The following is a 144,179-nucleotide window of genomic DNA, read 5'->3' on the forward strand; positions in this document are numbered from 1 at the left end:
GCCAACCATAATGAGTCCGACTGATTCAAACCAAAACTAAAGTCAATGCGAATATATCTAAACCAATTTAATTACTCAAAATCTAAGATTGAACTGAATAACCTGTTTGCTATATACTCCCTCCTATTCATTCATTTTGTCCCCCTTCTATTTTGCACAAGAATTAAGAAAATGATTTTGGACCACACAAAACACTCTATTCCACTCTACCCCACATGTAATTAAATTTGGACCACACAAAAATTATCAAAAAAGGAAAGAGGGACAAAAATCCGACTAGCTTCGATAAGGAAAGAGGGACAAAATGAATGAATAGGAGGGAGTATGTCCCTCGTATAATCCAATAACAATGGTCATTTACAAATTAAAACCGTCTTAAATGTAATACCGGTTCGAAAATATATCCATGACTCCACGTAACTAAATAATGCTTGCTAGTACTACTAAGTTGACAAATGAGTTGTTATTAGATCTATTTCACGCTTACAACCGTCTTAGATAAGAAATCATTCTACGGAGTATTCCCTTGTACCCGTGAATAATTTACATTTGCTTTATTTGTGAGGAAGAAATATAGAAAATGTAAATTATTTACTGAAACGAGGCATGGGCTAGGTGTTTATGAGTTCTAAACGAATATGGAAAAGTAACAATCTTTTTTGAGTTAATAAAAGTGTTTTTCCTAGTGTTATTCTGAATCTTTAAGGCAACTTCCAATTAATTTCAATCATAATCTTACTAGTTTTCAAAGATGACAATTAACCTCTATATATACAAACTAATTTCATCTCATATTATTGCAACCGTCTCTCCCAAGTTTTACTATTAATAATATGGCTACCTTAAGAGAAACCGTTATGGAAATTCATAAGCTCAAGATGTCCGGCTTATATATCCCGCTCAAATACTGTGAAAAAAACGGCAACAACCTCGCCATTAACGTTAATTTCGTACTCAAAAATAAAACCCGTCTCATACTTTCAAATTCGAATGAAGAAGTTATACATGAATTTATGGAAGCAATACCCCAAACCATATCGCAGGATATTAAGTGGGTTAAAGAAAAAGGGTTATCAACACAAGATATGCGTAATAAACTTTACGAGATAGGCGTTACAAGGCGAGAAATTATGGACCTAGCGATAAAAAAAGTCGAATACTTCGTGGACAAAATAGTTAAGATACATGAATCATGCTCGGATGAACCTAATTGGCATTTAGACAGGTTAAAACTGAAGCTATTACTACCGATTTATCGGGTCTATGTGTATCAAGGTGTATTAATTGAACGAGGGCCGAAACCAGCTGATGCATTGGCAGTAAGAGACTTGAAGAGGATAAGAGTCGAGAAGTCGATGATTGATGCTGATGAACAATGTTCGGTTTGTTTCGAACCGTTTGTTGAACAAGAACAACTTATTGTGTTGCCTTGTGAACATGATTTTCATGAAGATTGTGTTACGCAGTGGCTGAAGATTAGTAATATGTGTCCACTTTGCCGTTTCGAATTGCCGTCTGCTCAAGAAATTGGAAGTACTAGTTGTGATCAATAACTTTTTATTAGAACATTCGTAGTTATAATTTATTAGATTGTATATATATCGCCATATTAATTGAGGAAAAGTAATGAATCGATTAATTAAAGAATTTTTGTTACGATTCTGTATTGTTTCAATAAGGTTATTGATGGGGCATATTCTGCACCGCTGACCAAAGTCAACATATTGAGCAAGGTCAAAGATATCCACAGCAAAGTCAACAACTTTAGATGACCCAACCGATGAAGCTCATCGACTGTCACCCAGTCTCGGCTAGACAACTAGCCAGCCGGGACACACATCCGCGTACTCATATCCAAGACCCTCGGCGAGCCTACCACAGGTCCATCGGCCAAGGGTACAACGGTCTTTCCACTTAATGAGCCACTTGGCCACTTGGCCACTACGTGACAAAAGGTGAATGCCTATAAATACTCCTCAACCTTCATTGAGGAAAGGATCCACAAATTGACCTAATAACCACTATTCATCTGATAATATCTTCCTTATCTCTCTACAATACCCTCTTAGCCAAGTTACAACAACTTCTCTCTAAGTTTACTGACTTGAGCGTCGGAGTGAGTACGCTCGGCCAAAGCCGAGCCCTCAGTTTGTTCATCGTTTCAGGAGACCGCAAGGAGGATTCAAGCGAGGACATCATTCTACTAGCTACGAGTGGTAACAAATATCTGCTCTGGAATTATACCCGGAACAATTGGCGCCGTCTGTGGGGAGGCGACACTAGAAGCTAGTCACATTCATTCCCAAACAACAAAAACAAAAACACAAAAAAAACCCACCCAAAAAGCTGAGAAGATGTCAAAACAACAAGTAGTCGTGACCGACGAAACCGAGCTACACCAGGATGATACATTTCACCATTCTGGAGTAGTACAACCCTCCACCGGCGGAGTAGTCCAACCGGAATTCGGAATGCCGATAACACCGGACACACCGCCGCCCGTCAACCAGGTCACCATCATGGGACAGGTGGTTGACGTAGAAAAACTGAAGACACTCCTGGACCTAATTGGGAGTGCACCAGCTCACACAGGCACGCCGACACGAGCGACGGAAGCCATCCAGGAGACCAGGGCCCAGGGCGTGACTCCAAGAAACTTGAACGGAGCACTGGGAGAAGCAGACCCTATCAAGACGCCAGAGGAGCCCAAGGTGGTCGTGGTAAACATAAGTCCTTCTCGCACTCGGGAGAGGACATCGCCGCCGCAACATCGACGAGGCACACCCCGGGAGAACCAGCGAAGCCCGACTCAGGAGAGTCGGAGAAGAAGTCCAAGTCGAAGAAGGAGTCCTTCCCGCTACGAGGAGAGAAGCCGGACTAGGAATGCGAGGAGTCGGTCGCCGCGTGTCATTCGACACGTGGTCAAACAGCCCCTCAGTGACTACGTCCTAGACACCGCCGTGCCACCCAAGCTGAAGTTGCCGGCGCTCACGTACAAAGGAGATAGCGACCCAACCGACCACGCCGAGGCCTTTGAGTCTCACATGTCGGTGTGGGAGCAGCCCGATGAGGTCTGGTGCCGGGTCTTCCCAACGACTCTGCATGGGATGGCCCAGAGTTGGTACAAGGGGCTTCCCGACGGCTCGGTATATTGTTTCGCCGACCTAAAGGACGCCTTCTTAGCCCAGTACTCTTGCAACAAAAGGACGGTCGTGGAGACGTCGGACCTCCTAACTATCAAACAGGAGGAGGGCGAGTCTCTACGAAGCTATGTGAAGAGGTTCGACGGCAAGGTTCAGCAGATTCGGGAGATCAACCCCGAACTGGCGGCTTTCGCATTAATGAAAGGCCTCCCAAAGGGAAACTTAAAAGACGAGCTCATCAAGCACGGGGGTTTAGGCCTAGATGCCGCTAGGAGGATGGCCGATCAGGCCATCAAAGTAGAAGACTACCACAAGACCTGGGCAGGCCCGAGCGAGACTGAGCCCTCAGAAAAGAAAGGCCGCCGGGAGAACAGCCAGGATGAAAGACGCCGTGACGACAGTAACTCACGGTCCGACAAATCCACCAGGAAACATAACTCGGCGGGCGCCGGGGGGAGTTCGGCACCATACTACCGAAAGCAGTACAATGATCACACCCCCCTGGTTGTATCCGCCGCAGAAGTTTTCGCCCTGAGCAAGAGCGAAGGTCAGAAGTGGGAAAGGCCCCCTAAGCCGAGGGGCGACGGTGACACAAGCCAATACTGCGAGTACCACGGCTACACCGGCCACTTAACAAACGATTGTCGACATCTGAAAGACGCCATTGAGGAACTAATCCGGAAGGGGAGCCTAGGCAAATATATTGCCGGAGGCCGAAGAACAGATGCCGGCGGATCGAATGGGAAACCCGTTTTAGAACGGAAAGGAGTAATTAATGTCGTCATCGGGGACAACGAGAACGGCGAGTCCACTCGTGGGTACAAACGGCACCTGAATGAGCTATATCAAGCCATCAACTTTGTGCCCAACTTAGCAACCCCCGCTTCCAACATCCCCGATATGACCATCGGAAAGAAGGATTACGAAGGAGTCGTCGCTCCTCACAGCGACCCACTTACAGTCCACCTGGACATAGCCAACCACTTGGTGAAGAGGTGCCTAATTGACACAGGCGCTTACACAAATATTATGTACGGAGAATGCTTTCTTAGCCTCGGTCTGAAGGTTGAAGATTTGACACCCTGCACCAGCCCGTTGTACAGCTTCTCTGGGGCCGGCATGGTACCCCTGGGGTCAATCAGGCTGCCAGTAATGTTCGGAGAGCGAGGTGCAGCCAAGAACGTTATGTCGGAATTCGTGGTCATTGACGGTTCATCCGCCTACAACGTCCTCATAGGCCGAGACACCCTGAGCGCGGTTGACGCGGTGATGTCCATCCGGGCTCTGACATTGATGTATGTCTCGGACCGGGGGGAAGCGCATAAACTCATCTCGAAGAACGAGAACGATGAGCTGGTGAATATCCAAGTATCCGCCAGAGGGTGCAACCTGCAATCCTTCAAAACGGCGAAGAAATCAGAAAAGGGGAAGAGCCCATCCTTACGGCAGGATGGCGAACCCAAGGATACCACCGTCGGCATGGTAGAGGGAGCGGAGACCGAGGATGTAGAGATTGACCCAGGCCGCACCGTGACTATCGGTGTCAACCTGGAACCAAAGTTCAGAGCCGCTCTCCTAGATCTGCTGAGGGAAAACAAAGACGTCTTCGCCTACTCAGCGGCCGAGATGCCAGGCGTGAGCCGGGAGGTAATCATTCACAAGCTAAACGTACTCCCCACCGCTCGCCCTGTCAAGCAAAGGGCGAAACATCGAGGCTTACGTCGACGACGCTATTGTGAAAAGCAAGTCTGACAGCGAGCACTTGGCCGACTTACGGGAAACATTTTGTTCACTAAGGAAATACAAGATGAAGCTCAACCCAACGAAGTGCAACTTCGGTGTCCGGGCAGGTAAATTCCTCGGTGTACTCGTCAGTGCCAGAGGCATTGATGCTAATCCAGATAAAGTCCAAGCAATCTTAAATCTGCCGGAACCAAGGAATCGAAAAGAGGTTATGATACTGACCGGGAGAATGGCGGCTCTCGCCCGTTTCATCTCTCGATCAGCCGACAAGAGTACCCCATTCTTCAAAGTGTTAAAGGGGAATAAAGACTTCAGCTGGGGGGAGGAACAGAGCACAGCTTTCAAACAACTAAAAGCTCATCTTCAGACTCTCCCGACTCTGTCCAGGCCGATGCTAGGGGAGACGCTATACCTATACATAGCAGTTACCTCGGCCACGGTCAGCGCCGTGATCATCAGGGAAGAAGACAAACAGCAACATCCAATCTACTTTGTCAGCCACACACTGTTGCCGGCCGAAAGGAATTACCCGCTGATTGAAAAAGCAGCTTTCGCCGTCGTCATTGCCGCAAGGAAGTTAAAACCCTACTTCGACGCACACCCCGTGACGGTCCTTACCGACCAACCACTGGAAAAAGCTTTGGAGAAATTCGAACAATCCGGTAGGCTTATCAAATGGGCAGTGGAGCTATCCGGCTTCGGCATTGAATACAAACCAAGGCCTTCGATAAAGGGACAAACACTTGCAGATTTCCTGGCCGAGTGCACATATCAAGAGGAGATACACCCCGGTGTATGGGAGGTATTCACCGACGGGTCCTCCACAACAAACAGCGCAGGCGCCGGCATCCTTATCATCAGCCCAGACGGGGACGAGTTTGAGTACGCTTTGAAATTCACCTTCCCGGCCTCAAACAACGAGTCCGAATACGAAGCAGTAATAACCGGGGTCGAACTAGCGGGGCACGCCGGGCGTAACACATTGTGTTAAAGAGGACTCACCTTTGTTGGTTACCAACCAAATCAGAGGAGAGTTCGAGGCGCGAGACGATGGGATGGTAAGATACCTGGAAAGGGTAAAAGCCGACACAGCAAAATTGAAGTTCTTCAAAATTCAGTGCATCCCCAGGTCCGAGAACAACCGGGCCGACGCTCTCTCCAAACTTGCCAGCTCAACCATCAAGAATATCAGCCGAACCGTGCTGGTAGATATCAGGAATACGAAGAGTATCACCGAGGACGTCGACATAATGGGCAACGTAGAGACCGAGACAACGTGGATGACTCCGATAATGAAGTACAAAGTTACAAGTGAGTTGCCGGAGGACCGCAATCTCTCGGCCAAAATAAAAAGAATCGCCGCAAGGTACTTGGTGTTCGAAGGAGAACTGTACAGAAGGTCCGTAATAAGACCACTCTTGAAATGTGTCGGTCCAACCGACGCAGAGCTAATACTGACAGAGATTCACGAGGGCATATGCGGACACCACATGGGGGCAAGAACACTAGCCCACAAAGCTCTCCGAGCCGGCTACTTCTGGCCCACCATGCTTCAGGACTCCAGAACGAAGACCAAGAAATGCGCGAACTGCCAGATACATGCCCCGGTGATACACGCTCCTTCCCGAGACCTGCAACCGGTGCTTAGCCCCCTCCCTTTCGCACAGTGGGGGATGGACATGCTAGGGCCATTTCCAACGGCCTACGGAGGAAGGAAGTTCTTGATCGTCGCGGTTGATTACTTCACCAAATGGGTTGAAGCTGTAGCAGTACCGGCGAAGACCACAGCGGCCGTCAGAAAGGTAATCTGGGAAAATGTCATAACCCGTTTTGGATTGCCCCAAGTCATGGTATTTGACCACGGCCGAGAATTTTGGAGTGACCTGATAATGAACTGGTTAGAAGAGCTTGGCATCAAGTTTGCATACTCCTCCGTCTGCCACCCACAGAGCAACGGACAGGCGGAGGCAGCCAATAAGACAATCCTCAACGGTTTGAAGAAGACGGTGGAAGACCTTAAAGGAAGATGGGCCGATGAGCTACCCGGCGTCCTGTGGTCCCTACGGACCACCGAGAAAGAAGCAACGGGGTACACTCCTTTCCATTTAGTCTACGGATCCGAAGCAGTCCTACCAATTGAAGCGACGGTGCCAACATTCAGAACGGCTACCTTTAACCCGGTCGAAAATGAGGAAGGCCTTAAAGCCTCCCTAGATCTGGTCGAAGAAAGCCGAGACACAGCACGCCTCAACTTGGCAGTATACCAAAACCGTATGAGAAGAGCCTACAACCGAAGAGTCCACAAAAGGGACTTAAAAGTAGGAGATCTAGTCCTAAGAAAGTCGGCCGCCACCAACAAAGGAAACATTCACAGTGGCGACGGCCAATCGGGAGGGTCCCTACAAGGTGGTTGAAGAAATGAGGCCGGGTACATACCGGCTGACAGACATGGAGGGTGTGCCTTTGATGAGCCATTGGAACACAGACAACTTAAGAAAGTACTTTGTATAGCGGCGGAGGTGTCCAAACCCAATGTGGACACCCCAACGCGTGATCTTAAATGAAGAAACAACCAAGTTTTCCATCCAAGTGCTTGTCCCCTCCATAGTTGCCACCCAAAGAGAAGAATTGCTACCGAGCCATAACCCCGTTACCTTGGCAATTGGCCGAGAGCGACGGGGACACAATGACCGGTACGCTAGAAGAATTGCTACCGAGCCATAACCCCGTTACCTTGGCAATTGGCCGAGAGCGACGGGGACACAATGACCGGTACGCTAGAAGAATCGCTACCGAGCCATAACCCCGTTACCTTGGCAATTGGCCGAGAGCGACGGGGACACAATGACCGTTACGCTAGAAGAATTGCTACCGAGCCATAACCCCGTTACCTTGGCAATTGGCCGAGAGCGACGGGGACACAATGACCGTTACGCTAGAAGAATTGCTACCGAGCCATAACCCCGTTACCTTGGCAATTGGCCGAGAGCGACGGGGACACAATGACCGTTACGCTAGAAGAATTGCTACCGAGCCATAACCCCGTTACCTTGGCAATTGGCCGAGAGCGACGGGGACACAATGACCGTTACGCTAGAAGAATTGCTACCGAGCCATAACCCCGTTACCTTGGCAATTGGCCGAGAGCGACGGGGACACAATGACCGTTACGCTAGAAGAATTGCTACCGAGCCATAACCCCGTTACCTTGGCAATTGGCCGAGAGCGACGGGGACACAATGACCGTTACGCTAGAAGAATTGCTACCGAGCCATAACCCCGTTACCTTGGCAATTGGCCGAGAGCGACGGGGACACAATGACCGTTACGCTAGAAGAATTGCTACCGAGCCATAACCCCGTTACCTTGGCAATTGGCCGAGAGCGACGGGGACACAATGACCGATACGCTAGAAGAATTGCTACCGAGCCATAACCCCGTTACCTTGGCAATTGGCCGAGAGCGACGGGGACACAATGACCGTTACGCTAGAAGAATTGCTACCGAGCCATAACCCCGTTACCTTGGCAATTGGCCGAGAGCGACGGGGACACAATGACCGTTACGCTAGAAGAATTGCTACCGAGCCATAACCCCGTTACCTTGGCAATTGGCCGAGAGCGACGGGGACACAATGACCGGTACGCTAGAAGAATTGCTACCGAGCCATAACCCCGTTACCTTGGCAATTGGCCGAGAGCGACGGGGACACAATGACCGGTACGCTAGAAGAATTGCTACCGAGCCATAACCCCGTTACCTTGGCAATTGGCCGAGAGCGACGGGGACACAATGACCGAGACGCTAGAAGAATTGCTATCGAGCCATAACCCCGATTACCTCGGCAGCTTTTGCCGAGAGCGACGGGACGCGTCGGTCAATACATCAAAGACGTTACACGGTTGAGATATGCATTCAAACTACCTCGGCCAAACCAAAGGCCAATAGGACAAACTTTGTTGAAAGAACTAAAGGAAGAATACGAGACGACGGCTAGTCCCCATAGGGGTAAGCCTAAACACAACCTACCAAGAAAGTTTTTACAAACAAGGAAAAGAAAAGCAAAAGATTACAAGCATATCAATTGAAGCGCCAAAAGGTGGCAGGGAGGAAAGGCTCAATAGTTGGCCCCCGAACAGCTAAAGCTATCCGAGACGCCGGGTGAGTCTGGTGACGACCGCCCGTCTCCCTATGCCTGATGCTGCCCTCCATCGGAAGCAGCAGCATCATCTTTGGTGGCCGGCTTTGGAGAAGGCTCGTCATTCCTGGCCGCCTTCAGCCTCTCAGTCTCCTTTCCGGCCTCCTCTGCATCATAGGCCGCCTTGGCCAACGCTATTTGAGCCACTTTCGCCGCCTCCGCCTTCTCAGCAGCCGCTGCTTCCGCAGCCTCAGCCATCTCATCCAGGAGCTGGTCATATTTATCCCACGGGAAGCCGTCGGGGACAAGGCCTGCCTCCACGAGCTTTCTGATTGCCTCCTTAGCCGCCTCCTCGGCCTGGTCCCGGAATTGAACGCACATTTTAGGGAGGAGGTCATCTTGAAGCATGTCAATATCCTTCTCCTTTTGAGCAAGGATAGCCTGTGCGTCCCCGAGCGCCTCCGCCTGTCTCTGGAACCGATCCTTCCACTCGTCCCTTTTGGCAACCACGGCGTCGTAAGCACCTTTATACCTCTCCAGCTCGTCCATCATCTTGGCCGTGGCGCCATCAGCCTGAGCAACTTTGGCCCTCTCGGCCCCCAACAGCTTCTCAACTTCCTCCACACGCCTCTCGGCAGCAGCAAGATCCCGCTTAGCCTTTCCGGCTTCCCCCTTTGCAGCAGAGAGATCAAGCTTCGACTTTGCGATCGGGTGATGCAGTCGGTCCAGGGCCTTTTCCCGCTCCGTGGCGCGAGAGCGGCTAGACGGATCCACGTCCCCAACTTCTTATATAATCTCTCACCCTCCGCCACGAGCTCGGAGGGAGGAATTTTCTGAGCTAAGGAGTCGACGGTGACATTTCTATCACCCACCTTCTCAATAATCTCCTCAGGCTGCTTCCCTGACTGCCGTTCAGTTAAAACACCGGCCGCCGATGGTGGATCTACAAAAAATTTACACAGAGCGTCCATGTCACCATGCATTGACACATCGAAAGCTGTCATCGGGAATGTCCAACGAACCGGCTAAATCCGAACCACAAGTTAGATCCGTACCAGTTTGGGCCCTCTTAGATGGAGGGCTGGTGGAGGGAGTTTCTCCCCAAGAACGGTGGAAGCAAAGCGATGGCTCTTTCCTCTTCTTCGGAGAGGGGACCTTAGCAACGGTCACCTCCCCCTCGGTAATAGTGATGACCTCCACATAATCCTTTTGGACCACTGGGGCCGAAGAAGGAGTTGGGGTCGAAGAGGGAGTTGGCGTCGATACCGCCGCCGACTTAGGCGCCGCCTTCTTTGATCTCTTCGGCACGCCTCCGAGAACCCGTGCCTGGGCCGTCTCCTGATCCAACCCCCTAAATGCTTTTCCATGATTTCGTTGGGGGATAGCTGCGATCTTTCAACTCGGCCGTAGGACGCCGGTTGACAACCTTCCCGTCCTTGTCAAGCCCTAGCCTCTTCAAGTCCTTCTCAGACAGATCCCGCCCAAACCGATCTGCAAGAAATCAAACAAGAGTTACATAAAGGAAGTAAAACAAGGCTCTAAAAAGAAAAGGGAACAAAACAAGCAACGGTAGGCCTCACACCGACCCCACTCACCCCAGTTGAGGGCCGGTATGAGGCCGACGCGGCATAGCAGACTCATCTGGAGAATAACCGAGAGGGGGGAGCCATCCCTCCTCAAAGCATCAAACAGCAAGCATAGCCCGCTTCTCGTCCGCGAGAAGAGCGACCAACGAAGCGTCCATCTTGACCTTGTCACCCCGGGAGACGTATTTCTCATACTCTTCCCGGGTCTCACACCGTAAGTAAACGGGGCTCGAAAAGACCGAGGCAATGGGTAGTCCTCCCGGCACTTGGACGTACACCCATCGCCCTTGCCGATCTTTGCAAGAAGTAAGTTTGTTCACAGAGACGTAGCCGGCTCCGTCTCGTACGCTGTACCACCCCACTTTGCCAGATTTTGATGGCCGAAGACTATGGAGGCGGCGAAACAAGTTAACTGATGGGACCTCCCCCCTAAAGAGACAAATCCATACAAAGCTGACTATCGTCCTCATGGCCAACGGATGCAGTTGGGCCACGGCAACGTTCATAGCCTTGATGATGGCCAGGACATGTTCATTCAAAGGAAAGCGGAGCCCATACTCCAGATGCCTAATATACACGTCGATATGACCCGGGGGAGGGCAGCAGACCGCCTGACCCTCCTCAGGGATAACAATTTTATACCCCTCGCCAAAGGAGAAATGACCACCGAAAAGAGTCTCTCCGGAGCTGCTTGCGAATTTATTTGTAAAAGCACGGTCAAGGCCAGTCGTGCAGGCCTCACCATGATCCGGGATAGTCGTCCTCCCCCCATCAACGGGAGCCCTCTCATCACCATCATCATTAACAACATCAGTATCATCCTCATCCTCCAACTCCTCTAGGAGGGGCAGAGCAAATACGGGAGGAGGAGACCTAGGGCCCCCAAACCTTAGCGGAACGGCCTCTAATATCCCCTCCTCGTCAAAGCGCGACGGGGAACCCCCCGGCGCAGAAGTACTAGCCCCGGCATCAACAGAAGACATTTTCACAACAAATTACTAACGAAATAAAAGAAAATTTGTTTGATTACCTTGAAGAAAAACACTCGCCGGATCGAAGACCAAAGATTCGAAGAAAAGAAAGCCCTTGAAGGTTTAAAGAGATGAAGATTTTGGGAGAAAATTTTGAAAATTTGAGGAAATGAAAGTAATGGCCAAAATCACGGAATAACCGCCCTATTTATAGGGAAAAGCCCATGAAGAAGGACCAATCAGGGCACAGCCCATGAAGCGTCAACCAATCAGCAAGCAGACACGTGTCAGACATGCAACCACGGAATGTCAATCGTTGCAACAGTTAAATGTCAATCAACGCTACAGTTACCAAGCGTATTCAACACGCCCATTCACATCTCTTCGCCTGTTCATCTCCCTCAACAAATTCCTAGGCATATGCTCTCCGCCGGCCACATGATCAACCAAGCCAGGAAGCACCGGCCGGGGGCAATCAAAAATAACCGGCACTCTCAGCCCTGGTCTCGGCCGGCATCACATTCTTTCCCACATCGGATACCCTTTACGCATCCATGTGGAGGGGGGATATGGTAGGCCTACGAATGATCAAGCCGATGCATCAGAAGAAGCCGACGCAGAAATTTTTTGCAAAATACTTGCGCAGAATATACGCTCAACATACATCGGAGCCCATGCCACGGCATAGACTACGCTGGGGGCAAATTGATGGGGCATATTCCGCATGCACCGACCAAAGTCAACATATTGAGCAAGGTCAAAGATATCCACAAAGAAAGTCAACAACTTAGAACCCACCGATGAAGCTCATCTACTGTCACCTGTGTCTCGGCTAGACAACTAGCCAGCCGGGACACACATCCGCGTACTCATATCCAAGACCCTCGGCGAGCCTACCACAGGTCCATCGGCCAAGGGTACAACGGTCTTTCCACCTAATGAGCCACTTGGCCACTTGGCCACTACGTGACAAAAGGTGAATGCCTATAAATACTCCTCAACCTTCATTGAGGAAAGAATCCACAAATTGACCTAATAACCACTATTCATCTGGTAATATCTTCCTTATCTCTCTACAATACCCTCTTAGCCAAGTTACAACAATTTCTCTCTAAGTTTACTGACTTGAGCGTCGGAGTGAGTACGCTCGGCCAAAGCCGAGCCCTCAGTTTGTTCATCGTTTCAGGAGACCGCAAGGAGGATTCAAGCGAGGACATCATTCTACTAGCTACGAGTGGTAACAAATATCTGCTCTGGAATTATACCCGGAACAGTTATGATTGTGGGCTTGTGGCCCAATTAACGGTTTTCAAAATGATAGCCGGACTCTACTAACGCTAAAGGTATTTTTACTCATGGGGTGGGGGTGTGGGTCGGGGATGAGTAATAATCTAAGGTAAACATGGAAAAAAATCAAAAAATTTAACTAAAAACTCCGCAAATCTTAACAACTGGGGGGAGGAGGGCCCCTGCTAGCCGCCAAGCCCCCGAGCTCCACCATTGACCACACATTTCAAAACCATTATTCTTTTTGTTTTTTCACAGAAGGTGAATAACTTACATTATTGTAAACAATACAAAGTAATACCGTGTTTTCTATAATTTATTCTATTTTTCTCCAAAAGTTGTTGTCAACATTATATTTTGTATAATAATTTTTGCGCAAGAAAAGAAACTCATTTATTAGCCGTCAATGAATAATTTTTTTTTTTTACAAAATTAGTCTGTCTCACGTGAAACAGCCTAAACTATAACTTGTGTATAATATACGGAATAATTATTTTCGCTTGGACTAAAAAAAATTGCGGGGTGCGTCCAAATTTTGAGCCCCGACGTTTAATTCCTAAAATCGCAATTGGTTTAATAAACATCCATATGGGGTACGTCTTATTAATGAGAATTCACCAATTTTTCGTTGAGTTGATAAAATTGTTTCCTATTCTTGTTCTAAACTGAATTCCCGATAGTTTCCATAATCATACTAGTATTCAAAGATGTCATTAGCTTCTATATATACTCGTATAAAATTAATTAATTAATTTCATATTATTGCAAAACATTCTAAAAAAAAATATCCATCCATTCTAATTAACATGGCTACATTAACAGAAATTCTTACGGAATTTGATCAGCTCGATTCTTCTAGTCGCTTAGTCCCGCTCAAATACCGTGCCAACAACCTCACCATAAATGTTAGTTTCGTAGTCAAATGTAAAACCCGTCTCATACTCTCAAATCCGAATGAACAAGTTATACAAGATTTTATCGAAGAATTACCCCATACCAAATCGCCGAATATTAAGTGGATTAAAGAAAAAGGGTTATCAACAAAAGACATGCGTAATAAACTGTACCAGATAGGCGTTACATGGCGGGAAATTCAAAAATTAGCGATAAATAGAGTTAAATCCTTCGTGGACAGATTAGTCAAGAAACATCAATTACTCTCGTATCTTCCTAATTGGTATTTAAACAGGTTAAAAGTTGAGATATTACTACCGATTTATCTGGTCTATGTGCATCGAGGTGTACTAAGTGAAGGAGGGCCGAAACCAGCAGATGCATTGGCATTAAGAGACTTGAAGAGGGTACGAGTCGAGGAGTCGACTATTGATGAGGATGAACAATGTTCGGTTTGTTTTGAAAAGTTGGTTGATGAACAAGAACAACTTATTGTGTTGCCTTGTGAACATGTTTTCCATGAAGATTGTGTTACTCAGTGGCTAAAGATTGGTAATATGTGTCCACTTTGCCGTTTTGAATTGCCGGCTGCTCAAGAAATCGAAAAATAGTTACTCCATAATCGATGTTATTAGATTGTATATGTATCGCTATTCCGATTGAGAAAAAGTGATTAATCAGATTAATTTTAATTGCAAAATTTGTGTCACGGTCACTTATTATTCCATTGATTCAATTTTGACTTAATTTTAGCACTTATTTTTGGTTTCGACGAAAAAGTGCTTGTGACGTATCACAAACAGCTTAATAGAAATTGGGAAGGGAGGAGTTCATAAAGTGATTGTGAATTATTGATAACTAGTTTAAATGCCCGTGCGTTGCAACGGGATAATTAACTTATTTATAATGCAAAAAAAAAGAATGTTATAAGGGATTAATGTTTACATTCTATGTCTTATGATTTGTTTACATATTATTAAAATATCTCTTTCAAAAAAAAATAAAAGATTAATATATACATGAGTTAACTCTTATTTATAATCATATAATCATCCCACCTTATACTAATCTTTCGATGTGGGACAATTCTACTATTTATAAGTAATATATTCACCAAACTTGGATTTTTTTCTGATGTGGGACAATTCTACTATTTATACGTAATATATATTCATCAAACCTGCATTGTTTTTCAATGTGAGACAAATAACATACTCAGAATTACACCATTTTTTTTCACTTAGTTCGATATCCAACCAGATCTCGAATACCGAATACAGAAAATTGTTACTCATTATAACTAATAGTTATATTTAAATTTAATAATATGATCAAGTATTCTCCATTAATATTTGTACATTGTTTTTCTTCAAAAAAAATTGAACATAATTGAGATACGGAAATTTCCCGTGGTACCCCTTAATTTTGTCAGATTTTCCAAGTTACCCCTACTTTTAAGAATCTGCCTATGGTACCCTCTAATCTAAAGGCTGTTAAATGGATGCTAAGTTTGATGGCGTGACAATAAAATAACAATTAAAAAATAATACCCCCTTTATTATTTTATTGGTACGGATAACATAAGATTACCCTGCCTTATGATAATCTTCCGAAGTGGGACAATTCTAATATTTATACATAGTATATTCACCACACTTACATTACTTTTCAATGTAAGAAAAATAACATACTAAGTACACCATTTTATTTTCCACCTACTTTGACATCAACCCGATTTAATAATGAGAAAATACAATACAAATAATCTACACTCTAATGATAGCATTTTTTTTGTCACAATCTAATTATATAATTTTCATACGATATTTTTTTGTCAAATGAAATATTAAGTTTTTTATATTAAAATTATAAACATCACTTTAATATAATATATAAAAAATGTATATATATCAGACAGTTCTATTATTTATACATAATATATTCACCACACCTACATTATTTTTCAATGTGGGACATATAACATACTAAAAAGTACATATCTTTTATATCAAAAAATTTTGGGTTAATACCTAAGTTTCAAGGATGCCTCATATTTATATTTATAGAATCACCCTATCGTATACTATTATTCCAATGTGAGATACATAATTTAATTATTTAGACGTAGTATGTTCATCATGCCTACATTATTTTTCAATGTGAAAGATATAACATACCAAAAAATACATGTCTTTTCTTAAAAAAACCACTATTTCGATGTGGGAAAATTCTATTTTTTATATGTAGTATATTTATCACACCTATATTATTTTTCAATGTGGGGCATATAACATACTATGAAATACACCATCTTTAATATGTGCAAATTATATGAAATCTATATATATACTCTAATGATAGCATTTCTTATCATGAATCTAATAATATTATTTTCATAATATTTTTACCGACATTATTTTGCAAATGAAATGTAAAAGTTTTTATATAAAAATTAGAAACATCACTTGAATATAAAATAAGAAATACAGAGTATATATTATAATAACTAAAAGATTTTCCAAAGATTAACTTAAGTTAGAAATCATTATTGTAGAGACAGTAATACAAACTCTTTTAAGAGCTCTCTCTGACAATACTTAAGAGAATCAAAAGAGTTTGGGTTATGACTTCTATTTATAATCATAAGATCACCCTGCCTTATGTAATCTTCCGATGTGGGACAATTCTAATATTTATACATAGTATATTCACCAGACTTACATTACTTTTCAATGTAGGGCAAATAACAAACTAAGTACACGATTTTTTTTTTGCACCCACTTTGACATCAACCCGATTTAGTATGAAAAAAATACAATACAATACAATCTACACTCTAATGATAGCATTTTTTTGTCACAATCTAATTATATAATTTTCATACGATACTTTTTTGTCAAATGAAATATAAAGTTTTTATATCAAAATTATAAACATCACTTTAGTATAATATAGAAAATGTATATATATGGGACAATTCTATTATTTATACATAATATATTCATCACACCTACATTATTTTTCAATGTGGGATATATAACATACTAAAAAGTACATATCTTTATATCAAAAAATTTTGGATTAATACCTAAGTTTCAAGGATGCCTCCTATTTATATTTATAGAATCACCCTACCGTATACTATTATTTCAATGTGAGATACATAATTTAATTATTTAGACGTAGTATGTTCACCATGCCTACATTATTTTTCAATGTGAAAGATATAACATACCAAGAAATACATGTCTCTTCTTAAAAAAGATACTATTGTATACATATTATTTTTCTTTGAAGGTAAAACCACTTAGTCTCGATCATTAGATATGGATCTCTACATCGTACGTATAACGACTCATTAACGCTCTATTACTGCATTCAGAAGACAACCATTAGTAAAATCTTTAGTTTTGTACTTTGTCAGGAGATTACCCTTAGTAAAACCTTTAGTTTTGTATTTTTTGATTTTCTTGTTCATGTTCTTAACTCTTTCCCGGGTAGTTCCCAACGATTTCCACTTTATTTTTTATATCATATCGTAGATAATGATAGAAAATCTTAAGAGCTCTTTAAAACAATATTTCTGAGACTCAAAAAATTTTGGGTGGATACATAAGTTCCAAATATGCCTCCTATTTATAATCATAGGATCACATCACCTTATACTAATCTTTCGATGTGGGACAATTCTACTATTTATATGTAGTATATTTTCACCACAACTACTTATTTTTTAATGTGGGACAAAACATACTAAAAAGTACACAATTTTACGTATTAAGAAGTACACCATCTTTAATATGTGCAAATAATATGAAATCTATACTCTAATGATAGCATTTTTTTATCACAAAGCTAATTATATTATTTTCATAATTTTTTTAACGATATTTTTTTAACGATCATTAGATATGGATCTCTACATCGTACATATAACGACTCATTAACGCTCTATTACTGCATTCAGAAGACAACCATTAGTAAAATCTTTAGTTTTGTACTTTGTCAGGAGACTACCATTAGGAAAACCTTTAGTTTTGTATTTTTTGATTTTCTTGTTCATGTTCTTAACTCTTTCCCGGGTAGTTCCCAACGATTTCCACTTTATTTTTTATATCATATCGTAGATAATGATAGAAAATCTTAAGAGCTCTTTAAAACAATATTTCTGAGACTCAAAATTTTTTGAGTGGATACATAAGTTCCAAATATGCCTCCTATTTATAATCATAGGATCACATCACCTTATACTAATCTTTCGATGTGGGACAATTCTACTATTTATATGTAGTATATTTTCACCACAACTACTTATTTTTTAATGTGGGACAAAACATACTAAAAAGTACACAATTTTACGTATTAAGAAGTACACCATCTTTAATATGTGCAAATAATATGAAATCTATACTCTAATGATAGCATTTTTTACCACAAAGCTAATTATATTATTTTCATAATTTTTTTAACGATATTTTTTTGCCAAATGAAATGTAAAAGTTTGATATAAAAATTGGAAATACCACTTAAATATAATTTAAGAAATATACATATTATAATAATTAAAAGATTTTCCACTTTATTTTTTACATCAAAATTTATACTTTCCTAAATTGATTTTTGATGATGTGGACGCTCTCAGATCGCTCGAAAAAACTCTCTTTTATATAGATATATAGATATAGATTCGTGTGTGTTTCATTCAAGTACAATGATATCACATTTATACTAATCTAAAGATCTGAAGATAATAATCATATCTTCTAATAGTAGTAGCATAATATATCTTATTCTATAATACTAATATTATTCTGAAGATCGAGTGTGTTGTGAAGTAGTTTGACACCAAGATATTGTTAGACAACATGTTATTATGTTATTTACCGAAATACTGATAATGAAGAGCTTTTCAGTAGTTACTTTTATAGAGTTCTTGGGTTCAAAACATTCATTTGTAAATAATGCTCATGTAATTAAACTTGTTTCATAAAAATGATAATGTACACATAAAATCTAAATGTACAATCTTATCTTTATTAATTCAGAAGACAATGCTGAATGCAGAACGCGCCACATCATTTGTACAATTTTTTTTTTTTTTTTTTTTTTTTTTTGGAAATTCAGGTTATGTTGGGACCCGTTGGTGTGCAAAGAATTAATTTCTTCAGATCGTCCGCCTATACAAATATGCGACAATTTCCGTCTTAGCAAAAATACTATAAAATAATTTTACATTTGGAATAAATGAAATTAATTTAGACCAACTAGATAATTACAATAGAAATGCAAAAAAAAAATGTCATCCAAAAACATTAATACCGGCTCAAATACATACCCGTGCAATTTAATCGCTGATTTAGACCAACTAGATAATTACAATAGAAATGCAAAAAAAAAAAAAAATACATCCAAAAACATTAATACCGGCCCAAATACATACCCGTGCAATTTTGCACGGGTTTAAAACTAGTTCATCTTTAAACTCAAAAATATCGCAAATTAGAGTTCACAATACAAGCGTAAGAGGTTTCACTCTAAAATCAATTGGCAATAGAGGGAATAACTCATTACCTTATAAAGTGGTAATTCCTCTTCGCTTTTATCAATGTGGTACAATCCTCAGATGTGAGACTTTTGGTTTCTTCACAGTTTCAGACGGCCATCTTTCGTCTGAAGTTTCAGGCGGAAATATATGATCGTTTTATGGTTAAATGTAACAACAATGGTACATTGATACAACCAATGTTATAGTTCATGTTAACTTGTTTTTCAATAGTGGTGACATTTGTTGTAAAATGGTTAAAAAATTACATCTTATTGTTTCATACCAAAATGACCTATCTAAAGCAAGATCAACTGCAAAAATAGACCATAGTCTAAGTCCAACCTATCAACAATCTAGATAATGCCACTCGATGAGATTTTTCGCCCCCATTGGTTTTTATTCGTGGCTCGCTCCGCCACTGCATATAGGAGTATAGATTATCCAAACTGACTACAAATATTTATAACAATCATATACCGAGTACAAGTGTGTTGTTATACTTACTTCCTCGGTCCCGGTTATTTGCTTGCCTTTGGTTTTGGTACAAATATCAATGAAAGAGGATGTGCCACTTACTAGATGTCAAGCGGATCAAGTTGAATGTGAAGGATCTAATTCACTAATTGTCCATCAACGACATATATACCTAAAATAAAAAGTAAATAATTGAACGAAACATCGCAAAATAGAATTGGCAAACAAATGATCGGACAATGAATACGCGGTATTTATAGACTTTTTATTTGTATTACTTAATCATGCTAAACTAATAGTTCATTAATTTTTCATATTTCACTTTAATATATTTTGAGGAAAAAAACTAAAACTGTAAAATTATTCAAGAAAATTAAGTGAAATTGAACTGTAAAATAATAGTAGTATCTCATTGATTGTTCCTTTTTCTCGTTATTATATTTTGTTTCGAGCAAAAACTAAATTAAATAAAAAATTAATTCAAGAGAATTGAGTAATGCGCTGAAATACATTTTTTTAAAGTATTTTTTTATAACACAACGCTAATGATATCAATTTATAAATTCTCTCAACTTTTTTTTGTTATGAAAGTAATCAAAACCAGTACTATAAATAGTATGAGTCAACTCATTATCAAATAACAATATAAATAAAAAACTTAATAGTTTATAGTCTTATATTATTTATAATTTAACTAAAATATAACAGTTTAGTGTTTAGTGAAAATTACATGATTTGATGAAAATATTAATGTTAATGAAAAGAATTATATAATGAAATACAATATAATTATTAATTTCCTTACTTAGTAAATACAATTAAATTATCAATAACTTCCTTATTTAAAAATATGTTTTTTGAAGGGAAAACTTGTGAGTTCATCTATTTATTTAGTAAATTTTTTGTTGACAACAATTATTTATTTAGTAAATAGGGATGATGATTTGGTTAATATGCACATGGCCTGGGTTACGTGTTTATGAGGTTTTACTGAATTATGGAAAGTAGTAACAATCTTTATTTTGAGTTAATAATTTTTTTTCCTAGTGTTTTTCTGAATCTTAAGGTAACTTCCAATTGATTTCAAAATCTTACTAGTATTCAAAGATGACATTAAACCTCTATATATACAAACTAATAATCTCATGTTCTTTCTAAACATTCTACAACAAATTCATCCCTTCTAAATTCTAATTAACACCATGGCTACCTTAACAGAAACTCTTATGGAAATTGATAATAAGCCCATACTTTCCGATCGCTGGATCCCGCTCAAAAACGGTGATGAAAACGCCAACAAACTCGTCGTTGACATCAGTTTCGTACTCAAACATAAAACCCGTCTCATACTGTCAAATCCGAATGACCAAGTTACACATGAATATATCGAAGAAGATTTACCTACAACAAAATCGCCGAATATTACGTGGGTTCAAGAAAAAGGGTTCATAAGATCAGACATGCGTGATAAACTCTACGAGATAGGCGTTACAAGGCGGGAAATTCAAGATATAATTATAAAACAAGTCGAATTCTACGTGGACAAAATAGTTGAGGGACATAAATTATTATTGGATAAACATAGTTGTTGTTTAAACTGGTTAATTAAATTTGAGCTATTACAACCGATTTATTGGGTGTATGTGCATCGAGGTGAATTAATTGAACGAGGGCCGAAACCAGCTGATGCATTGGCAGTAAGAGACTTGAAGAGGGTACGAGTCGAGGAGTCTACGATTGACGCGGATTAACAATGTTCGGTTTGCTTCGAAAAGTTGGTTGATGAACAAGAACAACTTATTGTGTTGCCTTGTGAACATGTTTTCCATGAAGATTGTGTTACTCAGTGGCTAAAGATTGGTAATATGTGTCCACTTTGCCGTTTTGAATTGCCGGTTGCTAAGAAACTTAAAACTACTAGTTGATCAGTAACTTTTTTTTTTGAAAAGAATATTCATATAGTTATAATCAATGTTATTCTCAGCTTCCTTTTTTAACATTATTTACATCGATTGTGAGACTTTAAATATAAGCACGACAGCACGTCATAAATGAGAATTTATGTAATTTTAGATACATGACTTTAAATTGTCCTTAGTCAGCAAGACCCCAAACATTCAGAGTTATGAATTTATGATCAATGTATTTAGATTGTATAGATATCTCGCTTATTTCGATTGAAAAAAAAAAAAGTGATGAATCAATTATTTTTAGTTGTAATATTTGTGTTTCAGCTGCTTATTATACGTTTCATTGATTCAATCTCCACCTAATTTTAGATACATGACTTTCCGCCGTCTTGTAGTCAGCCAAATCCTAACAAGGGGGTCGTTCAAGTTTTCATCAACATTGAATAACGGTCTCGTAACTCATAAGTAGACCTGACAAACGGGCCAATCGGATCGGGTTTGGATCATGTCACATTCCGGTGATATTGTTCGGGTTAACCGGGTCAGGTTGCTTTTGCCAGGTCTACTCATAAGTGGATATTGAATCAATATAACACAAATTTTGTCACTTATATATATAAGTTCTATTGATTCAACCTCCACTTAATTTCAGATACATGACTTTAAACCGTCCTGTAGTCGGCCAGAGAGTCGGCCAGACCCCAAACAAGGAAATCATTCGAGTTTCCATCAACATTGAATGATTGTCTCACCAACTTTTGACTGGCCTACCCTTTTAGGGCTAAAACGCGTTCACATATTGAATAGTCTTTAATTTTACTCCCTTCTTGGCTTCCTAGTTCCTGCTAGCAGAACAAGACAGTGATCATAATGTCTTCTACTTTTACTCAATTCAGCTACATTCAGTGGCGGGCCGAGGGGTGCGCACAGCACCGCACGTGCGCACCCTCGGTTTGCGGAAATTTTTTTTTATAAAAAAACCTGTAAAAACAAAAAGATATAGAATAAGAGTCCATAGACTATCAGTATTCTTCTAGTGGTGCGCTGGTTAAGAACTTCATTATGAAGTGAAAGGTCGCGGGATCGAAACCTCTTAAATGCTGTTTTTTGTTTTCTCCTTTTGTGTTTATTCCCCAAATAATTCCCGGCTCTTTTTTTTTTTTGTCACACAACCATCGACGACGCTGCCGGCTGCCGCCAACCACCGTGAGTCCGTGACCTGCCACCGCCGCCCACCACACCCTTGTAAGTTATTCAATCATTTATATCCTCTATACTTTTAAGTTTTCAAACCCTAATTCCCTTTTCCCAATTTTGGTATTTAGGTTTCTAGTTTGAAATTGTTATGAATGTCTTGTATTTTGATTTTGATTTTGGGTTGTTTATTTGTAACTTTTTGTTGTGAATTTTGATTTTTGATTACTTTACTAATGTCTAATTACTAGTTGCAATTTCAATTAATTTAATTGTTTATTCATGAAACATTGAAACAAACTAAGCTAATTTAGAAACTCCAATTAGAATTCTAGATTTCTAGACTCTTACTAATCGATTTGTTTTTCAATTTAGATTAATGACGAAATACAGAAGGTTAGAATCTTTTTGGAATACACAAAGAAAGGCACATAAAGCTTCTTCATCGTCTTCTCCTCTGTTATCTTCTCAAAATAATGAACCGAATGAAAATGTTCAAGAACCTCCTTTGTCATCTTCTAACAATGAAGAACCTACTTTGCCGTCTCCTAACAATGAAGAACCTCCCTTATCATTTTCTCACAATGAAGAACCTTATTTGTCATCTCTTAACATTGACCAAGATTCTCAAGATGAGGAACTTGATGAAAATATTCAAGATGAGGAACTTAATGAAAATAATCAAGATGAGGAACTTGATGAAAATAATCAAGAAGAGTACAACTTACCGAATGATCCGGGAAAACGAGTGCCAATATTGTCTTACCCGGTCAATGAAAGAGATGATGTGAGAAGGAGATTTATTGAGAAGAAGCCTTGTAGACCAAGATTATCCAAAAATGAATTACCTCAAACGTTAATCGGTAAGAAGAAACGCCGTTTTAATGTTCTTTGGTATGATTTATATGATTGGCTTGAATATAGTGTCCAAAATGATGCCGCATTTTGTTTTTATTGTTACTTGTTCAAGGATGATACCAAATGTCCCGGGGGAGATGCTTTTGTGAAGAATGGATGGAATAATTGGGATAAACCGTTAAGGTTAAAGAAACATGTGGGTAGCGTTGGTAGTGCTCACAATCAAGCTAGAGAGAAATACACTTTCTTCATTAATCAAAAAACCTCAATAGTTCAAAAGATTGAGAAGGTGAGCATCCAAACAAAAAACCTTTATAAATCTCGATTGTTATATTCTCTTCAATGTTTAAGATATCTTCTAAAACAAGGATTAGCCTTTCGTGGACATAAAGAAAGTGAGAATTCAAGTAACCGGGGTAATTTTATTGAACTTTTAAAATGGCTTGCCGAAAAGAATGAAACCATTGCTAAAGTTGTTCTCTCCAAGTAGACCTGGCAAAACCCGATCCGACTCGACAAAACCGATCCGACTCACTCGATATCGAACCCGTCTGACACCCGAAAATACAAAACAATCATAACACCTGAAACCGACCCAGTCCAATCTGACATAACCCGATTCTTATTAACATCCGATAATCGATATAACCTGAACCTCACGACACCGAAGCCGATTAAACCCGACAAGGAAAAAACCCGACCTGGGTAAGACTCGACTATCCGATACAAACCTGAATAAGACTATGTCTATAAGATTATAACATTAAATTTATAAATTAAAAGTTTTTTTTACTTTTTTTTTTTTTTTAATTTGTTCTATGAATGTCGATGTCTAATATACGAGTCCACTTGAATCGTACAAGTGTTAACATTTAGTTTATTTAACTCCTAGATCTATAAGCTTGACTAAATTTATGTTTCTATTTTAATTGTGTGCATATATACACTTTTTTTTCGATATATGATAGATTAATGTAGTTTTTTTTTGACGATTTATCGAAACTTAATTGAGATTAGTTAGTTGAACCATTTATTTTCCTTTTCAAAAATTGCAAACTTTGCATAAATTTTCAAAGGAACATAAATGAAAAAGATATGACATACAAGTACAACCTATTATAAAACCCAAATTGGTAACTTCCTAATTACTAGTCTTCTAGACAACGTGTCTTTGTGGGCAAGCCACAATTCATAAGTCACAAACCCACATTGTACATAAACAGAAAATGGAGAATGGGGCCATGTGGGTGACTTCTTTTTTTGGTAATTTATGTGGGTGATTTAATTATGGAGAGTATTTTTGATTACTTCGTACGTTTTTAGTAAGAACATCGGGTGATTAGCAAACACACATATTTAAATAAGACGGATTTATACATATTTATTTTAAAACGAGTTCTTTTAATATTTACTTTATTTAATATTATTATACATTAAAGTTTATTTGACTAAGGTCTTATTCTTTTGGACCGAAACGAATCCGAGTTGAGCTAAATTTAACTGGACTTAATAGAGCAAAACTGAATTGAAATGAAATGATTGTAGCTGAACTAAATCAAATTGAGCTAGACTGAACTAAATGTAGTTGGACTGAATTGAACTTAATTGAGCTAAATTGAACTGAACTTAAAGAGCTAAATCGAGCTAAATTGAACTGGTTATAGCTGAACTGAACTTAATTGAGCTAAACTGGGTTAAATTGAATTGAACTTGATTGAGCTAAATTGAACTAAGTGTAGTTGGAGTGAATTGAACTGAACTGAACTTAATTGAGCTAAATCGAGCTAAATTGAACTAATTGTAGCTGAACTAAACTTAATTGAGTTAAAGTGAACTAATATAGTTCAACTGAATTGAATTGAACCTAATTGACCTAAATTAAACTAAATTTGATTAAGCTAAATTGAACTTAACTTAAGTTAAGTAAATTTAAATTTGCATTTAACTTAGATAAACATAATTTAGCTTGAACTTATTAACTTAAATTTAAACTTTACTTAAATTAAATTAAGTTAACAAACTTAACTAATTAAGCTTAAGTTAACTCAAACTAACTTAATTTATAAAATTTAACTTAAATAAACTTAACTAGCTTATAAGCTATATTTTGAGGTTCAGGTCAATTTGAGGTTGGTTAATTATAGTTAGGTTAATTCGAATTTGGGTGAATTTAAGTTCGGCTGATTTCACAATCGAGTGAAAAAGTATTTGTTTTTTTTAATTACCAATCTATCTTTGATTTTCATATTTTTGAGTTCAAATTTTATCGTAAGTCCTATGTCCAATGGTAACATAAAATTATTTAAATATGTTATTTATTGGTATTTCACATTCCATATTAAATAAATGAGTTACTTACTTTATAAATTCATAATCAATCGAGCAATGGTAATTAGTCTTAAATTAAAAATTTGAATACAATATCTTACATATTTTTTTTTAGTAAACTCTCCATATTCTATTGTATAATATTAAAGAATGACCTAGAAATGGACAAGTTGTGACCCGTTATAACCCGATAAAAATTAGTATTTAATTTTTTTTAACCCGATATGAACTGCTACATGAATTTTAGTCGAACTAACCCGATCCGTAACAACCGTCACTCGACCAAGTGTTCCATATTCTGACCCGATACCCGAGGTAAGTCATAACCCGAAATAATCCGACTGAACCCGATCCGACCCACAAATGTACACGACTCGAATCTATCCGACATCACGATAACCCGAACCTGAAATAACCCGACTCGAATCCGACTCGACCCACCCGATTGCCACCTCTATCTCCAAGGCGCCAAAGAACCACAAAGCAACTTCCCCAAAAATTCAAAAAGATCTCATCAAGTGTTGTTCAAAAGAAACTACTAAGTTGATTATTGAAGATCTTGATAATGATTTATTTGCTATTTTAGCCGATGAGTCAAGTGATGTATCTCATAAAGAGCAATTGGCCATTTGTTTGAGGCATGTTAATAAAAAGGGCAAGGTGTGTGAAAAATTTCTTGGTATTGTGAAGGTTGATGATACTACTAGTCTAACTCTTATGAAAGCAATTGAGACTTTACTTGGTGACCATAAATTGCTTGTGTCAAATATTCGTGGTCAAGGATATATGGCGGGGCTAGTAACATGAGAGGTGGAATTAATGGTCTTAAAAATTTGGTAATGAGAAATTCTCCTTCCGCTTATTATGTTCATTGTTTTGCACACCAACTTCAATTGACTCTTGTTGCGGTTGCAAAGGAGAATTGTGATTGTGCATCTTTTTTTCAACAACTTGGATTTGTACTTAATGTTATTGGGCAATCTTGCAAGAAGTTAGAAATGGTAAGAGAGACTCAAGCTAAAAAAGTGTTAGAAGCTTTGGGGTTGAATGAAATTGTAAGTGGGAAAGGATTGAATCAAGAACTTGGATTAAGTAGGCCGGGGGATACTCGTTGGGGTTCTCATCATAAATCAATCATGAATCTTATTGTTATGTATTCCTCGATGATTGACGTTCTTGTTAAAGTTTGTTTATGTATAAATTAAAGTCGGTGATGACCGAGATAATTATTTCATGAGGCATGTCTCGTCAGTCGTCCCACACTTCCACTCATTTTTAAAGAAGTTGGATGTGTTAAGGAACTGGTAGCTGGGTTAAATTGTTTCGTCTTTCAATTACTAATATGAAAATTTATTATTGGATTATTAAAATTTAAAAAATAAATTTCCTCTTTAGTGAGTTTCGTTAATATTCTTTTTGGAGACGTGGTCTGGTGCTAATATTCACTCCATTTTATTGATGGTAGGGTAGTAAGATTTGTACGGTCATACTGCTCCTCATCTTCAATAAATGGATGATGAAAAAGTTTATAAAAAAATGTTACAAAAATTCCGCTACCCCATATTTTAATTTCTGGGTTCGCCAACAGTTACAATCACCTTGTTATATGTGCTTTTACAAAGAAGTAAATGGCTGATGAAAAAGTTTGGTCAATTCTCATGAATAACCTCATATTTAATAATGGGATAAAACAACCAACACACCAAAACACACTTGGTTATGCAAGTACACAAATACTACTAACCTCCAGTTATATGATAAACATTTTTTTATTTTTTTATAATAATCATTGTACAATTACTATACAAGTATACGAACTTAAGTGTAATTTTTTGAGCTTTTCAATTTTTTTGTTTTTTTGTTTTTTGTGTTTATGAGTGTGAATTCAGAAACTTTACAGTGTAACTCAAATTCTTTAAAACAAAACTCAAAAATTTTGGTACAGAATTCGATTTTTACACCATATAACTTGTAATATAGTTTATTAATTGAAGCAAGTATCTTATCTTTATTAATTCAGAAGACAATACTCAATCCAGGGCGTGCCACGTCATTAATTCAGTTTTTTTTTTTGGAAATACATGTTATGGTGGGACCCGTTAGTGTGCAATGTATTTATTTCTTCATAATTTCGGCTATACAAACATGCGACAAATTCCGTCTTAGAAGAAATACTATGAAATAATTTTATACATTCCGAATAAATGAAATTAATGGCATATAAGCGGAATGAATTACAAATCGGAATAAATGAAACTAATTACAAATAAATGAATTACATAATTTTTAAAATAATAATAATAATAATAAAATTACATAATTACGAGAAGGAATTACATTTAGTTACGGGATTGAATTACATATAATGCGAATAAATTACATGCATAATTTTTAAAAACTAGATAGTACGATATATTTTTTTTAAAAAAATATCCTTTGTTATTTTCTCTTAAACCATTGCACGCGAACAAGTATTTGTAACAAGTTTAAACATTAATTATGTAGATCGCTGATTTAGACCAACTAGATAAGTAAAATAGAAATGCAAAATAATAATAATAATAATAATAATAATAATAATAATAATAATAATACATCCAAAAACATTAATACCAACCCAAATACATACCCGTGCAATTTTGCACGGGTTTAAAACTAGTTGTTGTAAAACGAAGTAACATCCCCACTAAACTAAAAGAATAAGAAAGCTATAATATTTTCCCGCCTAAATGAATATTTCATACTTGGGCTTCATTATATTCTATTTACAAGTGGGTCAAACTGCTTAATTCCATATAATTCTATTTCATTTACAAATTTATATACCTACAACTGGGCCAATATTGATTAATTACATTATTACATACAATAACTAACCTACTACAAGATAAGAGCATTCATATATTCTTTTTACTTCTAAAACAAAAAAATTGCCAATAATATATATTTTTCTCACACTTTAATTTAATATCTATTTCTACTCTATACAACGCGAGCATTTAAATTCTGGTTAACTTTTTAATTTTTTTGATTTAATATATACATAAGTATATCTGTTCCGGGTGTAAGTCCAGAGCAGATATTTGTTACCACTCGTAGCCCGTAGAATGATGTCCTTGCTTGAATCCTCCTTGCGGTCTCCTGAAACGATGAACAAACTGAGGGCTCGGCTTTGGCCGAGCGTACTCACTCCGACGCTCAAGTCATTAAACTTAGAGAGAAGTTGGTGTAACTTGTCTAAGAGTGTATTGTAGAGAGATAAGGAAGATATTACCAGATGAATAGTGGTTATTAGGTCAATTTGTGGATCCTTTCCTCAATGAAGGTTGAGGAGTATTTATAGGCATTCACCTTTTGTCACGTAGTGGCCAGGTGGCCAAGTGGCTATCAGGTGAAAAGACCGTTGTACCCTCGGCCGATGGACCTGTGGCAGGCTCGCCGAGGGTCTTGGATATGAGTACGCGGTTGTGCCCCGTGGCCGCGGTTGTCCGGCCGGGACCAGTGACAGCCGATGGCTCCTCATCGGCTAGACTGTTTAAGTCGTTGACTTTGCTGTGGATACCCTTGACCTTGCTCAATATGTTGACTTGGTCAGCGGTGCAGAATATGCCCCATCAATTTGCCCCCAGCGTAGTCTATGCCGTGGCGTGGGCTCCGATGTATGTTGAGCGTATATTCTGCGCAAGTATTATGTAAAAAATTTTCTGCGTCGGCCTCTTCTGATGCATCGGCTTGATCATTCGTAGGCCTACCATATCCCCCCTCCACATGGATGCGTAAAGGGTATCCGATGTGGGAAAGAATGTGATGCCGGCCGAGACCAGGGCTGAGAGTGCTTAGGTTATTTTTCGGTTGCCCCGGCCGGTGCTTCCTGGCTTGGTCGATCATGTGGCCGGCGGAGAGTAGGTGCCTAGGAATTTGGTGTGGTAGATGAACAGGCGAAGAGATGTGAATGGGCGTGTTGAATACGCTCGGTAACTGTAGCATTGATTGACATTCAACTGTTGCAACGATTGACATTCCGTGGTTGCATGTCTGACACGTGTCTGCTTGCTTATTGGTTGACGCTTCATGGGCTGTGCCCTGATTGGTCCCTCTTTGTGGGCTTTTCCCTATAAATAGGGCAGTTTATACCGTGATTTTGGCCATTACTTTCATTTCTTCAAATTTTCGAAAATTTTCTCCCAAAATCTTCATCTTTATAAACTTTGAAGGGCTTCCTTTTCTTTCAATCTTCGGTCTTCGATTCGGCGAGTGTATTTCTCCAAGGTAATCAAACAAATTTTCTTTTATTTTGTCAGTAATTGTTGCGAACATGTCTTCCGTTGATGCCGGGACCAGTACTTCTGCGCCGGGGGGTTCCCCGTCGCGTTTTGACGAGGAGGAGATACTAGATGCTATTCCGTTAAGGTCTGGGGGCCCTAGGTCTCCTCCTCCCGCAGTTGATCCGCCTCTCTCGGAGGAGTTAGAGGATGAGGATGATGCTGATATTGTTAATGATGATGATGAGGGGGCTTCCGTTGGCGGTGGGAGGACGACTATCCTGGATCACGGTGAGGCCTGCACGACTGGCCTCGACCGTACATTTACAAATAAGTTCGCAAGCAGCTCCGGTGAGGCTCTTTTCGGAGATCATTTCTTCTTCGGTGAGGGATATAAAATTGTTATCCCTAAGGAGGGTCAGGCGGTCTGCTGTCCTCCCCCGGGTCATATTGGCGTGCATATTAGGCATCTGGAGTATGGGCTCCGGTTTCCTTTGAATGAATACGTCATGGCCATCATCAAGGCTATGAACGTCGCCGTGGCCCAACTGCATCCGTTGGCCATGAGGACGATAGTCAGCTTTGTATGGATCTGTCTCTTTAGGGAGGAGGTCCCATCAGTTAACTTGTTTCGTCGCCTCCATAGTCTTCGGCCGTCAAAATCTGGCAAAGTAGGGTGGTACAGCGTACAGACGGAGCCGGGCTATGTCTCCGTGAACAAGCTTTCTTCTTGCAAGGACTGGCAGGGGCGATGGGTGTACGTCCGAGTACCGGAGGACTACCCATTGCCTCGGTCTTTTCAGAGCCCCGTTTGCTTACGGTGTGAGACCCGGGAAGAGTATGAGAGACACGTCTCTCGGGGTAGCAAGGTCAAGATGGACGCTTCGTTTGTCCCTCTTACCTCGGATGAGGAGCGGGCAATGCGGCTATTTGACGCTGAGGAGGGATGGCTGCCCCCGACTCAGATTATTCTTCAGGATGAGCTGCTATGCCGCGTCGGCCTCATACCGGCCCTCAGCTGGGGTGAGTGGGGTCGGTGTGAGGCCCACCTTTGCTTGTTATGCTCCTTTTTCAAAGCCTTGTTTTCCTTTCTTTACATAACCCTTGTTTGATTTCTTGCAGATCGGTTTGGGCGGGATCTGTCTGAGAAGGACTTGAAGAGGCTAGGTCTTGATAAAGACGGGAAGGTTGTTACCCGGCATCCTACGGCTGATTCGAAAGATCGCAGGCTATCCCCCAACGAAATCATGGAAAAGCAGACGAGGGGGTTAGATCGGGAGACGGCCCAGGCACGGGTTCTTGGAGGCGTGCCGAAGAGATCGAAGAAGGCAGCGTCCAAGTCGGCGGCGGTATCGACGCCAACTCCTTCTTCGACCCCGGTGGTCCAGGTTGATCATGTGGAGGTGATCAATATTGCGAGGAGGAGGTCACCATTTGCTAAGGTCCCTTCTCCGAAGAAGAGGAAAGATCCACCGCCGCTTCCACCGTTGTTCGGGGAGGAACCCGCCTCCACCACCCTCAAAATAAGAGGGTCCGAACGGTACGGATCTAACTTGTGGTTCGGATTTAGCCGGTTCGTTGGGCGTTCCTGATGACAGACTTTCCGATGTATCAATGCATGGTGACATGGATGCTCTGTGTAAATTTTTTGTAGATCCACCATCAGCAGCCGGCGTTCTGACTGAACGGCAATCACAGAAGCAGCCGGAGAAGGTCCCTGAAAGGGCGGGTGATAGAAATATCACCGTTGACTCCTCCGCTCAGCAAATTCCTTCCACCGAGCTCGTGGCGGATGGTGAGAAAATATACAGGAAGTTGGGGAAGTGGATCCGTTTAGCCGGCTCCCTTGTCACGGAGCAGGAAAAGGCGGCGGCCCAATCTGGGCCACTGATTGCGAAGCTGAAGCTTGATCTCTCTGCTGCGAGGGAGGAAGCCGGGAAGGCTAAGCGCGATCTCGTTGCTGTCGAGAAGCGTGTGGAGGAGGTTGAGAAGCTGCTGGGGGCCGAGAGGGCCAAAGTTGCTCAGGCTGATGGTGCCACGGCCAAGATGATGGACGAGCTGGAGAGGTATAAAGGTACCTACGACGCCGTGGTTGCCAAAAGGGACGAGTGGAAGGACCGGTTCGAGAAACAGGCGGAGGCGCTCAGGGACGCACAGGCTATCCTTGCCCAAAAGGAGAAGGATATTGACATGCTTCAAGATGACCTCCTCCCTAACATGTGCGTTAAATTCCGGGACCAGGCCGAGGAGGCGGCTAAGGAGGCAATCAGAAAGCTCGTGGAGGCAGGTTCTGTCCCCGATGGCTTCCCGTGGGATAAATATGACCAGCTCCTTGATGAGATGGCCGAGGGCGGGAAGCGTGGCCGCCGAGAAGGAGGAGGCGGCGAAGGCGGCTCAGATAGCGTTGGCCAAGGCGGCCTATGAGGCGAAGGAGGCCGAAAAGGAGGCTGAGAACGTCGGGCCTTCTTTTGAGCCGGCCACCGTAGATGTTGCTGCCTCTGATGGAGGGCAGCATCAGGCATAGGGATACGGGCGGTCGTCACCAGACTCACCCGGTGTCTCGGATAGCCTTAGCTGTTCGGGGGCCAACTATTGAGCCTTTCCTCCCTGCCATCTTTTGCCGCTTCAATTGATATGCTTGTAATCCTTTTGCTTTTCTTTTCCTTGTTTGTAAAAAAAAAAACTTTCTTGGTAGGTTGTGTTTAGGCTTGCCCCTATGGGGACGGCCGTCGTCTGTGTTCTTCTTTTAATTCCTTTAACAAAGTTTGTCCTTTTGTTTTCACCTTTGGTATGGCCGAGGCAATTTGAATGCATATCTCAGCTGCGTAATGTTTTTGATGTATCGGTCATTATGTTCCCGTGGCTCTCGGTTAACTTGCCCAGGTAACGGGGTTATGGCTCGATAGCAATTCTTCTAGCGTACCGGTCATTGTGTCCCCGTCGCTCTCGGCCAATTGCCAAGGTAACGGGGTTATGGCTCGGCAGCAATTCTTCTAGCGTACCGGTCATTGTGTCCCCGTCGCTCTCGGCCAATTGCCAAGGTAATGGGGTTCTGACTCAAGCAAAGCAATTCTTCTAGCGTCCGGTCATTGTGTCCCCGTCGCTCTCGGCCAATTGCCAAGGTAACGGGGTTATGGCTCGAAGCAATTCTTCTAGCGTCGGTCATTGTGTCCCCGTCGCTCTCGGCCAATTGCCAAGGTAACGGGGTTATGGCTCGGCAACAATTCTTCTAGCGTGCCGGTCATTGTGTCCCCGTCGCTCTCGGCCAATTGCCAAGGTAACGGGGTTATGGCTCGGCAAAGAATTCTTCTAGCGTACGGTCATTGTGTCCCCGTCGCTCTCGGCCAATTGCCAAGGTAACGGGGTTATGGGCTAAGAAGAATTCTTCTAGCGTCGGTCATTGTGTCCCCGTCGCTCTCGGCCAATTGCCAAGGTAACGGGGTTATGGCTCTAAGCAATTCTTCTAGCGTCCGGTCATTGTGTCCCCGTGGCTCTCGGCCAATTGCCAAGGTAACGGGGTTATGGCTCGACAGCAATTCTTCTAGCGTACCGGTCATTGTGTCCCCGTCGCTCTCGCCCAATTGCCAAGGTAACGGGGTTATGGCTCGGCGGCAATTCTTCTAGCGTGCCGGTCATTGTGTCCCCGTCGCTCTCGGCCAATTGCCAAGGTAACGGGGTTATGGCTCGGCAGCAATTCTTCTAGCGTACCGGTCATTGTGTCCCCGTCGCTCTCGGCCAATTGCCAAGGTAACGGGGTTATGGCTCGGCAGCAATTCTTCTAGCGTACCGGTCATTGTGTCCCCGTCGCTCTCGGCCAATTGCCAAGGTAACGGGGTTATGGCTCGGCAGCAATTCTTCTAGCGTACCGGTCATTGTGTCCCCGTCGCTCTCGGCCAATAGCCAAGGTAACGGGGTTATGGCTCGGCAGCAATTCTTCTAGCGTACCGGTCATTGTGTCCCCGTCGCTCTCGGCCAATTGCCAAGGTAACGGGGTTATGGCTCGGCAGCAATTCTTCTAGCGTACCGGTCATTGTGTCCCCGTCGCTCTCGGCCAATTGCCAAGGTAACGGGGTTATGGCTCGGCAGCAATTCTTCTAGCGTACCGGTCATTGTGTCCCCGTCGCTCTCGGCCAATTGCCAAGGTAACGGGGTTATGGCTCGGCAGCAATTCTTCTCTTTGGGTGGCAACTATGGAGGGGACTAGCACTTGGATGGAAAACTTGGTTGTTTCTTTATTTAAGATCACGCGTTGGGATGTCCACATTGGGTTTTGACACCTCCGCCGCTACACAAAGTACTTTCTCAAGTTGTCGGTGTTCCAATGGCTCATCAAAGGCACACCCTCCATGTCTGTCAGTCGGTATGTACCCGGCCTCATTTCTTCAACCACCTTGTAGGGACCCTCCCAGTTGGCTGTCAGTTTACCGTGAATGTTTCCTTTGTTGGTGGCGGCCGACTTTCTTAGGACTAGGTCTCCTACTTGTAAGTCCCTTTTGTGGACTCTTCGGTTGTAGGTTCTTCTCATACGGTTTTGGTATACTGCCAAGTTGAGGCGTGCTGTATCCCGGCTCTCTTCGACCAGATCTAGGGAGGCTTTAAGGCCTTCCTCATTTTCGACCGGGTTAAAGGTAGCCGTTCTGAACGTTGGCACCGTCGCTTCAATTGGTAGGACTGCTTCGGATCCGTAGACTAAGTGGAAAGGGGAGTACCCCGTTGCTTCTTTCTCCGTGGTTCGTAGGGACCATAGGACGCCGGGTAGTTCATCGGCCCACCTTCCTTTAAGGTCTTCCACTGTCTTCTTCAAACCGTTGAGGATTGTCTTATTGGCTGCCTCCGCCTGTCCGTTGCTTTGCGGGTGGCAGACGGAGGAGTATGCAAACTTGATGCCAAGCTCTTCTAACCAGTTCATTATCAGGTCACTCCAAAACTCTCGGCCGTGGTCAAATACCATGACTTGGGGCAATCCGAAACGGGTTATAACGTTCTCCCAGATTACCTTTCTGACGGCCGCTGTGGTCTTTGCCGGTACTGCTACAGCTTCAACCCATTTGGTGAAGTAATCAACGGCGACGATCAAGAACTTCCTTCCACCGGAGGCCGTTGGAAATGGCCCTAACATGTCCATCCCCCATTGTGCGAAAGGGAGGGGACTAAGCACCGGTTGCAGGTCTCGGGAAGGAGCGTGTATCACCGGGGCATGCATCTGGCAGTTTGTGCATTTCTTGGTCTTCGTTCTGGAGTCCTGAAGCATGGTGGGCCAGAAGTAGCCGGCTCGGAGAGCTTTGTGGGCTAGTGTTCTTGCCCCCATGTGGTGTCCGCATATGCCCTCGTGAATTTCTGTCAGTATTAGCTCTGCGTCGGTCGGACCGACGCATTTCAGGAGTGGTCTTATTACGGACCTTCTGTACAGTTCTCCTTCGAATACTAAGTATCTGGCGGCGATCCTTTTGAGTTTAGCCGAGAGATTGCGGTTATCCGGCAACTCACTTGTGAGTTTGTATTTCATTATCGGAGTCATCCACGTCGTCTCGGCTTCCACGTCTCCCACCATGCCGATGGTCTCAGCAATGCTTTTCGCATTCCTGATGTCTACCACAAGTTGGTGACGTTCTTGACGATTGAGGCAAGTTTTGAGAGAGCGTCGGCTCGGTTGTTTTCGGACTGGGACACATTGGATCTGGAAAGATTTCAATTTGGCTATGTCAGCTTTTACCCTTTCCAGGTATCTTACCATCCCGTCATCCCGAGCCTCAAACTCTCCTCTGATTTGGTTAGTAACCAAAAGTGAGTCCGTCTTCAACACAATGTGTTCTGCTCCGGCGGCTCTGGCCATCTCGACTCCGGTTATTACCGCTTCGTATTCGGACTCGTTGTTCGAGGCCGAGAAGGTAAATTTCAAGGCGTACTCAAACTCGTCCCCGTTCGGGCTGATGATAAGGATGCCGGCTCCCGAGCTGTTCGTCGTGGAGGAGCCGTCGGTGTAAACCTCCCATAAACCTGGGTTTGGCTCTTCTTGATATGTGCATTCGGCCAGGAAATCCGCGAGTGCCTGGCCCTTTATCGAAGGCCTTGGTTTGTATTGAATGCCGAAGCCAGAGAGTTCTACCGCCCATTTGATAAGCCTGCCGGATTGTTCGAATTTCTCCAAAGCTTTTTCCAGTGGTTGGTCGGTTAGGACCGTCACGGGGTGTGCGTCGAAGTAGGGTTTTAACTTCCTTGCGGCAATGACGACGGCGAAAGCTGCTTTTTCAATTAGCGGGTAATTCCTCTCGGCCGGCAACAGTGTATGGCTGACAAAGTAGATTGGGTGTTGCTGTTTTTCCTCTTCCCTGATGATCACGGCACTGACCGTGGCCGAGGTAACTGCTATGTATAAGTATAGCGTCTCCCCCAGCATCGGCCTGGACAGAGTGGGGAGAGTCTGAAGATGATCCTTTAGTTGCTTGAAAGCTGTGCTCTGTTCCTCCCCCCAGCTGAAGTCTTTATTCCCCTTCAGCACTTTGAAGAATGGGGTGCTCTTGTCGGCTGACCGAGAGATGAAACGGGCTAGAGCCGCCATTCTCCCGGTCAGCATCATAACCTCTTTTCGATTCCTTGGTTCCGTGATTTAGGATTGCTTGGACTTTATACGGATTGGCATCAATGCCTCACGGCACCGACGAGTACACCGAGGAATTTGCCCGGACACCAAAGTTGCACTTCATTGGGTTGAGCTTCATCTTGTATTTCCTTAGTGAACAAAATGTTTCCGTAAATCGGCCGGTGCTCATTTGTCGATTTGCTTTTCACAATAGCGTCGTCGACGTAAGCCTCAATGTTTCGCCCTTTTTGGCTTTGGAATACTTTGTCCACCAGTCTGGTGTACGTTGCACCGGCGTTTTTCAAACCAAACGGCATCATTTTGTACATGTATGTGCCGTTCGCGGTGATGAATGCGCATTTAGGCATGTCCTCCTCATCCATGAATACCTGGTGATATCCCGAAAAGGCGTCTAGCAGGCTCAGCATGGTGTAGCCTGCCGTGGCATCGATTAAGCTATCTATCCGAGGCAAGGGGTAACAATCCTTGGGGCATGCTTTGTTAAGGTTGGTAAAATCTACGCTCATTCTCCATGCCCCCGATGATTTCTTCACCATCACGACGTTGGCCAACCACTCAGGATAAGTACAAGGCATAATAAAGCCCGCTGCTAGTAACTTATCTACCTCGGCTTTGATGGCGTCATCTTTCTTACCGAGGAGTTTCTCATCCTTTGCTTTGACGGGCGAGCGGTGGGGAGTACGTTTAGCTTGTGAATGATTACCTCCCGGCTCACGCCTGGCATTTCGGCCGCTGAGTAGGCGAAGACGTCTTTGTTTTCCCTCAGCAGATCTAGGAGAGCGGCTCTGAACGTTGGTTCCAGGTCGACACCGATAGTCACGGTGCGGCCTGGGTCAATCTCTACCTCCTCGGTCTCCGCTCCCTCTACCATGCCGATGGTGGTATCCGTGTGTTTGCCATCCTGTCGTAAGGATGGGCTCTTCCCCTTTTCTGAATTCTTCGCCGCTTTGAAGGATTGCAGGTTGCACCCTCTGGCGGATACTTGGATATTCACCACCTCATCGCTCTCGTTCTTCGAGACGAGTTTATGCGCTTCCCCCCGGTCCGAGACGTACATTAATGTCAGGGCCCGGATGGACATCACCGCATCAGCCTCACTCAGGGTGTCTCGGCCTATGAGGACGTTGTAGGCGGATGAACCATCGATGACCACGAATTCCGACATAACGTTTTTAGCTGCACCTCGCTCTCCGAACATTACTGGCAGCCTGATTGACCCCAGGGGTACCATGCCGGCCCCAGAGAAGCTGTACAACGGGCTGGTGCAGGGGGTCAAGTCTTCAACCTTCAGACCGAGGCTAAGAAAGCATTCTCCGTACATAATATTTGTGTAAGCGCCCGTGTCAATTAGGCACCTCTTCACCAAGTGGTTGGCTATGTCCAGGTGGACTGTAAGTGGGTCGCTGTGAGGAGCGACGACTCCTTCGTAGTCCTTCTTCCCGATGGTCATATCGGGGATGTTGGAAGCGGGGGTTGCTAAGTTGGGCACAAAGTTGACGGCTTGGTATAGCTCGTTCAGGTGCCGTTTGTACCTACGAGTGGACTCGCTGTTCTCGTTGCCCCCGATGACGACATTAATTACTCCTTTCCGTTCTGAGACGGGCTTTTTATTCGATCCGTCGGCATCTGTTCCTCGGCCTCTGGCGATATATTTGCCTAGGCTCCCCTTCCGGATTAGTTCCTCAATGGCATTTTTCAGATGTCGGCAATCGTTAGTTAAGTGGCCGGTGTAGCCGTGGTACTCGCAGTATTGGCTTGTGTCACCGTCGCCCCTCGGCCTAGGGGGCCTTTCCCACTTCTGACCTTCGCTTTTGCTCAAGGCGAAGACTTCTGCGGCGGATACAACCAGGGGGGTGTGATCATCGTACTGCTTTCGGTAGTATGGTGCCGAACTCCCCCCTGCGTAAGTCGAGCTCTGTCTCCTGGTGGACCGTGACCTATTGTCGCCGCGGCGCCTTTCATCCGGGCTTTCCTCCCGGCGGCTTTTCTTTTCCGAGGGCTCAGTCCCGCTGGGGCCTACCCAAGTCTGGTGGTAGTCTTCTACTTTGATGGCCTGATCAGTTATCTTCCTGGCGGCGTCTAGGCCCAGGCCCCCGTGCTTGATGAGCTCGTCTTTTAAGCTTCCCTTCGGGAGGCCCTTCATCAGTGCGAAAGCCGCCAATTCGGGGTTGATCTCCCGAATCTGCTGTACCCTGCCGTCGAACCTCTTCACGTAACTTCGTAGGGATTCGCCCTCCTCTTGCTTGATAGTCAGGAGGTCCGATGTCTCCACGGCCGTTCTTTTGTTGCAAGAGTATTGGGCTACGAAGGCGTCTCTTAGGTCGGCGAAGCAGTGTACCGAACCGTCGGGAAGCCCCTTGTACCAGCTCTGAGCCAACCCATGCAGAGTCGTCGGGAAGACCCGGCACCAGACCTCATCGGGCTGCTCCCATACCGACATGTAAGACTCAAAGGCCTCGACGTGGTCGGTTGGGTCACTGTTTCCTTTGTACGTGAACGCCGGCAACTTCAGCTTAGGTGGCACGGCGATGTCGAGGAAATAATCACTGAGGGGTTGTTTGATCACGTGTCGGATGATACGCGGCGATCGGCTCCTCGCATTCCTGATCCGGCTTCTCTCCTCGTAGCGGGAAGGACTCCTTCGCCGGCTTGGGCTTCTTCTCCGACTCTCCTGAGTCGGGCTTCGCTGGTTCTCCCGGGGTGTGCCTCGTCGATGTTGCTGCGGCGGCGTCCTCTCCCGAGTGCGAGAAGGACTTATGTTCACCGCGACCACTTTGGGCTCCTCCGGCGTCTTGATAAGGTCTGCTTCTCCCAGTGCTTCGTTCAAGTTTCTTGGAGTCACGCCCTGGGCCCTGGTCTCCTGGATGGCTGGTGCACTCCCAATTAGGTCCAGGAGTGTCTTCAGCTTTGCAACGTCAACCACCTGTCCCATGATGGTGACCTGGTTGACGGGCGGCGGTGTGTCCGGTGTTACCGGCATTCCGAATTCCGGTTGGATTACTCCGCCGGTGGAGGGTTGCAATACTCCAGAATGGTGAAATGTATCATCCTGGGGTAGCTCGGTTTCGTCGGTCACGACTACTTGTTGTTTTGACATCTTCTTAGCTTTTGGGGTGGGTTTTTCTTGTGTTTTTGTTTTTGTTGTTTGGGAATGAATGTGACTAGCTTCTAGTGTCTTCCCCACAGACGGCGCCAATTGTTCCGGGTGTAAGTCCAGAGCAGATATTTGTTACCACTCGTAGCCCGTAGAATGATGTCCTTGCTTGAATCCTCCTTGCGGTCTCCTGAAACGATGAACAAACTGAGGGCTCGGCTTTGGCCGAGCGTACTCACTCCGACGCTCAAGTCAGTAAACTTAGAGAGAAGTTGGTGTAACTTGTCTAAGAGTGTATTGTAGAGAGATAAGGAAGATATTACCAGATGAATAGTGGTTATTAGGTCAATTTGTGGATCCTTTCCTCAATGAAGGTTGAGGAGTATTTATAGGCATTCACCTTTTGTCACGTAGTGGCCAGGTGGCCAAGTGGCTATCAGGTGAAAAGACCGTTGTACCCTCGGCCGATGGACCTGTGGCAGGCTCGCCGAGGGTCTTGGATATGAGTACGCGGATTTGTGCCCGGGTGCCGGTTGTCCGGCCGGGACCAGTGTGACAGCCGATGGGCTCCATCGGCTAGACTGTTTAAGTCGTTGACTTTGCTGTGGATACCCTTGACCTTGCTCAATATGTTGACTTGGTCAGCGGTGCAGAATATGCCCCATCAATATCTATTACAACACATATACACACAAAATAGTTTCAGCAATTTTATATAGAGTAACAGTGTTGAACCTTCTTTTTTCTATCTCTTGATACAAAACATTACTAATATTAAGTTGTATTCTATACTAAAATTTCAAATGGAGTTAAAATAAGTTAAATATAATTAAATAATTGTTAAATTTTCTAATGTCCCTATCTAACAAACCGCGTGTGGGCGGGATTTATACTAGTTACTTAAATAACCCAATTGAAATAACTTCCACTCACTACTATATTTCCCAAGGACATTATTTACAATGTTTTATTATAAAAACCATTTTACAAAACTTACCGTTTCATTTTTGTACTAGTAAGCATTTATTTTTTATACAGCCGATCTTACCTTCGTCTTAAACTCAAAACAAATCAAATATCATCTCATCTGAGTATTTAAAACAAATTGTGTACTTTTCCCTTATATATTTACTTCTATTTTATTCCTATAATTTAACCCGTCTTAAAGTTAAAACGAATACACTTATCTTAAACTAGTTTTTGAACCCGTGCAATGCACGGGTGGCAACAGAAAGTATTATTAAAAGTAAAAACTTAAGTATTTTTTTTATTTAGTAAATTACTAAATTTTAGAAAATTTTGTTTGTCTATCCTTACATTTTTGATAAGTTTGTGTTGCTTAATTTTATTCGAAGTATGATACATTTTTTTTTCCTCGACCGTTTAACATATGAGAGGTGAAATTTGTAAAGTGGATATAAAATTATTGTAGATTTCAAAACCTATTTATTTACGCAATATACATTTAATTTTTTTTTCTGAGAATAATATACATTTAATTTTACTCATTGTTGTACGCTTTTTATCATATTACCGCTCTTATTTGTTGTTCTCTGAATTCTCTACCTTCTCTCTTCTTTCCTCTCCCGCCTACCATATCCTGGACTTCTCGAAGCAGCGTTCACCATCGCAGATCAATTACCTCGAGACTCACAAACAATAGACCCTCCATCACAGTGGTAACCGCACCCAACATACCTCAGACCACGACTTCCCACAACTAACCACTCCCTGCAATCCATATCATACGTCCTTCAACTATCCTACCCCTTTTACCTCCACCATCCCCTACACCCCCCCACCGTCATTCTAGCATAACCATATTGTCGGACCCACCCCGTGAGCGACCCCTAACCCTTCCCGTAACCCTAAGCGACTCCACACCCCCATCATTACTCACCCGTCGCGACCCCTCTTTGATCAGGATCACCCTTCGATCAGGATCACCCATTAATTCGCCTTTCAAGTCGCCAAATAATAATCTTTTTGATTACTTTTCTTTTGTTTATTGAGGCATATTAACATTTGCCCCTTAACATTGCAAATCATTTTGTACGTGATTAAAATGGATAAAGTATATTTTCCATAACACCTTATTTACTCATTACCTTTTAATATGTTATGCATTAGTTGTTAGATATTTTTTTAAAATTAAATCACTCCAACTTATATAAATTGAAAATAATACGAAGTATCCACATATTGGTTTTTTTTGATAATTTTATATTATCTATTGATCATGATTTGATATATATTATGAAATTACTGTAGAAATTTTAGGTGATTTATATTTATTTTTAAATAAAATTTTAAATATGTCAATTTCTCATGCTTATGACAGTTGATACTACATTTGACTTAAAGAGAATATTTACATTTTTATTATTTTGTGAGGAGTATTTAATATCAAAGGTAAACAATTTTTTTGGTACATGAAGGTAATTAATTGTGGTTCACTATTACCAATTGTCTAAATTTTTCGACCCTCTCACGGTTAGTTTCCACTATCATCTCTTCTACCCCCATATTATCAATCTATGATAGGCGATTATTTTGAGCGCATTGCTTTGCGTAATTCGTTTACATATCTATAATTTGTCGTAGCCATTAATTTGTTTACCACTACTTACGTAACCTCCATTTTGGTCGATGTTATGCATGTCAATTTCACGTATTCTTTTAAGGTAATTTCATCCTATTACGACTACAAACATTCAAAACTTGTCATATCACCTTTGTAATTTTCACATCTTTAATGGACTATAGTACAACTAACCTAATTGTTTAAAATAGGTGTCTTTTCCTCTAGCTACGATTTCATGATCATCTGTCTTGAAAACAAATTCTAGGCCGATAAAGACCTTAATCTCTTCATGTATGTAATCCTTCACGCCATTTTACTAACCATCGTGTAAGAATTAGAATGTATAATAACGTATTTAAAACCTCAATTTTAATAGTATATTGAAAAAGTATGTTACATGTTCTTGTTTGCCAAGAATTCCGATCATGATCAATTCAACCTCCTTGGAAATATGAGGCTTAAAAAAGTGTGATCGAGGCGCCGTTGAAAGTTTGAAACCGCCACAAAGTTTACCTGGAATATACATAAGAATAACATCTAACGTTAAAAAAATTGCATTTTAGCATTTGTAACTTCCATATTTACAAAGATAAATATTATCCTTATAATAAGCTACACCATCATCATGTTTAACAACTCTTTTGAAGGGTTTTTGCTTGATGCGGTGGATATAATATCGATTGGCCTTTGTGTTAATATTTGTCATTCCGCCAAGTGTCACACAATCCCACCCTTTAATATGTACAGGTAAATATGATACGTTAATGTTGTATATCAACGAAGCAGCAAATCTAAACAAATTTTTATAATTCTTTAAAAAGAAGAAGAGTTATATGGACTATGGAGTATAAACTTACGAAGTACTCGCACTGTTAACAATTGACAACTTGAGAAATAGTCTTGAATAAGTCCGGCTTGATAAGGTCGTTGTCTCGCTTGATATCTGAGTTATCCTTACGAAGTCGGATGCTTTCATCAAGGCGCGGTTTCTAAGATACAAAACACATGAAAATGAAAATCAAAACTTGTGAAATAGGGGATTATAATAATATATTTTATGCGAAAATCTTCAACCTCGGGATATCAGAGTTTATAATGATTCGGAAGACATATGTTGTATGTAGTTGTGCAAATTCTCACTTCACCTATTATAAAAATTTTAAAAAAAAATGTTTCACTTTATTGACCAAGTTATTTAGAGACTGAATATAAATAATGTGTATAATCAGAATTATTTTGGCGGAGATTTTAGCATGTAGATATTCTGTTATTGGGATGTATATGGCAAGGTTTGGGTTAAACTGAAAAAAATATTCTATCAATGATTTTCTCCTATTTTTTAAATGATTTTATATGAGAAAGGATTGTTTTAAATCAAATTTTAAAAACGGAACTATAATTATGTGAGTGGAAAAATAATATGTGATTGATTCTTTCCCATTAAAATAGTCAACATTTTAGTTAGAGGACTACTATAATCATTGTTAATTCTATAAGACGTAAATAATTAATGAATGATTTGAATAAAATTGGAAAGTTTGATTTTTGTATTAAATGCATTGAATTGGTGGAAGGCCTTTCAAATATGGCAATCGTATATACGTTTAACAAATTTAACGTTTCAGTTATTATGGGAAAGTAGATTAAAATGAAAATTTAAAACTGAAAATACATGCTTATGACATGTGGCAGAAGCCATCTGCTGATGACACGTGGCAGATGGTTTCTGCTTTAATATAATATATGATAAGAATTTGCCTTATTTATTTTTGAGAAACGCGGTCATATTTTTGGCGGACGCATGAAAACAACCGCCCACCCTCATATAAAAAGCAACGGACCTACCAAAATACGTCACACAAAACTTACTCCGTAATTTCAAACACAGTAAACTAAAACCCAACCCACCTCCTAACAAAAAGCACCACCAAATCTCAACACCCTCAGATTCAGAATCTCCCCTAAAAAAAATACCAACTCAAAACTACCACTCCCGCTATCAAAATGATTGACGAAGCCGGAGGGGGACGAGGTCCGCCACACGCTATTTTATTAGCTGTGGTTGTAGTCTTGGTAGTGGCCTTGCCGTCTTTAATAGACGGCGAGGCCATTACCGAGACTATTTACGACCTCTTAAGTCCTGTCGGACTTCTCCTTCTTCCTATCATTTTACTTCTTACTATACAATTTCTTTCGTCTTCTCGTGGCGGGGTTTTATCTTCGGTGTTTACCGCCACCGGTGAACCCGATTCAATTCATCGTGCTAGTGGATCTCCTGTTGGTGTTGCTCTTGTTTTAATCCTTGTTCTTTTTCTTGTTTATTATCGGGTTTCGTTGTTTGGTGGTGGTGACGATGATGATGAGTAGTAAGTACTGGATCGAGCTGTTCTAAGGGGATCGGATTTACGCAGTCTTATTTTGTAATTTCTTTTATTTATATTTTGATTTGTGCATAGTACTGTAGTTAAGTGAGGTATGAGTTTGATTGTATGAACTATGAACTACTTCCCTTGTGAAATTAATGCAGAGAATTATGAATAATAGCACGCTTTTAATTGATTTTAATTGACCGTTTTGCCCTTCCTGCAATCCTACTGTATTAATCGAGGGTTAAATTCTGAATAACAACATTACAGTTTATACTGACTAGTTCGTTATTAATTGAGGGTTGACGGAGTACTCAGATTGTTCTTGATGAAGGCCTACATTATTTGATTATTCTTCTATAAAGCCGTCTTAAATAGAAATTGTGATAATCGGGGATTTCTTTTTTTTTTTTTTTTTTTTTTTTTGTCAATCGAAGCGCGCACTTAAGTCGCATTACAATATAGGGGAGGGGGGATTCGAACCTGGGACCTATTGTCCACAATACCTCCGTCTTAACCACTAGACTAAGACATTCGGTGATAATCGGGGATTTTAAGAGGCGACTTAAATAAAAGCTAAGGCGTGCTCTAGTTACTAAAACATTATTTTAAACGTCTTTTCTTTGTAAAACTGTTGTGCGACATAACAATTGCAATATTGCATTATACAGCAATATGGACAATGGTAGGACGTCACCGAACAGCGGACACTGACTGAACGGTATCAAGTTACTCTCATACAAGAGTTCATTCAATGTTAACAAAATAACAACCAATATAATGAAACGAATACTTATAAATTGTCTTATTTAAGAATCAATTGGTCTTCCTTGTGACGGGTTACCATTTGTGACGGATATTTTGTGAGATAAAATGATAACAAAATGGGTTAGTGGAGAAAGGGGACTACATGAATAGTGTTGCAGAGAGAGAAAAAGTGGGTACATTGTGAGGTAAAATGGTATCCGTCTTCAGCTTGTGACGGATATGTCATGTCTTCAATGAGAATTTGTGTTTAAGAATTGGGTTACTGGGAGAGACCGAGACTACACACCAACCTTTTTCGCACGCGATCTCTGGGATTTTGCACGTGGCTGACTGGCCCCACCTATTCTTCTTTAATTAACATCGGATTCTTTTTCTTGTCCAACACTGTGGAGTGTGGACTGTACTCTACAGATTTTTGTAGACAGTCAGTGACTTGTGTTACTGCCTTACTGGAGTTGAGATCACATGTCTCATTTTTGTGTCTCATCTTTTGTCTCATTTTCTTAATTTTGCGACAGATCATCATTTATATGATAAGATTGATAGCAAATTATCTTAAAATAATGATGTGTCGCAAGGTGAATATAGTGAGACACAAGATGAAACACAAAATGGAACAGAGAATCCGCTCTCGTGTTACTGTGTTAATATTCCACATTTGACAGTTGACTAGAAGTATTTATTGCTCCGTTGAACTATTTATTTATTGCTCCGTTGAAGTATTTACTTGTGACGAACAGTACCTGTAACATCTTACCTTTCATCAATCCGTGTTATTGTAGACGGACACTATCCGTCTAAAGCTGTAGATTAATAGTTGCCCTCTTACAAAATGCAAGTGGAAGGGCAAGTGGGGTCTTTATTTCTCACCCACTTGCACTATCCAATCTCATTTTGCGAGAGAGACACTATCTGTCTACAGCTTTAGTCTTTAGACAGATAGTGTCCGTCTAAAGTGAAAAATTGAAATGGATTTGGTTTGGATCAGGTTAGTTTGAGTTGGTCACTTTCGGGTTTGCATTGAATCACATTAGTTTAACAATCAAAGTAACAAAGACTCCTGAGTCCAGACCTTGCATTTTCTCGAAAAGAGAAAACACAGCAAAACGGTAACTACACACGCACATTAAGGGCCGATAGTACCTTATACGGAGTATGTTTCTAGCTCACCACTGTGATCAACATTCTAAGGAACCCAAGAAAACATAAAATAGCATTACAAACATCATACAGTTCACCAAAGATGTGTCTAGCCAACATCATGAAGCAAAGATACTACGGAGTACAAATCATGAATGAGAAGTGCTCCGAAAAAAAAAAACTTAAATTTACATACCAATACGGAGTACAAATGAACAATCACATAAATTCTGAGGAACTACATTATTCTTGTATTTCACAATAACCTGCAATTTGCCTATGATGCTTCTGTTAAGTTACAAAGGTTTCAATTTTGCCTGATTCTGCAAGTGTCGAAACTACCTTTAGTAATGCCTTGGCTAGCTTGGACTACTATTCAATCGGGTCAGAAACATCCAAATGCATCCCACCCTCGCTCCTACTCAATCTTGGAGATGTCGTTCCAAAGCCCAATTGAATATGCTGTTGCAAAACCAACAAACCAGATCAACATAACAAAAAAAAAACAAAGGCATATATACATAATATGTGATAAATCAATAGATTAGTAATCAACTCAACATGTTGGGAAAAAACTGCAGTAATTAGTTACTGTCTACAGGAAATTGCACTAAAATTTCATCTTCAAAAAACGTTGGCCATTTTCTCTGAAATTTGCAGCAAAAATGGCCTTGTTTAGAATTTTTGGGCCGGGAGAAGAAGCAATACAAAGCCGGATGATGATTCATGTTAGCTGAACCCAACCTATGTTCAGACTAAGTTGTTATGTCGTTTGTTTGGTTACTAGCTACGGGTAGGAGAGAAATGAAGAAGAAAACTGTATAGAACTGATTTAGAGGGAAAATATAGCCAAGTACAACTTACATCATTGACCTTCCCCTTCCCTTCCCCTCTAATCTCTATCCTCCTCTCCACCCTTTCTGTCCCGATATTGTAACCACACGCCCTATGAAGTATGATTGTTCAGTTTCAGTAAGTTAGCTTTTATGACCTAATGTTAAGCTTTGAGAGTTTATCCCTTGTCACTATTTTCAACATTGCTATGACCAATGCTAAATTGCTAACACAGTAGATACCTTATTACTACAGGTTTGATTCACTACAAACAGCTAATGATGGGGCTCAACACATGTCTCGCTCTATTAGCTTTCCTGCCAAAGAACTAGGCTAAAGAGCTGATTGCCATACACCAAGAGAGTAGATTAAACTACGAAAATTTCACTAAAGTTTTTCAACAAAGCAAATTTAAATAAACGTTTTTCTTATGCATGGAGTAGAGTGAAAATAAATAAGCAGGTTGTGTACGGGTGATAATAGACATACCCTACTGAGAACATAATATTTCTTTTCAATTAGTTTAGGGAATGCTTATCAAAAATATTGATGGGTATTAACTATTAAATGTCTAGGTTATTGAAAGTTAATGCTCCAGTGGTGAACAAGAACTTATGTTTAACTCTTAGAGGCCGTTTGGAATGGAAGTAATTATTAGGTAAGTAATAGAGCTTAAAATGAGTAGAAAGAAGAGATTGATGCTTACTGCTTAGTGGTGATGGTGGAAGGTGGAAATAGGTGGTCATGAAGGAACTATTACCGCCATATGGGGAAGATTGGGGCTAATGCATTAAATTTGGGGGAATGGTAATTATTACCTACATAATGAAATAAAAATTGTACTCTTTTCCTCATTTCAACCTTCCACCTCCACAACCACCACCATTCTCCATTTTCTAGTTTTTTTGTGTCATATTGATCCCCTGATAACTACGCTAATCCCAAGGCGACCTTAGAAGCAACAGTTTAGTAACTTTCCATGGCAGAGATGTATTGCAACATAATCAGGGTCCCCCATCTTTGATCCGAAATCCTTTTCAATGAAAGAGATTAGGCACTTAAACCTAGCAAGCTAATAATGCTAAATTGGCCACTGCCGGCCTCTTTCTCAGATACCAAGCAAGCCAATAATACTATGGAGTTTCACCCTTACATGAATTTACTATAGACGTGCGAGCTCTGTTGTGCTAAGCTAGTTCAGAGTGTTTTCAACACGGATAGAGTACGTTGTGCAGAGCTTCTCTATATCCAGAATCAATACTACATTAGCCATTGTTTCTGAAGGATCCTACAGACAATCTTCAGAGGAGAACCTAAATACCAGGGGTGTCCTAGACGTCTGAAATGTCCGTTAATAGTACTAAAGTTGACACTAATTCAGAGAAATCACCCACTCAATTTCATCAGATTTACTAAATCCTTTCTCCGTGGATTGACTACTTCCTCTGTTAACTATTTTCCATAATTTTTTGTGCAAAACAAACAAGAAGGACGAGCTGTGAATGGAACCAGCAATAAAAATAAGGTAAAAGATACGGCACTTCACACGTATAAACTATAAAGTTTCCTTTCTACTCTCTATGGCGACTAATTTCGATATCAAAAACTCTTACAGTGCTCCTCCTTTAGCTATGGCACTCACGAGCAAAACAAAATCACAAGAGCACATAAAGCACACAATATACATATGACATATGTAAGTGTATAACCAACAAAATTAAAAATCATAAACACAACGCAACAAACTGAAAACAGCCCACGAATTAGCATCTTATAAGGACGAAAAAACACCAATTGGCAATTACCAGAAGCATGTGTTCTAAGATATCTTACTAAGAGCGAATTAGCGCAATTCTTTAGAAATTAGATGAGGTAATGTATTACTAGCATTGTTACACTTTTGATAATTAACTTGCTGAAACTAAAACAGGGTTCACACCGCGACAATTACAACGAAAAAGACAGAAATTCAAGTGATACTATACTGATATACTTCCCCTGGCATTTCATCAAACTGTCCTTTTCAGAAACAAAAACAGGTTTCACACCGCTACAAAAACCCGACGAAATGACAGAAATTCAATACATATACTTCCCCAGAAGTTTCACTATGAATTTTGAACAAACTATATGAAAATGAAATGAGGTATAACAACAAATCAAGCGACAAGCAATACAAAAAACTTAAATTTCTCAATTAACATTATGCTCGCTCCGTCCCCTTCATTTGTTTACCTTTGATTAAAATACCCGTCACAACAAATTAAAAACATAAACAAATGATCGAGACCAAGGGAGTAAAATTTCTTCCATCAACGACCAAAACAACAAACCGAAACAAAAATGAAGAGCAAATTACCAATTGAACCCTCGATCAAACCGGTGGCGGAACATTACTCTTGAGAAAACTCCCCAAAACACCCAAAACAGCGAAAGCCAACAAAGGACTGAGATCAATCTTCTTACTATTAGCACTCGGGGGCATAATAGTCCTAAAAAAATTCAAACAAGGATCACACAAATCCCTAATCGCCGAAAAAGGCTGTTTCTCCCAGGGCATATTCGGAAACCAAGAAAGCAAGATCCTAACAATCAACACACTATGATATAAATCAACCCATTTTCCCACGGCATTCGCTACGGCGATAAGCGGTTCTTTGAATTCATGGATGGAGGACAGTAATTGGACAGCAACCCGTTTCGAAACTACGAGGAGGGTTATTAGGGTTTCCTTCGTCGGCAGGGATGGGGTTAGGGAAGGGAATTGGGGGAGAGGGAGGAGAGTTGCTTTGGGTTTTAGGAGGTAGGGTTTGAAGGAAGGGGTGTGGGTTTTGGTTAGGTGTAGGGGACGGAAAGGAAATGGTTTAGGAAATGAGACGGCGGCGGCGGCGGTGGAGTGTTGGTGGTGGTGGTGGTGGCGGTGGAGGAGATTTGTGGGGTTGAGGAAGAGGGGAGGGTGGGAGGTGGTGAAGGTGGTGAAGGTGGCGGTTGCCATTGTTGTTGTGGGGGTCGGAGAAGGTGAAGAAGGTTCGGGAGAGGGAGGTTTTGAGAAGGTTTGACCTTTGAGTGTTCGAGAAGCATTTATAGATTTCTCTTTTTTGGTGGTCAATCTTTGAAATTTTAGACCAATATGGCCCTGTTCTTTTGGACTTAAAGTCACTTAATATAAGTTCACTTTAGATCTTATAAGTTGATTCGATTGATTCTATAAGTTGATTGATTCTATAAGTTGATTGATTCGATCATATAAGTTGATTGATTGATTCGAGATCTTATAAGTTTGATTCGAGATCTTATAAGTTCAGTTCAAATCCTATAAATTCAGTTCAGATCATATACCTCACTTAATTCACTTAATTTAAGTTCAGTTCAGATCCTATAAGTTCAGTTCAGATCAGATCCTATAAGTTCAGTTCAGTTCAGATCCTATAAGTTCAGTTCAGATCTTATAAGTTAAGTTCAGTTCAGATCAGATAAGTTTCAGTCCAAAAGAACATGGCCTATATGTTAAAATTTGAAGGTAAAAAAACATTCAAAAGAATGTCAAAGTAGGATTTTTTTTTTTTTGGGTCAATTCACTCACCTCAAACCAGCACTTGCAACAAACAACCACAAAAAAAAACACAATTACGGCCTACCTTATACTCCCCGCTACCTACATACCAATTTTCAGACCAAACAAAGCATCATAACCTCTTTAAAAGACCCACTAAAAATCCCCGACCACTCGCTAATCTCTCCGACCAGCCTTACTTTACACAACAATAGACCCTACATAAGGCCGCCGTTGACCATCGTATTGATAACCCCTGAAAAGCTTGTATTTCCACCTTTCCAAGGAGTCCAAAAACGCCTCAAACCGACATCGTTTGCTATCTCAAGCATCGACTGAAAGTTATCCCATTACAAAATATTAAGTCATTCGGCCAAAAAGTCGTGTTTGACAACAAAAAATTTATTAAAGGTTGTGTTTTACAAACTTTTTTTTTAAAGGTGGTGTTTAGAAGAATTTTTTTTAAAGGTTGTGTTTGACAAAAACCCTTAGAACAATTAAGGTAATTGTTAATTTGACCTACTGAAAATTGAAACATCTTTGGACTAGTTTGTTGTCGAGTCGGTCATTGAGTTTGATTGTATTTAATACTCCCTCCATTCAATTTCAAATGGTATGATTCTCTTTTGTACAGTATTCATGAGTAAGAAAAATCTTCTCATTTCCTCCCAATAGATAAGATAAAATATATTCATGTGAGATCTTGTTTTATTCGTCTTTATGAGTAAATTAAAAATATCAAATTTTTAAAATTTTTAAAACAGTGTAGCTCTTACGATGCAAAACGTGCGTCGACAAATGTGAAAAAAAAAATGTACCATTTGAAGTTGAATTAAGGAGTATAAGTCATACTCATATCACGTTGATTTAGGTCGAATTTAGATAAATAGGTTTATTATCGATTTAGTCTCGGATCAATGAGGTTTTGATACACCAAAATTTTGAATTATATTAAGTGGGTTTTAGGTGGTCTGAACAAGACCATTATACTGCACATTTTCATGTAGGAGCAATACACCTGATTTAATGACAGTCAAGTGTAATGACAATCAAGTGTATAGCTCATGCATGAACATGTGCAGTACAAGGGTCTTATTAGATCACCTTAAACCTACTTCGTATAGTACTTCCTCCATTCAACTCCACTCTATCACTTTCCTTTTTCGCGTTTGCTAACGCGTACTTTACGCGATAAATATCATTAGCTACGTATTTGCAAAAATTATAAAAGTTAGATATTTTTAATGTACTCGTAACGACGAATCAAACAAGATATCACATGAATATATTTTCACTTACGTATCGAGAGAAAATTAAAATTAAATACTCACTTGTGAATAGTGTACAAAAATGAAATTGATAGAGTGGAGTTGAATTGAGGAAGTATATCAAAAGTTCAAAATCTCCTTGATCTGAGGCCGAATTGACACTAATCCTACCTATCTAAAATTGATGTGAATCAACCCTTCATAACTTGTACACTAAATACAACCAAATCTGGGCCTCACAATGGGTTTTGTTTAAAAGGGTTTCTTCTTATAACTCCTGCTATTATTTTAACATTATTTAAATCGGTTATCAGACAGTCGGCAGTCCTAACTAAAAACCGTCTCAAGTAAGAATTTGTGTAAAAAAGCAGTAATTTATTTATGAATAATACTTGGTATAACATAAAACTCACATAAATACGTATCATAGAACACTCGTCATAGAATCATAGAGGTAGCATAGTGTCACGGTCCGGTACTTTTGCCGGATCGCGGTGCACACCCATACCCGACTCTAGGGAAGAATGCAAGGAATAAAGGTCTCGTGCTAGTGAGGGATCGCCCACTAGCACGTTTCTCGGGACTCAGGTGTGTGTCGGGAATTCTAGTAACGATTATCAACGGCCGACGAAAGAAAACAATAAAAGTAAGCAATACGATGGTAGAAAGCAAGGAACAAGCAATAACTAGCTTAATGGCGCGAGAAGCGGTTTTTATTGATTAACAATCCTCATAGAGGCAAATTTGATAGTACATGATTTGTAGCAGGAAACGTTGAGTGTGCAAAATAGCGATACGTTTTCTAAATGCCTAAACACGTATCTTAAACTAAAAACTAAGTTTCAAGATTCGACACGCATGAAGTTTTCTTAGAATACGTACTAATGAAAACTAAAAACATAAATGAAAATATATAAGTGCAAATATGAAATTTAAAGGGTCGCAGTAAACCAACTGCGCGCATATTTTGCCAATATTGCGGGCCCTCACACATAGCATGACCATCACTTAGGGGCGGGCAATAGCAATGGTAAGAGTTTCATATCATCTTTTTTTCAATGTCACGTCATCCTCTATTTACTAAATGAATAGGCGAAACTCCAATTTTTCCCGCCTAAACATATTTCCTAAAATAAATTTGTGACCGGAATGTCCGTCAACTCAAGGTAACAAATACTAGGAATATCAGTGAAGTAGATGTATCAAAAAAATATCGGATTGACATACTACACCCGACTATGAGTAAATATAATGATTATTTCATTCAACCTGGATTGACATTGCCAAGTTTTATTTTCAGAATAACACGATCGTTGGTGTCGATCGAGCTAGACTCAACAACGATTAAGTTGCGATTGCACGATGATGGGGACCAAATCAATCTTCCGAATCTAAACAAGTTACACCTTTGTTCGACCAGTATGAATTCCGAGTCTCTAGAAAAACTAATCAAGGCTTGTCCGTCTCTCGAAGAATTCGGTTTTGTGTACAAGTATTGTCAATGTCCTTACAACTCTGTCCGTAGTAGATTGGGCCGAAATAGGTCGACTTGGCTTTGGTACATCAACTTTTCACATCAAAATTTACAACGATTGTTTATTAAAAACTTACCTAACAACTATAGAGTTGTGGTTAATGCCCCAAAGTTGGCGTATTTGGCTATTCACGCTTCAAAATCAGCGGGATTTCGCTTTGAAGAGGAACCGATGATGTTATCGTGTGAAGCAAAAATCCATCTTCTTGATTATCTTTGTTTATGATTGTGATTTAGCCCTAACAGAGGATGAAATCAAGTCTATGACCAAATTTTATGGGGTATTTAGTAATATTACTATCGTTTCACCCGAAGTTTTCGTTCTAAAGAACTCATGGCCGTCAAATATGTTTTGTAATGCGACTCAGCTGACAATATCAATGGATATGCCTTCCAACGTCGAGATTTTGTTGGCGATATTGGAGTTGTGTCCTGTATTAGACGTTCTCACGCTAAAAATCCAGGATACGGAAGGTATGGAGATCAGGGACGCTGAAATGCCTTGCCAGGTTGGCACGTGGCAACGAGTACTCAAGAAGGTAAACATAGAAATCAACTGTAATAGTAATGGCAAAACCACGAAACATTTAGTAGAGTTGGTAGAGTACTTATTAAGCAATTCCGTAGATTTGAAGCAGTTCCATATTAAAGTAGATTGGAGTTTTCACAAAATGGGAAGTACGAAAGTTGCAGCAATCCGGGAAATGAAGCTATGCAAACTACTCTACCAGTGTCCACTAGGGTGTGAGGTAGAATTTGTAGGGAGATTTTTCAAGATGTCTCGAAAGGCTGGTCTAAATTTTTTGATAGCAAACGGCAAAGATAGTCCTATCAACTGATTGCTGTCGCCTTTTTCAGTTCTCGATTTATTCTTTTTTTGTCTAGTCGGTAACTTTTATTTCCTTCACCAAGAGACGCTTTTTATGCCTTAATAAATTATCTTGTTTCTTTTATTTAAAGGAAGAATTGACGGAAATAATCCCACATTTCACTCATCTTCCTATAATAATCCCACCTATTATTAATCTCAAAATAATCCCACCTTTATATCATGTCTTCTTAGAACAAGCCATATGAAAATGTTACTTGCAATATCAAGTCAAGTGCATATTAGTCACTCCCTTTACCCTCTTTAATCATCATCCACATCATCTAACCATTTTCACTCCTCCATCATCACCACTATCAAATCTTTATGCCCACATCCGGTCAAATTAAAAGCTGGCGTAGAATCGAGCTCCGGAAGACCAAAAAACTAATCTCCAATTTAGTTTCTCTAGTATTGTACTAATACTATCACCATTCACCAACAGCATAGCAATCATTGTAGTAGCATCAATACAATCACCAACAACATAACATAAGTGCATAGCTCAATTAATCTCCTTTTTAGTTTTTCTAATACCATAAACCTTAACTAGAAGCAAGAAACATTGTAAGTTGTTCTTGACTATAATATCGATTCAGTCCCAATGTAAATCGTCGCTTGTTGAAGCATCAAATTATTAACAATCGTTTTTCTCCAAATAATTTCTCCTTCAAAGAAGCCAATAACCATAGCAACCATCGATAATCTCTACTTTGAAAATGAATTGATAATAGCCCTTCTTCCTTACTCCCTCTTCAATTTAGTCATGTTTTCTTTTAATTGTAAATATCCTCTTTCAATTAAAAATTGTGAAAAAGAATTTCTTTTTTAATTTTTTCATGAAATAGAGATGAGAAGGAGAGAGAATAAGAGGGATAAATAACGGTGGTGAATTGGTGACGGTGGAGGCCGGAGGGACTACAAAGGGATAGTGGTAATGGTGATGGAGGAGTTGAAATCAGAAGAAGGAAAAAAAATGATGGCGTGAATGTTACAGGAGTATGAGGATGAAAGTGATGGAGGATGGTTGAATTAGGGGGAAAAAAAAAAGTAAAAAATATAAAAATTAACTAATTAACCAAGTAAGTAAGTAACCAGTCACAAGGCTTATTTAGAGAAGATAGGAGATAATGGTGAAATTATTATGGGATTAACGAAAGGTGAGACTGTTTTCGGAAGAGAGCTAAAAGGTCGGATCATTCTTGTCAATTTTTCCTTATTTAAATACAAGGTTAATGAGTTCCGTCTCAGATAATTTTTTTGTTGGCATCTAATGCGAGGCCCACCTGATCTCGGCCAACTGTGCAAATCCTAACTGTCGGACGCACTGTTACTCGAATCCTCTATTTGGCTATGATCTTCCTACTTGGCTATTCTCATTCTCCAAGGCGATACTTTGACCGAATATTTAATCCCCCTCCATTTTTATTAAATTGTAACAGTAATCAATACTTTGTAAATTGTAAGACTGGCAAAAGTTACACGAAGAATTTGTGTGATCAAAGCGATACAGGAAGCTAAGCCGGTCTAGCTTTACTGTGAGTCAAGGAAATTTGTTGCAAATGGAAGAGTTTACAGCTTCAAGTCTGTAAACCGACTCAGAAAGTTAGAGTGGCATGCCCAGCCCAGGTCCCGAGACCGTGCAACTGGAAGATCTTGTAAATAGTTTCATCCATGGAATTGGCTTCAAATTAAATACAAGAGCATATCGTCTTAACCAGTCATTTTTTTCTGTTAGATAAATTACTCTGTATTTGATGTAACTATAATCTGTCTTCCAATGACCAATTCGTGCAACAAAAGAACAAAAAAAAAAAAAGATACGAGAAAATTTATAAAGGCATAAAAAGCGTCTAGCGACAAAGGAAGTGAAAGTTACCGACTAGACAAAAAAGAATAACCGAGAACTGAAAAAGGCGACAACAATCAGTTGATAGGACTATCTTTGCCGTTTGCTATCAAAAATTTATGACCGGCCTTTCGAGACATCTTGAAAAATCTCCCTACAAATTTGACCTCACACCCTTCTGAAAGCACTGGACACTGGTATAGTAGCTTGGATAGCTTCATTTCCCGGATTTGTGCATCTTCTGTACTTTCCATTCTGTGAGAACTCGAATCTACTGTAACATGGAACTGCTTTAAATCAACGGAATTGCTTAATAAGTACTCTACCAACTCTACTACAGCTTTCGTGGTTTTATCATCAGTGTTACAGTTGATTTCCATCTTTATCGTCTTCAGTACTCGTTGCAACGTGCTGACATGGCCAGGCACTTCAGCGGCCCTCTCCATACCGTCTGTATCCCCAATTTGTAGCGTGAGAGCGTCTAATACAGGACACAACTCTAGCATCGCCAACAAAATATTAATGTTGCAGGACGCTGTTATTGATAGTGTCAGCTGAGTCGCATTACAAAACATATTTGACGGCCATGAGTTCTTTAGTACGAAAACATCGGGTGTAAGGATAGTAACCTTACGAAACACCCCGTAAAATTTGGTCATTGACTTGATTTCATCCTCTGTTAGGACACAGTTATAAATATTATAATATTTATAAACATTAAGATCGATTTTTGCTTCACATAACATCATCGGTTCTTCTTCAAAGCGAAATCCCGCTGATTTTGAAGCGCGAATAGCCAAATACTCCAATTTTGGGGCATTAACCACAACTCTGTACTTATTAGGTAAGTTTTTAATAAACAATCGTTGTAAATTTTGATGTGAAAAGTTGATGTAGCAAAGCCGAGTCAACCCATTTCGGCAGATTCTAAGGACAGGGCCGTAAGGACCTACACAATACGTGTGCACAAAACCCAATTCTTCGAGAGACGGACAAGCCTTAATTAGTTTTTCTAGAGACTCGACATTAATACTGGTAGAACAAAGGTGTAACTTCTTTAGATTAGGAAGATTGATTCGGTCCTCATCATCAGGTAACTGCAACTTAAGCTTTGTGTCTAGCTCGATCGACACCAACGACTGTGTTACGAAAATATAACTTGGCAATGTCAATCTAATTTGAATCAAATAATCATGATATAAATTCCTAGGCAGACCTCGTTTGACATAGCCATGTATTCTTGTTACATCGACTTCACTGATATTATTCCTAGTATTTGTTATCTTGAGTTGACGGACATTCTGGTCACAAATTTGGCGGAGCCAAGAATAGTTGAGATCACCCTTTGGATATTCTACGTACCGAGGCATATGCCGTATGTCTCCCAATTCGACAGAGAAACTGTGGATTAAGGGTGAGGTAATTCGGGTTATGATATTATTAAAAGTGGAGTCTATGTCACGCGAGTAGTCCAATTTATTGCTCTCTATATGGATCGACGTTACGTTAGTCCAAAGATAACGCCATCGCCACGATAGAGACCCGGTGGCCATGGCTAATCGAAGAGGAAGGTAGGAGAGAATTTCAATAAGAATGTCGTCAGGGAGAGAACTTAGCCTGTCTTCCCTTATGTTCGTCCTCGTCCGCTTCGTCTTCCATGTCATATTACGCATACTCTTCCTCTTCCTCGTTGGTTCATTGCCTCCGACAGCCATCAGTAAGGGGTTAGAGGCCATAAGGTTCACCCTATGTTTACCATCTAGGGAGTATATTTAGATTTTTAGAACTTATTTAACCTATTTTTTTTTATCCTGTGGTGCCGGCCTTACAAAAAAAAATTAAAAGAACTTTTTAAGGTTATACTCGGATTAGTTTTAAACCCGTGTAACAATGTACGGATTTGTCTTATATTTAGGGGTATTTGTAAAAAGACAAACTTATACTCCCTCCTATTCTTAATGGGTCGTGCTTTTTCACATACGGATTTTAAAAAATCATATTGAAAAGCAAGTTGACATAATGGATTCGACAATGAAGAAAAAAAATGCACGCATATGTCTATGCCCAACACTTTTGCTTGACCAGGAATGCTTCCCTGCAGGGAAAAAATTTGTTGACTTGTAGACTTTGTAGTCTAAATAGACTAGCAGCAAAGTGCTAAAGGCGGATAGTGAACTATAATCCCATTATTTGTTTTTCTCGCATATAAATAATTAACGGTAGGTGTGTATATATTTATCTTCTATTTTCATTTAAAAAAATATTGTAATTATATGTAAACTAACAATTATATGTAAAAGTTAAAGCCTTATAATATTTTTTTCATTATAACTAAGTTAATTACCCGTACAACCTTTCAAGTACGTAAATTCAAGTCTATTTGGTATAATCAACGTAAATTCTACTATACCAAATATTCTCCTAGTAGTCATGTTCATCATAGAAATCGCTTTCATCATATCCATGCGGGTCAAACACATCTTTGCTGAAGCAAGACCCAATCTCATCAATATCTTGATATCTCACTACATGGCGCAAAAAATTAGGATTCCGATAGTCTTTTCTATTACGCACCTCCACATTGAAGCTTTTCCCCTGCCGTTTGTATGCAAGGAACTTCTTGATTTTCTCCTGCAACTCATCTGAGCACTTCTCTTGTGGTGGTGGAGGCAGAAAAGCATCCAATGGATCATTATCTTTACGGTCTTCATCAGAGACATCAACACCATCTTGAACTTGAGTGTCAGAATCTTTCACAGCATTATTGACCATATCAAGACGTGGAACATCAGCGTGTGCAGACAATTGAGGAGAGTCTGCTACATTACCTCGCATACTCTCAGGAACAGGAGACATGGCAATATCATCATGACCGTAATCTACAATTGGTCGTTTGCGTTGACAATTCGTCGTTCTATCAGGTCCACTAACGTCGTCATCGTCGTACATCTGGAGTAGGCTTAATACGTCCGCCATTTAGCCAAGGATGACTTTAATTTAGGTTTGGGATGTTAGATGAGTGGTGGCTGTCGTGCATTGAAGACATGTCTTATTATTTATATATAACTTTTTACCTACTTCTTTTTGGTAATTCTAAACCGTAGTGGAAACATAGAAAGTTACTTAACATAATTCTCTCTCTGTTAATATTTTAGTAATATTTAAATGTAATCATAAATTGTATCTTGATAGTTGTGAGTCGGTGATTGCTTAATTAATTAATCAGTCCGTTTTTCTTAAGACCATTGTTTTTGGTCTGAAATAAGACGGGTAATATGTCATCATTTTACAATAAAATATTGTTATTTTTTTATAACATGTTACCACTATTGTTCACATCATTTTCAGGGTAAAAAAATGACACCTCAAGTCATAACATTTTTTGAAAAATGGCAACATTTTATCCGTCTGACAAATAAGACCAAAATTGTCGGTCTGAAACAAGAATTTGTGTTAATAAATACACTTAATTAATTTACATACATATTTTGATGGGCCGTGCTTTTTTACATACGGATTTTACTCTTTCACACTCGACTTTTACAATATTATCCTTATCATTTTTTCTTCCTTAACCCAATTGAGTTTTTCTCCCTTCCTTCATCTCTCTTCCCCAAATCACCAACTCCACCTCCGGCCACCACAAAATTAAAAATAATAATGAATAAAAAATCTAAAAAATAAAATAAAATAAAAAATAAACTACGGAGTAATTATTAATAACAAAAAAAAAACAAACTAAATAGTACCCGAATGATTTATAACAATTAAAAAAAAACAATGTAACAACCCATCCCCAACTTCCCTCACCACCACCACCTGACCACCAACACCCCATCCCCAGCTGACCACCGGAAACCACCATCCCCAGCCGACCACCTCTCACCGACCCCAGCCAACCACTTGACCACCGAAAACCCCCTTTCCCTGCACTCCCTCCCTCTCTCGCGCTCCCCTCCTCTCTCGTACTCCCCCTCCCCTGCTGCCCTTCCCCCTGCTCCGACTACCACCGCCGCTGCGCACTACCCACTGTCCACCACCCAAACCGCCGCACCTTCATTGATAACAATCGATTCACAATTAAACAATTAATTTCATTAATTAATAATTAAAAACCCTAATTTCAACAATACATATCAATAATGGCTAAACAATAAAATTACTTCACTAATAGAAGATTATTTATTCAAGTTTACAGAACAATTAAATTTGATTTTATAGAAAAAGATATTATAAGAGCTTTAATGTGTCTAGGTTTAGGAAAGGGGTAAGTGATGGAAAGTTAATGAAAAAAATGTATGTGAAAGAGTAAAGTTCGTATGTGAAAATGTAATTCCGATTTTAATCGTTTGATTTGTTTAAAAAAAACGTAATATCATATCATCATACCATATCATCTCAATCAATCAATTAATCATCAATATAAATCAATCATTACTATATATATATATATATATATATATATATATATATATATATATATATATACCCCGTAGATGATACACATTGGGTGAACCTAATGGCCCCTAACCTCCTATTAATGGTTATCAGAAGCAATGAATCAAAGAGGAAGAGGAAGAGGAAGAGGACGAAGACGATCAAAAGGGAAGACAGGCTAAGTGCTCTCCCGGACGACATTCTTATCAAAATTCTCTCCTGCCTTCCTCTTCAATTAGCCATGGCCACCGCGTGTCTATCGTCACGATGGCGTGATCTCTGGACTAAAGTAACGTCGATCCATATAGACACCAATAAATTCGACTACTCGGATGATTTTGACTCTACTTTTAGTGATATCATAACCCGAATTACCTCACCCTTCATCCACAGTTTCTCTGTCGAATTGGGACCTGTGTGGCACATGTCTCCGTACAGAAATTATATTAATCTCGACTATTCTTGGCTTCGCCAAATTTGTGACCGGAATGTCCGTCAACTCAAGGTAACAAATACTAGGAATATCAGTGAAGTAGATGTATCAAAAAAATATCGGATTGACATACTACACCCGACTATGAGTAAATATAATGATTATTTCATTCAACCTGGATTGACATTGCCAAGTTTTATTTTCGTAACACAGTCGTTGGTGTCGATCGAGCTAGACTCAACAACGATTAAGTTGCAGTTGCCTGATGATGGGGACCAAATCAATCTTCCGAATCTAAACAAGTTACACCTTTGTTCGACCAGTATGAATTCCGAGTCTCTAGAAAAACTAATCAAGGCTTGTCCGTCTCTCGAAGAATTCGGTTTTGTGTACAAGTATTGTCAATGTCCTTACAACTCTGTCCGTAGTAGATTGGGCCGAAATAGGTCGACTTGCCTTTGGTACATCAACTTTTCACATCAAAATTTACAACGATTGTTTATTAAAAACTTACCTAACAACTATAGAGTTGTGGTTAATGCCCCAAAGTTGGCGTATTTGGCTATTCACGCTTCAAAATCAGCGGGATTTCGCTTTGAAGAGGAACCGATGATGTTATCGTGTGAAGCAAAAATCCATCTTGCTGATTATACTGTTTATGATTGTGATTTAGCCCTAACAGAGGATGAAATCAAGTCTATGACCAAATTTTATGGGGTATTTAGTAATATTACTATCGTTTCACCCGAAGTTTTCGTTCTAAAGAACTCATGGCCGTCAAATATGTTTTGTAATGCGACTCAGCTGACAATATCAATGGATATGCCTTCCAACGTCAACATTTTGTGGGCGATACTGGAGTTGTGTCCTGTATTAGACGTTCTCACGCTAAAAATGCAGGATACAGAAGGTATGGAGATCAGGGACGCTGAAATGCCTTGCCAGGTTGGCACGTGGCAACGAGTACTCAAGAAGGTAAAGATAGAAATCAACTGTAACAGTAATGGCAAAACCACGAAAGCTTTGGTAGAGTTGGTAGAGTACTTATTAAGCAATTCCGTTGATTTGAAGCAGTTCCATGTTACAGTAGATTCGAGTTCTCGCAAAATGGGAAGTACGAAAGTTGCAGCAATCCGGGAAATGAAGCTATGCCAACTACTCTACCAATGTCCACTGCTTTCAGAAGGGTGTGAGGTCGAATTTGTAGGGAGGTTTTTCAAGATGTCTCGAAAGGCTGGTCTAAATTTTTTGATAGCAAACGGCAAAGATAGTCCTATCAACTGATTGTTGTTGCCTTTTTCAGTTCTCGGTTTATTCTTTTTTGTCTAGTCGGTAACTTTTACTTCTTTCACCAAGAGACGCTTTTTATGCCTTTATAAATTATCTCGTTTCTTTTATTTAAATACAAGGTTAATGAGTTCCGTCTCAGATAATTTTTTTGTGTTAATGCTCTTTGGCATTGAATTATGTCAAGTCTTGATAAGAAATGGTGTCATTTCCATGCTCGATAGTATAAAGTTTACTTGTAACTGTAACTGTAACTGTCTGAGTCGGTTTTCTGAACTGAAACTGTGAACTCTTTGTTCTTGACAAATGACAATATTAAGCACTATTTCATTCCCAATTGTCTCTGTCTCCGACAAATCTTCTTCATTCACAGTAGTACAGACCGGCTTCCTGTATCCCTCCGATCACACAAATTCTTCATGAACTTCCCGTCCCTTGAGTCTCTGGACACTGAGTCCAGTTTGTGAACCAACTTTTCAAATTCTTCAGCAGAAATGCACCTCATGCGAGGCCCACCTGATCTCGGCCAACTGTGCAAATCCGCACTGTCGGACTCACTCTTACTCGAATCCTCCATGCATGTAACTTTTGCCAGTCTTATGATGCTGTATAGATAGTCCCTCTATTTGGCTATGATCTTCCTACTTGGCTATTCTCATTCTCCAAGGCGATACTTTGACCGTATATTTAATCCCCCTCCATTTTTATTAAATTTTAACCATAATCTGTTTTATTAAATTGTAACCATAATCTGTCTTACCCAATCGGAGTAAATAGTTTCGTCAATGGAATTGGCTTCAAATTAAATACAGGAGCATACCGTCTTAACCAATCATAGATGCAGTGACGTGGACTTTGAGATATGATCACTGTCATTTTTTTTCTGTTAGATAAATTACTCTGTATTGACGTAACTATAATCTGTCTTCCAATGACCAATTCGTGCAACAAAAGAAAAAAAAAAAAAAAAAGATACGAAAAAATTTATAAAGGCATAAAAAGCGTCTAGCGACAAAGGAAGTGAAAGTTACCGACTAGACAAAAAAGAATAACCGAGAACTGAAAAAGGCGACAACAATCAGTTGATAGGACTATCTTTGCCGTTTGCTATCAATAATTTATGACCGGCCTTTCGAGACATCTTGAAAAATCTCCCTACAAATTCGACCTCACACCCTTCTGAAAGCACTGGACACTGGTATAGTAGCTTGGATAGCTTCATTTCCCGGATTTGTGCATCTTCTGTACTTTCCATTCTGTGAGAACTCGAATCTACTGTAACATGGAAGTGCTTTAAATCAACGGAATTGCTTAATAAGTACTCTACCAACTCTACTACAGCTTTCGTGGTTTTATCATCAGTGTTACAGTTGATTTCCATATTTATCGTCTTCAGTACTCGTTGCAACGTGCTGACATGGCCAGGCACTTCAGCGGCCCTCTCCATACCGTCTGTATCCCCAATTTGTAGCGTGAGAGCGTCTAATACAGGACACAACTCTAGCATCGCCAACAAAATATTAATGTTGCAGGACGCTGTTATTGATAGTGTCAGCTGAGTCGCATTACAAAACATATTTGACGGCCATGAGTTCTTTAGTACGAAAACATCGGGTGTAAGGATAGTAACCTTACGAAACACCCCGTAAAATTTGGTCATTGACTTGATTTCATCCTCTGTTAGGACACAGTTATAAATATTATAATATTTATAAACATTAAGATCGATTTTTGCTTCACATAACATCATCGGTTCTTCTTCAAAGCGAAATCCCGCTGATTTTGAAGCGCGAATAGCCAAATACTCCAATTTTGGGGCATTAACCACAACTCTGTACTTATTAGGTAAGTTTTTAATAAACAATCGTTGTAAATTTTGATGTGAAAAGTTGATGTAGCAAAGCCGAGTCAACCCATTTCGGCAGATTCTAAGGACAGGGCCGTAAGGACCTACACAATACGTGTGCACAAAACCCAATTCTTCGAGAGACGGACAAGCCTTAATTAGTTTTTCTAGAGACTCGACATTAATACTGGTAGAACAAAGGTGTAACTTCTTTAGATTAGGAAGATTGATTCGGTCCTCATCATCAGGTAACTGCAACTTAAGCTTTGTGTCTAGCTCGATCGACACCAACGACTGTGTTACGAAAATATAACTTGGCAATGTCAATCTAATTTGAATCAAATAATCATGATATAAATTCCTAGGCAGACCTCGTTTGACATAGCCATGTATTCTTGTTACATCGACTTCACTGATATTATTCCTAGTATTTGTTATCTTGAGTTGACGGACATTCTGGTCACAAATTTGGCGGAGCCAAGAATAGTTGAGATCACCCTTTGGATATTCTACGTACCGAGGCATATGCCGTATGTCTCCCAATTCGACAGAGAAACTGTGGATTAAGGGTGAGGTAATTCGGGTTATGATATTATTAAAAGTGGAGTCTATGTCACGCGAGTAGTCCAATTTATTGCTCTCTATATGGATCGACGTTACGTTAGTCCAAAGATAACGCCATCGCCACGATAGAGACCCGGTGGCCATGGCTAATCGAAGAGGAAGGTAGGAGAGAATTTCAATAAGAATGTCGTCAGGGAGAGAACTTAGCCTGTCTTCCCTTATGTTCGTCCTCGTCCGCTTCGTCTTCCATGTCATATTACGCATACTCTTCCTCTTCCTCGTTGGTTCATTGCCTCCGACAGCCATCAGTAAGGGGTTAGAGGCCATAAGGTTCACCCTATGTTTACCATCTAGGGAGTATATTTAGATTTTTAGAACTTATTTAACCTATTTTTTTTTATCCTGTGGTGCCGGCCTTACAAAAAAAAATTAAAAGAACTTTTTAAGGTTATACTCGGATTAGTTTTAAACCCGTGTAACAATGTACGGATTTGTCTTATATTTAGGGGTATTTGTAAAAAGACAAACTTATACTCCCTCCTATTCTTAATGGGTCGTCGTCTTTTTCACATACGGATTTTAAAAAATCATATTGAAAAGCAAGTTGACATAATGGATTCGACAATGAAGAAAAAAAATGCACGCATATGTCTATGCCCAACACTTTTGCTTGACCAGGAATGCTTCCCTGCAGGGAAAAAATTTGTTGACTTGTAGACTTTGTAGTCTAAATAGACTAGCAGCAAAGTGCTAAAGGCGGATAGTGAACTATAATCCCATTATTTGTTTTTCTCGCATATAAATAATTAACGGTAGGTGTGTATATATTTATCTTCTATTTTCATTTAAAAAAATATTGTAATTATATGTAAACTAACAATTATATGTAAAAGTTAAAGCCTTATAATATTTTTTTCATTATAACTAAGTTAATTACCCGTACAACCTTTCAAGTACGTAAATTCAAGTCTATTTGGTATAATCAACGTAAATTCTACTATACCAAATATTCTCCTAGTAGTCATGTTCATCATAGAAATCGCTTTCATCATATCCATGCGGGTCAAACACATCTTTGCTGAAGCAAGACCCAATCTCATCAATATCTTGATATCTCACTACATGGCGCAAAAAATTAGGATTCCGATAGTCTTTTCTATTACGCACCTCCACATTGAAGCTTTTCCCCTGCCGTTTGTATGCAAGGAACTTCTTGATTTTCTCCTGCAACTCATCTGAGCACTTCTCTTGTGGTGGTGGAGGCAGAAAAGCATCCAATGGATCATTATCTTTACGGTCTTCATCAGAGACATCAACACCATCTTGAACTTGAGTGTCAGAATCTTTCACAGCATTATTGACCATATCAAGACGTGGAACATCAGCGTGTGCAGACAATTGAGGAGAGTCTGCTACATTACCTCGCATACTCTCAGGAACAGGAGACATGGCAATATCATCATGACCGTAATCTACAATTGGTCGTTTGCGTTGACAATTCGTCGTTCTATCAGGTCCACTAACGTCGTCATCGTCGTACATCTGGAGTAGGCTTAATACGTCCGCCATTTAGCCAAGGATGACTTTAATTTAGGTTTGGGATGTTAGATGAGTGGTGGCTGTCGTGCATTGAAGACATGTCTTATTATTTATATATAACTTTTTACCTACTTCTTTTTGGTAATTCTAAACCGTAGTGGAAACATAGAAAGTTACTTAACATAATTCTCTCTCTGTTAATATTTTAGTAATATTTAAATGTAATCATAAATTGTATCTTGATAGTTGTGAGTCGGTGATTGCTTAATTAATTAATCAGTCCGTTTTTCTTAAGACCATTGTTTTTGGTCTGAAATAAGACGGGTAATATGTCATCATTTTACAATAAAATATTGTTATTTTTTTATAACATGTTACCACTATTGTTCACATCATTTTCAGGGTAAAAAAATGACACCTCAAGTCATAACATTTTTTGAAAAATGGCAACATTTTATCCGTCTGACAAATAAGACCAAAATTGTCGGTCTGAAACAAGAATTTGTGTTAATAAATACACTTAATTAATTTACATACATATTTTGATGGGCCGTGCTTTTTTACATACGGATTTTACTCTTTCACACTCGACTTTTACAATATTATCCTTATCATTTTTTCTTCCTTAACCCAATTGAGTTTTTCTCCCTTCCTTCATCTCTCTTCCCCAAATCTCCTTCTCGTATGACTTTGACTCCACTTTAAATGATGTCATAACCCGAATTACCTCACCCTTAATCCACAGTTTCTTTGTCGAATTGGGACCCGTGTGGCACATGTCTCCGTACAGAAAATATATTAATCTCGACTATTCTTGGCTTCGCCAAATTTGTGACTGGAATATCCGTCAACTCAAGGTAACAAATACTAGGAATATCGGTGAAGTAGAAGTAACAAAAGAATATGGGTATTGCATACTAGGCCCGACTTGGAGTAAATATAATGATTATTTCATTCAAATTGGATTGACATTGCCAAGTTTTATTTTCGTAACACAGTCGTTGGTGTCGATCGAGCTAGACTCAACAACGATTAAGTTGCAGTTGCCTGATGATGGGGACCAAATCAATCTTCCGAATCTAAAGAAGCTACACCTTTGTTCCATCGGTATGAATTCCGAGTCTCTTGAAAAACTAATCAAGGCTTGTCCGTCTCTCGAAGAATTCGGTTTTGTGTACAAGTATTGTCAATGTCCTTACAACTGTGTCCGTAGATTCGGCCGAAATAGGTCGACTTGGATTTGGTACATCAAGTTTTCACATCAAAATTTACAACGATTGTTTATTAAAAACTTACCTAACAACTATAGAGTTGTGGTTAATGCCCCAAAGTTGGCGTATTTGGCTATTCACGCTTCAAAATCAGCGGGATTTCGCTTTGAAGAGGAACCGATGATGTTATCGTGTGAAGTAAAAATCCATCTTGCTGATTATACTGTTTATGATTGTGATTTAGCCCTAACAGAGGATGAAATCAAGTCTATGACCAAATTTTATGGGGTATTTAGTAATATTACTATCGTTTCACCCGATGTTTTCGTTCTAAAGAACTCATGGCCGTCAAATATGTTTTGTAATGCGACTCAGCTGACACTGTCAATGGATATGCCTTCCAACGTCAAGATTTTGTTGGGGATATTGGAGTTGTGTCCTGTATTAGACGTTCTCACGCTAAAAATGCAGGATACAGAAGGTATGGAGATCAGGGACGCTGAAATGCCTTGCCAGGTTGGCACGTGGCAACGAGTACTCGAGAAGGTAAACATAGAAATCAACTGTAACAGTAAAGGCAAAACCACGAAAGCTTTGGTAGAGTTGGTAGAGTACTTGTTAAGCAATTCCGTTGATTTAAAACACTTCCATGTTACAGTAGATTCGAGTTCTCACAAAATGGGAAGTACGAAAGTTGCAGCAATCCGGGAAATGAAGCTATGCCAACTACTCTACAAATGTCCAGTGCTTTCAGAAAGGTGTGAGGTCGAATTTGTAGGGAGATTTTTCAAGATGTCTCGAAAGGCCGGTGTAAAATTTTTGATAGCAAACGACAAATAAGATAGATCTATCAACTGATTGCTGTCGCTTTTTGCAGTTCTCGGTTTATTCTTTGTTGTCTAGTCGGTAACTTTTATTTCCTTCACCAAGAGACGCTTTTTATGCCTTTATAAATTTATCTCGTTTCTTTTATTTAAATACAAGGTTAATGAGTTCCATCTCAGATAATTTTTGTGTGTTAATGCTCTTTGGCATTGAATTATGTCAAGTCTTGACAAGAAATGGTGTCATTTCCATGGTCGATAGTATAAAGTTTACTTGTAACTGTAACTGTCTGAGTTGGTTTTCTGAGCTGAAACTGTGAACTCTTTGTTCTTGACAAATGACAATATTAAGCACTATTTCATTCCCAATTGTCTCTTGTCTCCGACAAATCTTCTTCATTCACACTTTCACAGTACTGCAGACCGGCTTCCTGTATCCCTCCGATCACAAATTCTTCTTGAACTTCCCGTCCCTTGAGTCTCTGGACACTGAGTCCAGTTTCTGAACTAACTTTTCAAATTCTTCAGCAGAAATACACTCACAAGCCAGTTACTCGAATCCTCTATTTGGCTATTCTTATTCTCCAAGGCGATACTTTGACCGTATATTTAATCCCCTTCCATTTTTATTAAATTGTAACAGTAATCAATACTTTGTAAATTGTAAGACTGGCAAAAGTTACATGAAGAATTTGTGTGATCAAAGCGATACAGGAAGCTAAGCCGGTCTAGTTTTACCGTGAGTGCAGGAAATTTGTTGCAAATGGAAGAGTTTACAGCTTCAGGTCTGTAAACCGACTCAGAAAGTTAGAGTGGCATGCCCAGTCGAAGTCCCGAGAGCGTGCAACTGGAAGGTCTTGTAAATAGTTTCATCAATGGAATTGGCTTCAAATTAAATACAGGAGCATACCGTCTTAACCAATCATAGACGCAGTGACGTGGACTTTGAGATATGATCACTGTCCTTTTTTTCTGTTAGATAAATTACTCTGTAATTGATGTAACTATAATCTGTCTTCCAATGAATTTGTGCAACACAACAACAAAATAAAAATAAAAATAAAAATAAAAATAAAAATAAAATAAAGACGAGAAAATTTATAAAGGCATAAAAAGCGTCTATCGACAAAGGAAGTGAAAGTTACTGACTAGACAAAAAAGACTCACCGTTAACTGAAAAAGGCGACAGCAATCAGTTGATAGGACTATCTTTGCCATTTTCTATCCAAATTTTAAGACCAGCCTTTCGAGACGTCTTGAAAAATCTCCCTACAAATTCGACCTCACACCCTTCTGAAAGCACTGGACATTGGTAGAGTAGCGTGCATAGCTTCATTTCCCGGATTTCTGCACCTTCTGTACCTTCCATTCTGTGAGAACTCCAATCTACTGTAACACGGAACTGCTTTAAATCAACCGATTTGCTTAATAAGTACTCGACCAATTCTACTAAAGATTCCGTGCTTTTGTCATCGCTGTTACAGTTGGTTTCTATCTTTATCGTCTTCAGTACTCGTTGCAACGTGTTAACATGGCCAAGCATTTCAGCGGCTCTCTCCATACCGTATCTTTCACAGATTTGTAGCGTGAGAACGTCTAATACAGGACACAACTCCAGCATCGCCAACAAAATATTAATGTTGCAGGACGCTGTCATTGATAGTGTCAGCTTAGTCGCATTACAAAACATATTTGACGGCCATGAGTTCTTTAGTACAAAAATATCGGGTGAAAGGATAGTAACATTACTAAATACCCCATAAAATTTGGTCATAGACTTGATTTCATCCTCTGTTAGGACACACTTATAATAATAATTATAATCAATAAGATCGATTTTTGCTTCACACAACATCATCGGTTCCTCTTCAAAGCGTAATCCCACTGATTTTGAAGCGCGAATAGCCAAATACTCCAACTTTGGGGCATTAACCACAACTCTGTAGTTGTTAGGTAAGTTTTTAATAAACAATCGTTGTAAGTTTTGATGTGAAAACTTGATGTAACAAAGCCGAGTCAACCTACGGCTGATTCTACCTCTGCAATAATAAGGACCTGCACAAGACGTGTACACAAAACCCAATTCTTCGAGAGACGGACAAGCCTTGATTAGTTTTTCTAGAGACTCGACATTTATACTGATAGAACAAAGGTGTAACTTCTTTAGATTAGGAAGATTGATTGGGTCCTTATCATCAGGCAACTGCAACGTAAGCGTTGTGTCTAGCTCGAGCGACACCAACGACTGTGTTACCCAAATAAAACTTGGCAATGCAAACCAAGATTGAATCAAATAATAATCATTCGGCTGGCAGACTTTCCAAATACTTTGTCTGCAGAATTTCCAAATATTTGTTACATTCGGGTGGCAGAATTTCCAAATACTTGTTACCTTGAGTTGACGGACATTCTGGTCACAAATTTGGCGAAGCCAAGAATAGTTGGGGTTACGCTTTGGATATTGTACGCAATAAGGCGTATGCCGCAAGTTTACCAATTCCACAGAGAAACTGTGGATTAAGGGTGAGGTAATTCGGGCTATGATATCATCAAAAGTGATGTCTAAGTCACGGGAGGAGTTGAATTTATGGTTGTCTATATGGATACAAGTTATGTTAGTCCAGAGACCACGCCATCGCCTCGATAAACACTCGGTGGCCATGGCTAATCGAATAGGAAGGCAGGACAAAATTTCAATAAGAATGTCGTCAGGGAGAGAACTTAGCCTGTCTTCCCTTATGTTCGTCCTCGTCCGCTTCGTCTTCCATGTCATCTTACGCTTACTCTTCCTCTTCCTCGTTGGTTCATTGCCTCCGACAGCCATAAGTAAGGGGTTAGAGGCCACAAGGTTCACCCTATGTTTACCATCTACGGAGAGTATATAGAACTTATTTGTCAAACCTAAATTTTTGTCCTTCAATTGTCGCTTTTTTTTGGATATTCTCTGTTTACCCCTCTTTTCTTGTAAAAATAATATTTTGACTGTCAATAACTCTTGACTACAAGTTCAGAATACTATCAACTCTTCTTTTTTTTTCAAATTGACCGGCTTTAAGAGGTCTTCAGTTTGAAAAAAACTCAGCAACGTCTTAACTCGTAGTCGGGAATTATGGTCAATGAAAGTTTATTCGTTAAAAAAGGTCTGACCAACCATAACTACCGGCTACGAGTTCAAAAAGTGTTGATTTTTTTTTTCCAAATTCAAGGCATTGACGAGAAAATTGGTTTGAATTTTTTTTTTTTACTGTTTTCTGAAATCGTAACAGAGAATTATCGTCGGTCAAAGTTTTTTTGTCAAAAATGAGGGGTACAACTTAGAAAATGAAAAAATTCAGGGGTACACGAGAGAATATCTTTTTTTTTTTTTTAAAGAAAAACAATTTAGAACTTCTTATGGGTTATGGCACCTACAAGTTAGTGAACTTACAAAGGATATACATAATCGAAAACCAATCTAATGGAACCTTCAATTAACGCTTTTGTTTTCTCTTGTACCTAGAGCCGGCATGTTTGACCCGACCTGACTAAGCTGAACTGAGCAAACCTGGGAATATCGCCTCGAAACGATGACGACCCGTAAGCCAACATGACCCGATCCTCAATGACCCGATATGAACCCGACTTCGTTCTCGACTGGCGACTAGACCCGATAATATTGATGGACCCAAACTCGGCGCCACCTGATATATCGCTCAATACGAAATGACCCGCACAATAAGGTTGGATCTGAACTCGACTTGCCCCGAAAGGGAAAGCTAACTCTATATGACCCGTTCCGACTGACCGATTACCATCTCTATTTACATTTGATTTATTTAATGTTACACTAGTTAATAATTAAATGAACCCGTAAGGAATTGTTGGCTCCATAGATGTGAAGTTGTTACCTACCAAACTACCATCACTCGTTAGAAATTCCTCGTAAATAAGGGCCACTTTGCTAAAACAAAGTACAACCAGCTCCAAGAAGCAAAGAAATATGTGAACCCAACTGAAGTCTGCAGCTAATAAATCAACCAAAGCCATGTAAATGAGTATTCCCGCCGCAGCTGATTCAAACATCCCTTGGATGATCAAAGCTCTAGGACTGTTTTCATCGTATACCCCCGAAATGGCTATGCCAATGGCAATCCCCACTAGTGTAGTGAGCGACAAAAATAAGGCCATTGTTGCCATGGCGCGTGACTTGAGCTCCGCCTGAGATCACCACCATTCAAAGCATTAGAAATACTAGTATAGATCCAGCGCGATATTTTTTAGATTTGCTTTATAAAGAGGCGGTCTCAATAAAATTATTTGCAAATTAACTGTATCTTTGAATTTAATGTTATAACTTATAATGTAATAATATAATATTAGTAAGAGGTAGAAAAGAAAATAACTACCGTTAAAAGACATTTAAGTTAAGTTATTTTTACAGTACTAATATTATTGTACTTTACTATTAAGAAATTTTTTTGACATTAATAATACATTTAAGTTAGATGTAAAATCTAATTAAACGCGTATGAGGCTCGTAAAGAAAACCGGTAAAAATAATATTTATATATATGTATTTATGATCACTACAAGAAAAATGATTTTGGGCGACAAAAGGGTTTGGTATAGGCAACAAATTATTTCCTCGTCGCACATTAATGGTAATATGGGCGACAAACTCATTTCCGTCGCACAATTACATACTTTGTGCAACAAACACAAATTTTGTAGCCCAAACATTTTATTGGGCGTCAAATAATTGCTTTTGTTGCCCATTACTGTATGTATGGGCCACAAATCACAGCCTATCGTTGCCCTTACAAATAAATTAGGCGCAAAAATAAGGCGCAATATTTTTCCCCCAAATGTTGAAAATTCTGAAATAAACATAAAAGAGTAACAAAACCCTAAACTCTTAATCACTCTTGTCTCCACCATCAACCTCCGTTTAATCCCTTCTCTACTTCTCCCATTTCTGCTCTTGATTTGTATGTCTTCTTTCTATTACTCATTGTCATCTCTTTTCCTCTTTCGATTTTCAACTACTCAGTATTTGTTACTTCTATAATTTAAATTCGGGTTTCACAGGTGATAAGCTAAACACCGATACTACTACTCGATCTCCGGAACCGGTAGATAACCATCACTTTCAACCACAAAAATAAGTCAGTGAGTCACCCACTCACCCCTCAACCACAAAAATTAAAGAGAAGTCAGTGTCTCCTCTCCGATCATAGATCACCGGCCATCAATCACGCAACCAATCACAGATCGTCGGCCAGAAAAGCATCTACTGCAGGTCTCTTCTTTTATCGTTTTATTAATTGATGTAACCCAAATCTTCGGCTCTAATTTAGGGTTTTTTGGGTCAAATTTGTGCCTTTCTTTTATTAAGTAAAGTTTATTTGTTTTCACAACTTGATTCCATCAAGAATTTACTAGTTGATGGAAGTTGAGTTCTATATGAGTTCTTATGGGTAATTGTTATACTTTTCAATACAACTAAAAACCATTGTCTTCGGTCTTACGATGAAGACGACACCCTTTTCGGCCTCTTCGGAGTTGCTGCTGATCTAATCTTCTTATATAAGTATTCAAAATTCAATTTTTTTATTTAGTGTTAGTATAAATGTTTAATCTTTTGTTTTTTGTTATGAAAATTCATTATTATCACAATTTGCTAAACTTTGCATCTAGGTGGTTCTTCTTTTTATTGACTAGAATTGCCACTATTTTTGGAGTAGTTGTGATTATAAGATTGTCGTAAAGATTTTGTGCAGATTGAATAGGGAAATTGCTGATTAGGATTCATGTTTGTGATATAGGGCTTGTGGTTACTATTCAAGTATTGATTAATTTGTTATTTAACTTCAGTGCGTGGCGTTTTAAGGTCTAATTGATGGTTAAACTTACAACAAAAGGTTAGAAATTAGAGCATTTTGTTCTCTGTTAGACCGAGGTTGACAGGAAATTGGGGAAAATTTGGGCTCCCATTCCTCTGCAAGACCTCTGACTTTGAGTTTGAGACGGTCTTACATGTGAGACTAACAAATTAAACCTATAACTAAATGAGGTATTTGTCTCACATGAGAGACTGTCTTATAAGAGAGCGACATTATTGCATATGAAGCAGTCAAAAAGCTAAACGTTGTGGTATTTTAGTTCTAGTTTAACTAATGTGTTTTGGAAATGCCATCCTTTTTATTCATTGCTCTCATAAGAACATTAACATGTTGTCTAGTTATTATTGTATTCTCCTTCCGTCTCACTCATTTGTTTACCTATAATTTAAATACTCTTACCAAAGAATATAAAAGGTAAACAAATGAATGAGATGGAGGGAGTTTAATTTATATAGTGTGCTTGATTCCCTATATTTTCCTTTGATTTACCTGTTATTGCAAGTCACTTCCTTGGTAAAAGGCAAGCTATTTATTGACGATCGTATTCTATTTCTCGACTTTTCACTACAGTTTGGAAAAAATTTCAATGTTCAGTTTTTGACATTTTCACCATGTCTTAAATATGACGCTATAAAATTAGGTTCTGCCATATAGTATAAAGGTGATATTTTTGAGCTATTTAGAGTGTGCTTGATTCACTTATGTTCTTGTGCTGCACATCCTCTTGCATTCAGGTAAAATTGTGCAAGATGGCGATGAATGTTTAGATAATGATAATGTGGTAACACAAAATAACGTACGGCCAGGTAATGCAAATGATGTGAAACATGACAAAGATTGGTCATATATAACTATTAGATAGATCACAAATTTTCTGCTTGAAGAGGTTGATATTGTCTTAATTTTCTCACATGTGTGTTTATTTCAAATCACACAAAATAATTATGAATGATTAAGGTTTGCTTAATTTTCAAGTAATGCAAATCTATCATTTTTATGATATGCTATCTTTCTTTTAATTTAAGCTCTTTTTGCTTTTCTTCTCTGTGTTTCAGATCTACTTTTGTTGGAAATTTGATATGCTCAGTTGCTGTTCTTTGTTCTTGGTTAAGTGTTGCTAGGGAGTTGTATTCGATATGATTCACTTTCACATGAAGCGTGTTTACTAGATTATAATTAGACCGTTATCTATCCACTGCATTCAAGTTGCATTCTGACTCTATAATTAGGCATTGTCCCAGTGCTCCATGTATAGTACCCGTACCCGTTCTTATAATTATGTCAATCAAACTTTTCTTTATGTAATATCTTATGTCTTAATATACAGGAGGTAGCACTAAATGTGGTTCCACAAACGCTTCATAGATTTTTGGGCAAATGGAATGTTGGAAGTTGTATTGACACTTGAAGCTCCTTTTATGGTTTATCACCGAAGCACGAAATTCTTTTTGCCGAAGCCTTAGATGTAAATGCTTTAGCTCCTTAAGGTTTTATTTTTGGGACTTATATAACTTCTTTGAGGTGGATGAACTATGTATCTAAGAAGCGTATTGTATGTATTAACTTTACTCTTTGAGGTGGATGAACTATGTATTAAGAAGCAAATTGTATGTATTAACCTTACTCTTTTAGGTGGATGAAATATGTATGAGAAACATATTGCATGTATTATATTTTTAAGAAAATTATTTTTTTGCCGAAATGAATTAGCTAGAGTTTCATAGGATATTGTTATAACTAGACAAATGCATGAATAGGGGCAAGTGATATTATGGCAACAAAATGATGATTTTGTTGCACAAAACAAGTATTGTGCAATAAAATGTTTTGTTGCACAAAGTAGTTGAGGAAGGGCAACAAAACTTGTTGTCATTGCACATATAGGAAAGGGCAACAAAACATGTCGTTGCACATGCTACATATTTGGGCGACAAACTCGTCCTTTGTTGCACATACTGTTAATTGGGGGCAACAATATCAATTTGTTGCACAAAGTAAACCATGGGCGACGAACAACAATGTCGTTGCACAAGCTACAATGGGCGTCGAGCCTAGGGCGTCGAACCCACGACGACTTGGTTTTCGTCGCACAAATGATTGGGCGACGAAATACGCGCTTTGTGCGACAAAATTTTTTGTTGCCCAAAGCTGTTTTTCTTGTAGTGGATAGAGATTGAGAAAATAAGGAGTTTGGAATTATTATATTATATTATATTATATTATATTATTAAGAAGGTAAAGATTAATGAATATTGTGTAAATCATTTCAGTATATATTTATTTACGGTATATTTTTGCAAATTACTGTAGCTAATTAGTGGAGTCAATTAAGAGTGAGTATATTTATAAAAGATTTGGTTAGAGTATATTTAGAGAATAGAGAATAAAAATTTGTTAGAATATAATATTGAGCGCAATTTTTCAGTACTCTTTAATATACATGGGCGGGAATTTTGAGCGGGAATTTTCAAGATGAGCTAATCTTTTACTCCCTCTATTTTTCTATATATGACTTTCTCACATTTCGAGACATACACTTCTCTTTTCAATATCTCTCAAATTATATGCTTAAATATAGTGATATGTATACTCATATGAAAAAGTTTTTCATAAGGAATTTAATGGTATAATTTTTATAATTTTTTACCAAATATATTTTTGTAAATATTAAAGTCAAAGGTTCGCCTCGAAAAAGCAAAACGTCATATATTAAAAAATGGAGGGAGTAGTATATATGGGATTTGTGTGTTTCAAAAAATGTCCTTTTACATTGATTCTATTGGCACACCTTTTTTAACTGCACAAATTCTACTATTCTAGTTTCAGTCCGTCTTAAGCAAGATCTACGGTTTTAATTCGGCTGGATAATCATTTAATGAATTACTAGTTTTAAACTCGTGCAAATTGCACGGGTATGTATCTGGGTCGGTATTAATGTTTTTGGATGTATTTTTTTCGCATTTCTATTGTAATTATCTAGTTGGTCTAAATCAGCGATCTACATAATTAATGTTTACACTTGTTTCAAATACGTGTTTACTTGCAATGGTTTAAGAGGAAATAACGTAATATACTATTGTAAATAAAATTTGCATACATAAAAAACTTTACATCCCGAAAAAAGAAATATAATTTAATAATCAACTTTAACATAGGCAAATTATTCTAAAAATTGAAAATTTTCATGATAGTGGTTCTCGGGGATTTGACATTGATTGTTACGTATTTTCCGTAATCACCAAGTTTCTTGGAGGTATGAACACCTATATTCGTCAAGCATAAAGGCAAAGACGAATTATTTCATTAATTTCTGTAAAATATTCACATTATTTGTTATTCAATCCCATAAGTAAATGTAATTTATTCACGTAATTATGTAATTTTATTAGTAACTATGTAATTCAGTCCGATTATATGTAATTACTTTCATTTATTCCGATTTGTAATTCATTCCGTTTATATGCAATTTCTTTTACTTCTGCCGTATCTATTTATTTCATTAACTATGTAATTCAGTCCGATTATATGTAATTACTTTCATTTATTCCGATTTGTAATTCATTCCGTTTATATGCAATTTCTTTTACTTCTGCCGATTATCTATTTATTTCATTAACTATGTAATTTAGTCCGATTATATGTAATTACTTTCATTTATTCCGATTTTTAATTCATTCCGTTTATATGCAATTACTTTTACTTCTGCCGTATCTATTTATTTCATTAACTATGTAATTTAGTCCGATTATATGTAATTATTTTCATTTATTTCGATTTTTAATTCATTCCGTTTATATGCAATTACTTTTACTTCTGCCGATTATCTATTTATTTCAAAAATATTTTCTATGACATAATTTGTCGCATGTTTGTCAGAGACGATTTAAAGAAATAAACTCTTTCCACGTAAACGGGACCTACCATTACCTAAATTTCCCAAAAAAAAAGAAAAAGAAAAATTGGGTGAATGACGTGGCGCATCCTGTATTGAGCATTGTCTTTTGCATTAATATAGATAAGATTATATATTAACTTAAAAATAAGCACTGTTGAATCCAATATGAGTTTTTCGGCTAATTGCTACTCCGTAAATTATATTCTAGACGGGCGTAACTATCTTCGTGTAACAATCAATTTTCCATTTAGAATGTGGCATTATTCTAACTTTTTGAACTATTAAACGTATGAAGTCAGTTGGAAAATATCTACTCAAACATTTCATTATCAAAGACCTTACAAACTTGTTAATGTTTGATGCCAAATGAATACCTTTATCTAACTTTTTTCCATTTTAGAATGTGACATTATTCTAACTTTTTTCCATTTTAAAGATTCTTACTTATTGTTGTACTTGATTACCGACTAAACACAATAGAATCACGGTGAACTGCAAAACGCGACAGCAATCAGTTGATAGGAATATCTTTCCCATTTGTTATCCAAACTTTAAGACCGGCCTTTCGAGACATCTTGAAAAATCTCCCTACAAATTCGACCTCACACCCTTCTGACAGCACCGGACCATGGTAGACTATCATGCATAGCTTCATTTCCCGGATTTCATTTGCCATTCCATAACAACTCCAATTTACTTTAATATGGAACTGCTTTAAATCTACGGAATTGCTTAATAAGTACTCTACCAACTTTACGAAAGAATTCGTGGTTTTGCCATTACTATTACAATTTATTTCTATCTTTACCTTCTTGAGTACTCATTGCCACGAGTTAACCTGGCAAGCCATTTCAGCGTCCCTCTCCATACCTTCTGTATCCTGGATTTGTAGTGTGAGAACGTCTAATACAGGACACAACTCTAGTATCGCCAACAAAATCTTGACGTTGGAAGGCATATCCATTGACAGTGTCAGCCGAGTTGCATTACAAAACATATTTGACGGCCATAAATTCATTAGTACAAAAACTTCGGGTGAAAGGATAGTAACATTACTAAATACCCCGTAAAATTTGGTCATAGACTTAATTTCATCCCCTGTTAGGGAACAATCACAATCAGCCGGTTCCTCTTCAAAGCGAAATCCCACTGATTTTGAAGCGTGAATAACAAAATACTCCAACTTTGGGGCATTAACCACAACTCTATAGTTGCAAGGTAAGTTTTTAATAAACAATCGCTGTAAACGTTGATGCGAAAACTTAATGTTACTGTTGGAGTATAAATCCACTTGTGAGTCCCACATCGGTGAAAAAGAGAGAGATTGTCTATCTTATAAGGCCTAGGGGTGTTTCTCCCATTGCCAATTGGTTTTGGGAGATAAGAGCATTCTTGGGCTTGTGAGTTAGACTTCTCTCCTCCACCGCGGGTAATGCCAGACCCATCTCGTGTTTATTAGTTACAAAGCGAGATCAACCCACTTCGATCCCATCCATGTTTGAAAGGATTTGAGAAAGACTTGTACACAAAACCCAATTTTTCGAGAGACGGACAAGCCTTGATTAATTTTTCCAGAGACTCGGAATTCATAGTGGTAGAACAAAGGTGTAACTTCTTTAGATTCGGAAGATTGATTTGGTCCCCATCATCAGGCAACTGCCAACTTAATTGCTGTTGAGTCTAGCTCGATCGACACCAACGACTGTGTTACGAAAATAAAACTTGGCAATGGAAACCTAGGTTGAATCCAAGAATTACATATACCATGATTTTTTGCCATGAGTTCAGTATTTGTTACCTTGAGTTGACGGACATTCCGGTCACAAATTTGTCGAAGCCAAGAATAGTTGAGATTTAGCTTTGGATATTTTATCTTCAAACGCAAATCACACTCGTCTCCCAATTCCACAGAGAAACTGTGGATGAAGGGTGAGGTAATTCGGGTTATGATATTATTAAAAGCGGAGTCTATGTCACGCGAGTAGTCGAATTTATTACACACAACCTCTTAGCAACCAACTCCTCCAAAAAACGTATTAAAGTCCTCTTCCATGTCATCTTACGCTTACACACAACCTCTTAGCAACCAACTCCGTATTCCGTATTAAAGTCCAACTCCTCCAAAAAAACACAACCTCTTAGCAACCAACTCCGTATTCCGTAAATAACTTATAGAGAATAAGTGATCGTACTCCCAAGAGGAGCCTACGGCACGCACCGCGTGTGTGTGGTGTATGGTCCCTTTACTACTACACATCTAGTAGTCCAACATAGGTGATCACTTATAAACTATATTAGTCCAACATAATTTATCAATGTGGATAAAAGTCCGTGAAAGAGTAAAACTCGTACTTGATTTTAATTTTAGACTTGATTGGCGAAAGTAGATTTTTAATTCAATTTTAGTTTGTGTTCTAATAATTTTAATTCAATTTGATTGTCAGAAATTAGCTTTACTTTGTAACATGTTTCCCGTGAACCATTTTACACAATCCGTTGAGGTCGGGTGGGAAATTCGAGAAGAATTTGTGTGATCCGAGGGAATACAGGAAGCTGGTCTAGCATTACTGTAAGTGAAGGAGATTTGCTGCAGAGAGAAATGCGAATGAAATAGACTTTGAGGTCTGAAAACAGACTCTGGGAGTTGCAGTGGCATGCCCAGCCCATGTCCGGAGAGCGTGCAACTGTAACTCCTTGAACAAAAATAGTTATCTGAGACGGAACTCATTAACCTAATTTAGATAATTGATAGGATTGTCGGCCTCACGTGGGAGACTAATAGTTCTATGCCTGATCATATAAAAGAAACGACATTATTTATGAAGGCATAAAAAGCGTCTATCGACAAAGGAAGTGAAAGTTACTGACTAGACAAAAAAGACTCACCGTTAACTGAAAAAGGCGACAGCAATCAGTTGATAGGACTATCTTTGCCATTTGTCATCTTACTCTTACTCTTCCTCTTCCTCTTCCTCGTTGGTTCATTGCCTCCGACAGCAATCAGTAAGGGGTTAGAGGCCATAAGGTTCACCCTATGTTTACCATCTACGCAGTATATAGAACTTATTTGTCTAACCTAAATTTTTGTCATTCAATTATAGTTTTTTTTTTGTTTATATTATCTCGTGTATCTCTCAACTTTTTTTATTTTGTAAGATATACCCTTCTTTTCTGGCAAAAAAAAAAAAATTAATTGTCAATAACTCTTGACTACAAGTTCAGAATACGATCAACTAATTTTTTTTTATTTTTTTCAAATTGACCGGCTTTAAGGGGTCGTCGGTTTATTTGAAAAAAATTCAGTAATGTCTCAACTCGTAGTCGTGAATTATGGTCGGTCAAAGTTTATTCATTAAAAAAGGTTTGACCAGCTAATAATTACCAGCTACGTGTTCAAAAAGCGGTGATTTTTTTTTTCAAATTCAAGGCATTGACGAGATAATTGGTTTGAAAACAAATTACTGTTTTCTAAAATCGTAAAAAATAATTATTGTCGGTCAAAGTTTTTTGTGAAAAATATAGGTTACCCCTTAGAAAACGAAAAAGTTCAGGGTTACACGAGAGAATACTTTTTTTTTAAAGAAAAACAATTTAGAACTCCTTATGGCACTTACAAGTTACAAAGGATATTCATAATCGAAAACCAATTTAATGGAAACCTTTAATTGAAGGTTTTGTTTTCTCTTGTACCTAGAGCCGGGATGTTTGACCTGACCTGACTAAGCTGAACTGAGCAAACCTGGGAATATCGTCTCAAAACGATGACGATCCGTAAGCCAACATGACCCGATCCTCAATGACCCGATATGAACCCGACTCCGTTCCCGACTGACGACTAGACCCGATAATAATGAATGGACCCAAACCCGGTGCCGCCCGATATATCGCTCGACACGAAATGACCCGCACAATAAGGATGGACATGAACCCGACTCGCCCCGAAAGGGAAAGCTAACTCTATATGACCCGTTTCGACTAACCCGATTACCATCTCTATTAACATTTGCTTTATTTAATGTTACACTAGTTAATAATTAAATGAATCCGTAAGGAATTGTTGGCTCCATAGATGTGAAGTTGTTACCTACCAAACTATTATAACTCGTTAGTAATTCCTCGTAAATCAGGCCCACTTTGCTAAAACAGACATATAACCAGCTCCAAGAATCAAAGAAATATGTGAACCCAACTGAAGTCTGCAGCTAATAAATCAACCAAGGTAAATGAGTATTCCCGTCGCAGCTGATTCACATGCCTTAAATGATCAAAGCTCTAGGACTGTTTTCATCGTATACACCCGAAATGGCTATGCTAATGGCAATCCTCACTGGTGTAGTGAGCGAGAAAAATAAGGTCATTGTTGCATGGCGCGTGACTTGAACTCGACCAGAGATCACCACCATTATTCAAAGCATTAGAAATATTTGTGTGTTTCTATTGGCATACCTTTTTAACCGTACAAATTCTACTATTCTAGTTTCAGTCCGTCTTAAGCAAAGACCTACGGTTTTATTTCGTCTGGATAATCATTTAATGAATTATTAATTATTAATTTTAAAATAAGTATTGTTGGACCCAAGATGAGTTTTTCGGCTAATTGCTACTCCCGCAAATTATATTCTAGACTTGCGTAACTATCTTCATGTAACAATCAATTTTCCCTTTAGAACGTGACATTATTCTAACTGTTTGAACTATTAAACGTATGAAGTCAGTTGGAAAATACCTACTAAAACATTTCATTATCAAAGACCTTACAAAGGTGTTAATGTTTGATGCCAAATGAATACTTTTATCTATTGCCCCATTTTAAAGATTCTTACTTATTGTTGTACTTGATTAAGACCTTACAAACTTGTTAATGTTTGAGCTTGACCTTGCTCGGCTTGTGCTTAAGAACCAAAACTCGAGTTCGAGCGGATCTCGAGCTTACCCGAGCTAGAAAAAAATGTGCTCGTTATAAAACTTGCGGAATATATACATGAGCTCAAGCCAAACTCGAGCCTATATAAAACTTTTTTTTTATCTTTCGATATTTTCAATAACAAGACTCGCCGGTTATATGAAAAAGTATTTGGCAAATCAGAGACATTTGATATGTGTGATACAAAAATATAATCATAATAAATATTTTTAATAAAATATGAGCAATATCTTATCTAATCACACAAGTTCGAGCCGCTCGCGAGCTTTTCGTGCCGAGCAAGCCTTTGCTCGGCTTGACTCGTTAAGCTCTCGAGCCGAGTCCGAGCCCGAGCCGAGCTTTGACCGAGCCGATCTCGAGTAGCTCGCGAGCTGTCTCGCCTCATTAACGCCCCTTTCTTGTACTTGATTACGATGGCAGGTGGAGGATTTGAGTGACAGCGCGGATTTGCACAGTTGCGCGAGATCAGATGGGAAGTTCAAGAAGAATTTGTGTGACTAGAGGAGTAGAGAGATACACGAAGCCGGTCTAGCGTAACTATCAGTGAAGAAGATTTGTTGCAGACACAGAGAACTGGGAATGGAATAGTGCTTAATATCGTCAAGTACAAAGGCAGAAAAAGCGTCTATCAATGAAAGAAGTTAAAGTTACCGACTAAAAACAATAGAATCACCGTGAGACATCTTTCCCATTTGTTATCCAATCTTTTAGATCGGCCTTTCGAGACATCTTGAAAAATCTCCCTACAAATTCGACCTCACACCCTTCTGAGAGCACCGGACCATGGTAGACAATCATGCATAGCTTCATTTCCCGGATTTCATTTGCCATTTCATAACAACTCCAATTTACTTTAATATGGAACTGCTTTAAATCTACGGAATTGCTTAACAAGTACTCTACCAACTTTACGAAAGAATTCGTGGTTTTGCCATTACTGTTACAGTTGATTTCTATGTTTACCTTCTTGAGTACTCGTTGCCACGTCCCAACCTGGCAAGGCATTTCAGCGTCCCTGATCTCCATACCTTCTGTATCCTGGATTTTTAGTACGAGAACGTCTAATACAGGACACAACTCTAGTATCGCCAACAAAATCTTGACGTTGGAAGGCATATCCATTGACAGTGTCAGCCGAGTTGCATTACAAAACATATTTGATGGCCATGAATTCATTAGTACAAAAACTTCGGGTGAAAGGATAGTAACATTACTAAATACCCCATAAAATTTGGTCATTGACTTGATTTCATCCTCTGTTAGGGCACAATCACAATCAGTATACTTGGTAAGACGGATTTTTGCTTCACACGATATCACCGGTTCCTCTTCAAAGCGAAATCCCACTGATTTTGAAGCGTGAATAGCCAAATACTCCAACTTTGGGGCATTAAGCACAACTCTATAGTTGCAAGGTAAGTTTTTAATAAACAATCGCTGTAAACGTTGATGCGAAAACTTAATGTTACAAAGCGAGATCAACCCACTTCGATCCCATCCATGTTTGAAAGGATTTGAGAAAGACTTGTACACAAAACCCAATTCTTCGAGAGACGGACAAGCCTTGATTAATTTTTCCAAAGACTCGAGATTCAAACTGGTAGAACAAAGGTGTAACTTGTTTAGATTAGGAAGATTGATTTGGTCCCCATGATCAGGCAACTGCAACTTAAGCGTTGTGTCTAGCTCGATCGATACCAACGACTGTGTTACGCAAATACAACTTGGCAATGAAAACCTAGATTGAATCCAATTATAATAATATATATCAGGATACGTCCCTTCTCTGCAAGTATTTGTTACCTTGAGTTCACGGACATTCCGGTCACAAATTCGGTAAAGCCAAGAATAGTTGAAAATACGCTCTGGATATTCTACGTACGGAAAGTGGTGAAGGGTGAGGTAAATTTGGTGCAGTCCAAGTTCCACAGAGAAACTGTGGATGAAGGGTGAGGTAATTCGAGTAATGATATCATTAAAAGTGGTTTCTAAGTCATGCGAGCAGTTGAATTTATGGTTGTCTATATGGATAGACGTTACCTTAGTCCATAGACTACACCATCGCCGCGATAAACATCCGGTGGCCATGGCTAATCGAAGAGGAAGGCGGGAGAGAATTTCGACAAGAATGTCGTCGTGAAGAGAACTCAGCCTGTCTTCCATTTTGTTCATCCTCTTCCTCTTTGGTTCATTACCATTGACGGCCATCAGTAAGTAAGACAGTAAGGGGTTGAGGACTTAGGGTCATAAGGTTCACACTTCACCCCATCCCCATGTATATCATCTACGCAGTAATAAGTTATTTGGTTAACCTAAATTTCCTTCGATTATCGTTTTTGTTCTCGGCTGTACCTAGGGTGTTCATTGGCCCGAGATCAGACCGGACCGGACCGGATCAGACCAAACTTAGTGGATTGAAGATCAAAATAAATTTAAAATGTTAGATCTCGACCGGATCATAGTTATATTGGTTTAGTCCGGTATGAACCATAAATCCTATGGACCGGACTAGACTACACCATATGGAGCAAATATTATTGGTTGTTACTTTTTTTTTTTTTGTGCCGAGGCGACCCCGCAACTATTAGGCTGTTATCTTTAGTGTGCAATGAGTAAATCCCATGTATACGTGATAGTCTGCAAACCACGTATACTAATAAAACATGCACTCGAAAGTGACATACTCGAAGTCTAGAAAATATAGCGTGAAGTCATAAACACTCCACAAGATTGCTCTTAAGAACTGTCAAACGGGTCGGGTTTGGGTCGGGTCAATTTCGGGTTTGCTGGCTTTCGGTCGGGATCATGTCGGATCGGGTAATTTCGGGTTCGGGTCATTTTCGGGTAAGTTTTTGTCGAGTTATTCATGGACAATAATCTGTTTACAACAATAATCATTCGGGTCAATTTGGGATTCGGGTCTTGAATTCGGGTATCGGGTCGGGTTCAGATCGGGTTAATTTTGCCAAATCTACTCTTGAGGAGCTTAAATCCGAGACCCTTAAAAATTTCACCCAAGTTTTCACATCTCTCTTAAAACAAATATATCCGTCTTAAGATTAAAACCGATGAAATAATATTCCACTTATATGGATGGATAAGACAAACATCTTGTTCTTCCCTAGGCATTTACTCTTATTTTATTTGCATCTTAAGATTAATTGTCTTAAACAATAATTCATGTACTTTTAACTTATATTAAAGATCTACGTTTATTTTTGTGTGAGAGAAAAGTGACCCGTCACTCACTTGTGACGGATAGTGTCCATCACAAGTGAAAATTTGTGTATTTTGTTTATTTTGTTAGAGTAGGAGAATATGTCAAAATAATATATAATAAAATAATATGGTTCTATTTGACAAATAGCATATTGAGTAAAATTAGTAGATTCCAACGTCAATCCCCACTAAACTAAAAGAATAAGAACTACTCAATATTTTCCAGCCCAAATGATTGACAATAATGGTGGGCCCATGCTAAAATTATAATAATTGATGATTGATTTACTAACAAATTTGCCATATAATAAAATATCTCAATAAATTATAAAGTCAAATTAAATTATTCTTTTCGAATTCAACGTAATTGTTATAGTACAAAAGAAAGTGCGACCGGTATTATACACTACCAAATCTTCCTACGAGATTATATACTTATATATACTACGAAATATATTGCCTGAAATATATTAATCTTTTAATCATTGACATACAAGATGCGCCAAATTTGCATGGTTTCAATTTTATTTGCATTTTTTTTTAAAATAAACTTTCTTCTTTATTTTAAGTTATCTCATCCTTATTAATATGGGTAGTTCTTAATAAAGTATATGGAGTAAGATTCAATACTTTAAATTTTTCCTATTAAAAATAAAAGAAAAAACAGTATGAGGGTAAATAGTATTTTTAATTGTTTGTAAATCATCCTTCTAGATGTGTCGTATACTGTTTATATATGTTCCGTTATAAGGTCAATATGCGTTGTAGATACATTACGTACCTAACTCAATCCTCTTATCCCCTATAATCCTTCTATAACTAAAACTAAAAGATTAAGTCATCTATAAATTTTTCTGAACAATGCAATAACAAAGTAGTGAATCTATATTAGATTATGTTGTTCCATAATCGCCAGCTATCATTACTTTTCATAATAAAAATAGGTTCACACAAAAATAACTTAATGTAAAGATCCTTTGAATAATAACCCTTTTTTTATATAATACTACTACATTATAATTAGTACATTACAACATTTATTATAAATACTCATTTATGTAAATATTTTAAATTTTTACGAGCTCTAGCCTCTATATATCCAACTCTCACAAATACCGTGCTTTAGCACGGGATCTCAACTAGTAGTAGATGACATACTCTCATAACATATGGTCATAATCTACTTTTCGATAAACAGCATATTCTAAGAGCTGAAGATCATATTCAATTTGTACATGAAATGATATAATAGTCATATTATGTGTCGATTTTCAAATACTTTTTCCTAAATCTGCTAACAGCATGTTTGCAAACCTAGAATTGGAACTGAATTTTGAAAATGAGATTTTTCAAGTTTTTGGAAACCCTTAAAATTTGAAATTGAAATTGAATTCAATTGCTTTTCAATTTCAACCTAATTAAATTTGGGATTCTCAAATTCTCACCATATAGTAGTCACTTCAATTTTATCACTATTTGATTAAGGTTTTTTTGTGATACAAATTTCAATGCAATATTTTTATCTATGATTTTTCTTTAAACGCGAATATTTTTCGTCACAATATTTATTTATTTTAATAAAAAAAAATTATAAGAAAAAAATTGGTGACATCGACATGTACATGCTCCGCCCAAGTCCAATTCCATGGTCTTCTGAAACACCATTGAGAAATTGAATTCCATGTGATCCTTTAATGAGTTTTTGGAGTTGAATTCAAACATTTTGTTTTCTACATTTGAAATCATGAAAATGAAATCAATTCCGCGTTTCGAAATACTACCTAAGTTAATTTGATAGTCAAGCCTGCTATTAGAATCTGCTAACCGTATTCTGCTATGGTTATCATCTATTATAAATCTGCTTTCGATGTATGCCAAACAAGGCCATTATCAGAGTAGGAGAAATATTTTCATGTCATACAATTTAAAGATTTTCATTAGGAGTACAATATTTTAGTCCATGGTCCGGATATTGACAGACTTTTACTTTTTCTTTCCAATCTTGTTTGTATTTATCTTATTTTTATAAATGTCACTTATGTTAAAACACTTATATATAAGTAGTATATGATTACATATAAAAAAATACGACTTTTTTATTTCCTCATAAATGACATGCTTGTTATTTTTTAATTTTTTATATTTACAAAGACAATATGCTCAATGAAAATTTTTAAGATTTAGAATAATAAGTAATATATAGATTAAAAAAATACATCTTTTAGTATTTACGGGTTGATGAAAAATATATACATACTAATTGTCATCATGGAAAATCAATTAATTTTAATATTATCTTTTTTTTTTTTACCAAATTAGCCATTATGCCAAATTTATTCCCAAACTAGCCATTGTCTAGATTAATTATATTTCTAAAGTTTCAAAAATGGTTAAAATAGGAATTAAAATTTGAAAATAGTTAATTTGATAAATACTTTAAGAAAAATAGTTATTTTAGTAAAAAAGAAAAAAACCGGATATATATCCTTTTAAAGTTTTGACTTTTGAGATAACGGATTCTTTTAATTTACTCCGTATATCCTAAAGTTTAGAGGATAAATAGGATTCAGATTGAAAATTGTACTGCCCGTTATTCCCAAAATCATATTGGGGCAGAGAACGATTATTTGGAATTGGCTCACAAATTTTAGGCCCAAGCTCGAAACTTGATTTTATAGAGTTGAATGTTCGGGGTACAATTTCTTTTTTTTTTGAAAAAAGATAATTATCATTAATAAAAAGTCATACGACATCTACAACATATGTCAAGCTCAATCGGATACAAATCGATTACAACCATAGAAAATAAATTCTTGTTCAAAGAATGAAACACTGCAACAGAGTCTCCATCATCGATTCGCCGCAAAAGGCTTTCATCCATAAGAGGGTCTCCGAATCTTCCTTGACGAGTATCCATTTCTTCTGACGTGATTGATTGTAGCCATGAATCGGACAAAATATGTAAAACCATATAACGATCTATAACAACGCCGATCTTTCACGACTTATTAGAAAAAGCGCAAACGAACTGAAAACGAAAGCTCTCAAGGCGAGAGAAGGACACCACCGATAGACGGGGACGGAGCCCTCAGAAAGAGAGACGAAACAAAAACGAAAGCGGAAATTAAACAAAAACATAAAGGAAAATAGATTGCAAACTATTGATTGAAAAATAAAGCAATTTTGGGGCTTACCATCGATTGATATCGATGGGAGCCCCGTATAGTTGATGAAGGCTAGGGTTTTTAGAAAGAGTTTTTTTTTTAGAGAGAAGTCTACCAAGTGTACATTTAATTTTCGTTCGGGGTACAATTTCTATTTATTCCATATTCAGTCTTTACTTGAATTTGAGTGTTTGATGTAGGGAGGGTCGTCTTGATGACTTTATTTCCCCTTGACTTTGAATAACGATTTTTGGAAATAGATTCTTGATGACTTTATTTAAATTCACCTTCACTAAGGTGTTCATCTCCAATCTTGACTGCACGGATGCTTGACACCGGGAATCGATAAAGGATTGTTTTGATAGAGGAACGTCGTTTGACTTAAATCTCCTTTGAGTTTACTGTTGTTTCAGACTTTCAGGTCTGAAAACAGACTTAGAATTCGAATCCGATGATAGTGAAATGTAAATTCAAGAAGTAGAGGACTTAGCGACTTTGCCTAAAAATTGGAAAAAAAAAATGAAACTGATGACGTGGACACCATTGGGGCAAAATAGTTTCAAAGGAACTCCAATTCCCTAATTATTTTGCTAATTAACTCCAATTTGCCAAAAAATGTTCTATGCCTGATCATATAAAAGAAACGAGATAATTTATAAAGGCATAAAAGGCGTTTCTTATTGGAAGTTACTAGGGCAGAGTACGGATCAGGTATTTGATCCAAAGTGCTAGTTCGGATCGGATATCCATATTAAAAATCCTGAAGTTAGATATCCAATATCCAAACCAAATGTTTCGGATATCCAATGTTCGCGTATCCAAAATAATCGGATCGGATGCGGATATCCATCGGATATCCATACTTTAGAATTTACTTTAAAATTAAGTTTGAAACACGATTTTATTCATAGTCTTACATTATGATTTTCTTTAGTATTCTTATTCCAATATTCTCGACATAAAATTTAAGTACCACCTAGATATTTCTCTAATATTTTAAACATTAATTAAGTTGTTGTATCAAATAAAATTTTATTTTCTCGAAATTATACTAGAAAACTATAGTTTCGGATCGGATCGGATATCCAAATGTTTTAATTCTAATATCCATATCCAAACCAAAACCAAAGATTTCGGATCAGATATCCAAACCAAACTTAACTTTCGGATCAGATATCCAAACATTCGGATCAGATTCGGATCGGATATCGGATCAGTTTGGATAATCGGATTTTTTGCTCTGCCCTAGAAGTTACCGACCAAACACAATAGAATCACCGTGAACTGCAATAGGCAACAGCAATCAGTTGATAGGACTATCTTTGCCATTTGCTATTAAAAATTTTAGAGCGGCCTTTCGAGACATCTTAAAAAATCTTCCTACAAATTCGACCTCACACCCTTCTGAAAGCACTGGACATTGGTAGAGTGGCTTGCATAGCTTCATTTCCCGGTCCATTCTATGAGAACTCGAATCTACTGTAACATGGAAGTGTTTTAAATCAACCGAATCTATATAAAATAATAAAACAACAACCATAACATATTTTTTTCCCTCCAAAACCTCACTCCCACATTTAACATAGATTTTATGATTCCTTAAAAATAGGCCCACTAACTAAATACCCAATATATAAAATTTATTTTATGTTGTTAGCATAAGATTTATACCACCATATTTTATTGTTGTTTTTACTAACTTCTCTATATTATAAGGTCTCCATAATATCATAATTAGTTTTAAAATTTTGTGGACTTTTTTAAATAATTTTCATATCCTATATAGTATATACAATTGTTTGGCATGAATTTAAAATTTTCAAGCATCATGTTTTTACTCAATTAGACAATATTGTTTAATAATGCAATTTAGATAATCGTTAGTCTCAAAATCATTCCTTTTACGTTTTTAAACCGGTGTGAATAGCTATTTGTTAAAGTTTTTACTCATGTTGAAGTGTTCATAACTTTCAATCTAACTATCTATACTAATTAATAAAACAATAACAATTGTCATAGTATTTTCTTGATTAATTTTTTTTACTATGAACTTAATGTTTTGTTGCCGATCTTTGATTATCATGCTATTATAGCATCTCCCCTTTTCTTGCACAAGTAAATTGAATAATCTAACAACTAACAAATTGGATTTGAGAAGCATTGGGTAAATGTCTTTAGAGAAGGTCTCACAATAAATTTATTATGAGCTTATTTTATAATTATAATACAAAACAGTACAACGGTCCACGGGCAATAAAACAGGTGAAAACATGGTTAAAAATAAAATGAGTACACTTATTATAAGAATATATACAAAGTTAAAGTGTCGTTTCAAGTCATGATTAACAATATAATTATATAATGGTCATGAAAACGAATAAATGAGTACAATGTTATATCAGTAACTTATTTAGAGGCTATCTCCAATCTCCCTCAAATTTTTTTATTTGTTAATGCAATTTATACGAATGAAATTTGATTATGAGTAGGTTGACATTGTTTAAACATTAATAAAGGATTAAAGGGTATGCATTAGAGAGTTTTGATTGGATGTATATTTAACATTAGCTAACATGAATAAGGGGTCTATATTCTAGAGTGTCAAGGGCTTAATTCTCAGTCACAAATTATACTATGATATGATACCCTAATATGGTGGAACCGCATAAAAGTAACCATTTTATGGTAAAAATTTAGCTTTTGATATTAAAAGTTACCACTATTTTGTTATTAACACTGACTACTTAAAAAAAACAATCATTTTTACACAAGATGTTCACTATTTCTTATAAATTGGTCACTTTTACCAGTCTACATTCTACTTACATTGATAAAAGTGACCAATTTCTTATTTCTTATAAATAAGGAGTAAAACATAAACCATAAATATATTTTTTAATTTCTCGCCTAAATACTCACCTCATACTAAACATAATTTTACCAAAATTCATTAGCCAACTAAACAAATGGCCCACAATGATCATCAAATTTATATCTACTAACTCAAACACGACTAATATTAACTATAAAATGAGTCCACCATGTTAACAAAAATGAACATCAAATTGATTTTCAAATTGATTTTGTACCAATTTCTATTAGTCAAATATTGAATACCTTGAAACTAAAAAATAAATTCAACTTAGTTTATGACTTTTGAATGTGTGCATCAAAAGATATGAGACACGAGTAATGTTATGGGACATAGAGACCAAATATGTTTCGCGATTAACGGGTCGTAAAATAATTTCAAAAGCTCAAAGAGGTTTTAGTATGATCATTTACATATACTGATTAGTATCAAATAGAAAATAATTTATAGAGATATCATAATGTGTAACTCATAGTCTTATAAGCGTTCTTTCCTTTTATTCCAAGTTTTCAAGTGTATACGTTAACTGATATTGTTTTGATTTAATTCGTAATTCTACTTTTTATTTTGTCCTCATTTCAATTTTAATTTTTTTGCAAACATTTCAAAACTTATCCTATATGGTAAAATTTGTCGATATTTGAAATTATTAACATGCTTTAACATAGGTGTAAACATGTCGGCATATGTATGCTCTAATCAAAGATATGAGATACGACGGGTGTAAGCATGATATACAACAAGAGTGTAACTATGTTTTTACAATTAATACTCTCTTAATACTAATGTAATTTTGAAAAAAAAAAATTAATACTATATAAATCTGTAGATTATACTGTTATAGAAGTATTGTATTTGCATTTGTAATTGTCAAGTATATATAATTTCCATGTAACATATGGGAAATCAATTACCTTAAATAAGAAACCAATACAATGGTGTAAATCTAAGAATTTACGAAAAGTTTATATATACAATCTATACACGCCCGTGCAACTTTGCACGACTCCTAAACTAGTTGCTTAATAAGTACTCTACCAACTCTACTAAATATTTCGCGGTTTTATCATTAATATTACAGTAGATTTCTATCTTTATCGTCTTCAGTCCTCGCTGCAATGTGCTAATAAGGCCACGCGTTTTGACGGCCCACTCCATATCGTATCTATCCCAGGATTGTAGTGTGGGAACTTCTAATACAGGACACAACTCCATTATTCCCAACAAAATATCGATGTAGGACGTATACATTGATAGACATGATAGTGTCAGCTGAGTCTATTGAGTTTATTGCCAATGAAGAAAGTAGAAGACTGCATTCATTGTTGGAAGAGTTTTGGTTGAGTTTTCTGATCATAGATTCAATAATATGAAAAAGTATATTTGTACAATCCTAGAGACTTGAGTATATACTCCTAAAGTAGGATAATAACCATTGAACAACTAAGTTAACTAACTAGTCTAATCTGGTTGTTAAAGTTGATGGATGACAGACTGAATACAACTAAGACTTGAGTATTAACCGCCGTCCTTTTTTCTTCTTCTCTGATGAATGTCATGGACTGATGGTCCATGATGCTTGCTTGTCATAATGGCAGCTGTACATGGAACCTTCTTTTCTCTACACTCCCCCTCAAGATGTGAGTGGAGACCAGTTGACACTCCCATCTTGGACATGAGGTAGTGATGCTGTGACACGGGACAAGATTTGGTGAGAATATCTGCAACCTGCTCTTTGGTATTAACATAAGAGGTAGTAAGTAGTCCGTGTTGGATTTTTTCTCGAATGAAGTGACAGTCAACCTCAATATGTTTGGTACTCTCATGATATACGGGATTAGCAGCAATGGCCAAGGCAGCTTGGTTGTCACATTTTAGGTGAGCTGGTCCTAAGTGAGAGAGCTCGAGATCCTGAAGCAAATGAAAGAGCCAAGTTATTTCACAAGTGGTCATGGCCATTGCTCTATACTCAGCTTCAGCTGATGATCTGGATACAACTGATTGTTTCTTGGATTTCCAGGAGATGGGAGATTGGCCAAGAAGCACACAATACCCTGTGGTTTATTTCCTGCTGTAAGCACAGGGGGCCCAGTCTGAATCACAGTAAGCTGTGAGCTGAGCAGCAGAGGAGCTAGCAAAGAGCACTCCTTGACCTGGGGCAGACTTAAGATACTTGAGAACTCTTCTAGCTGCCTGCATGTGATCAGAGGTTGGACTTTGCAAGAACTGGCTCAACATCTGGACTGAAAAAGAGATATCAGGCCTAGAAATGGTGAGATAAATCAGTTTCCCCACCAGTTTTCTGTAAATATCAGGCTGGGGCAGAAGAGTCCCTTTGCCAGGTTCCAATTTAAGGACAGGATTAACAGGTAGCCTTAGAGCCTTGGATTTGTTCATGCCAAAGGTAGATAATAAGTCCAAGGTGTACCTTCTTTGTGAGATAAATATGCCAGCACTACTCCTGGCAATTTCAAGGCCTAAGAAATATGTCAACTCTCCCAAGTCCTTCATAAGGAATGCAGAGCTTAGTTGAGCCTTTAATGCAGCTATTTCAGGCAAGTCATCTCCAGCAATAACCATATCATCAACATAAACCAGTACAACTGTTGTTTTGCCATGATGTTGTTTGATAAATAGAGAATGATCAGCCTGGGATTGCTTATAATGGCATTCTAAGAGAACTTGGGATAACTTTGAAAACCATTGTCTTGGAACTTGTTTGAGTCCATACAGGGATTTTAGTAGTTTACAGACCTTGCCAGAAGACTTAGGATCACACTCCCCCTGGCCTGGCAGAGTGATCATGCCATTACAGTAACCTGGAGGGAGTTTCATGTAGACATTCTCTTCAAGGTCTCCATGTAAGAAGGCATTAGAGACGTCCATTTGACAAGTGACCCAATTTTTCATAGAAATGACAGCAAGTAATGCCCTCACAGTGGACATTTTGGCCACAGGAGCAAAGGTCTCTTCATAATCCAGGCCATACCTTTTTCTGAACCCTTGTATAACCAGACGAGCTTTATGCCTCTCAATGGACCCATCTGGGTTATATTTGGTCTTATAGATCCATTTACACCCTATGGCTTGCCTTCCCTTAGGTAAATCTGTGAGTACCCAAGTGTGATTAGCATCCAGAGCTTGGAGCTCCAGATTCATAGCTTGAACCCAGACCTTGTCTTGGACAGCTTCACTGAAATGAACAGGATCATTTTTGGTCAAAACAGCATGACCAGCAAAAGTCTTAGCATCCTCTATGGTGAGATGAAGTTGTGCCACATTAGCTATGGGGATGGGGGCCATAACAGGATTGTCAACAACAAAGTCCTGGGCCCAAGCTGGAGCTCTTCTAGCCCGTGGGGGTCTAGTGGCTTCAGTGGCAGTCTCTCTTGTTCCAGGACCATGTACATTGCCAAAATCAGAGTCAGCAGATGGCTCAGCAGATGGAGGAGAAGTGAGCTGTGGGGCATCATCAGCTACAAAAATCTCACTGTTGATAGGAGGGGATAACTCAGGTTGCAGAGAGTGTAAATAAGCTCCAAACTTCTTTATTTTGCAAGGAAACACCTGCTCAAAAAACCTGACATCCCTGGACACAAACACATGCCTCTTGACTATGTGATAAACTCTGTAACCCTTCTGATATAGAGGATATCCAAGAAAGATACAGGGAATACCCCTAGGTTGAAATTTATCCTTGTCCCTGCTAGGATTATAGACCATAGCCAAACATCCAAAGACTTTGAGTTTTTGATAATCAGGTGTCTTGTGAAAGAGCATTTCATATGGGGTTTTATTGTGGAGAACTTCCGAGGGCAGTCTATTGATTATGAATGCTGCAGTAAGCACACAATCTCCCCAAAAGGTGAGAGGCAACCCAGAACTAAACCTAAGAGCCCTGCTAATTTCCAACAAATGCCTGTGTTTTCTCTCCACCACTCCATTTTGTTGAGGTCTGTCCACACAGCTGGTTTGTTGCCATATCCCCTTAGACAATAAGAACTTTTTACTTTCTCCCTCAGTAAGTTCCAAAGCATTATCAGACCTCAGAATCTTGATATTTTTCTCAAACTGAGTTTGGACAAAATGATATAACTGAATTAGGAGTTGAGGCACTTCAGACTTGTGTTTCATTAAGTAAACCCAAGTGGCCCTGGAGTTGTCATCGACTAGAGTTAGAAAGTATTTGTGCTTGTGCCTAGTTTCCTTTCTGTAGGGCCCCCAGACATCAACATGAACCAGATCAAAGATATGGGAAGCTTTGCTCAGTCTGATAGGGTAGGGCAACTTGGTTTGTTTGGCCATAGAACAAGTGATACACACCCTGTGATTATGTTGATGAAGAGATGAAGCCACACAAGGTATGTGTTTCAGTTTGTGATGACTTGCATGGCCCAACCTTAAATGCCAAATGTCACCATCCTTTTCATTAATAATTGGCAAATCCTTACACAGATCCTGAAAGGCATCAGAAGTATTGAAAATGATGCCTTCTGTTTCATTCCTACCAGTACTAGAAACAAAATAAGAGTTAATATTACATAGTTCAGTGTTATATTTCCCAACAGAAGTACTTGCTAGACTAGTTTGGGGTGAGCTAGCACTATTAACTAGGTAGTAGATGCCCTTGTCTTCTTTGCCCAGAGCCCTAATCCTCCTGGTATGAGAGTCCTGTATGGCACAAGCATGCTCATAAAACAACACAACACATTTTTCATCCTTGATTAATTTTTGCACAGATAACAAGTTATGTTTGAATGAGGGAACATACAACACTTTATTTAGTTTCATTCCATTTTTCAGTTGAAAAGAACCAGTGTGAGAGACATGTGAGGCACCACCATTTGGCAGGTTAATTTTGGGTTTTCCTGTTAGTTCTTTGCAGTTTTCTAAGAGACTTAAATCTGATATCATGTGATCAGAAGCTCCTGAGTCAATTATCCATTCATTGGATCTGACATTGACATTGTTACAAGAGATGAGAGCCATACCTGCAAAGTTGGCCTCCATTTCATCCTCAGTTTCAGGATAAGTGCTCATACCTTTCCCTTTTTGGTTGCTCATCAGTTGCTCAAACTGTTCAGTAGTCAGAGTAATAGCACCAGCCATCTCAGCACTCCCTTCACCAGTCATAGCATTGGCAGCCATTCTCCCTTTGTTGGGATATTTCTGAAACTTGCCTTTGCTCGCCCCAGCTTTGTGTCCCTTGAAGCCAGTCCCACCATGTTCATAACTGCTCTGAAAGTTAGCAGCTTCAGGCTTGGCAGGAAAGTACTTGGCCATGGGATGGCCAGCTGGATAGCCAACCACTCTCCAGCACTTCTCTCTGACATGGCCTTTCTTTTTGCAAGCAGGGCATAGAGGTCTGGTGTCAGGTGGAGGTGGAGTCTGATCAGCAAAGAAAGCAGCATTCTCAGTTTCAACTTTCACATTGGTCTTGTAATTCCTCCTTTGTGCTTCTTCCTGCAGGAAGATAGCAACAGCCTCCTCAGCTGTTGGGAGGGGATTCATCATGAGTACATTGCTTCTCATGGTGGTATAGGAAGGATTCAGGCCATTGAGAAACTGAAAGAGTTTCCTTTCTTCCTGCTCTTTGTGCTGAGCATCAAGGAAAGCCCCTATCTCAGGGGTCATTTCACTCAGAGGGGGCCAATCATTCATCAGCTCTATGCTCTGCCACAGTATTCTGAGATCTGTAAAATAATCACAGATGGTCTTCTCTCCTTGCTCCAGATCATCCAGCTCCTTGTTTAGTCTGAATTTTCTGGCTCCATTGCTCACAGAGAACTGCTTTTGCAGATAATCCCACATTTCCTTTGCAGTTTTAGAATACATCACAGATCTCTTGATCTGTGGTTCCACATTGTGCAGGATCCAGGATATCAGAAGACTATTGCAAGTCTCCCAAGCTGCTTCCCTTAAGGGATTGTTGGTAGGCTTCTTCACCAAACCAGTCAGCATACCAAGTTTCCTCTTTGTGCAGATGTTGATTTCCATTTGCCTTTTCCACTCATGATAGTTCTCAATTCCAGAGAGTTTAGTGTCCACCACTATAGGGTGTGCACTCTCAGCTGGATGGAGATAGAGAGGATCAGAGGTTTCTATGATTGCATTTGCGGAAGGAATTAAAGATTAATAGGTACTCATTGTTGTTGTGAAGGATATTTTGAAACTGGAAGATAAGAATAAGAAGAAAGGAAGGATAGAAAGAAAGCTTGTGAATGAATGAGTTTCAGCAAGCCAACGTCCAGTTTAAATAGACTGGATCAGTACTTCAACCATTAATGATCAACCACAATTGGTTATCAGTCTCCTCATTCTTGAGGCTCTGATACCATATTGAGTTTATTGCCAATGAAGAAAGTAGAAGACTGCATTCATTGTTGGAAGAGTTTTGGTTGAGTTTTCTGATCATAGATTCAATAATATGAAAAAGTATATTTGTACAATCCTAGAGACTTGAGTATATACTCCTAAAGTAGGATAATAACCATTGAACAACTAAGTTAACTAACTAGTCTAATCTGGTTGTTAAAGTTGATGGATGACAGACTGAATACAACTAAGACTTGAGTATTAACCGCCGTCCTTTTTTCTTCTTCTCTGATGAATGTCATGGACTGATGGTCCATGATGCTTGCTTGTCATAATGGCAGCTGTACATGGAACCTTCTTTTCTCTACAGAGTCGCATTACAAAACATATTTGACAGCTCTGAGTTCTCTAGTACGAAAACATCGGGTGTAAGGATAGTAACATTACGAAACACCCCGTAAAATTTGGTCATTGACTTGATTTCATCCTTTGTTAGGGCTAAATCAAAATCAGTATGATAGATTTTTGCTTGACACGATATCACCGGTTCCACTTCAAAGGAAAATGGCGCTGATTTTGAAGCATGAACATCCAAATATTCCAACTTTGGGGCATTAAGCAAAACTCTGTACAAGTAAGGTAAGTTTCCAATAAACAATCGCTGTAACTTTTGATGCGAAAAGTTAATTTTATAAAACGGGATCATCCCTTTTCGGCCCATTCTACGTTCTTTAGAATGTAAACAAGCGGCCTTGTACCTAAAACACAATTCTTCGAGAGACGGACAAGCCTTGATTAATTTTTCCAGAGACTTGATATTCATACTGGTAGAACAAAGGTGTAACTTCTTTAGATTCGGAAGATTGATTTGATCCTCATCATCAGGCAACTGCAACTTAATTGTTGTTGAGTTTAGCTCGATCGACACCAACGACTGTGTTACGCAAATAAAACTTGGCAATGGAAACCTAGGTTGAGTCCAAGAATTACATATACCATGATTATTTGCACTGATATTCCTAGTATTTGTTACCTTGAGTTGACAGACATTGCGGTCACAAATTTGGCGAAGCCAAGAATAGTTGAGATTACACTTTGGATATTTTATCTTCAAACGCAAATCACACTCGTCTCCTAATTCAACAGAGAAACTGTGGATGAAGGGTGAGGTAATTCGGGTTATAATATTATTAAAAGTGGAGTCTATGTCACGCGAGTAGTCGAATTCATTGCTCTCTATATGGATCGACGTTACGTTAGTCCAAAGATCACGCCATCGCCACGATAAACTCCCGGTGGCCATGGCTAATCGAAGAGGAAGGCAGGACAGAATTTTGATAAGAATGTCGTCAGGGAGAGAACTTAGCCTGTCTTCCCTTATGTTCGTCCTCGTCCGCTTCCTCTTCCATCTCATCTTACTCTTCCTCTTCCTCTTCCTCGTTGGTCCATTGCCTCCGACAGCCATTAGTAAGGGGTTAGAGGCCATAAGGTTCACCTTATGTGGCTATGTTTACCATCTACGGAGTATATAGAACTTATTTGTCTAACCTAAATTTTGTCCTTCAATTATCGCTTTTTTTTAAAAGGAAAGAACAATTTAGAACTCCTTATGGCACTTACAATTGAAAACCAATCTAATGGAAACCTTCCATTATCGCTTTTATTTGCTCTTGTACCTAGATCCGGCATGTTTGACCCGACCCGCCTAACCTAAACTGATCAAACCCGAGAATATCGCACCGAAACGATGACGACCCGTAAGCCAACATGACCCGATCCTCAATGACCCGAACCTGATCCCGACCCGGCCCGATTTGAACCCGACTCCGTTCCCGACTGGCGACTAGACCCGATAATAATGAATGGACCCAAACCCGGCATCACCCGATATATCGCTCGACACGAAATGACCCGACACAATAAGGATGGACCTGTTCCGACTTGACCTGACTCAATCCCAGCCGGACTGATCCGATTACGTGATCTCTAAATTTTCCCGCCTAAATGAAAATTACTCTATAATTAAGCTTCATTATGTAATTATCTACAATTGGGTCATGCTGTTTAATTTCATTTACTCCCCCTCATTCAAAGTTCCAAACCAAAGCTTACATTCTCTTTTAATTTCGGAGTTCAACTTCACGAATTTTGACTGTGAATACTATCAAAAGTATAAAATTTTGATAGCCGAAATTTAAATATATATAGATTTATTATTAAAAAAATTTACATAAAATGTCATTTTGTAAAAAAAAAAAGCGACAAGTATTAAAAGTGTTAAACCTTCTTTTTTCTACTTCTTAATACTAAACATTATTAAGAGTAGTAAATTTTATAATTAAATTTTAATTGAAGTTAATACTATTACTAATTGTTAGTTTCTCTAATATATCTATCTAGAAAACCGTGTATTTGCGCGGAATCTATACTAGTGTTACACTGGTTAATAAATGAATCCGTAAGGAATTGTTGGCTCCATAGATGTGAAGTTGTTCTTACCTACCAAACTACCATCACTCCTTAGAAATTCCTCGTAAATAAGGCCCACTTTGCTAAAACAGACATATACAACCAGCTTCAAGAATCAAAGAAATATGTGAACCCAACTGAAGTCTGCAGCTAATAAATCAACCAAGGCCATGTAAATGAGTATTCCCGCCGCAACTGATTCAAACATCCCTTGGATGATCAAAGCTCTAGGACTGTTTTCATCGTATACATCCGAAATGGCTATGCCAATGGCAATCCCCACTGGTGTAGTGAGCGACAAAAATAAGGCCATTGTTGCCATGGCGCGTGACTTGAGCTCCGCCTGAGATCACCACCATTCAAAGCATTAGAAATATTTGTGTTTCAAAAATCAATTGATCTTAAAACTAGTATAGATCTCGCGCTACAACGTGTTAAGTAACGTACTATGCAGGAGTATATTATCTAGGATATTATCTCTTTATTATTCTATTCATATTGTAAATTATATGTAACCATATACTGTTAATTCTTTCCTAGAATAGTGTAGTCAACTCCATAATTCTAGGCCTAATTGTAGTTGTATTTTAGCATAAATACCATGTAAAGTTATGATAATCTTTCACTGCAAATACAATTCTAAAACTTCATTCTCTTATTATTTATATGGTATCGAGCTAATTTTTCGATCCTTGGCTTTGTGGACAGCGGGGGCCCACGGGGGCGCTTGGGAGGAAAGAGAAACAAGCGTTTGCATTTTTGTATGGAGTCGCCACCAATTTTTATGGGAAATTGGAACCGTTCGAATACCTCGTGTCATGTCAAGACACAAAGTAAAGACATGAACACTAAGCAATCGTTACCCTTAGCATTCTATGTCTAGAATGACTCTTGTGGATGCCAATGAACACGGGTGTTCACGGAGATCTGGAGTAAGGGGTGAGGGTACGTATTAGGAAGCTCTTTTGATCGAACACCTAATCCCGCCCGCCTCGATAGCGGCCTCTACTAATGGTTAGGGAAGTTATTCGTACTTGATATATCGTCGATTATATGCATGCAATGCAACATCCAAGTTTTGATCCTAGCATGTGAAGATTAGACTAAGTCGGTGAGACAAGTAATTTATCATGCAATTAGGTCGAAGTAGGATTTAATGCTCAATTACATGTGAAAACATACAAATGATACAAGAAATACAATGAATACAATAAATATAAATTACAATAATAAAAATTACAATAATTACAATGGATTTGGTGATTTATGTCGAAAATACCTTTAAAACGGATAATTTGAGAAAACGAATAAAGGAATAAATTAACGAACAGGGATTAAGGCGATAATACGGTTAATAGTTAATTATACGTAGGCTAATTAATCTATGTCAAGCAAAAACGGAGTTCAGGGACAGAATTCAGCCAGGAACAGGCGCAGCAGAGCTGCGTCCCTTGGAATAGGCGCATCAGACGCTGCGTCTGTTCCTTCGCTCAGTTCTGGCTGTGAAGCCGTAATTGCAAGCCGTTAATGTTAATTGGTGATTTAATGATTGATTAAAATTATTTACTCGGATGAAAGTGATTAATTGGTTATTTACATATGATTAATGGGTCATAAAAACGGTAAAACATGAATAAGACGGATTTAAACGGATTAATGATAGAAGTGAAAAATATTAATGAGTGAACAAATCAATTAATTAAGTCAAATATGATGGATTAATGACGAATATACGACGAATACAACAAAAGACAGGTGAAAACTATATCAAAGACGAATTCCAGAAACCCAATATTGACGAATTGAATCTCTACAACCCGGATTGAATTTAATGACGAAAACCCGCAAATATGAGATTATTTGGGATTTAAGTCGGATTTAACAATGAATTATATGAACTAACGAGTGATGAATTATATACATGTGAATTATGTGCTATCGTGATGAAGAATTAAAGAATAAACGAAACAAACAAAAGAATGTGACGAATAACAGAGGACGAACGAAGATGAAAGGAAGTAGGAACTGCGGCAGCCTCACGAAGAGGCGCAGCAGGAACTGCGCTCCTTCGAAGAGGCGCAGCAGTTGTTGCGTCCTTTCTCGACGTCTGTCTACTGGAAATCCGTAAAAAAGGTTTCTTTAAAGACGGTTTTAGAAATCGGTTTTAATGATGTTTTCGACATAAACCTTACAATTGTGATACAATAATTAAAATACAATAAATAAGAATTATACACCCTCAGACTTACATGTTTGACGAAACGAGAAGGACTAAGATATCGATTAGTGATGCTCGACGCGAATGCAAAGAAAGTGCCCTCGTAAGAGGAAAACGATTAATTAATTAAGTTGATTGATGTGGAGTTGGTCAAATTGGTCGGTCATGCAAACGAGGCTGGTACTCAGAAGGATCCGAGCTTACGTGGTCGAATGTTCAAGCACGTAGACGCCAAAAAGTAAGAACAAAGGTCTAGAATGCAAAGGGAGAAGAGAAGGGCGGACACTCGCGTGAGAAATATGAGGAGAGAAGGCTCCTATTTATACTAATCACGTGGAGGAACTAGGGTTTCAGAGACTCTTTGGAAGTGAATCTCGGAAAGATATGAAAAAGATACGAGAAATACGCAGAAAAGGGCCTGGGAAGAGGCGCAGCAGCCACTGCGTCTCTTGGAAGAGGCGCAGCACCTGCTGCGTCTGTTCCCAAGGGGTTTCCTCCTGCGGAAGAAAGATTTCCGTGTTTAAATTATGGAATAAAGGGATAATTCGGTTTTCCTTAATATTTTATGTGAATATTACGGGAAATTGTTTACCAAAGAATAAAGATTGTGAAATTTTGTAAAATATGGAATAGAAATATCCGGAACATTCCAGAACATTCTGACTCGGGATTTAACGGTTATCAGAAAATGAAGACGGTTTTAGGTCCGGACTCCAAATGTACTCTAATTACTGTCAAAACGACCGTATCGGGACGTAGATGACAACTAAGAGGTAGACATTAATATTTGAGCAATCACTTGATGATAATCTTACCAATTGTCACAAATCGTTCCGCGTATCAAACATGCGGCCCAATCATCACCGGGTGGTTTGCGAGGGGTGCAGAAATGAGGTGTCTACAGAGCCCCCACTTTGACTGAGGCTTGGACAAGGCGAAAGTCAAAGTATAGCCATCACGTCAATCGAAGATTACAACCTGACGACTATGGCGACGCGAGGCGATTCAAGGGGTCTGAACCAAGGACCTGTCGTCGGGAACATTTTAGAGTTTGTCGACTATCGGGGAGGGTCGTTTAAAGTCCATTAGACTACGTAAGGAAGCTCGCCAGCCATAAGAAGAGACCATACCTGAGACTTCTTTCTCGAGATGCTTCTGGAGGTGCATATGAGCTAAGGTTAAGCGTAGGAGCTAAGGGTAAGACCTAAAAGTTATATAAGGATTTGTGCTAGGGTGTGGGGCCCTGAAGGAAAGCATCGACGGGAAGGAGGCCTGGATATAAGTTCAACTTAAGGGGTAACCAAGGTTTGGGTGTAGGAACTCTAAGAAAAGGTGATCCTAAAGGATGTGATCCTAAAGGGAAAAGGTGATCCTAAAGGAATATGATCCTAAGGGGGAAAGGAGATCCTAAAGGAATGTGATCCTAAAGAGAAAAGGAGATCCTAAAGGAATGTGATCCTAAAGGGAAAAGGTGTATGAACTATAGGGAGTTTGGGAACCTAAAGAGCTAGGTGTGAACCTGGGTATATGAACCTAAAAGGACAGCTGGTATGGGAACTTAAAGGCTTGTTAACCTAAGAGGAATTGGGATTCTAGGGTTAAGTTTAGGAACTACTGGGTTACTAATTCTTGTTTTAAACGCGTGCATTTAAGCTTTCTAAGGTATGAGAGCTCCAAAAGGATTTATGGGTTTATGAACCTAAGGTCATTGGTGTGGGAGCTTAAAGGTTTATGAACCTAAAGGAAGCCATTTTGGGATCTAAAAATCTAGGGGTAAGAATCCTAACTTTGGGTTTACGAACCTAAGGAAGCCATTTTGGGATCTAATAATCTAGGGGTAAGAATCCTAACTTTGGGTTTACGAACCTAAGGAAGGGGGCTCTGGTTTGGGAACTTCTGGAGAACGACGCCTTTGCCGACCTCCGCGGGGAAACAAGAAATATTGTGAGTAGCAGGACACATGCGGGAACTGCTGGGGAAGCTCCTTGGGTCGTCTTCAAACAAACTTCGATAAGTCTTGGGGTTGATTTTGATCTCCACGTCTCGAGAGGGAATGTCTATCCGTGAACTCTTGCTGGGGAAACGTAATCGGGAACTGATCTCCAAGTCTCGAGAGGGAAAGTCTATCCGTGTACTCTCGCTGGGGGAACATAATAAAGGCGTGTCGAAACACCTGTCAAAGAAGAACCGCTCGTTGTTGCAAGCGAAGTCTTGGTAAAGTACTGCTTCTGATACTTACCTGCATGGTTAGTAGCCACACAAGAATGCAATCTAATATATGCACGTAAGCGATTATCACATGGACCTCGAATGAGGAAACACAAAAGTCGTTTCTTTATAAAAGTTGTTTAAAACTTGTTCAAAGAAGTTTGTCGTTTGTAATGCATATTCAAATGGGCTTTAGACACATGACTTGACATGACACAGACCTTATATAGACGTGACGCGAAATGTAGACTTAGGTTTGACTGACGCGACACTAACTTAGATTTGACGCGACGCAGGGATGACTTTGACAGACTTTGCTTAAGTATGCGCAACCCCTAGCCAAGTGTGGGTGACAATGCGTATCGGTTCCAAAGGTATAAGAATTGCAAGAAAGATGAAGGCATATAAAGGCAAGGCATAAGCCATAGATCATCTGTCTACTAGGACATCTTTCACCACCGTTTGCTGTAAAAGAGACCCCTCTTGAGGCACGATGACTTGGAGAATTGATCTAAGACCTCATCATCACCTGGACCGAGCACTAGCTAGACTTAGAGGAATAAAGGAAGGGTGGCATTTTGGAAGAGAAGCCCCCAGGATGAGAAGATAGCTCTGGAATTTGGTAAAAGAGACTGGGCGACATTAAGGAGCCCCCAGTATAGAGGTGTTGGTTGTAGAAGGGATGTTAATTGAGGCTGGAAGGTTGAAAGTTGATGGTTGAAAGTTGATGGTTGAGGTGGTTGATAATTGAGATTGAAAGTTGGAAGTGGGGTTGATTGTGTCCTTGAGGACTGCCTACGTATTCACGTGAAGTGAAATCAAACCAGATCGTAGTTCTGAGGTTTGGTTAATTTTATTTGGGTGTTGTGGTTGTATCCTTCTTGTGTAAGAAAGGACTGCCTACGTATCCACCTGAAAAGGTGAAATCAAACCAGATCGTAGTTCAGGTGTGTGCCTAAGCTATGTTGTCAGGACCTTAAAGTGTATGGGTCATGAGGGTAATATTCATTTGGTGACTCGAAGAATCGATTTGAGATAACTCCCTCCGATCATAGACCAAAGAGGTATAATCAAGTTTGTAAAAAATTTCCTTGTCATGTGAGCGCACTCGAAAGTGGATCATAAGGATGGATATGGGTATGTCCCGTTCTGGGTAGCAAAGTATTTGAAGACTCCGTGTCTGGGTCAAGGTGAAACTGGATTGGATATTTGGAATGTGGAGCTCGGTCATAAGAGGCTTTGATGAAACAAATCTCTGGAGCTTGATTTTGTGGAGTTAAGGCTTTATGGGGCTATGGCTTGTAATGTGGCTTGGAAACGGAGTCTCTTGGCTTGATGTATCCTGAGCACATAAAGGTAGGTTAAAATGATGTGGGTTCAAGTTTCCATGTCTTGGCCCTAAAGGATGGGTATACTTGACGAGCTTGAGAGGATTCTCAAAATTCCTAACTATCTCCCTCGTAACGGTCTCGAGAAGGACTTAGGGTGTGTGATGTGTGAAAGGCTAAGTGAGGGTGCTAGATGACCATCTTCATTTTCTACTTCAGGTTCGGACGTTGACTTGGCATTTGATATTTGAATTCTCTTCTGACGTTTGATTTCAGCCTTGTTCTTGATTCAGACTCAGATCTTGGTCTGGAATATATCTCGGATTTTTTGCTCGGATTTTTTATCAGGTTTTTGAGGATGACGTCGTCTTTGGATATTGACTTGACTTGCTTGATTGAGCTTTCTTCTTTTGACTCATTTGTGTTGGATTATGGGCATAATTGTGGCCTTGGATATTGACCTCAGTTTCTCTTGATTGAGCCTTTGTCTTTGATCGTGGCTCGTATCGTCTTGGATTTGCTTATTATCATGGATTTGGGTCAGACTAGCACCTTTGGTGTGAAACGGGTTGGTCTTTAGTAAACAGGTTGTTTATTGTGGGGAATGGGCTTGCCTTCCGTCATGGGTTGTTAACAAGGGAGACGGTCTGGATTCGTCCTAGAATCTCTAGAGATAGGCTCGTCCTAAACTGGGGTTATGTTGTAGTTTCTATTGCCAGACATGGAATAGGTAAGGAAAATGGACACGGAGTTTCGGGTCCTCTACAACTTGGAATGGAACATCATTTAAGTGCACTCACATTGACTTGGAACGTGTGGTTGTTCATTTTAAAATGTCTCAAATCAATTCTTGTTGTCACAGGAAATGGGATGAAGGAAGAGATATGATAGAAGAATATGTGGATTGAGAATTGTACTTTTATTGAAATGAATAATAAATGTATTTAACATAGACATGAGAAGACATGTGACTCGTGGGACAGCCCCCAGGTTGTCACTAGAAATGGAAATGGACATGAAGAAAGATACTAGAACAATTGGGGAAAGAAAGCCTAAGACTCGGACTCGGACCCGGACTTTGACTCGATTTTAGATCTAGACTCGTAATCATCGGCCCATGCTTGAACGTTTACTCTTCTAGCAACTGGCTTCGGCATCTGACTTTGAGCATTCACCCATTTGAGCATCCCGTCCTCATTATTGGGAACACTAGAAGGATAACAGTCAAGAAGAGTTTCTTGATAAGTGGTATATCCATGAGGATTGCCTAAGCTACCTTGTAGGTTAAAAGTTGAGAGGGACAACTTCCCACTTTCGATCATATCCTGAATGAAATTTTTTAATTTGTAGCAATTCTCGGTGTCATGTCCCCTTCCTCTATGGTATTGACAATACGAATTGCCATCCCAAAACTTAGATTTCCTTTCCGGATCTGGGGTAGGCCCTATTGGTTCAAGAAGACCTAGAGAGGATAATTTGTTTAAGGCTAGGGCATATGGTATGCCTAGACTTGTGAATGACCTGGGAGAGTTCTTTGACAAAGGCTCCATGAGGTTGACTTTGTTGATTTTGATGCTTGGATTAGAAGAACTAAAGATACATTGCTCAGTTTTTGCTTTAGGACTATCAAGTTGAGGGTTTGTTTGGAAACTTTTCATCTTGAGAGGTTGGGCATCAAGCTTCTTACCCATTTCAGCAAACTGTTTCTCCATGTTGGAAAGTCGGAAGTTTAGATTATCAATAGCCCCCTCCATTTTGGCAAATCTATTGTTGAAAGCAATGGAAAGCATGGGCATTCCACTTTGGATATCATCGTCTTCTAGGACATTGATTTCTTCACTATCATGAGGAGCGAGGAGGTGAGAACGGTCTAGGGATGATTCTTCGTCATGTTTAATGATATTAGACCCAAGAGGGTCGATTTTCTTGGATTTCCCGACAGAAGGGGGCTCAGGAATCTTGCCCTCTTCGATCATATCTTGGATGGTGTGTTTCAAGAAAAAACACTCTTCAATATCATGGCCTCTACCTTGGTGATATAAGCAGTATTTGTTGCCCTTCTAGAGGTTCACTTGTTTCTCTAAAGGTGGATCCGGAGTCGGTCCTATAGGATGTAGCTTGCCTTGGGTAGAGAGTCTCTTCAAAGCATCGGCATAAGACATGCCTAAATCGGTAAGCACTATTTGATGCCTCCCAGGTTTCCTTTCATCTGTTTTCGGCTTTCTAGGACGACGGTTATGACAAGAGGTAAGCTTTGGACGACCTAGACTAGAGGTTTCTCTAGTTGGGATGTTCTTTTCCACCATTATATTCTCGAGGGTGAGCACGCGAATGCTCAAATTTTCCACTGTAGCTTGAACTCCTAGGACCATGGCATAAACGTCTTGGAGAGACACGGTGATTGTGGCTTGAGCTACTTCGTGACCTTGCTGATTGACAGAACTTGCTGGATTCCTACTCGACAGAAATGACGCGCATTATAACTCGATTCGACATGGGATCACACATACTAAGGTAACAAACAAAAGAAGGGACAAGATGACAAATCTAGACTTGACTTGGGAATTCGTGAAATGTCGTGAGCGACTTCTCGTGTTTGAATTCACGGTGCTTGACCTTGACCTTTAGACTCGAGTGTTGACTTTGACAGAGTGACATTTATGTGGTTGACTTGGTTGACGGGATTGATGACACGTGTTAATTCTGGACTCGAGGTTTGCTTATAGGTGTTAAGAAGACTGCTGTAGTTTAGACTCAAATATGAGGCCCATTGAGACCCGTGTGTTGAGCCTCGGAACGTGTGACTCGAGTGTTTAGATCCTAACTGAATTGGGGTAGGGGGTCCAAAATGACGGCGTGACGCCTTAGGACTTGACTTGAATTTGAAAAGACCCAAAGTATAAAGGAAGACAGGTTCATGACTCGACGGAGTTCCGACTAGGACATAGTCAGTTTGAACTTTGACTCTAACTTAGCCCAATTGAATTTACATATTTACATTTACACGGTTTGAAAATATTTTGAATAAAACGTTTTTTGGTTTTTTTTTTGAATTTTTTTTTCGTTTTTTTGTTTTGTTTTTGTATTTGAAATGGGTTTGAGGCCCGAAGTTTGACTCGACATATGGATAGAGTTTTGACTAATTTTGCGCTATTTTGAAAATGTTTACATTTTGAAAAGGATTTTATTTTACAAAATTTTGTTTACAAAAATGGTGATCACGTATGATACAAACATATATACAGGCATTATAACGGGATGCTGAGTGCATTTAAAAGGGTTTTGGTTTGAAGGGTGGGTTGCCATACCGAACAATCAAACCCGAAGTCTGTGGAGAGGCTCGTACCAAACAAGAGTAAGGCCGATTCCTAGTCCATTTCCTCAAGTAGTGAAAGTCCTTGATACAAACAAGAGTAAGTATCATGGTATGGATGACGTCAATCGCTATCCATCCTTAGGCCCAAATAAGAATTAGGACCGTTTAGACGGGACGATTGGTCGAATGGGTTGGGTTGGGCCTAGGAAGGCCGAATAAAACGATCTAGGAAGACCGAGTTATGAAAACCGACAATTGTCTTGTACAAACTATTCCCTAACCTTGTTCAAGTTTCACCCTTAGCTACACTCAAGTGTATTATCCCCAGCGGAGTCGCCAAACTGTGGACAGCGGGGGCCCACGGGGGCGCTTGGGAGTAAAGAGAAACAAGCGTTTGCATTTTTGTATGGAGTCGCCACCAATTTTTATGGGAAATTGGAACCGTTCGAATACCTCGTGTCATGTCAAGACACAAAGTAAAGACATGAACACTAAGCAATCGTTACCCTTAGCATTCTATGTCTAGAATGACTCTCGTGGATGCCAATGAACACGGGTGTTCACGGAGATCTGGAGTAAGGGGTGAGGGTACGTATTAGGAAGCTCTTTTGATCGAACACCTAATCCCGCCCGCCTCGATAGCGGCCTCTACTAATGATTAGGGAAGTTATTCGTACTTGATATATCGTCGATTATATGCATGCAATGCAACATCCAAGTTTTGATCCTAGCATGTGAAGATTAGACTAAGTCGGTGAGACAAGTAATTTATCATGCAATTAGGTCGAAGTAGGATTTAATGCTCAATTACATGTGAAAACATACAAATGATACAAGAAATACAATGAATACAATAAATATAAATTACAATAATAAAAATTACAATAATTACAATGGATTTGGTGATTTATGTCGAAAATACCTTTAAAACGGATAATTTGAGAAAACGAATAAAGGAATAAATTAACGAACAGGGATTAAGGCGATAATACGGTTAATAGTTAATTATACGTAGGCTAATTAATCTATGTCAAGCAAAAACGGAGTTCAGGGACAGAATTCAGCCAGAAACAGGCGCAGCAGAGCTGCGTCCCTTGGAATAGGCGCAGCAGACGCTGCGTCTGTTCCTTCGCTCAGTTCTGGCTGTGAAGCCGTAATTGTAAGCCGTTAATGTTAATTGGTGATTTAATGATTGATTAAAATTATTTACTCGGATGAAAGTGATTAATTGGTTATTTACATATGATTAATGGGTCATAAAAACGGTAAAACATGAATAAGACGGATTTAAACGGATTAATGATAAAAGTGAAAAATATTAATGAGTGAACAAATCAATTAATTAAGTCAAATATGATGGATTAATGACGAATATACGACGAATACAACAAAAGACAGGTGAAAACTATATCAAAGACGAATTCCAGAAACCCAATATTGACGAATTGAATCTCTACAACCCGGATTGAATTTGATGACGAAAACCCGCAAATATGAGATTATTTGGGATTTAAGTCGGATTTAACAATGAATTATACGAACTAACGAGTGATGAATTATATACATGTGAATTATGTGCTATCGTGATGAAGAATTAAAGAATAAACGAAACAAACAAAAGAATGTGACGAATAACAGAGGACGAACGAAGATGAAAGGAAGTAGGAACTGCGGCAGCCTCACGAAGAGGCGCAGCAGGAACTGCGCTCCTTCGAAGAGGCGCAGCAGTTGCTGCGTCCTTTCTCGACGTCTGTCTACTGGAAATCCGTAAAAAAGGTTTCTTTAAAGACAGTTTTAGAAATCGGTTTTAATGATGTTTTCGACATAAACCTTACAATTGTGATACAATAATTAAAATACAATAAATAAGAATTATACACCCTCAGACTTACATGTTTGACGAAACGAGAAGGACTAAGATATCGATTAGTGATGCTCGACGCGAATGCAAAGAAAGTGCCCTCGTAAGAGGAAAACGATTAATTAATTAAGTTGATTGATGTGGAGTTGGTCAAATTGGTCGGTCATGCAAACGAGGCTGGTACTCAGAAGGATCCGAGCTTACGTGGTCGAATGTTCAAGCACGTAGACGCCAAAAAGTAAGAACAAAGGTCTAGAATGCAAAGGGAGAAGAGAAGGGCGGATACTCGCGTGAGAAATATAAGGAGAGAAGGCTCCTATTTATACTAATCACGTGGAGGAACTAGGGTTTCGGAGACTCTTTGGAAGTGAATCTCGGAAAGATATGAAAAAGATACGAGAAATACGCAGAAAAGGGCCTGGGAAGAGGCGCAGCAGCCACTGCGTCTCTTGGAAGAGGCGTAGCACCTGCTGCGTCTGTTCCCAAGGGGTTTCCTCCTGCGGAAGAAAGATTTCCGTGTTTAAATTATGGAATAAAGGGATAATTCGGTTTTCCTTAATATTTTATGTGAATATTACGGGAAATTGTTTACCAAAGAATAAAGATTGTGAAATTTTGTAAAATATGGAATAGAAATATCCGGAACATTCCAGAACATTCCAGAACATTCTGACTCGGGATTTAACGGTTATCAGAAAATGAAGACGGTTTTAGGCCCGGACTCCAAATGTACTCTAATTACTGTCAAAACGACCGTATCGGGACGTAGATGACAACTAAGAGGTAGACATTAATATTTGAGCAATCACTTGACAATAATCTTACGAATTGTCACAAATCGTTCCGCGTATCAAACATGCGGCCCAATCATCACCGGGTGGTTTGCGAGGGGTGCAGAAATGAGGTGTCTACAGGCTTTTCATCTTTTTTTCTTCTCCTCAATCATGGCAAACAATGCTATCATCGTCCCAAACAATGCCGAACCAAACACCACCATCATCTTTGTTAACCTCTCTCAATGCAAAACCTTAACATCAACCAACTATGCCCAATGGTCTTTCCAGATTCGATCGTTTCTCGAAGGACTCGATCTTTATCAATTCCTGGATAGAACCCACCCTTGTCCCGCCGCTACTATCACTGCTAACAACCAAACCTCTGCCAACCCAGCTGTAGACACCTCGTTTCTGCACCTCCCGCAAACCACCCGGTGATGATTGGGCCGCATGTTTGGTACGCGGAACGATTTGTGACAGTTCGTAAGATTATCGTCAAGTGATTGCTCAAATATTAATGTCGACCTCTTAGTTGTCATCTACGTCCCGATACGGTCGTTTTGGCAGTAATTAGAGTACATTCGGAGTCCGGGTCAAAAACCGTCTCCATTTTTCGATAATGTTAAATCCCGAGTCGGAATGTTTGGAATGTTAGGATATTTCTATTCCATATTTTACAAGTTTTATCTTTTGGCAAATAATATCCCGTAATATTCATATTAAATATTAAGGAAGATCGGATTATTTCCGTCCTACCATAACTCAAACGCGAAAATCTTTCTTGGCGGAGGAAACCTCCGGGAATAGACGCAGTCTGCTGCGCCTCTTTCAAGAGACGCAGTGGGCTGCGCGCTCTTCCCGTGCCCTTCTCTCGCATGTTTCACGTATCTTTTTCATATCTTTCCGAGATTCACTTCCAAAGAGTCTCCGGAACCCTATTCCTTCACGTGATTAGTATAAATAGGAGCCTTCGTTCCTCATATTTCTCACGCGAGTGTCCGCCCTTCTCTTCTCCCTTTGCATTCTAGACTTTGTTCTTACTAATTGGCGCCTACGTGCTTGAACATTCGACCACGTAAGCTCGGATCCTTCCGGGTACCAGCCTCTCCGTTGCATGACCGACCAATTTGACCAACTACACCATCAATCAATCTAATTAATCAATTTGTTTCAATCGTTTTCCTCTTACGAGGGCACTTTCTTTACATTCGCGTCGAGCATCACTAATCGATATCTTAGTCCTTCTCGTTTCGTCAACATGTAAGTCTGAGGGTGTATAATCCTTATTTATTTATTGTATTTTAATTATTGTAATCATCAATTGTAAGGTTTACGTCGAAAATACCTCATTAAAACCGATTTCTAAAACCGTCTTTAAAACCTCTTTTTACGGATTTTGGTAGAGAGACGATCGAGAAAAGACGCAAAGCAATCGCTGCGCCTCTTGAAGGAGCGCTTGATTCTGCTGCGCCTCTTCATGAGGCTGCCCCAGATTCTGCTTTTTCTTTTCTTCTTCTTCGTCCTCTGTAATTCGTTATTCTTATTTGATTTCGATTGTTTGTTCTTTAATTTCTTCATCATGATAGTTTAATAATCGCATGTATATAATTCATAATTAATTCACATGTTTAATTCATAATTCATCCGACTTAGATCCCAAGTAATCCAATATTTGCGGGTTTTCGTCATTAATTCAATTCCGAGTTTTAGAAGTTCAATTTGTTCATATTGAGTTTCTGGAATTCGTTCCTTGATATATTTTCATCTGTCTTTTGTCATATCCATCATTAATTTGTTATTAATTCATCATGTTCATCATATTTCATTCACCATGTCACTAATTAATACCATTCGTTCATGTAATTAATTCATCCGTCTTAACTCTGTCTCATCCATGTTTTACTGTTTTTATGACCCATTCACATGTTAAATAACCTGTTAATCACTTTCATCCGAGTAAATAATTTAATCATCCATTAAAATCACCAATTGACATTAACGGCTCGCAATTACGGCTTCACAGCCAGAACTGAGCCAAGGAACAGACGCGGCGTCTGCTGCGCCTATTCAAAGGGACGCAGCTCTGCTTTGCTTTGTTCTTCCTCGGGCCGAGTTCGTCACGAACTCCGTTTCTGCCTTGACTTAGTTTAATTAGTTTATGTATTAATTAACTAATATCCGTATTATCACCTTCTGTTTTGTTCGTCTATTCATTCTTTTTTCCTTTTTCTCAAATCATCCGTTTTAAAGGTATTTTCGACATAAATCGCCTATTCCAATGTAATTATTGTAATTTTCATTATTGTAATTTTCTATCATTGTAATCTTTATTGTTTTGTATCATTTGTATGCTTTCACATGTAAATCGACATTAATTCCTACTTTGACATAATTGTATGCCTAAACTACTTGTTCACCGACTTAGCCTAATTTCTCACATGTTAGGATTAATCTATGGATGTTGCATTGCATGCATATAACCGACGATATATCAAGTACGAATAAACTCCCTAATCATTAGTAGAGGCCGCTATCGAGGCGGGCGGGATTAGGTGTTCGATCAAAAGCGCTTCCTAATACGTACCCTCACCCCTTACTCCAGATCTCCGTGAGCACCCGTGTTCATTGGCATCCACGAGAGTCATTCTAGACATAGAATGCTAAGGGTAACGATTGCTTAGTGTTCATGTCACTACTTTGTGTCTTGACATGACACGAGGTATTCGAACGGTTCCAATTTCCCATAAAAATTGGTGGCGACTCCATACAAAATGCAAACGCTTGTTTTCGCTTCTCACCAAGCGCCCCCGTGGGCGGCCCGCTGTCCAGAGTTTGGCGACTCATTTGGGGATATACACTTACGTGTAGCTAGGGTGAAACTCGAACAAGGTTAGGGAATAGTTTGTACAAGACAATTGTCGGTTTTCATAACTCGGTCTTCCTAGACCGTTTAATTCGGCCTTCCTAGGCCCAACCCAACCCATTCGACCAATCGTCCCGTCTAAACGGTCCTAATTCTTATTTGGGCCTAAGGATGGATAGCGATTGACGTCATCCATACCATGATGCTTACTCTTGTTTGTATCAAGGGCCTTCACTACTTGAGGAAATGGATTAGGAATCGGCCTTACTCTTGTTTGGCACGAGCCTCTCCACAGACTTCGGGTTTGATGGTTCGGTATGGCAACCCACCCTTTAAACCAAAACCCTTCTAAATGCACTCAGCATCCCGTTATAATGCCTGTGTAAATGTGTAAACCCTACGTGATCACCACTTCTAAACAAAACCATGACGAATTTTCAAAAAATCAAAATCCTTTTTTCAAACAAGAATTTCGAAATAAGGCCTTCAATTAGCGCAAAATCCGGTCAAAACTCTGTCCGTTTGTCGTGTCAAAATTCGGGCCACAAGCCCATTTCAAAACCTCACTTCGAGTCCACTCCTACAACTACACTACAGTTGACTAGGACACACATTTTCAAAGACCTTGTCTTTCTTCAAAACTCACTCAACACAAGTGGCACACACCCACTTCACGAGTCAAAACTTTTCCTCTTTTAGCAAGTGTGATAGAATGGTCGATCGTGTTTTGATTCGTCACCGATCTCTTATCCAGTTTCCAAGATGCCCGGATCAAGTGATGAAACAAATCTCCGCCAAATTCAAGATGGTAATGATCGAATCGTAGCCGCGCTAGCCCAAATCCAAGTTGCCCAAGAACAAACATACGATCACCTTGAAACTATCGAAGGACGAATCTATTCCTTAGAAGGGAGACTTCCCCCTCACGAAGAGGAAGTACTAGGCAATTCCGATGATGAATCTAGAGACGGAAATCCTCTCATGGGGATGACTGTAGCTGAGAAAAGACTCCAACATCTGGAGGAGCCATTGATGTACCTTAAGGGGAATGACATTTACATGGAGAACAATCTCAAGTATGAGGCCGTCGATGCCAAATTGCCAACTAACTTCAATATGACAGATATCCCTAAGTTTAAGGGGCACGAGAACCCTTTGAACCACATCCGTGCTTTCAAAGATTACATGTCTATCAAAGGCATTAAACCCGGGATGTTCTTAAGGATCTTTCCTTCATCTCTTGACACCATCCCGAAGCAATGGTTCTACACTTTAGATCACAAGAAGGTCGCTACTTGGGAGGACGCCGCAATCGAGTTCTCTAAACAATATGCGAATAACGCCGAGATCCAAGTCAACATGCGTACTCTAGAGGTTCTTATCCAAAATGACAAAGAAGGATTCACCGACTTCCTAAGTAGGTGGAGGAAGACTAGCACCCAACTAGTTGAACGCCCGGATGAGGCTACTCTTGTGGAAAAGTTTGTAGATAATCTCAAGCCTATATATGCCAATCATTTGAGATACCAAAACATCAAAAGCTTCAAAGACTTAACTGTACTAGGGACGCGAATTGAAGATGACATCCGTAAAGGACTCTTGTCCAAAACGGTAGGTAGAGGATATCAAGGGTCCACGAGTCGTTCATACGGCTCTACTAGCAAGACCGATGAGGTTAACCTTCTCGAGCCATCCAAGAAAACTACCCCACCAAGGAAGTTCACAAACCTTGGGGATACTTACTCCAACGCTCTAAAAAGGCTAATGAAGCAAGGTAAACTCCAACCCATCGGACCTACTCCCGAACCCGAAAGGAAATCCAAGTTCTGGGATGAAAATTCCTACTGTGAATACCATAGGGGCAAAGGGCACGACACAGAAAAATGTTACAAGTTGAAACACGTGCTTCAAGATATGATTGAAGATGGTCGACTCCCAATACCACCAGGAGGTAAACCCAACAACACTCAGAATCCTCTTGGAGTTCTGGTGATTACATGTGATGAATCTACCTTAGATTTCTCACACCTCATTTCTCCCACCGAAAATGAAATTCATGCAATCGAGAAAGAGGGGTTCTACTCTACCATCTCCCCTACCATTTCCGACTTCATCACATGGGCAAGGAGTGTAGATAGACAAGTTTGGGAATTAGAGAGCATGGTAACAACTTTACGCAATCCCAACGCGATACCCGAAGAACATGCGCCACTAATCTTCTCTCAAAATGCCACTATGCAAGAAGTAGTCACCGTGGTTGATAGACTAGTCGATCAAATCATACGACTAGAAAGTGATATCATGAGAATGAGGGAACTAGCTGCAATCAATGGGGTTTGGGCCGATAATGATGAGGACGAGTATCTCATTGAAAACTCCGTAGTCAAGGAAATAGTCCAAAATGGTGAAGACCAAGATGTGGATCACCTAACTCGTTCGGGTCGCCCGTATCAAAATACTACTCAAAACGGTCCAACCAACATCATCACACCAAATGACAACGAAGATGACCCCACTGATCATTTGCTCAAGCAATTACAAAAGACCAAGGCTGATCTTTCAGTCTGGCAATTAATAGCAAGCTCATTCCCACATCGCCAAGCTTTACTGCAAGCTTTGGCCAAGCTAAGTGTAGCACATAACTCCACTTCTGAAGATGTAGTCAACTTGGTCTTCCAAGAATCACCAAAGCTAAGTAATCCTATTACTTTCTCAGACGAAGACTTGCCACCTTTTGGCGCTAGTCACAACCTTGCTCTATACATACATTTGTCATTTGTCTAAAGAAGAATGTGCCAATGACCTTGGTAGATGATGGCTCATGGTCAACGTCATACCCCTCAAAACGGCATACAAGCTGGGCATGAAAGAGTCGGATTGGACTCCCACCAATCAAGGTGTACGTGCATATGACGGTACACGACGAAAAGTGGTTGGACTTGCTAGCCTAACCATAGCCACGGGACCAATCGAACGAAAAGTTAACTTCCAAATAGTGGACATCGAAGCTTCATTCAACATACTTCTGGGAAGGCCTTGGATTCATGCTTCCAAAGCGGTAACATCCACCCTTCACCAAAAGATCAAGATCCCACTAAATGGCAAGGTAGTGACGATCACTTCGTCACCCATCAAGGCAATAATCGAGAAACAATCAAACAATCAAGTCCTTGCGGATCCCGTATACGAACTTGGGGGCTTCCAAAGTGTGAATGTCATAGAAAGTGAGTTGGCACCCTTATACTATAATCCCTACTCCAACTTAGTGGTCAACCACATACTCAAGTCCCAGGGATACTTCCCTGGAATGCCTTTGAACCCAATTCGGAAGAATACCTTCGCACCACACAAGAAAGGCAACTCAACAAGGATACCACTTGGACTAGGGTACAAACCCACAAAAGAGGAAGTCCTCGAAATGCTGGCCCAAGTCCAAAACCGCAAGCACGTGGGAATCCAAATGAGGCCCTATCTCCCTACCTTAAATGGATACTTTGTTCAAGAAGGAAGTTCGGAGCTCTTTCATGGATTTCCCGAACCTTGGCATTATCTTGAGAGGAAGTTAGCCGGAATCGAGATCTTTCACGATTGCTACTTCATTCCTCCAGAAACGGTTCCTACCGTCAAAACCCGTCAAGCACCTTGCTTAGACGAACAAGCTGTTAGCCTATTATTTGGAGAAGACCGATTCATTAAGGCCGCGCAGGATGAGATCATTACCATGATACTTCAAGACGATCGCTTCAACCCCACCGCGTTGATCACAGAAACCGACACAAAGCAGCAGAAAGGATGGAGAAAGTCAATCAAATGGACCAACAACCAAGGAAGACTCTTCAAGCTCACCACTGGAGAAGGAGAGATGTTCAAAGGAGAACCAGAAGACGACGAGTTCGAGTCGGAGTCGGAGTCGGAGTCTAGAGAAGTCATTAGAGAGTCTACTCCTGTTGTCATCCCCACTCCCTTCGTTTCTCCTAGCTTAGCCTCGAGTAGTCACGATAGTTCGGGAAATGCCCCAACCACTTTGTCCCTCGCCGCCACCTGACCATGGATCGGTTGGCTTCTTTGTTTCAACTTTACTCAAATTTTAATATGAATAAATCAGGTTCTGCTTACTCTCTGTGTTCTTTCGAGTGCAATTCTGTTTATGATGATACTGAGGATGACCAAGACCCAGACTTGACCAAAATACCTCCCTACGTAGCCAAAAAAATATTACAGGAAGGGGAAGGGGGACCAGTAATAGAGGACACCGAGCCCATCAACGTAGGAACCGAACTAGAACCCCAAGAACTTAGGATAGGGACTACCTTGAGCTCTACCGAAAGGGCCGATTTCATAGACCTCCTAAATGAATTCAAAGACGTTTTCGCTTGGTCCTACAAAGACATGCCAGGGATCGACAGGGATATTGCCGAACATAGGATTCCGATTAAGCCAGGTTTCAAACCTGTGAAACAAAAGCTTCGACGAATGAGAACAGAATGGGCTCTAAAGATTAAGGAAGAAGTTGACAAGCAATTCAAAGCCGGGTTCATCAAAGTTTCCGAGTATTCTGACTGGGTAGCTAACATAGTACCCGTACCCAAAAAGGATGGGAGAATCCGTGTTTGTGTTGACTTTAGGGACTTGAATAAAGCAAGTCCAAAAGATGACTTTCCTCTACCTCACATCGACATATTAGTGGAGAATACTGCAGACCACGCATTACTATCCTTCATGGATGGATATGCGGGTTATAACCAAATCAAGATGGCCATGGAAGATATGCATAAGACCGCATTCGTCACCCAATGGGGAACCTATTGCTATACAGTAATGCCGTTTGGATTGATCAACGCCGGAGCTACATACCAACGCACCGCAACTACACTCTTACATGACATGATGCACAAAGAAGTTGAGGTATACGTAGATGACATGATCGTCAAATCCAAAGAAAGAGAGGGACATATTGCGAACCTTCGCAAATTCTTCGCAAGGCTACGAAAGTACAACATGAGACTCAATCCTCAGAAATGCACATTTGGGGTAACATCTGGCAAACTCCTGGGATACGTGGTTAGTCAAAGAGGAATAGAAATAGATCCTTCTAAAATCAAGGCTCTGATCGAAATGCCACAACCCCAAACAGAAAAAGAAGTCAGAGGGTTCCTGGGAAAAGTACAATACATAAGTCGATTCATATCGAAACTTACGATGATTTGTGAGCCTATCTTCAAGAAACTCAAGAAAACAGACCACACCATGTGGGATGATGATTGTCAAAAGGCGTTTGATCGAATCAAGGAGATATTGGCTAAACCACCAGTGCTCATGCCGCCACAACGAGATCAACCTCTTGGTTTATATCTCACAAGAATGGCAAAAACTTGACCATGGGTGCTATCTTTGGCTCAAACTGTAGGAAGTGAAGAAAGAGCTATTTACTATCTAAGTAAGAAGTTCTTGGAATATGAGTGCAAATACTCACAGCTCGAAAAGACATGCCTCGCTCTTGTGTGGGCAACGAAGAAGCTACGTCACTACATGCTTAGCTACTCCATCAAGATATACTCTAAAATGGATCCAGTCAAATACCTCTTCGAGAAACCCGTCCTCAACGGACGTCTGGCAAGATGGACTCTGATGCTCTCAGAATTCGACCTTAAATATGTGCCTCTGAAAGTCATAAAAGGTCGCGCCGTCGCCGAATTCTTCGCAGAAAATCCTATCAACGACGCACAAACCATAGCTACTTGGTCATTTCCCGACGAGGATATACTTCAAACAGATGTAGACTCCTGGGATCTATACTTTGACGGAGCATCAAACTTAAGAGGATTCGGAATAGGAGTGTTGCTCATTTCTCCTGAAGGTGAGCATACACCGATTGCTGTCAAACTCGACTTCGAGGTGACAAACAACGCTGCAGAGTATGAAGCTTGTCTCATTGGACTACAAGCGGCAGTGAGCTTAGGCACCAAAAACCTCCGAGTACATGGGGATTCATCACTGATCATCAACCAAGTTACAGGATCTTGGAAAATCCGAAGTGAAAGCCTTGCACCCTATCAGGCTAGGATAGACCAAGTGGCTCAATTCTTTGATCACGTAACCTACTTACACCTACCTCGAGAGGAAAATCAATTTGCAGACGCTCTTGCGAAACTTGCATCTTTTATAAATATGCCAGACCACATGATGGACATGCCTTTGTGCATCGACGACGGGTCGAACCGCTTATGTCCACCAAATCACCAATGAAGAGGAAATCGCGCAGGAACCCTGGTTCCAAGCAATCTTGAACTTTAAGCTCAATGGTACCTATCCACCGGATATGGACAAGAGGGGACAACGTGCTATACGCCTATTAGCTTCCCAATACATTCTGATGCAAGGAGAATTATACAAAAGAACACCTCTTGGTGCAGTCCTACGCTGCCTTGATCATTCACAGGCACGAAAGGTGATGGAAGAAGTCCATGATGGAGAATGCGGTCCTCACATGAGTGGGCCTATGATGGCAAAGAAAATCACACGTTTGGGATATTATTGGACTAAAATGGAATCCGATTGTATCAAATACGTAAGACATTGCCATAATTGTCAAATCTTCGGGAATGTGCAACATGTCCCTCCTTCATTGCTCTACACGATGACGTCTCCTTGGCCATTTTCTGCATGGGGAATTGACATAATCGGAAAGATAACCCCAGCCGGAACAGGAGGTCACTGTTTCATTCTAGTAGCAATTGACTACTTCACCAAATGGGTAGAAGCGGCTTCCTACACTGGTCTTACGGCTAAAAATGTGGCAAAGTTCATACAAAACAACATCATCTGTCAATATGGTTGCCCACATGAGATCATTAGTGATAATGGGTCACACTTCCAAGCTGAAACAGAGCAATTGCTAGCCAAATATAAGATCAAGCATCACCACTCTTCGCCCTATAGACCACAGACTAACGGTGCGGTAGAGGCGGCGAATAAGAATGTTGTCACAATTCTCAAGAAAATGACCGACAACTACAGAGATTGGCCGAGCAAAATACCCTTTGCCTTATGGGGGTATCGTACATCTGTCAGGACGCCCACTGGGGCTACTCCTTTCTATTTGACCTACGGCATGGAAGCCGTACAACCAGTCGAACTAGAAATACCATCCTTGCGTATTCTACTCGAAAGCCAAATCCCTGAAGCCGATTGGAAGAGGGATAGATATGAAGAACTCATCCTCCTGGATGAACGTAGGCTGCGCGCCTTACATAATGTCCAAACATATCAAGCACGTATCAAACGAGCTTTCAAAAAAAGGGTTAGGCCAAGAAACATCAAAGAAGGAGACTTAGTACTCAAATCGGTTAGAGCTCTTTTACCTATCGACCCAAGGGGAAAATTCAAACCTAATTGGGTCGGACCATATCTAGTCAAATCTATACTCCCAGGGGGTGCGGTTAGAATCACAGACCCAGATGGGAATGAGTTTTCAAACCCCACGAACCTTGACCAATTGAAGCGGTACTATGCCTAGAATAGGACCAACACGCGCCTCGCGTAAACCCATGTGTCACTCTTGTGGCACTAAATAAACGGCCCCTGGCCAAGCTGAAATAAGCTAAGTGTCACTATGCTCTTGCATTTTGACAAATCTGTCGTCCTCATATCAAAAAAAAAACTAAATTCGCACCTTGAGAACAAGCAAAAGCTCATGCTTATTTTCTACGTTCATTACAAGCTCTTGCTTCGAACAATTATTCTTTTACATTTACTCGAACTACGCGCAAGGGTTTGATTTCGCTTTTTTTAAGTGAATACGTAGGCAATCCTTCACAGGATTCAACCCATTATATCTAAAATGTAAATAGAAGGACATTTGCATTGCATTTGAAATTCGACAAGAATAATAAAAGAAAATCACAACGGTTTCATAACCATTTAACCTTTTTATTTCATTCAATTTCCAAAATAATAATAGTACGTTACATAATAAAAGAATAGGCTAGGATTCTAAAAATCCCTCCTTTTTATTACGACAATAAATAATAATAATAATCAAATAGTAAATAAAGACTCGGGCTATTCTTCCATCTTCCCTTTGCCCTTGTCATTCTTGACATACTTCTTGTCACGACCTCGAGCTGGGCGCTCTTGCACCACTTCAGACCTAATCACCAACGGTCTTTCTCGAGGCCTGACTCTTCCATTCTTGCCAACCACCATCTCTGCGACAGGAGTAGTCTTTGATTTCTTTGAAAGACGAATGACCTGAAGCCCGGCTTCTTCTTCTCCCTCTGTCAGAGGCTTCTCTTTCTCTTTCTCTCCCTCGCGCACCTTGTAGTCAACAGGTTCGCGTCTCCTCAGTCTCTCGCGCTCTTCCGGAGTTGCAGCCTTTCTCCACCTCAGATAGGAATCCGACACCCATAAAGCATTAGCGGAGAAGCTCAAGAACCACATGTTTCTTTGGGCCCATTTAATAGCCCACTCTCTACGGCTCTCGGTAGTAAGCGCCATAGCAGTCTGCAGGACGGTGTCAAGCCTCGGGATCGTCTGTTTCAGCCCAACTTGCCTCATCAGTCTTTCCGGAAAGATGCACACCATGAACTCCAATCCCGGAATGTGCACGGACCTAGTGGGATCCAAAGAAGACACTCCAGTGACAGACTTGAGATGCCACCACGGTACAACCCACCTAATCAACGGACCATCATCACTTTTCAGCTTGTTCTTCCAATAATCGCATACCCGGGTGAAGTCCACCATGTACAACCGCGTTCTCATCGCAATCATACGGGAATGATAGGAAAGTGCATGAACTGGGGGCTCGATCAATCGGAGCCGTTCCATAAGCCAAACCTACCAAAAGCAGGTATTAGACACCAATAAAAAAAAAAGAAAAAAAAAACGAAAAAGAAAAAAAGAAAAAAAAAGAAAAGATGTCTTTTACCTGCAAAATGACGGGACTCCCCAAAAACGGCAGATCGCGGTTGGATTTCCTATTATCCAAGCCCAAAATAATCTCTCCTAAACATAAGCAAGCTGGGCTCCTGCGCAGCTCCATTTGCTCAATAAGGCCCAGAAGACGGGGATCACCTCTCAAGTCTTCATCAACATGCCCTTGGAAGACATACACATGCAACAAACAAAAGCCAAATGCCCTCCTCCTAGCAACATGAGAGACAGTAGGGTCGGCCCTGTTGATGAATCAATCAATAAAGTCAAACATTCTCACGCCTTTCGGGGTAACTAGACGATCCACCTCAAGTCTGGTCAGTCCAAGCAAGTCTCTGAATTTGCTCTTATACCCTTGTGAAGTGGAAGGAATGGCAGGTAAATATTCAGGGTCCCATCCACCAATAGCAGCTATTTCTTCAGGAAATGGGCAAATGTCACCCCCTGGGAACGCGAAAACATGATAATTCGGGTCCCAATAGTCAAGGCAAGCATCCAAGAATGGTTTTACAATCTTAATGAGTTTCAAACTCAATAAAGACCCAAGGTTATAAGCACCCATGTCATGCTTCTCCATATTTGAAAATTCATTGGTCCATTCCTTCAAGCGGATCTCCAAAGTATTCATGATGATAATTTTCTTTTGAAGATTTATTTTGGGAGTTTTATGTGAATAGACGGAGAAAAGACGGAAGATTTATGTGAATTAAAACTCCATCGACGCTTCTATTTATACTAACTGTTGTTTCCAAAAATCCGCCAGAACGGACCGGCAGGAACAGCGCAGACTGCTGCGCCTCTTCAAAGGGACGCAGCTCATGCTGCGCCTCTTCCCCAGTCTCACTTTTGTGATTTCCGCGTTGGATCTTTCCTAAATTCTATAAACGCATGATTTCCTATTCCTGCGAGGTTTTATTTTGGTAAATACGAGGAGATTACCATACTTCAAGTTTCCTAAATTCGCGGGCACGCATTTCGAGGCGACGTCGACACCTTCGCCATTTCATCACACTTAATTCCTTTTCTTTTTTAGGAAATAAAATTCCTTTTCCTTTTTAGGAAATAAATTTCATTTTCTTTTTGGGAAATAGTTTTCTTTTGTTTTCATTTTTTAACGAATTTCAACATTTCATTTCTACACTTATAGATTTCTCTTTTTTTTCTTTTTTTAGGGGGTAACCCTCCCTACCGTCCGGTCATTTCCGGCAAAATTTTTGCATTTTTGCATTTTTTGTGTTCTTTTGAGTCTTTTTTGCGCTAATTAAGGCCATATGAATAAAAATGTATGTTTTGCGTGATTTCCATGTAAATTTCGGCAGCATGACGGCGTAAACCGTTATCTACCAAACCTGTTCAAGAACTAACCTGCAGATACAAGCAACACAACCCAACAGCAAAGGCACTCAGGCCGTCGTATATACACCAAACAAAGCAAATGTACAAGCAAACTGGGGGCTTGCGCCCCAAACAAAGTCCAAAAATATTCAAAATCAGACATCCAAATGTACAAGTCTACAAAACTACACAAAACTACTGCTGGGCGCCCTCCAACTGGGCAACTCTCGCCACCAGAACGGCGATCTCGGCATCCCGGACCTCGAGCTCCCTCAACAAGCGAGCTGTCTCCTCCCGAGACTGGGTCAACTCTCGCTCCAGCTCGCGGCCAGCCTGTAAACAGAAGTAAATTGGCTCATGTCAATCAATTCAAGCAAAATTGGAAACCAAAAATCAAGAGAAATCAAATAAGGTTCATACCTGACGACCTCGACCACCGACGAGTGCCTCGATGGCGGTAGCTCGTAGCCGGTTGGCCACCCTCCATAGTGCCACGAACCGAGACGGCGCGACCTGCATTTCAAAGGAAATTCTCAGCAAATTAAACAAGCTTAATCAAATGTGTTCTTACACGAAAGGTATATAAGCTGGAAGCTCACCCTCCGAATCAGATGCTGCCAGTCGTCTAGGCCAGCATCCGTCACAGCTACGTCAAAGTCACGCAGCTCGGAGATCGTCGTCCTCCCGGTCGCGTCAGTGTACTCAAGGGTCTCGGGGTACACTGGGGGCTCGACGCCCGCCGCCTCGACCTTCATGTAAAGACAAATAGCTCTCATTAACCGATGATCTTTCGTCGTAATTCTCAAAATCAAAATCAAGGAAAAGTATAAGATACTCACCACTACCGGCCAGTACGCCAACCTCCCGTAAAGGAACGCCGAGTAATCCTCGCCAGGGAGAAGAAGGTCGTCGCCACTGGCACCAGCCAGGCCCGCCTCCCTCTCAGCATCAGAAGGCTCCCTAAACATCGTCCTGGGAGGATCAACAGGAACCGTCAACGCGTCCCGAGAGCACTGACGAGCCAAACGCTCGCCCAGATACCACACAGGACCCATCGACGTCCACAACAGCAGCCGACTCGGGCTCCTAGGTCGAAGGACCTCAACCACAAAAGGAGGCGCTCCAGCGTACTCCGCCCAAGGTCTGGGCACCCACTGCGACAAGATAAGGCAAAGATCATTCCTATGATCAAGTAAAGGCAAAGGATAAGAAGTATAAATGAATACGAGTGGGACACTCACGCTGCTCAGCTGAAGGGCGTTCACGTCCCGCCGGTAGACGTTGTGAGAAGAACGCTTGCTCTTCGTCCGACACATCACCCAATCCCTCACCACGGGATAGGCCTTCTCCAGTGGCTCCGTCCTCTTAGGCGCGAGACTCGGGAAGTAGGAGTACACCCACGCCTGTAAAGCAGAATAATCAATGACGATCCTTCGTGACTCGATAAAGAAAGGAACTTGCTTTGATCTAAAGGAAGGTTCATACCTCCAACAGTAGTCCAGGTCCGACAGCACCAGGAGAAGTCCCCTTCTCCATCAACTCCGGACGAACCATGGCCCTCATGAAGCGGATGAGGACCGCAAAACCAGCAGATGACCCGGCCCCAACGCCCTAGGGAACTCGGGTCGAAATAAAGGGAAGAAGCTTCGTCGTGACCTCTCGCCCTTGTCTCCGAGGTAAATCGAAGACGAAACCACCACGCCACGGGCGAGCCCCCGCTCATTTTGTCTGACAAGGAGGAGGAGCCGTCTCCCTCCCATCGATCGTCACCGACGGAGTCTTCCCGCAAAGTAGTCTCGAACGTAAGTACGGGTACCAAACCCAAGATCGCAATAGCCTTCGGCGACAAGTTCCGGCCGATCAACCTCCTCGCCTCGGCCGAGTCCGCCCTCATGGGCGGTCTCCGCCACACCATCTCCTCGGTCCCACACGGCAGACCAGAGATCATGCCGTAATCCTCCAAAGTGACTCCCACCTCACCAAAAGGCAGGTGAAACGTGGAAGTCGTATCCCAGAATCGGTCTAAGAAAGCACAGGTTAGCCCGCAACTTCCTGTTCACGATATCCCTCCAGACCTGAACCAGAGGACCGAACGCTCCACGCTCGATCATGGCCCTCTCCTCCGCCGACAGCCGCTCGTAGTGCTCCATCGCTGTCGTGTAACCCGAGAACGACCTGATGTTCCCGGCCTCCTATTATGATTTGAAACAAAGCTATCTTTAGTTTTGAATGAAATGTGAAAGAAATTTGGACAAAAAGAATGAAAGAGGATGGATAATGAGTAGTGAATTCCTAATTACCAGGCTCTTCATCGTCCTGTAGGACAGGTGACCCTCTGCAGCCCACACCAGGTGCCTACTCTCCCAGGTCTCGGCCCACGCAGGAGCTCCCCTCAGCTGACGACCTCCTCGCCCAACGTTGGCTCGTCTCGGGATCTCCTCCTCCTCGACAGCCTCCTCCTCGTGAAACTCAGCAGCCATCACCGCAGCGGTGAAGGCCTGCTCTAAAGCCTCCTCAACAGTAGCGGCGTCTATATCCATGGGAGTCCTCCCAGAAGTAGAAGCATCATCACCTGCAACGTTAAAGTAAATTCAGGCCGCGTCACATGACGACAAGCCTTTGTTAAGGAGTTTTCGAGCCTTCAAAGCCCTGAAAACACCCCTTTCCGGCCATCTTTGGCCATATTCCCGCCAACCCGATCACTCATGTGATAAATTGGGTCAAGTCAAGTCCAAGTCAAAGCCTAGTTCCGGGTTCGAGTCGAAAATTCGGCAGCATTTCGCTATAACGGCGATTATGCCCTAAAAGGTGTCCCGAAAAAGTTGTTACAAACCAAAATTCCGAGATGGTAGAAAATTTACCCATCATTCAAGGATTCCAAATATCAAATTTCATCGCAAATGGGCAATCCTAAGGCTATTTTCGAAGCAATTTACGGTTTAGCTGTAAAACCGTCTCAAATTTCACTCAAGAGCTCAAAACTCGACGAAAATTCGAAGCAAACACATGGTTATATTCCTAATATTGCTTACTATCCGTTTCTAACATCAATTTGGCATGGCAAATCCATTTGGGGGAAAAGCCCCAAATTTTCGATCAAAAGGGTCGAAAACCCTAAATCTCGCGGCTCAAAATTCAACAAATGTAGATGATTAATGCAAGATTGGAACACATAACTCGGTTAGTCATGTTTAATGCAAGCTTTTGGATCAAGCCTCGACGGAAATGGTGAAGATTTGAGAGAGAAATCGCAAGAATTATGTTTCGAAATAATGAAATACAATCCGTCTAATTTCGCGTTTTTACGCAGAAAAGCCGAATTGGGGAAAAGACGCAGCAGGTGCTGCGCCTCTTCCAAGAGACGCAGCTCTTGCTGCGCCTCTTCCTTGTGTTCCCTCCATACGAATTTTCAAAAATTCGTTATGAGTTCGTTATTTGTGGGCCCATCTTTGGTGCGCCTCTTCCTTGACGATGTTACATTCTTTTGGTCCGTTTCGATGATTTTCTTTCGTTCCGGCCCGCATTATATCCAGCGCAGTAGTATTTCGCAGTACTGCTCAAATCCTTTTATCCAGCGCAATAGTATTTTGCAGTACTGCTCACTCAAGATTTCCCCCATGACGATCAAGATGTTCTTAGTCGTCAATATATTCCCCAGTAAGAGTTCGCTTGAGACCGACGCAAGCAGATTCAACCTCAAGTTTCGCCAGAGTTCGCTTGAGACCAACGCAAGCGGATTCCCCAGCAGTTTCTACCGACGTCCTGCTGCTTTCAATATTTCTTGTTTCCCCGCGAAGTTCGATTAAGTCTCAGGTATGGTTTCTTCTTATGGCTGGCGAGCTTCCTTACGTAGTCTAATGGACTTTAAAAGACCCTCCCCAATAGTCGACAGACTCTAAAATGTTCCCGACGACAGGTCCTTGGTTCAGACCCCTTGAACCGCCTCGCGTCGCCATAGTCGTCAGGTTGTAATCTTCGATTGACCTGATGGCTATACTTTGACTTTCGCCTTGTCCAAGCCTCAGTCAAAGTGGGGGCTCTGTAGACAACTCGTTTCTGCACCTCCCGCAAACCACCCGGTGATGATTGGGCCGCATGTTTGGTACGCGGAACGATTTGTGACAGTTCGTAAGATTATCGTCAAGTGATTGCTCAAATATTAATGTCGACCTCTTAGTTGTCATCTACGTCCCGATACGGTCGTTTTGGCAGTAATTAGAGTACATTCTGAGTCCGGTCAAAAACCGTCTCCATTTTTCGATAATTTGTTAAATCCCGAGTCGGAATGTTCTGGAATGTTCCGGATATTTCTATTCCATATTTTACAAGTTTTATCTTTTGGCAAATAATATCCCGTAATATTCATATTAAATATTAAGGAAGATCGGATTATTTCCGTCCTACCATAACTCAAACGCGGAAATCTTTCTTGGCGGGAGAGGAAATCTCACGGGAATAGACGCGGCCAGTCTTTGCGCCTCTTCCAAGAGACGCAGATGGCTCGCTGCGCTTCTTCCCGTGCCCTTCTCTCGCATGTTTCACGTATCTTTTTCATATCTTTCCGAGATTCACTTCCAAAGAGTCTCCGAAACCCTATTCCTTCACGTGATTAGTATAAATAGGAGCCTTCGTTCCTCATATTTCTCACGCGAGTGTCCGCCCTTCTCTTCTCCCTTTGCATTCTAAACTTTGTTCTTACTAATTGGCGCCTACGTGCTTGAACATTCGACCACGTAAGCTCGGATCCTTCCGGGTACCAGCCTCTCCGTTGCATGACCGACCAATTTGACCAACTACACCATCAATCAATCTAATTAATCAATTTGTTTCAATCGTTTTCCTCTTACGAGGGCACTTTCTTTACATTCGCGTCGAGCATCACTAATCGATATCTTAGTCCTTCTCGTTTCGTCAACATGTAAGTCTGAGGGTGTATAATCCTTATTTATTTATTGTATTTTAATTATTGTAATCATCAATTGTAAGGTTTACGTCGAAAATACCTCATTAAAACCGATTTCTAAAACCGTCTTTAAAACCTCTTTTTACGGATTTTCAGTAGACAGACAGTCGAGAAAAGACGCAGCAACTGCTGCGCCTCTTCGAAGGAGCGCAGTTCCTGCTGCGCCTCTTCGTGAGGCTGCCGCAGTTCCTGTTTCTTTTCTTCTTCTTCGTCCTCTGTAATTCGTTATTCTTATTTGATTTCGATTGTTTGTTCTTTAATTTCTTCATCATGATAGTTTAATAATCGCATGTATATAATTCATAATTAATTCACATGTTTAATTCATAATTCATCCGACTTAGATCCCAAGTAATCCAATATTTGCGGGTTTTCGTCATTAATTCAATTCCGAGTTTTAGAAGTTCAATTTGTTCATATTGAGTTTCTGGAATTCGTTCCTTGATATATTTTCATCTGTCTTTTGTCATATCCATCATTAATTTGTTATTAATTCATCATGTTCATCATATTTCATTCACCATGTCACTAATTAATACCATTCGTTCATGTAATTAATTCATCCGTCTTAACTCCGTCTCATCCATGTTTTACTGTTTTTATGACCCATTCACATGTTAAATAACCTGTTAATCACTTTCATCCGAGTAAATAATTTAATCATCCATTAAAATCACCAATTGACATTAACGGCTCGCAATTACGGCTTCACAGCCAGAACTGAGCCAAGGAACAGATGCAGCGTCTGCTACGCCTATTCAAAGGGACGCAGCTCTGCTGCGCCTGTTCCTGGCTGAGTTCTGTCCCTGAACTCTGTTTCTGCCTTGACTTAGTTTAATTAGTTTATGTATTAATTAACTAATATCCGTATTATCACCTTCTGTTTTGTTCGTCTATTCATTCTTTTTTCCTTTTTCTCAAATAATCCGTTTTAAAGGTATTTTCGACATAAATCGCCTATTCCAATGTAATTATTGTAATTTTCATTATTGTAATTTTCTATCATTGTAATCTTTATTGTTTTGTATCATTTGTATGCTTTCACATGTAAATCGACATTAATTCCTACTTTGACATAATTGTATGCCTAAACTACTTGTTCACCGACTTAGCCTAATTTCTCACATGTTAGGATTAATCTATGGATGTTGCATTGCATGCATATAACCGACGATATATCAAGTACGAATAAACTCCCTAATCATTAGTAGAGGCCACTATCGAGGCGGGCGGGATTAGGTGTTCGATCAAAAGAGCTTCCTAATACGTACCCTCACCCCTTACTCCAGATCTCCGTGAGCACCCGTGTTCATTGGCATCCACGAGAGTCATTCTAGACATAGAATGCTAAGGGTAACGATTGCTTAGTGTTCATGTCACTACTTTGTGTCTTGACATGACACGAGGTATTCGAACGGTTCCAATTTCCCATAAAAATTGGCGGCGACTCCATACAAAATGCAAACGCTTGTTTTCGCTTCTCACCAAGCGCCCCCGTGGGCGGCCCGCTGTCCACACCAGCTCATACCACCTGGCTCCGCCAGGACCGTCTCCTCTTAGCCTCCCTAGTAGGTACCCTTGATTGCACCATCGCCCCTCTTGTCACCCAATCCAAGACTTCACGAGATGCTTGGAATACCCTCTCCTCCACCTTTGCTAATCCCTCTCGGGGACACATCTTGCAAATCAAAACCCGTCTTGACAACATTCAAAAGAAGCCTGACCAAACCGTCACTGAGTATATGCACCAAATCAAAACCTGTGTTATTGAACTTGCTAATCTAGGCAAGCCCATGGACTCTGAGGACGTTATTGCTAAGGTTCTCCGTGGGCTTGACTCCACCCGTTACCGCTCCATAAAATAGACTGTAGAAGCCCGTGATACCACCATATCCTTTGATGCCCTACACGAGAAACTTCTCAACTTTGAACTTCAAAATCCCGAAACCACCTCTGCCACGCCTCTCCCCACCACTGCCTTCGCTGCCCAATATCGCCCCAACCAAAACCGTTACCCTACTCGCAACACTGGACCACATCCCTGCATGCCCAATCCTATGCCCAACACTGACTCTTCCAATCCCACCAAAGAAGTTGTGATCTGTCAGTATTGTGGCTATAAGGGTCGCAATTTTCTCAACTGTCGCAATTTCAAAAAGGCTCATCCTAGCTTCACCCTCACTCCCTATGTTCGCCCTACCAAACCCCAACAGAATCGTCCTCAAGCTCACACTGCTACTGCCTCCCCATCGGCTCCTGACTCCTGGCTTGTCGACAGCGGGGCCTCGCATCATCTCACCAATGACCTCTCAAATCTGTCCTTGCACGCTCCTTATGGAGGACCTAATGATGTGGTCATTGGTGATGGTTCCTCTCTACCCATTGTTAATATAGGTTCATTCGAAATTCCACATCATTCCTCTACTTTATATTTTCGCAATGTTTTACATGTTCCGTCAATATCACGTAATATTCTATCCGTGTCGCAATTCTGTAATGATAATAACGCTCACATTGTTTTCTCTTCTTCTCATTTTTTCTTTAAGGATATCCCGACGGGACGGATTTTACTCCACGGCAAGCTTGAACGTGGGATTTATTCCTGGTACCCGTCTCCTCCTCAAGCTCCCTCCTCTGCCTCGCCTAACCCACCGCCTGATACGACCTCCCCACCCACCTCTGACACGCCAGTCCCACCCTCCACTTCTGCCTCGACCCTTCCTCCTCGTGGTGTTGTCACTCGCCTCTCCAACAATATAAGAAAGCCAAACCCCAAGTACGCCAATTTGGCAGTCACCACCACACCTCACTCCCTCCCTAAAACAACAAAACAAGCCCTCTCATCCCCACAATGGCATGGTGCTATGCTTGAGGAATACAACGCCTTGATAAAAAATAACACTTGGTCTCTCGTACCCGCTCATGATGCCCACAATATCATTGGGTGTAAATGGGTTTTTCGCGTGAAATATAATCCCGATAACACGGTTCAAAAATACAAAGCTCGTTTGGTCGCAAAAGGTTTTTCTCAACAATATGGGGTTGACTATTCGGATACCTTCAGTCCGGTCGTCAAACCCACCACTATTCGTCTCCTGCTATCTCTTGCTCTTAGTTATGGATGGTCACTTCGTCAATTGGACATTAATAACGCCTTTTTACAAGGTTCACTTCACGAAACTGTTTTCGTTGCTCAACCACCTGGTTTTGTTGACGACAAACGACCCACACACGTTTGTCGCCTCAACAAAGCTTTATATGGCCTCAAACAAGCCCCTCGGGCTTGGTACACTGAGTTAAAATCGTTTCTTGTGTCTTATGGTTTTCGTGTTTCATTAGCTGATCCATCACTATTTATTTACACAAAATCAAAACATATTTTATATGTGCTTGTCTATGTCGATGACATTCTTGTTATTGGCCCGTCTCAAGGTTTTCTCACCAATTTTTTAGCAACGTTTGCTTCTCGGTTTTCATTAAAAGATCTTGGTAATCTCTCTTATTTTCTTGGTGTAGAGGTCACCCCTAATTCAAAGGGTTTACTTTTATCCCAAACTAAATACATTTATGATTTACTCCACAAACACAGCATGCTTGACAGTAAGCCGTCTTCAACTACTATGCTATCTCACCCACTTCTTACACATGAACGCAGCCGTCCGCCGTGTGACCCCACGGCTTACCGCTCCGCCATTGGTACCTTGCAGTACCTTTCTCTAACTCGACCGGATATATCCTACTCGGTCAATCGTCTTGCTCAGTTTATGCAGCAACCTCGCGACAGTCACTGGTTGGCTCTCAAAAGGTTACTTAGGTATCTCCATGGCACATTACATCTTGGGTTACAATTACATCGTCACAATCCTCTCCAGTTACATGCTTTCAGTGATGCTGATTGGGCCGGGGATAAAGATAACTATGTCTCCACAACAAGATACTTAGTCTATTTGGGTAAAAACCCAATTGCGTGGGCGTCTCGGAAGCAAAAGGTAGTAGCTCTCTCCACCACCGAAGCCGAATTCCGCGCGGTTGCTAATGCTACCTCTGAAATCATGTGGATTCAATCACTTTTATCTGAACTTGGTCTTGTGTTTAAGTCACCACCAGCCCTGTATTGTGATAATTTAAGTGCAACTCACTACTCCGCCAATCCCGTCTTTCATTCGCGTATGAAACACGTTGCTCTTGCTTTTCACTTTGTTCGTACGCAAGTTCAAAACGGGCTGCTTCGCATCACTCACATCAGCGGCAATGATCAGCTTGCAGATACACTTATGAAGCCGCTACCTCGTCCTCGTTTTGAAGCTATGCTTTCCAAGATCGGACTTTTCAATGGACAGTCCGTCTTGCGGGGGAATGTTAAGTAACGTACTATGCAGGAGTATATTATCTAGGATATTATCTCTTTATTATTCTATTCATATTGTAAATTATATGTAACCATATACTGTTAATTCTTTCCTAGAATAGTGTAGTCAACTCCATAATTCTAGGCCTAATTGTAGTTGTATTTTAGCATAAATACCCATGTAAAGTTATGATAATCTTTCACTGCAAATACAATTCTAAAACTTCATTCTCTTATTGTTTATACAGCGCAGTATTTTTTAGATTTGATTTATAATGAGGCGGTTTCAATAAAATTATTTGCATAAATTAACTGTACTTTCAATTTAATGTTATAATGTACCAATATAATATTAGTAAGCGGTAGAAAAGAAAATAATTACCGTCAAAAGACATTTAAGTTAAGTTATTTTTGCAGTACTAATATTATTGCACTTTACTATTAAGGATTTTTTTTTTTTGACATTAATAATACATTTAAGTTAGATGTAAAATCTAATTAAACGCGTATTAGCCTCGTAAAGAAAACCGGTAAAAATAATATTGCATATATGTATTTATGGTCGAGATTGAGAAAATAAGGAGTTTGAAATTATTATATTATAATATATTATATTATATTATATTATATTATATTATTAAGAAGGTAGAGATTGATGAATATTGTGTAAATCATTTCAGTATACATTTATTGACGGTATATTTTTGCAAATTAGTGTAGGTAATTGGTGGAGTCAATTAATTAAGAGTGAATATATTCAGAAAAGATTTGGCTAGAGTATATTTAGATAATAAGAATTAGTTAGAATATAACATTGAGCGCAATTTTTCAGTAGTCTTTAACATACATGAGCGGGAATTTTCAAGATGGGTTAATCTTTTAGTATATAGGGGATATCCTTTTACATTGATTCTATTGGCATACCCTTTTTTAACCGCACGAATTCTACTATTCTAGTTTCAGACCGTCTTAAGCAAGACGTACGGTTTTAATTCGGCTGGATAATCATTTAATGAATTATTAATTATCTTATCTTTATAAAAGCAAGAACATTTAAGCCATCCTCATGAAGCCACATCATCACACACATTTTTTTATAAAAAAAAACAATAAATGTGGGACCCGCAACAAATAATTTGGATTTAATTTCTGAAAAACCTTCATGTTTATGTTTTGTACGTAAATGTTTACGATTATGTTTTATACATACATAAATATTAATGAATAATGAATAGTTAAATTAAAAATAATTCATTAACTTTTATATAATGCATGTAGCAACTAGCAAATAAATTGAAGAAAATTGAAAATGAAATGCGATTGAACTTATGGCCTTTAATTAATAAAGTCAATATTACTAAACATACACTCAATATCACTAAAGATATATATGCTTTCATTACTTATTTGTGCTTATTGTCAGTATACATCTAAATTACATTAAACTTGATAATAAATTACCTACTAAAAATTGCAATTATATTTATTAAATATTTGAATTAGATTAAATCGGATACAAAGTTTTTTTCACCAATTCTTGAAAAGAAATTTTGAAAATACTTTTGATTCGTATAAAAAAAAAGTAAAAACAATTAAAAGAAATAGTGTTACATAATAATTTGAATTAAAATGGGAATGGATCATTTTGAGATTTGCAATTGAATTATATTTTTTTTTTAAAAATAGCTATTTTATCATCAAATAAAATTAAAGTTATATAAATTGTTGTTAAATTTAAAGTACTAAAATTAATATATTTTTTTTGTATTCATATTTAACATCAACTTATTAATGACATATCGGGTCGAGTAGGTCGGGTTGGATTGGGTTTCAACTCTAAAATAACAAATCATTTTACGTTCGTGTCGAGCTGTGAGTCAAAGTTTACTGGTTTTGACCTTGGAAATAACAAGTCAGGTTAATTCAGGTCAAGTCGAATTTTTATAGTGTCTACATTATGAACTTAAAAAATGTAAACACAAATATAAATAATTAATCAGTTTATTTAGACTCGAATATAAACGATTCGGATTGGGTCAAAACTCAAAATTTGGGAAGTCTATAACATGAGGCAAATTTGTAATATGAGTTACATGACGGGGACGGGTTACAGTCAGTAAACAAGTTAAGTAAGTTTATGGCGCCTTTATTTTGTCATTTTTTTTACTATAAAAACAAAATCCCATTTTTAAATAGGGAAGCTATTTTTATGAAAAAAAAAAAAATCCTATTAATGCTTTAATAATAGTTGTGACTTATACTATATTAGATAAACTTATATTTAACCGGCCAGATATAGTCATATAATGGATCGGATTTCGACCTAAGTTAATAGGTTACTTCGAGTTAATCCACAAATCAAGCTTCACGAGTCAAGACCCAGGAAAAAATAGATTCAGTTGGGTTAAATATTAACAAGTACATATTTAGTTGTTTAACTTTGTCAATTACAAATCTTTTAATAAACAAAATCACTAATTAATTTTCACGCATATTCACATAAATTCATTAAAAGATGTTGATCTTCATAAAAAAAAATCTCCTTTCATTTTATTTCTCGACTTTTACTCAGTCTCTCGATTACTATGTTAAGTAGGTATTCATACTTTAACTATCAAGAGGACAAATCATAATTTAATCAGTACTCGGACAATAAACCTAAGACTTCATGTATTTTACATCCTCTTTGATAATTACAAATGTAATTTATAATTCAAATCTACATAGAGTATAATTATCTTTTTTTATAAATCTTGCTAATCTACAATATTAAATTATATACCCGTGCAATTTTATTGCACGGGTTAAAAACTAGTTAATTTTAAAAGGACTGTTGGACCCAAGATGAGTTTTTCGGCTAATTGCTACTCCGTAAATTATATTCTAGACGCGCGTAAGTGCGTAACTATCTTCGTGTAACAATCAATTTCCCCTTTAGAATGTGGCATTATTCTAACTTTTTGAACTATTAAACGTATGAAGTCAGTTGGAAAATATCTACTAAAACATTTCATTATCAAAAAACTTACAAACTTGTTAATGTTTATGCGAAATGAATACTTTTATCTATAGCCCCATTTTAAAGATTCTTACTTATTGTTGTACTTGATTACGACGTCAGGTGGAGGATTTGAGTAACAGAGCGGATTTGCACAATTACCGACTAAACACAATAGAATCACCGTGAACTGCAAAACGCGACAACAATCAGTTGATAGGAATATCCTTCCCATTTGTTATCCAAACTTTTAGACCGGCCTTTCGAGACATGTTGAAAAATCTCCCTACAAATTCGACCTCACAACCTTCTGACAGCACCGGACCATGGTAGACTATCATGCATAGCTTCATTTCCCGGATTTCATTTGCCAATTCATAACAACTCCAATTTACTTTAATATGGAACTGCTTTAAATCTACGGAATTGCTTAATAAGTACTCTACCAACTTTACGAAAGAATTTGTGGTTTTGCCATTACTGTTACAGTTGATTTCTATGTTTACCTTCTTGAGTACTCGTTGCCACGTGCTAACCTGGCAAGGCATTTCAGCGTCCCTGATCTCCATACCTTCTGTATCCTGGATCTTTAGCGTGAGAACGTCTAATACAAGACACAACTCTAGTATCGCCAACAAAATCTTGACGTTGGAAGGCATATCCATTGACAGTGTCAGCCGAGTCGCATTACAAAACATATTTGACGGCCATGAATTCATTAGTACAAAAACTTCGGGTGAAATGATAGTAACATTACTAAATACCCCATAAAATTTGGTCATTGACTTAATTTCATCCTCTGTTAGGGAACAATCACAATCAGTATACTTGGTAAGACGGATTTTTGCTTCACACGATATCACCGGTTCCTCTTCAAAGCGAAATCCCACTGATTTTGAAGCGTGAATAGCCAAATACTCCAACTTTGGGGCATTAAGCACAACTCTATAGTTGCAAGGTAAGTTTTTAATAAACAATCGCTGTAAACGTTGATGCGAAAACTTAATGTTACAAAGCGAGATCAACCCACTTCGATCCAATCCATGTTTGAAAGGATTTGAAAAAGACTTGTACACAAAACCCAATTCTTCGAGAGACGGACAAGCCTTGATTAATTTTTCCAAAGACTCGAGATTCAAACTGGTAGAACAAAGGTGTAACTTGTTTAGATTAGGAAGATTGATTTGGTCCCCATGATCAGGCAACTGCAACTTAAGCGTTGTGTCTAGCTCGATCGATACCAACGACTGTGTTACGCAAATACAACTTGGCAATGTAAACCTAGATTGAATCCAATTATCATAATATATATCAGGATACGTTCCTTCTCTGCAAGTATTTGTTACCTTGAGTTTACGGACATTCCGGTCACAAATTCGGTAAAGCCAAGAATAGTTGAGAAACTGTGGATTACAGGTGAGGTAATTCGAGTTTACGGACATTCCGGTCACAAATTCGGCTCTGGATATCCTACGTACTGATCAAGCATATGCAGCACGTCTCCGAGTTCCACAGAGAAACTGTGGATTACAGGTGAGGTAATTCGAGTTATGATATCATTAAAAGTGGTGTGTAAGTCACGCAAGCAGTTTAATTTATGGTTGTCTATATGGATAGACGTTACCTTAGTCCAGAGACTACACCATCGCCGCGATAAACACCCGGTGGACATGGCTAATCGAAGAGGAAGGCGGGAGAGAATTTCGACAAGAATGTCGTCGTGGAGAGAACTCAGCCTGTCTTCCATTTTGTTCATCCTATTCCTCTTTGGTTCATTGTCATTGACGGCCATCATTAAGACAGCAATAAGTTATTTGTCTAACCTACATTTCCTTCGTTTATCATTTTTTTTCTCCGCTGTACCTATGGTGTTTATTGGCCCGAGATCAGACCGGACCGGACCGGATCAAACCAAACTTAGTGGATCGAAGATCAAAATAAAGTTAAAATGTTAGATCTCAACCGGATCATAGTTAATATTGCTTTAGTCCGGTATGAACCATAAATCCTATGGCCCGGACTAGACTACACCATATGGAGCAAATATTATTGGTTGTTACTTCTTTTTTTTTTTTTTTTTTGTGCCGAGGCGACCCCATAACTATTAGTCTGTTATCTTTAATGTGCGTTGAGTAAACCCCATGTATACGTGATAGTCTGCAAACCACGTATACTAATAAACCATGCACTCGAAAGTGACAGACTCGAAGTCTAGAAAATATAGCGTGATATTATAAACACTCCACAAGATTGCTCTTGAGAACTGTCAAACGAGTCAAACGGGCCAGGTTTGGGGCGGGTCAATTTCGGGTTTACTGGCTTTCGGTCGGTATCATGTCGGATCGGGTAATTTCGGGTTCGGGTCATTTTCGGGTAAGTTTTTGACGAGTTATTCATGGACAATAATCCGTTTACAACAATAATCATTCGGGTCAATTTGGGATTCGGGTCTTGAATTCGGGTATCGGGTCGGGTACTCGGGTCAGATCGGGTTAATTTTGCCAAATCTACTCTTGAGGAGCTTAAAAGTTAAACCTGAGACCCTTAAAACTTTCACCCAAGTTTTCACGACTAGACTCACCCTTACGAGCACTTTACATTATTATTTCAGCGATTATTTTAATCAATTAGTCTCTCTTAAAACGAATATATACGTCTTAAGATTAAAACCGATGAAGTAATATTCCACTTATATGGAGAAGACAAACATCTTGTTCTTCCCTATGCATTTTACTCTTATTTTATTTGCATCTTAAGATTAATTGTCTTAAACAATAATTCACGTACTTTTAATTTATACTCCGTATAAGAAAAAAATTTATAAGAAAAAAAATTGGTGACATCGACCTATACATTCTCCGCCCAAGTCCAATTCCATTGTCTTCCGAAACACCATTGAGAAATTGAATTCCACGTGATCCTCTAATGAGTTTTTGGAGTTGAACTCAAACATTTTGTTTTCTACCTTTGAAATCATGAAAATGAAATCAATTTCGCGTTTTGAAATACTACCTAAGTTAATTTGATAGTCAAGTCTGCTATTAGAATCTGCTAACTATATTCTGCTATGGTTATCCTCTATTATAAATTTGTTTTCAATGTATGCCAAACAAGGCCATTATCAGAGTAGGAGAAATATTTTCATGTCATACAATTTAAAGATTTTCATTAGGAGTACAATATTTTAGTCTATGGTCCGGATATTGACATACTTTTACTTTTTCTTTCCGGTCTTGTTTGTATTTATCTTGTTTTTATAAATGTCACTTATGTTAAAACACTTATGGATTACATATTAAAAAATACGACTTTTTTATTTCCTCATAAAAGACATGCTTGTTATTTTTAAATTTTTTATATTTACAAAGACAATATGATCAATGAAAAATTTTAAGATTTAGAATAATAAGTAATATATAGATTAAAAAAATACATCTTTCAGTATTTACGGGCTGATGAAAAATATATACATACTAATTGTCATCATGGAAAATCAATTAATTTTAATATTGTCTAATTTGTTTTTTACCAAATTAGCCATTTTGCCAAATTTATTCCCAAACTAGCCATTGTCTAGATTAATTATATTTCTAAAGTTTCAAAAATGGTTAAAATAGGAATTAAAATTTGAGAATAGTTAATTTGATAAATACTTTAAGGAAAATAGTTATTTTAGTAAAAAAAAAAAACCCGGATATATATCCTTTTAAAGTTTTGACTTTTGAGATAACGGATTCTTTTAATTTACTCCGTATATCCTAAAGTTTAGAGGATAAATAGGATTCACATTGAAAATTGAACTGCCCGTTATTCCCAAAATCATATTGGGGCAGAGAACGATTATTTGGAATTGGCTCACAAATTTTAGGCCCAAGCTCGAAACTTGATTTTATAGAGTTGAATGTTCGGGGTACAATTTCTATTTATTCCATATTCAGTCTTTACTTGAATTTGAGTGTTTGATGTACGGAGGGTCGTCTTGATGACTTTATTTCCCCTTGACTTTGAATAACGATTTTTGGAAGTAGATTCTTGATGACTTTATTTAAATTCTCCTTCACTAAGGTGTTCATCTCCAATCTTGACTGCACGGATGCTTGACATCGGGAATCGATTATGGATTGTTTTGATAGAGGAACGTTGTTTCAGACTTTCAGGTCTGAAAACAGACTTAGAATTCGAATCCGATGATAGTGAAATGTAAATTCAAGAAGTAGAGGACTTTGCGACTTTGCCTAAAAATTGGAAAAAAAATGAAACTGATGACGTGGACACCATTGGGGCAAAATCGTTTCAAAGGAACCAAGATAATTTATAAAGGCATAAAAAGCGTCTCTTGATAAAGAAAACGAAAGTTACCGACCAAACACAATAGAATCACCGTGAACTGCAATAGGCAACAGCAATCACTTGATAGGACTATCTTTGCCATTTGCTATCAAAAATTTTAGACCAGCCTTTCGAGACATCTTGAAAAATCTTCCTACAAATTCGACCTCACACCCTTCTGAAAGCACTGGACAATGGTAGAGTACCTTGCATAGCTTCATTTCCCGGTCCATTCTGTGAGAACTCGAATCTACTGTAACATGGAAGTGTTTTAAATCAACCGAATTGCTTAATAAGTACTCTACCAACTCTACTAATTAATGTTACAGTAGATTTCTATCTTTATCGTCTTCAGTCCTCGCTGCAATGTGCTAATAAGGCCACGCGTTTTAACGGCCCACTCCATATCGTATCTATCCCAGATTTGTAGCGTGAGAACTTCTAATACAGGACACAACTCCATTATTCCCAACAAAATATCGATGTAGGACGTGTACATTGATAGTGTCAGCTGAGTCGCATTACAAAACATATTCGACAGCCCTGATGAGTTCTCTAGTACGAAAACATCGGGTCTAATGATAGTAACCTTACGAAACACCCCGTAAAATTTGGTCATTGACTTGATTTCATCCTCTGTTAGGGCTAAATCATAATCAGCAAGATGGATTATTGCTTGACACGATATCACCGGTTCCACTTCAAAGGAAAATATAGCTGATTTTGAAGCATGAACATCCAAATACTCCAACTTTGGGGAATTAAGCACAACTCTGTACTTGTAAGGTAAGTTTTTAATAAACAATCGCTGTAACTTTTGATGCGAAAACTTAATTTTATAAAACGGGATCATCCCATTTCGGCCCCTTCTACGTTCTTTAGAATGTAACCAAGCCTTGTACCTAAAACACAATTCTTCGAGAGACGGACAAGCCTTGATTAATTTTTCCAGAGACTCGATATTCAAACTGGTAGAACAAAGGTGTAACTTCGTTAGATTCGGAAGATTGATTTGGTCCCCATCATCAG

At 39.5% G+C, this 144,179-nt stretch overlaps 9 protein-coding genes and 1 long non-coding RNA gene across 10 annotated transcripts; 4 read left to right on the forward strand and 6 right to left on the reverse strand.

The window, feature by feature from the left end:
* The first annotated feature begins 44,435 nt into the window (after positions 1-44,435).
* Positions 44,436-45,177, forward strand: LOC141628416 (uncharacterized). Its single transcript, XM_074441564.1, has one exon. It carries the CDS (start codon positions 44,617-44,619, stop codon positions 44,977-44,979), a length of 363 nt encoding a protein of 120 aa, XP_074297665.1. The 5' UTR covers positions 44,436-44,616; the 3' UTR covers positions 44,980-45,177.
* An 11,692-nt stretch (positions 45,178-56,869) lies between these two features.
* LOC141634024 (F-box/FBD/LRR-repeat protein At5g22660-like) lies at positions 56,870-58,507 on the reverse strand. Its single transcript, XM_074446352.1, has one exon. The coding sequence runs from the start codon at positions 58,505-58,507 to the stop codon at positions 56,870-56,872; it is 1,638 nt and encodes a 545-aa protein (XP_074302453.1).
* A 606-nt stretch (positions 58,508-59,113) lies between these two features.
* Positions 59,114-59,806, reverse strand: LOC141628421 (uncharacterized). Its single transcript, XM_074441570.1, has one exon. It carries the CDS (start codon positions 59,766-59,768, stop codon positions 59,214-59,216), a length of 555 nt encoding a protein of 184 aa, XP_074297671.1. The 5' UTR covers positions 59,769-59,806; the 3' UTR covers positions 59,114-59,213.
* Positions 59,807-61,311: 1,505 nt separating this feature from the next.
* Positions 61,312-62,946, forward strand: LOC141634033 (F-box/FBD/LRR-repeat protein At5g22660-like). Its single transcript, XM_074446356.1, has one exon. The coding sequence runs from the start codon at positions 61,312-61,314 to the stop codon at positions 62,944-62,946; it is 1,635 nt and encodes a 544-aa protein (XP_074302457.1).
* A 1,081-nt stretch (positions 62,947-64,027) lies between these two features.
* Positions 64,028-65,665, reverse strand: LOC141634044 (F-box/FBD/LRR-repeat protein At5g22660-like). Its single transcript, XM_074446363.1, has one exon. The coding sequence runs from the start codon at positions 65,663-65,665 to the stop codon at positions 64,028-64,030; it is 1,638 nt and encodes a 545-aa protein (XP_074302464.1).
* A 708-nt stretch (positions 65,666-66,373) lies between these two features.
* On the reverse strand, positions 66,374-66,928 carry LOC141634055 (uncharacterized). The gene has a single exon (XM_074446367.1). The coding sequence runs from the start codon at positions 66,926-66,928 to the stop codon at positions 66,374-66,376; it is 555 nt and encodes a 184-aa protein (XP_074302468.1).
* Positions 66,929-67,674: 746 nt separating this feature from the next.
* Positions 67,675-68,949, forward strand: LOC141634067 (F-box/FBD/LRR-repeat protein At5g22660-like). Its single transcript, XM_074446373.1, has one exon. It carries the CDS (start codon positions 67,675-67,677, stop codon positions 68,947-68,949), a length of 1,275 nt encoding a protein of 424 aa, XP_074302474.1.
* Positions 68,950-70,125: 1,176 nt separating this feature from the next.
* Positions 70,126-71,757, reverse strand: LOC141634072 (F-box/FBD/LRR-repeat protein At5g22660-like). The gene has a single exon (XM_074446375.1). The coding sequence runs from the start codon at positions 71,755-71,757 to the stop codon at positions 70,126-70,128; it is 1,632 nt and encodes a 543-aa protein (XP_074302476.1).
* Positions 71,758-73,761: 2,004 nt separating this feature from the next.
* LOC141642291 (uncharacterized) lies at positions 73,762-76,506 on the forward strand. Its single transcript, XR_012543236.1, has 3 exons — positions 73,762-73,900; positions 74,001-74,211; positions 76,143-76,506. It is a non-coding gene; the product is annotated as an uncharacterized LOC141642291 (long non-coding RNA).
* Positions 76,507-84,303: 7,797 nt separating this feature from the next.
* On the reverse strand, positions 84,304-85,842 carry LOC141634079 (F-box/FBD/LRR-repeat protein At5g22660-like). Its single transcript, XM_074446384.1, has one exon. The coding sequence runs from the start codon at positions 85,840-85,842 to the stop codon at positions 84,304-84,306; it is 1,539 nt and encodes a 512-aa protein (XP_074302485.1).
* Positions 85,843-144,179: the final 58,337 nt, after the last annotated feature.

This window comes from Silene latifolia, chromosome 2, assembly GCF_048544455.1.
Source record: "Silene latifolia isolate original U9 population chromosome 2, ASM4854445v1, whole genome shotgun sequence".
Classification (NCBI taxonomy): Eukaryota; Viridiplantae; Streptophyta; class Magnoliopsida; order Caryophyllales; family Caryophyllaceae; genus Silene; species Silene latifolia.

What these genes read in the sequence shown, in the direction of transcription:
- LOC141628416 (XM_074441564.1), top strand. Translation starts at nt 44,617, where the DNA reads ATGATTGACGAAGCCGGAGGGGGACGAGGTCCGCCACACGCTATTTTA.
- LOC141634024 (XM_074446352.1), bottom strand. Translation starts at nt 58,507, where the DNA reads ATGGCTGTCGGAGGCAATGAACCAACGAGGAAGAGGAAGAGTATGCGT.
- LOC141628421 (XM_074441570.1), bottom strand. Translation starts at nt 59,768, where the DNA reads ATGGCGGACGTATTAAGCCTACTCCAGATGTACGACGATGACGACGTT.
- LOC141634033 (XM_074446356.1), top strand. Translation starts at nt 61,312, where the DNA reads ATGGCCCCTAACCTCCTATTAATGGTTATCAGAAGCAATGAATCAAAG.
- LOC141634044 (XM_074446363.1), bottom strand. Translation starts at nt 65,665, where the DNA reads ATGGCTGTCGGAGGCAATGAACCAACGAGGAAGAGGAAGAGTATGCGT.
- LOC141634055 (XM_074446367.1), bottom strand. Translation starts at nt 66,928, where the DNA reads ATGGCGGACGTATTAAGCCTACTCCAGATGTACGACGATGACGACGTT.
- LOC141634067 (XM_074446373.1), top strand. Translation starts at nt 67,675, where the DNA reads ATGTCTCCGTACAGAAAATATATTAATCTCGACTATTCTTGGCTTCGC.
- LOC141634072 (XM_074446375.1), bottom strand. Translation starts at nt 71,757, where the DNA reads ATGGCTGTCGGAGGCAATGAACCAACGAGGAAGAGGAAGAGTAAGCGT.
- LOC141634079 (XM_074446384.1), bottom strand. Translation starts at nt 85,842, where the DNA reads ATGGCCGTCAATGGTAATGAACCAAAGAGGAAGAGGATGAACAAAATG.